At 30.1% G+C, this 144,179-nt stretch overlaps 9 protein-coding genes, 5 long non-coding RNA genes and 4 pseudogenes across 22 annotated transcripts in view; 6 read left to right on the top strand and 12 right to left on the bottom strand.

Moving 5' to 3' along the window:
• LOC145192985 (uncharacterized) overlaps positions 1–3,760 on the top strand; it is a 7,282-nt gene extending 3,522 nt beyond the window's left edge. The window contains exons 3-4 of the mRNA XM_090100005.1: positions 1–191; positions 1,316–3,760. The exon at positions 1–191 is cut by the window's left edge and continues 139 nt beyond it. Coding sequence (XP_089956131.1) covers positions 1–191; positions 1,316–3,415 — 2,291 coding nt within the window. The 3' untranslated portion in view covers positions 3,416–3,760. The remainder of the gene's footprint in view (positions 192–1,315) is intronic.
• Positions 3,761–5,820: 2,060 nt separating this feature from the next.
• Positions 5,821–8,944, top strand: LOC149882488 (uncharacterized). Its single transcript, XM_090065409.1, has 2 exons — positions 5,821–8,274; positions 8,385–8,944. The coding sequence occupies exon 1, from the start codon at positions 6,761–6,763 to the stop codon at positions 7,946–7,948; it is 1,188 nt and encodes a 395-aa protein (XP_089921535.1). The 5' UTR covers positions 5,821–6,760; the 3' UTR covers positions 7,949–8,274; positions 8,385–8,944.
• Positions 8,945–11,940: 2,996 nt separating this feature from the next.
• On the bottom strand, positions 11,941–21,529 carry LOC145192999 (toll-interacting protein-like). 2 transcript variants are annotated; one of them, XM_090101325.1, is made up of 6 exons: positions 21,386–21,529; positions 17,289–17,452; positions 14,015–14,151; positions 12,809–12,857; positions 12,580–12,732; positions 11,941–12,424 (listed from the first exon to the last, which is right to left on the bottom strand). In XM_090101325.1, exons 1-6 carry the CDS (start codon positions 21,453–21,455, stop codon positions 12,110–12,112), a joined length of 888 nt encoding a protein of 295 aa, XP_089957451.1. In that variant the 5' UTR covers positions 21,456–21,529; the 3' UTR covers positions 11,941–12,109. The 2 variants fall into 2 exon arrangements, with proteins under 2 accessions (XP_089957451.1, XP_089957452.1); XM_090101326.1 differs by lacking the exon at positions 21,386–21,529 and adding an exon at positions 18,137–18,349.
• Positions 21,530–31,533: 10,004 nt separating this feature from the next.
• On the bottom strand, positions 31,534–32,836 carry LOC149882487 (uncharacterized). 2 transcript variants are annotated; one of them, XR_016444662.1, is made up of 3 exons: positions 32,642–32,836; positions 32,267–32,333; positions 31,534–32,099 (listed from the first exon to the last, which is right to left on the bottom strand). It is a non-coding gene; the product is annotated as an uncharacterized LOC149882487 (long non-coding RNA). The 2 variants fall into 2 exon arrangements; XR_016444663.1 differs by having other exon boundaries at positions 31,874–32,099; positions 32,280–32,333.
• Positions 32,837–34,064: 1,228 nt separating this feature from the next.
• Positions 34,065–42,254, top strand: LOC145192981 (uncharacterized). 2 transcript variants are annotated; one of them, XM_090065697.1, is made up of 10 exons: positions 34,065–34,313; positions 34,857–34,899; positions 36,364–36,389; positions 36,489–36,516; positions 37,683–38,433; positions 39,001–39,124; positions 39,264–39,413; positions 39,522–39,570; positions 39,804–39,857; positions 40,069–42,254. In XM_090065697.1, the coding sequence occupies exons 1-10, from the start codon at positions 34,176–34,178 to the stop codon at positions 42,081–42,083; spliced, it is 3,378 nt and encodes a 1,125-aa protein (XP_089921823.1). In that variant the 5' UTR covers positions 34,065–34,175; the 3' UTR covers positions 42,084–42,254. The 2 variants fall into 2 exon arrangements, with proteins under 2 accessions (XP_089921823.1, XP_089921824.1); XM_090065698.1 differs by lacking the exon at positions 37,683–38,433 and having other exon boundaries at positions 34,083–34,313.
• A 3,898-nt stretch (positions 42,255–46,152) lies between these two features.
• Positions 46,153–48,493, bottom strand: LOC145193369 (small ribosomal subunit protein mS35-like). The gene is made up of 8 exons (XM_080070832.2): positions 48,224–48,493; positions 48,045–48,097; positions 47,786–47,962; positions 47,588–47,648; positions 47,343–47,461; positions 46,823–46,932; positions 46,625–46,694; positions 46,153–46,543 (listed from the first exon to the last, which is right to left on the bottom strand). Exons 1-8 carry the CDS (start codon positions 48,375–48,377, stop codon positions 46,199–46,201), a joined length of 1,089 nt encoding a protein of 362 aa, XP_079926958.2. The 5' UTR covers positions 48,378–48,493; the 3' UTR covers positions 46,153–46,198.
• Positions 48,494–48,859: 366 nt separating this feature from the next.
• Positions 48,860–62,271, bottom strand: LOC145193004 (all-trans retinoic acid-induced differentiation factor-like). Its single transcript, XM_090100375.1, has 9 exons — positions 62,027–62,271; positions 61,672–61,743; positions 60,683–60,754; positions 58,272–58,375; positions 58,151–58,189; positions 53,289–53,344; positions 49,444–49,532; positions 49,276–49,353; positions 48,860–49,164 (listed from the first exon to the last, which is right to left on the bottom strand). Exons 1-8 carry the CDS (start codon positions 62,200–62,202, stop codon positions 49,302–49,304), a joined length of 660 nt encoding a protein of 219 aa, XP_089956501.1. The 5' UTR covers positions 62,203–62,271; the 3' UTR covers positions 48,860–49,164; positions 49,276–49,301.
• Positions 62,272–62,495: 224 nt separating this feature from the next.
• Positions 62,496–64,807, bottom strand: LOC145193243 (prohibitin-2-like). Of its 3 annotated transcripts, none has more exons than XM_090100372.1 (2): positions 64,716–64,807; positions 62,496–63,326 (listed from the first exon to the last, which is right to left on the bottom strand). In XM_090100372.1, exons 1-2 carry the CDS (start codon positions 64,775–64,777, stop codon positions 62,657–62,659), a joined length of 732 nt encoding a protein of 243 aa, XP_089956498.1. In that variant the 5' UTR covers positions 64,778–64,807; the 3' UTR covers positions 62,496–62,656. The 3 variants fall into 3 exon arrangements, with proteins under 3 accessions (XP_089956498.1, XP_089956500.1, XP_079926805.2); XM_090100374.1 differs by lacking the exon at positions 64,716–64,807 and adding an exon at positions 63,880–64,287; XM_080070679.2 differs by lacking the exon at positions 64,716–64,807 and adding an exon at positions 63,507–63,822 and having other exon boundaries at positions 62,515–63,326.
• A 2,772-nt stretch (positions 64,808–67,579) lies between these two features.
• On the top strand, positions 67,580–69,600 carry LOC149882486 (uncharacterized). The gene is made up of 3 exons (XR_016456684.1): positions 67,580–67,637; positions 68,035–68,162; positions 68,826–69,600. It is a non-coding gene; the product is annotated as an uncharacterized LOC149882486 (long non-coding RNA).
• A 9,948-nt stretch (positions 69,601–79,548) lies between these two features.
• Positions 79,549–91,823, bottom strand: LOC149882485 (uncharacterized). Its single transcript, XM_090101356.1, has 2 exons — positions 91,693–91,823; positions 79,549–81,680 (listed from the first exon to the last, which is right to left on the bottom strand). Exon 2 carries the CDS (start codon positions 81,653–81,655, stop codon positions 79,715–79,717), a length of 1,941 nt encoding a protein of 646 aa, XP_089957482.1. The 5' UTR covers positions 81,656–81,680; positions 91,693–91,823; the 3' UTR covers positions 79,549–79,714.
• Positions 91,824–92,046: 223 nt separating this feature from the next.
• On the bottom strand, positions 92,047–102,446 carry LOC149882484 (uncharacterized; annotated as a pseudogene).
• LOC149882483 (uncharacterized) lies at positions 102,215–105,368 on the top strand. The gene is made up of 2 exons (XR_016444570.1): positions 102,215–102,678; positions 102,976–105,368. It is a non-coding gene; the product is annotated as an uncharacterized LOC149882483 (long non-coding RNA).
• LOC149882482 (uncharacterized) lies at positions 104,300–106,696 on the bottom strand (annotated as a pseudogene). Its single transcript, XR_016456306.1, has 4 exons — positions 105,999–106,696; positions 105,839–105,912; positions 105,562–105,718; positions 104,300–105,488 (listed from the first exon to the last, which is right to left on the bottom strand). The product of XR_016456306.1 is annotated as an uncharacterized LOC149882482 (transcript).
• Positions 106,697–112,282: 5,586 nt separating this feature from the next.
• On the top strand, positions 112,283–114,164 carry LOC149882481 (uncharacterized; annotated as a pseudogene). Its single transcript, XR_016456305.1, has 4 exons — positions 112,283–112,490; positions 112,568–112,699; positions 112,779–112,909; positions 112,986–114,164. The product of XR_016456305.1 is annotated as an uncharacterized LOC149882481 (transcript).
• A 1,346-nt stretch (positions 114,165–115,510) lies between these two features.
• On the bottom strand, positions 115,511–117,567 carry LOC149882480 (uncharacterized; annotated as a pseudogene). The gene is made up of 4 exons (XR_016456442.1): positions 117,384–117,567; positions 117,195–117,305; positions 116,799–117,027; positions 115,511–116,651 (listed from the first exon to the last, which is right to left on the bottom strand). The product of XR_016456442.1 is annotated as an uncharacterized LOC149882480 (transcript).
• A 906-nt stretch (positions 117,568–118,473) lies between these two features.
• On the bottom strand, positions 118,474–122,039 carry LOC149882479 (uncharacterized). Its single transcript, XM_090100003.1, has 8 exons — positions 121,837–122,039; positions 121,269–121,382; positions 120,988–121,143; positions 120,668–120,885; positions 120,456–120,507; positions 120,358–120,423; positions 119,642–119,817; positions 118,474–119,312 (listed from the first exon to the last, which is right to left on the bottom strand). The coding sequence occupies exons 1-8, from the start codon at positions 121,927–121,929 to the stop codon at positions 118,613–118,615; spliced, it is 1,575 nt and encodes a 524-aa protein (XP_089956129.1). The 5' UTR covers positions 121,930–122,039; the 3' UTR covers positions 118,474–118,612.
• A 534-nt stretch (positions 122,040–122,573) lies between these two features.
• LOC149882478 (uncharacterized) lies at positions 122,574–126,305 on the bottom strand. The gene is made up of 2 exons (XR_016456443.1): positions 123,546–126,305; positions 122,574–122,897 (listed from the first exon to the last, which is right to left on the bottom strand). It is a non-coding gene; the product is annotated as an uncharacterized LOC149882478 (long non-coding RNA).
• Positions 126,306–131,326: 5,021 nt separating this feature from the next.
• Positions 131,327–133,725, bottom strand: LOC149882477 (uncharacterized). Its single transcript, XR_016456603.1, has 3 exons — positions 133,135–133,725; positions 132,071–132,260; positions 131,327–131,599 (listed from the first exon to the last, which is right to left on the bottom strand). It is a non-coding gene; the product is annotated as an uncharacterized LOC149882477 (long non-coding RNA).
• Between the last annotated feature and the right edge of the window lie 10,454 nt (positions 133,726–144,179).

The following is a 144,179-nucleotide window of genomic DNA, read 5'->3' as shown; positions in this document are numbered from 1 at the left end:
AACACGGCCACCATGAGCACGATCATCACGAACATGATCATCATCATCATGATCACGGTTATGAGTTTTATGAAGAATGGGGAGAACACGGAGGACACGAAGGAGAGCATCACGGACACGATGAAGGAGAACATCACGGAGAACACGATCACGATCATCATCATCATCACCACCACAACCACGGAGATGATTAACTTGCATGTTTCAAGGTATTCGTTGGAAAATTTGCATGAATAATATGTCAAGAAGCCCCCAACATCACCTTGCAGATGTCATTAAAAGGACAACATATCAGAGCACTCTACAGACTAAGTTTTTACAGTCAAGTTATGCCGAACAAAAGTTAAAATATGAATAAAAAATGTTTTAGAATATTTAGAAAGATAATATTTTTATAGAAAGTGGGAGCTTCTTGATAGAAATTAGTTTTGCAGAACTCATTCAGAACTTACTCAAAACTAACTCGCTTTCAACTAACCTAAAAATCCAAAATTGCATTTACAGCATATACAACTTTTTAATTTTTAGATTAAGAGTTAGTGGCAACTGAGCAAGAGAAATTTTTTGATCAATTTCTTGAGGGAAAAAGTTCATAACAAAGGTGAATACACGAAGCAGCAAAAAAACAATCGAAAGAACACGATGAAAAAAAAAACCTTTTTTTTATTTATAAATGTATAATTATTAAGTTCAAATCATGTAATGAAACTTATAACAGTATAATAAATATAGTAGTTTTACTAAATAAATGAGTGCTATTTGCTCTATTTTGTGTCAATTTAATTCCATAATGAGTTTTAATTGTCACTTAATGAATGTTAATTATTCAAATGCGGAGTTCTGAGAAGTTCCCAACCTATGACCTTTGGTGAGTGATTATTGAATTAATATTCTGCAGTAAAAATGCTCGAATAAGCGCCCTTGAATGGTTAAATTTTTGAAAAAGGTGAGTTTTTCTCATGCTTAAAACTTTAACTAGATAAAAAGCGCCTACATGCTGTCCACTTTATTTGAAGTTCGCAAGGGCGCTTATTCGGTTAGAAAACGAACTTCTTCCCACATTTGTGGTCATTTTCAAAGACATTTAATATTTTTTTTAAAAGTTTAAATTGCATTAAAAACGTGTTCGATCGCGTGCGCTTTTATGAAACAAGTGTTAGTCCTGAACGTTCTGGGTGCTTAATCGAGCATTTCACGAAATTATTATAAATTTCACGAAAAGTTACAAACGTTAAAGTAAAAATTTTCTTCGTTTTCTTTAATTTTCAAAGTTTACTTTGTTTACAATAATGAAAAGAGATTTTATTGATTGCAGGAAGAAAAAGAATCCACCAACGACATTATTGAAGATAAACCAGACGCTGAATTGTTAAAAGTTGACGTTAAAGCCAATAAACGCGAGTTTGAGGATGAACACCATGACGAGCACGAGGGTGATCACCATCATGGTGAACACGAAGACCACGAAGGAGAACACGGACACCACAAACATGATGACCATGAACATGATCATCATCATCACGATCATGGGTATGAATTTTATGAAGAGTGGGGAGAACACGGTGGGCACGAAGGAGAACATCACGGAGAGGACGAAGGAGAGCACCATGGGGATCACGACCATAACCACCATCATAATCATAGAAATAGTCACGGAGGACAAAGAGACATTGTCCCGTCAAATATTGAACAGTTTGGAAGTAGTTTAGCTATGTTTAAACAACCTCACACACGAGAAGTTGGTAAAAAGAAATGGTGGATGGTAGGAGACCATTGGGAAGGTTGGGGTCATGATGCATGGGATAAACCCCATATTCACCATGATGAAGGAGGATGGCAGTATGAGAATAATGGCTTAAAAGAAAGTCATCATAAAAGGCACATAAAGAAGAAAACCCGTAAAGCAACAAAACGTTGTGAAGATACTGGACATCAACACGTTGAATGCAACAGGTGTGGCTATCATTTCCACGATTGTGGTTGCGACCACCACGACGAAGATCATGATTTAGAAGGATGTTGGAAATTTGGTTATGATAACTTTGGAGATGATTGGGACGATTGGGATCACAATCATCATAACTTTGAGCACCTAAAGGATTTGGAGCATGAAGAACATGGAAAAAGAGAGGATCATGAATGTCATGATAAAAGAAGTTGCGTCCAAATTATTCCAGTTTATGCGCTGCCATTTCCAAGTCTTCCAATAAACCTTCCAAGCTCAGCAAATCCTCGACCATTTGTGTATCCTACCGGAAGTGTACCTCAATATGGCTATGGAGTTATCCCTTTTACTCATTCTCACAACTCTCAAGGAATTTATCAACTTTGTCGCGACTGTAGCTGGTTACCAAGAGGGGGCACACGATGTCTATGTAAAAACATAAATACATACCCTACCATCTACAACCACCTACCTGATCAAGTATTTTTAGACTGCGACTCTTCAATTCATCGCTATCCTCAGCCTAATTGTATAGCTAGACATGCTGTGCCTACACCAACACTCGAAACTAGTAGTGGCGCGGAAGCAAAGCAAGGCATAGTTTACCCTTATGTTGGATATGGACCTTGGTCGGCTTATCCATGGTGGGGAGATTGGTGGGGTGGTCATGGAAATCATGGCTGGGGAAAAAATGTGGGACTTGGCGAAAATCACGAAACCACAGATATTAATCATCATGGTCATGAAAGCGGTGGTCGTCATTTTCCAGAAGGCTATCACCTAGGTGCATACCACTGTCGTGATGTAGTTTTGAAAGGAAAGGTTGAGGATAACATGGTATCAAAACGTTTCTGTTTACCTATAGGATATCAAAATTACAATTATCCTTACTGGCACGGGTATCCAGGCGTAGGAACTGGACTTTGGGGATGGGGATGGCCCTGGATAAAAAACAAAATTCCAGGCTCGCAAAAAAACAAACCCAGGAAGGTCAATAAATCTAAAACCAAAAAATCTACGAAATATTCAGATCAAAAAGAACGCAAAAGTGTTATACCTGCCACTCCTATAGAGCAAACAAAAAATACCAAAAAGCAAACCATTCATGTAGGCTACGGGTATGCGAGCGGTGACAACTACAGGTTAGGATACGGAATCGGTGGAATGGGAGGAGTTGCTGGATTTTCAAGCAATCCAGCTTTATCTCAAAATGGTTTTACTCGTTCAAAAATACCAGGTGATCAAGCTAAAGACAATAGTAATGCAAAAACCACCAAGACAAACATTCCAGCTTCTGAAGCGCACGAAAATTCTAATGTAAAAACGGCAAAGGCTAACATCCCAACTCCTGAGGCGTCTAAAGAAATAACAGCTAGCAAACGAAATCTTGAAAATGTGTCGTTAAAATCTCAACCGTCATACGAAGTCAAAAACACAATTCCTAAACCTTCGGAAAAAGACCCGTTATAAACGAAAATAAAATCACGTCGTTCGTTTAGATGTCGTTCGATTTGTAAAGGAAAATAAACTCACGTCGTTCGTTTGGATGTCGTTCGATTTACATACGAACAAAATCACATTGTTCGTTTAGATGTTTGAATTTTGGGCTAAATTAGCTGTTTGTTTAAAATGTCAGCGTAAAATATTCTTGTACCATATTGTTACACTATACTTTCATAATTTTGTAATTTTCTATATTTTCTGATGTGGAAGCTCTCGCTCGAGTCGTTGCATGTTACAAGTATGAACGCGGTTGAGAGAAGTGAAACTGTTTTATTTGGTGTAATTTAACAACTAAAAGTTCTCCTCGCTCAATTTATGATCTTTTTGATTTAACTTTTAAAATATAAACGATTCCCCCTCTGACTACACCCAAACTCATGAAACAAAAGTTGTTATTTTTTTTAAAAAAAGGACTTTTTGTTTCATAAGTCCGCGCATTCAAATGATGAACCTTGAAAAAAATAACTTTGTGTTAGAAATCGTTTTGTTAAAATGGTGTTTTATTTTCCGGGGCCTCCATTCATTTTTAAATGCGAGTGTAACGCGCTGTGCTTTGTGTGGGTTTAATAAATGCGAAGTATTCAACTTCACCAAAATAAAACCATTACAACATTTGAGTTGATCAATATTTTTAATTCTGATAGATTTTCAGGCGCAAAAAACCTTTTCAAGGCGCCATTTCTAAATAGACTCAAAGTAAAAAAAAAAAAAAAAAAAAAGGTCTGTTAAATAATCTCATAAAAGACTCCCATTCATAGAATGAAAATTTTTTTTTTTTAACTATAAAGTTTGTAAAATTTACTTTTATTAAAAAAAACTTTCAGATTCAAAATTCAGCATAAAATCTTCCTTTTCCTCCTCCTATTCTTTAAGTTTGAAATTAAAATTACGCTTTGAATAAAAAAAAAATTATTGTTCCTTTTTTATTCTCTCGCCATTTTTTTTAGAAGTTTCATAAAAAAATTAGATAAAATTTTTCTAACTTTTAAAAACTTGAACACTTTAATATTTCTGAGATTTTTGAAGTATTTGACTTATTTTCACCGCTACGTTCTTGTTTTGGTACATCAACGCACAAATGGTCATTCCCCATAAATGCGAATTACTAGTTAGCACCAAGTTAGAAAATAGACCTCCTGCTGGGTAAAAAAAATTCACTCGTTAAGTAATTTAATTCAACTAATGTTTAATTAATTTTGAACCAAATCATGCAAAGTTTGTCGTAAAAAGTCTGCAGGATGCCATAATCTTCCATAATCTTCCTCTAAATATATTTAAAACACAAATAACGCAATTCAAGCTCCATTAAGTCTTACTTAATTCACTAAAGAATCATTTAAAACCTCTGAAATCTAAGAAATGAAAAATGATGAAAATAGTTTTAACAGTTAAAAAATCTTCAATTTGCATCATGTAACTACGTAATGCAAAAACTTGGTGTCACCAAATTAATGAGTTTAGCGTTTATCTCTTTAAAAATTGTAAAAATTGAAAAGAAAAGTTGAACTTTCATGACGTCATCGCAAAAAGCTTAACAAAACAGCACGCAGATTTTTTGAAATCAGCCAGAAAAACAATATATTTTTGTAAATTTTTACGTCGGCAATAAACAATTGTGTTTCTTATCAATAATGTTGAAATATCTTTATAGTTGTGTAATATATTTATTTAGTCATATTTTTTTTTTGCTGCTTTTTTTAGTAATAATAGTTTTTTTGATTTTTGAAGATTTATAAAAGTTCTACAAAATCAAAATCTTTGCTTTGTAATTGACTTTTTTATGAAACTCGTTATTCTTAAAGATTCTTAATTACGTTGTATAAAAAAGTACAATGAAAATTCCGAAGGCATTTTAAACGTGAACCTAATAAGAGACGTTGCTCATATAGCAATTAATTTTGTTTTATAGGGAAAGAAATTCTCCGACACAAAAGTATGTTGTCAATAATCTAAACTAGTATCCAAGTAATAAACAACCTAATAATGAAATAATAAAATGATAAAATGATAAATTAATCCCATTACAAGAAATAAAGTTGTTTTAACACAACGAAATGCTTTTTACCACTTCGTTGTGTTGAGTTCAAAAAAGATATGTTCTATAAGTATACATTATAACTTCAAGTTGATATTTTCTAAGTCCAATACGGTAAATAGAAGTTCGATTATTCTTCGACTGATATTTCCAGTCAGATATGGTTAAAGGTTTAATTTGCGTAAGTTTTTCACGAAAGTTTCATGAAGAATGTGTGCTGTTATCACTTCTCTCAGTAGACTTTGTAGATAATCCCACTAAAACGTTTTGAATCTTCGATTAACGCGTCACGAACATGTTTTTTGAATTTACAATTGGAATTTACGAGGAAACGAAAGTTGCATTCCTAAAAAATTTTAAAACTAGTAATTGTTAAAAAAAGCTCGTGGCAGCTTATAAAAACGGAAGAAATCTGAGCCTAAAATTTTAAATGAAGCGTTTAGTAATTTATGTTTAATGAAAGGATCATCAAAGTAAGAAAACCATTTGGCGTTTAACCTTGTTTTTTATATGCGGTCCCCTTTGATCGTTAAGCACGTAAGATTTTTCTTTACGATAAGTAAATTCCAGTCACTTACACGCTTTAATTCTTTTGTGCATCTTAAAAAGTAATGTTCTAATGCAATGCAGCAGAAAAATAAAGTCAAAAAAAAAATTATAGGTTAATTCAAAGGGTCCGTCACTTTAGACCAAGGCACTCAGCAACAACAAATTTTGGGATTAATGTTTAGTGCCTTATTTTAAAAAGTATTAGGGGATTAAAAAAATTTACGTTCCTTTTTTACGGGGTAATAATAAAATAGGGAAATGTCAAACATTTTTAAAATTCATTAACATGAATGCGTACAAAAGATTATTTCAATTGACGATGACGAGTTTATTATGAAAGTCTCATTTGTTACTAACGGTCGAAATAAACACTACCGAAATTGCAACGTATTACGTCTCGGTTACGCACGGAACAGCATATTAAAAATAATTTGTTGTTTTTATGAAGATTTTTTTTTACAAAAGAATCCATATATAGCAGAAAAATAACGATTTAATGCCATTGAAGTCATAAACGTAATACTAATGAGGAGTGCAGCTTTAATAGATTTTTAATTCTTTTCGCATACTTTAAAAGTGGTGATTACAAGCTGTAAACGATAAGGATTATATATAACGTTATTACTCGAGGACATAGAACAACAAAACCGTTCAAAAAACAAAAAAATATTTGTTGGTTGGCTTTTTTTGTAAAGTATTTTATAATAAACTTTCGAGTGAATTTTAGCATGATAATATTAAAATCGAAAAACATGTTATCGCCGATTGGACTAGAATTTAACAAAAACAAATGCAAAAACACGAACGCTTGTTTGAACGATGGCGAGGTGTTAACGGTGAGAGAAAAATTATGCGGACTTTACGCAGGCAAGAAAGTGATCGTTGCCCCTTCAGCATCTAAACTTTATTTTTCTAACGCACACAAACTTGTTGATTCTTTCGGTAAAATGGCTCCCGAATGGATATATTACGCTACAGGCGTAATTGCTCTAATATATGATTCGTGCGAGTTGCAGGTGGCTTTATTTGAAAAGTCTTCGATAAAATTACTATGGGGTTTAAGTTGGGAACCGCACACATATTTCAGCTCGCCCACACCAAACTTTCACGTAATTAACCTTGACTCAAATTTTACTCAACATGTTGGTATATTACACGAAAATGATGCTGTGGCAGATTTCATAATAACGTCTTTTAAGTTGATTAGTACCCAGATGAAGAAGAGTATTGTTCAACAGGACCAATCCAGATCAATTAATAAGAATAAATCTTCTAGCCCATTAATTCTACATCATTTAAAATCAAAACAAAGTGGCTTCACAGAAAATTGTCAACAAAAAACTTCGTTAAAACAAGATATTTCAGCTTCAGAACAAAATAGTGTTTTAAAAATCAAATCTGACGAACTATGCTCGGATAAACAACCTCTAGAGGTCAAAAAACATTATCAGGATAGCGAAGTAACTGAGACGAATAGTTTACCATCAAAGTTTACTAGAGCTGATTCATTTCGGAACGCTAGTCAATTGTGCATGAAAGCAGAAAATGCTTCAATATCCTGCGAAGAAAAGAAAAAACTAAAAAACCCATTGGAAAGAGAAAATAGTCTGATAAAAAAACTGTTTAAGAAAAAAATAGTTTCCAGGAGTCAATCGTTACAAAATAAAAAATCTTCGCAAATGACAGAAGATTTCCAGGAATCCGATAAAGCAAAAAAAGATAATGATGCAAATGAATATCAGCGTTCAAATAAACTTGTAAAAGCCAGAGCTTCAACCGACAGCTCTTTGGTGTGTGGAAACCCTGTAAAATGTGTTTTAGAAACTGGCCAAATGGCTAAACAAACGCGTGAGAATAAGCACTGGGTACGCGACAAAAATCTTTTGTCAACTGATCTTTGCGTTACTGAACTATAAACATGTTTGGCTCTTTGTTTTGCTTGAAATTTTGCTGTAAATAGTAATTGAAACTAAACTTCACTTCTTGAAAAAATTCTTTTATTTATAAATAATTTTTTCTCTTAACAGTTCAGGTTTTTGATCGATCGGAGTAAATAAAGCTTTAAAATATAGGTTTCTCTAAAACTAATTCAAAATCCAACGCGTTTTCTAAAATGCCTAAAAATGACATTGAAAAAAAAAAAAAAATTCACACCTTGTGTACACACTTTGTGTACACACCAGAAGTGATCTCCCTTCAGAAAGCAACGCTTGAGCGTACCTTCGCCGGCGTAATGTTTTTAGTTAAGAAACTAAAATGAGAGAAACTACCTACCAGTGAAAAAAATTTTTTTAAAGAAACTTTACACGGCCTGCTTTGGATTTCACTTGTAGGTAATTTCTCTCATTTTAGTTTCCTCTCGCGTATCTTCAGCTATTGAGAGGTTAAATCGTTTTCTGACCCTTTTTCTGACTTTGATTTCGGTGAAAGCGATTGCCATTTCTTATAAACACCTGACTTTTTTAGGACTGAGGACCATGAGGATCAAGTGCAGTGTAATTACATTATCTGCATGTGACAGCAAGTATATTTAATGTAAAGGTCTAAAAACAATTTTGGTGGTTCATAATTTATTGGCATAAAATTTATTTAAAAATTTAAAATTGAATTTAAAATTTTAATGTAATTATTTGGGACAAATATGTTCAAACTGCGGCCCGAAGACTAAATATCATTACTCATAATAGATTTTCTTGGTATTTATGGTTATTACTAAAAAGCGCATACACACAAAGTTGTTATGTTCTGAAATTAAAATTTGCGGCTCGTTAAATATGTTGAAATTTTAACAATTTGAAGGATTTGAAAAAATGGTAGGACGTTCCTGATTAAGGACGCTCCTAATTTGTTTTTCAAAATTGGTAAACACACATCAAAACCCGGTATGGATGAATTCAAAAAAAAATCAAAAATTTTTTCAATGTTCAATAAATTCCTATCTCAAATGAAATCTTAATTCAGAGTAAAAATATTATTAAAAAATTCAAAGAAAATTTGATAAAAAATTATCGTTAAAGGTATTTTACAACATTTTCAACCGTCATATTTTTTTGAAAATATGCAAACAAAGTTTTGATTTAAGTGTTTACTACGCAAGGTTTAATTTTGTAATTAATATTTATGCGCACTACCCAAAGTCTGAAACAAATTCATCAAGTGATCCATTTTTAGTGAACCATTTTTAGTGATTTCACGAAAACATTTAAATGTTATTGATATCTTTATGAATTTTTATAGATATTTAGTAATATCAAAAATCGGAAAAAATTTAGCGCAGCTAAACGAAATCAACATTTGAAATTTTGATTAATCTTCTATGCAAAAATTTTTCGATTTTCGACACTTTTTTAAGAAACTCTTTGGTGTCTGATAAAGCTATTATATTCAAGCATCAGGAACTTTATATAAAAATAGTTTTGTTATGGGTATGACAGACCTGTCCACACAAAAATAAAAAATTTTAATAATTTGAACCGTTTAAACCATTATCTCATAACAAAACCACACCTAATCTCCGGAAAATGTAAACATCCTACCGGAAAATTGAAGCATAGCAACTACCATAGCAACCACCCTATAGGAAAATTATCATTCTCCTCATAGTTTTTAGTTTTAAGTAAAAGTAAGAAACAATTGGATGAAGTACAAATTATCAATAATTAAAATTAGGCTTGATTGGAATGATTGACAAATACTTCTAAAAAAAATTTTTTTTTATCAATTCCTGCAAAATAAATTATGTTCAATAATTATTTTTAAATAATAATTGTAAAAATTTTTCTTTTAACTAAAAATAAAATTTAATGTAGAATAATATGTTTGTAGTACATTAGATTCCATTCGCATGCCTAATCGCCCGTTATACTGAGTCATAGTTTTCAGATATCATCAAAAATTCTCTTACTGACTCATTTTACTACAGGAATGAATGCTGAAAATATCAGACCAAAATGTCGAATGCTTCGTGAGATATCAGAGTTTATATTTCGAATTAGTTTCTTAAAACAATCTTTTTAAATTAATTTAAATTTATTTATTAGTAAGAAATAAAATTCATAAACTCTTTTATTCGTATAGTTTTTAAGACACTCCGAAACAACACTAAAATGACTGAAAATGAAAAAAAAAATTTTTGAGTCGTTTTAAAACAAATTATCTTATTATGTTAATTTTAGGCCCAATAGCTCAAAACACCTCCTCTATAATTTCGATTTTTTGCTTTCAAACCGTTTAGTTGATGGCTGTTTTGAATGTATTTTAATCTCAGCCGCAAAAGTTCAGCCTCATGCAAAAACTTTTTTTCAAAGCTCAACTACCGTGGTATGACCTAACAAAGTCCTATGCTTTAAGAAAGTCCTAATTTAATAAATGACAAATTTCGTATATATAAAATAAAATTTAGAGAAAAAAAATTAGTTATTTTTACTAACTTGGTATGTACGTTTATTTTAAAATGTTTTAAAAATACAAAATGTTTATTTTATATATACGAAATTTGTCATTTATTAAATTAAGACTTCCTTAAAGCATAGAAAATTTGTTAGGTCACACCATAGTACAATTAAAATAAACTTTATGCACCTTACTGAAATGAAGAACATCAAATAACAGTTACATCTTTTAATTTATATCAGTATTTGTTGTTATTATGACTAACATTAACGTTTGACCTAATATGAGGGACAAAGTAGGCCTATAGATGTTGTGAAATTTAACGCAATGCGTGTTATTGAATAAAATTTAAGTTATCTAAACCAACCCTACAAACTCACAATCAATAAACTTTTAATGATTTATTAACTCATTTGTAAAACACAGAACAATGTATTAAAAGCATGTTACAAAAAATCAAAATTACTACTTTTGTTGTTAGCAAAAGTAAAGATGGCTAAGTTCAACAGTGTTGCTAACTCTTACAGCATAGCTAATCTAGATAATCTGTTATTGTTGATTTATTGAATATTTTAATTGGTTTCAAATTGCTCAAACCGGGCTCAGTTGTTGCAACAGGAACTGAAATTGTAAGAAAACACTAAGTGCAATTTGCAGACTTGTATAATAGATAATGCTTGCGTTCTATGTAGAGGTAGATAAACTCATAATGGTTTGTAGTTTATAAGAAGATTCCCAAGCCATCACATAGTTTAATAATACTGGCTTTGATGTCATTTGTGTTCGCTTCATTTATCTTACGGTCTGTTGGCGATGCACCATAATCGCAAATACCAACTTATTTGAGAAAGTTAAATTATAACAAAAATTGGCAGTTACGCCGTTTATTAGAGCATCTTGTACTGGTGTCTGGAAATATCTAATCACTGTTTTTAGACTCAAAACTGTAATTAATATCAGCACTCTTGAGTTCAAAAGTTTTTCTGCATGAAACTCGTTTCGAATTCATCATCGACAATTTGTAAAACCCTTTTCACTTGCAAAATTTTGACTAATTGATTTGAAAGAAGTTGTTACATAAGGTACATTATATTTCTTATAAAAAAAAAAAATTGTTTCATAAAATTATTTTGGGACCCCTTAATTAGTCAAGCCCCCATCACCCCGACGGGTGTGCAAAAAAAGGGAGAGGAATCTAACCTGGGTGAAAGATTTTGACAAACGTTATATCTATTGTGAGGGCGTCATTTATTTTCAGATACTCACATAAGAAGCCATTTCGAGTGTTATCAAAAATTATAGCTTTTAAATGTGAATACATGAGTGAAATTACTAGAAGTAGGGTGAAACTTGTGGATATAAACGAATAAACATGTTTCCTGACACGCGTAGTTTTCACAAGTTTTTAGATCAGGGTAAAAATAAGGCTCAAAGCAAAGGGGCATAGCTTAAATACTAATCTGAAGGTTAACAACGCAAAGAATTTTTAAAGAGTGAGTTGACTAAAAAAGTAAAATTTTGAAATTATGAATAATTAGGCAGTTAAAAACCGAGAAAAAGAAAGCCAGAGGGGCGTTCTCATTTTACAACAAAGATCATTAACTTTTTACAATCACAACGCGTAATAATTTAAAAAAAACGACAAGAAATTCATATTGAAAAACAAAGAAATCCACATCAAACCATTAAGAAGCATTCATTTCAAGCAACTGAGTTGCCGCTCTGTCAACGTTTCCACCGCACTGCTGCAGAACTGTTCTTATGATATCAGTGTCCATTTCAGGACACATTTCTTTCAAAGTTTGTAAATCAGTTGGGTTGCTTTCAACAGTTTGTTGAGCAACAAGTGAGTGATTCACTGGTTGTGTTGTTTGCTGGATCATAACTTGTGGCACGTTATAACCACCATATACGCCTGGGTAAAGAACAGGCTGAACCATAGGATTGACAACCATTGGACCCACCATTGATGGGACCAACATAGGACCAGCAGGGACTTTCTATTATATTTGGAAAAAAAAAAAGTTGAACATGATTTTAAATTGTGAATGACACTTTAAAACTGTGCACACAAATATAACAAATAAGTATATTTGACAATATTTTAGTATACTTTTTATAAGGAGAAAGGAAAAAAAAAAAAAAAAAAATTAACCCTATATTGGAAAGCAACTTCAATCATTCCCTCCTTCTCATCACCCTGTTTACCATTTAAGGAAAACCATTCGTTTAATGTCTCTCCATTGAACACGCTGTCAGGAATCTTTATTAAACACCATGCTATTCGTTCATCAACTGAAAATGTGCACTGCATGAAGATAAAAGTTTAATGTTAACTAAAAGATTAGGGTCATTTTTTTTTTTAAACTATATATGGATCTTACCTCATCAAACATTTCTAAATAAACCTCTCTGACATTGTCGGGGAGATTGCTAAAAAAATGAAATATGAACATATTAAAAAAAAAGCTAACTTGTAACAGCTCAAATACACAGAAAATTTCACTGCAGCAATATTTTTTCTATGAAAGGTTTCATATAAACTTTATACTCTAAAGCAGCAACCCTTAACAGTTTTTTGTTCAAAAAAGCCATATTTTATACTGTGCCACAACCTAACAAATTGATCCCTGGTAACGTGAGCAGCTCAGTGGATTTCCTATTGGTATTATTCAAGCATTTGGATGTGAGAAAAAAGAAGATTTTTCAATTATTAGAAATTCTTCCTACTTTAAAACATTTGCCTATCGAAAGGTTGAAACTCTAGAAAAATGGAGAACTAATCTTAAGTAATAAGCCAACAATAAATCAACAAAGCTCAACACAAACAAATTCAACAAAAATTTAACACTAATTTGTACTAAGAGTATAAGCACCAGATGACTGGTCTGGGGGGTGCATGTTCCAAAAGCACATCCACAAGTTTCACAAAACGTTTTGCTTTTAAAGATGCTGAGTTAAAGAAGAAAGTAAAAAAAATAAATTTTAAATTTTAAAATCACATTTTTTTACAGGTAAGATTTAGTCTTAGATACCAGGATAGCGAAGTGAACTGAAATACCACTGCTTTTTTATGAAATCTTCTAATTCCCCAGACCAATCAAAATAGTTTTCCTTGATTTCTCTGACATTCCTGACCACTGAAATACAAATCAAGTTGGTAAGACCACTGAAACATGTGGTTAAATCAAGTTGACATTAACATAGGTTGATGGCAGCAAGCAGGAAATTTTTCATCAAAAAGGGAGGCTTCACAACAATGCAGAACTGATTCAAAGATTAGTAAAAAAAATAATAGTAAAAAATAATAATAATAATAATAATAATAATAATAATAATAATAATAATAATAATAATAATAATAATAATAATAATAATAATAATAATAAAAATGAAACAAAAAAAAAAAGAAATAAGAAAAAAAAAACAAACAAAAAAACACTGAGCTATAAAATAAAACTTTGCAGGGTTGAGTGTTACTGCTCTAAAGCAAAACTAATTTTGAGCAGATTTTTTTAGGCTAAATGAACTAAAAAGTGAAAATGCTTTGCAGGAAGAAATAAACAACTAATAGCATTAATGAAAAATACCATTGAATAAGTTTGTTCCAACGAGGACTTTTAGCACCATTGTATGCTGTAGGGGTTTCAAAAATCTGTAAACCTATCCTCAACCGACAATAAGGATCCATTCTTGTCAAGTACCCATAGTTTTTCACAAGACGTGCCTAAAAAATTTTAAATTTCTGAAATGCAAAATATCTAAAAGTAAAATTCTTGCTTAAATTTTTGGATATTTTTTTTCTTTATGATAAAAATTTGCCATTCACAAAAAAACCACCTAATCAAAAGTAGACCTTATCTAACTACTTAGAGGAATAACTCAAATACAATTTTGGTTTTAAAATGTAACAAAGATCTCTACAAGATTTCTAAAAGATGTGCAAATCTTGTCTTGTTTTGGATAATACTACTTTACTCTCTGTTTAATGTTACATCTTTCTACAAATTAAAAAATTTATCAATTGGTTTTTCTAGCACACTCTGTGAAAATGACCTGTTAATCTTCACAGCGAGTCCCAAAGAAACCCTTTAGTTGGATATCTCTATGTACCATGCAGATGAATCCCCTTAAATTTTTATTTACACCTGAAAAAAATATTGGTGTTTGAGTTTTTAACTCAATTTTTCATATTTTCAATTTTAGAATTTGCAAGAATTTTAATTCCAAATTCTATAAAAAATAAATTCCTATGCTTAAAGAACTATCTTTAATGAAAAAAAAGTTAATAAAATATATTTAAGGGATTTTCAGCAAAAGTTTTTGTTAAACTTCATATAAAAATTTGTAAAGAAATTTAATTGTTTAAAACTATATCTTATTCACATTTGAAAAGAACCAGAATCAGATTTTCGTATTTAATGACGTTTTAAAGTCCTTTTTTAAATGAATTGACAGGTAATCTATTCTAATAGATTCTACAAGACCTTTGAACATATGATTGACCACTTCTGATAGAAAATGCAATTCTATAGGTGGAATTACTTCAAGAATGAAGCAACTTTCCAGTCCCTAAAAAATTGGCAAATAAACAACATTATTAAAGTCTTTAGCCTTTTTGATGTCTCATCCAGCAGCCAAATAATCCATGCAAATGGACTTTATTGATCCAAGAGTTCTCAAATTTCCACACTCTGAAAGCTTTTCTCCACACCCCATACTCTGAAAGCTTTTCAAATATGTCATAGCAACAACATGGATGCTTTCTGGTATGTGACTGAATTTCAAATAGAATGTTTTCATGTCTCAAGAAATAACATATCCTATGGATTTTGATTGAATCAAGCTCATGAACTTTTCTATGTTTTGAAACGTTTTTGTTACATCCTCACCAATTGCCAACTGACATTTTACACCTGTGTCTCTTCTGCAGCCAGATGTCAAATGTTTTTGAGACTTGTGGAGGAGGCTTTGAGGATCTTCCATGAGATCTATGACACCAAGACTCATTTTCAAAAATGTTCCACCTCCATCAATTCTGACTTTTAATATGTGACTGTTGCTTATTTCCCTGGTTGTAAGAATTTGAGGCTGAATATCTTCAAGACTTTTGCAATTCACAATTAGTTTTACTTTGTTAGCATTGTCTGATATAATTTCAACTTTAAATTGGGTGAAAAGTCACCCATAGACTTGATAAATGTACCAAACTTTCTGTTGAAATCTGCTTTAACTGATTGCACCCTAGAAGTTTTATTCGTAGAATAAGTAGAAGCCAAAATTTGCATGCAAGAATTAGACATCCCTGCATTCAATCAAATGGAAACCATTTCTTTGGTTGTTAAAGTTAGATGGTAATCAAATTTTCAGCACTGGATGACTCTGAAAAATATCAAGATAATTTAAGATATTTTAAAATGTTGCAGTGCCCTATTTTATGTCAATAAAAGGAATAAAATACTTTGCCTGGTATCATAGGAAAAGGCTTTCCTCCAGATCCTTGACTTAATCTGACATTTCCATTTGAAGCTTCTTTTAGTGAAATTCAAATCTTGTTGTGCTAGCATTTTGGGATTTTCTCATTTGGTCAGAAGTTGTACAGAAATGAGAACGCCCTCTAGCAATAAATGCACATGTTGATAGCATCTTTAATAGCTACTTCCTTTTGAGCTACTTGCTGTGCAAAATTTAGAGATGCTTCTCTGAATTTTGCACAGCAAGATAAACTAATTATTGACAAATCTCATTTTGTCTTGTGAGAGGCATTATGACAATGGACAAAAAGTTATACATTCTTGTAAGTGATCCTTTCAGAAATCCCTGATCTTTTCTTTGTAGTGTGAATCTGCATAAATCACAAACTCCTTTCAGAATTCTGTCATCATTGAAATCAAGAGCATTCTTAAAAGTTTTTGAAATTTGAGATTTCTTGAAATCTGTAAGCTTTCTATTAATTTTTTTTATGCAGAAAATACAAACATGCCTTCAAAAATCATCATGACTTCTTGCAAAATTAGGCATTTTCAAAAACCAAGAAAATATTGTGACAGCACAAAACACTTGAAAAGTAATTTTGAATGAAAAACCAGTGTTGCCAAAATGTTTTCAAAAAATAAAAAATCATTTTTAATCCTGAAAATGATTGAAATAATTCTGAACAATTTTAAACAAAAACAAAGTTTCAAGCTAAGTTGGCAATCCTGTGTGAAAGTTCATAAACATAATATTTTGGTGAATTTAACTATAAATTTTGGGAACTTTCATTAAAAACTCAATTCAAAAATACTAAAAAAATTATTATTAATTTTTTTTGCATTTTCAAATATTCTTTAACCTTAAACAATTCATATTTCTTTACAAAAAATTTTTATATGAAATTTTAACAAAAACTTTTGCTTAAAATTCCTTAAATATGTTTTATTAACTTACTTTTCATTAACAAATAGTTCTTTAAGCATAGGAATTTATTTTTTATAGGGTTTGGAATTAAAATTCTTGCAATTTCTAAAATTGAAAACATGAAAAATTGAGTTAAAAACTCAAACACCAATATCTTTCTTGGATGTAATAAATCAATTAAAAAGATTTTGGGGATTCATTTGCATGGTACATAGTGATATCCCACTAAAGGGTTTCTTTAGAACTCACTGTGAAGATTAACAGGTCATTTTCATAGGGTGTGCTAGTGATAGCATATTAGATCACATGAAAAATACAAATTTATCAGATTTTTTTAATCTATTTTTCATTAAGCATCCCAACAAAAGGTGAAATAAGTAGGTGGAGGAAGGCAGTGTGGCCTGTCCATTAAGTAGTTAAACTCTTTGTTCTTGAAAAACTAGTTAAAAGAAAATTATTAACCACCTGTATAATAGTCATACTAAGAACTCCAACTTCTTGTGACTGATAGCTTCCAAATGAAGCAGGATAGTAAAGAGATTGCCCACTTGCCGGTAATAAAGGACCTCTTTCCACTCTAAGAAAGTTATCTGGGAGTTCTCCGATCACTACTTGTTGTCGCCTTTGATCTGTGAAAAAAAAACTACTTTAAAGAAGCACATTTCATTATTTTTTCAAAATTTTAATGATTAAATACAATTTGAAAAAAAAAGTTATGTACACAAAATTGTTGTTGAGAAATTGCAGCCAATAAAAATATTCCAGGAAAATTGCAGCTAATAAAAATATTTCAGGAAAAATTAGAATGTTTAAATGTCATGAACATTGGCATTGTTTAGATATTGGTCTTTTTATGATTTTTTATGATTTGGAACATACGTGAATTTAAAAAAGTACAAGAACAAAAAAGTGTCAAGTAAAATTGAGTTTTTAACACAATTATTGGACACAATGCCAATCAAAAAAATCCATTTATTTGGCTTCTTTTAATCTACTATGTAAGCTGACCAACACTAATAACAAAAACCTGTATGAGCTCCAAGTAAAAATTTTTGCACAGGGGGGTTTACAACATCAACAGCTGAAAATTTGTTCAGTCTTGACTAAGAAGAAAAAGATTTAACAATCAACCTTTTAGATCTTTCAGCTTTATTTCAGCTAAAGCAGTTCTAAAAGTTCTGTACCAGATGATGTAGGAGGTAAATCTCAGTAGTAGTGAAAGTTCATAAGAGTCTTTATGGATTCAAAAGAAGAACAAGAAGATGAGTTGAAAGACAAAGCCATTTGATATATGAGGTAAAAAAAAAATGTACCTCAGATATACCCAATAGCTTTGAAACATTGTCCAGAACATTCTCCAGCATCAGAACTTTCATTATAATCTGCCAACACCTATCATTAATGGCATAAGATCTTTTAATTTGTGCACTGAAAGAGTAGTTAAAGCACCACAACATACCATTAGTGCTTTAAAAAAATCACAAAAGCTCGTTCTCCATTTTTTTTCTCCATTTTTTTTTATCTACAGTTTTGGTGGTATATAAAAAACAATTTAAAAAAAATCTAAAAAACTTCATAAATATTTTAAGTAAAAGAATAGAAGATGCAAACAAAAAACCAAGATAAGTTTTGTTTTAACGATAAGAAATAAATGTAAGCTGTCGTTTAAACATATTCAAAAAGAGATAACAAATATGATAACAAAAACTTATAACAAAGCAAAATAAAAAAGCACAAACCAGTTCTACAAAGACATTCACACAGAAGTTCAAGGTCAAGAATTTTAACTCCATCAGATATATCTACTATAAATCGTTCACAAAAACCACACAAAGAGAGAATATTTCAATAGAATAATTATTTGGGAAAGACAATCCTGATGATAAGTTTCAAGTTATTTTTAAAATTAAATATTTTATACAGCAAGCAATATAAAATATAAATAAGGAACTACATTATTAATTCAGTCTAGTGAAATTATGTAATTTTTTAAATCTTAAAAAAAATTTTTTCCTTCAAATATTAACTATTAATTTTTTCAAATTCTTTCATATTGGAATTTACACCTGAGAAAATAGAACTTACCTAAAGTCTTACACTAGTAGATTTTATGGTGCTTAAAAAAAGTAAATTCTTGTTACAAATAGTTTCCTTGAGATCCCCTGTTCTCTTAATGCATGACCTAATTTTATTGACCAAGTCAATAAAAAAACTCAAGTATTGACAAGTTGTTAGGAACATGCTATTCCACCTAGTTTTATTTCAATACTAGTGATTCCTAAAATAGAATTTCTTTGCTATGCTCTTATTCCTAACAAGATTTTCTTCAATTTAATATCCCAAACATTTGAAACCGCAATGTATCAGTCCAAACAACTCTCTGACATCGGTTTATCTTTTTAGCTAATTTTGTGGGTAAAAATGTTTTTTTTGTAGCAAATCAACTATTGAATTTAAGTTTCTTTAGGCATTTTTAAATAGATGCAATACTTAAGAGCTTGTTTCAACTTGAACTTGCTTTTGTTGTTAATAATTTGAGTGTTGTTAATGATTTGAGAGAGAGGTTGAATTGTAAGATTGGCATCAGTCACCTTTGTCCCAAGTTCTGTTAGAATTAGTGTTACATGTTAATAGAGAAACAATTAGACAGGCTTCACGAAGAAAACATGAAACTTCTGCAAGAAAATATGGCTCACAATTGGAACCAGGAAATTTGATAAAATGAAATGTATCAAATTGTAATAAATTTTATTATCAATATAAAAAACGTTTTTTTAACTTCAATAAAAAAAAATTTCAAATTTCTTTTTGAATGATAAAGAAGTTTAATTTAGATGGCCCGGATGAATTGAATGAATTTTGGTGTGATTTGAAAAAAGAACAACAACATTTTTCAAAGCTACCTAAACCAAAAATGTTGGAGCTTTGTTAATACTCTGGCTTGGTTTCTGTGGTAATGGAAAACTGAATTTAGTTTTTATATTGTAAAGTATGAGACTACACACAGTTGTCAGTTTTCATATTGTAAAGTGGAGACTACACACAAGACAATACTAGAATGTTTATTTGGGGACAATAGCATTTTTTGAAGCTAAGAAAATTTATTAAATGTAGTGGCCAACTTGAAGTTCTGATTTGAATCCAGTGGAAAGGTAGGGAGCATTATTGTCAGATGAATTTATGAAATGTATTAACTATTTAAAAAATATAGAAACTGAAATTCTAAAAAAATTTGATCAGAAGTACGGCAACAAGAATTTATCAAGTTATTGAACGTAAAGAAGCAATAACAAAGTAATAACATAAAAAAATAAAATTTTTAAATTCTTTTTGTGTTGCTATTAAAGAGATAATTTGTGTTGCTATTAAAGAGATAATTTGTGTTGCTATTAAAGAGATAATTTAGATGATTTAAACTAAATAGTACTGATTTAAGAATTTGGAGTCTATATTTCTCTATCATACGTAGATTTTGAAACATGAGAAATTTTGCCTTTTGCTTATTTCGCCATTTTGAATTTTTTTATAACAAAATGTTATGTTTGTTAGAACTGTGCACAGAGTTTTATTTGTAACAATTTAAATTTACTTTGGTACATTATTATAATTATACAATTAAAATAATAATAATAATAATAATAATAATAATAATAATAATAATAATAATAATAATAATAATAATAATAATAACAATAATAATAATAATAACTACTACTATTATTATTATTATCATTATTATTATTATTATTATTATTATTATTATTATTATTATTATTATTATTATTATTATTATTATTATTATTATTATTATTATTATTATTATTATTATTCTATTATTACTATTATTATTGCTACTATTATGATTATAATTATTGCTACTATTATCATTATAATTGTAATTTTATATTACGCCCAAACAATTCATTATATTTCTTCAAATTCTGATTATTTGAGTATGTTTTGGGTAAAATTACAGTTGCAATCAAGCAAAGTGAATTTAAAATCTAGACGCAGCACCCTATAGTTAGTAAAAATCACCTAACAAAATGCTTGTTAAAAAATTTCATAGTGTTATTGTGACCACAAATATTTAATACTGATTTCTATCTCAGTGACTAAAAATTTGTTAATGCTAACATCTTCTAGACACAAAAAATGTATCTGTGCTGATATCAAGTGGGTGCAACAAGTGCTGATACTAGGGTGGGGATAATAGTGTAGTATGAATATTTGCAATATTTGGCCTTTTAATTTAGATTGTAGAAATACATAAAATTAGGCTATATAATCTAAGCAGGTCATTAAATTTCATAAATTCCATGTTTGTGTCAACTATAATTTAAAAAGTTACAAATTGATTTGCAATTTCATTTGCACTTAAAAAGCATAAAACACTTCTAAGTGATTTGGAAATATAACTTTTAATGAGTTACTTAACTCTTTAAAAAAAAAAAGGTTTTATTCTACAGAAAAAACTACAGATTTGAAAAGTCACATTCAACTTTAAAACCACAAATATTATATTGACATAAAATAAAATCTAAGTTATAATCTTTACTTACTTCTTATGGTATCACCAATGTTTGAAGCCATTTTTGCAATAGTATTTGTGGAAGATAGTACAGTGATCATATAACCAATAGTTGTAACTGTTTATTTAAAAAAAATTTCATCTAATTGAATATGAAATTTTTTAACGTTAATTAAGGATAGTTGTTACAAAATACTGACGAATAAATAAAAACTTTAATTTTTTCATAAAAAAAACTTAATATAAATAAAAAAACTTAATATAAATGTGTACGTCAAGTAAAAAAAGGTTGCTTTTTTTAAGATAGACCCGTTTTTAAAATGAAGCTACATTTAGAAAACCTAGTTATTTTAAAATGGTCACGTTCTGTCCTTAATGCTTAGTGTCCTATAAAAATAGGCTATAGCCTTTTTTTAATACCGTTTAACTTCTCAATATGCTGACTATTCAATAAAAGAGAGTGTATGCAAAAGCTTACAGAGATTTGATACTTGTTTTTTAATTTGCTTTTTATAAAACTTATTAACATTTATAATTTATTTTGTAAACGTAAACAAAATTTCTTGTCAACACTTAAATCAATGCAAAGCGAGAAATAATCGCAATTGGTTTCATGAATTTTTACTTTCCTGACCAATAGAGAACCTCATCTTTCCGAGAAGTTTTTGGTTGCAGTTCTAACATAAGATTGTAAAACTTATGTTTTTTTACCCCGTGTTTTGCGAGTGTATTTTTCTTGTGTTTTTTTTTTTTTTTTTTTGCATTTATATTTTTTCCTATTAAACGTTCTCTAATTGCAATCTTAAGCAGGGAAAAAAGTATCATTAAAAAAAAAATTTTTTATTGAACTTTTGCACTTTTCTTTTGCGATTAAAACAACGGTTATTTAGGGTTATTTAGGTAGATCTTATTATATTTCAGTGTAAATTCAGCTTTAGATAGATTTAGGATTTAAGTGTATGTTCAGCTTTAGGGTTAAGTTAAGCTTTAGATTTATCAAAAAGTATTCTGAAAATCGGCTACAAAAAGTTAAACTGAATGATGTTCAGGAAAAATGAAGTTTATGCTCTTTCCAGAGCACTCCTTTGTTGTTTTGTTTGAATGCATCAATTGCAATTACATTTCTACAATTTTCCACGACGCTAAATGAGGCAAGAGGTTTTTTCGTATTATTTCAAAATGTAGCTCAACCACTATATTCGCTATCACTTACTTTTTCAGTCTGAAAGACGGAATGCAAGAAAGACAGTTCTAAGAATAAATAAAGTATACTCTGATGCCTCCTTCCTAAGCACATCCATCGTTATGGCCGGTTTATAAATTTTGCTGTCAGAGATTGAAGTCTGCCGAGTTCAGGTTGACCATCTTACGTTCATAATACACTAAATTCCTTACTCAAGGCTGATCTTTATCAGAGCACCTCTAAGTTAGCAACCAAACTCGAGGAGGGCATTGCCAACCATTAAAATGCGATTGGAAATAACCCAGATCATCCTGCCATACTTTACTCAAATTTTAGAAAAAAGTTGGAACTGATTCAAATTTACTATCCAACCGCGTTGCAGAGATAATTAAAAATTTATATTAATATAAAATGTACTTTGGTTAAGTTACTATAGTTACTATATATACGCTATAAAATCTGAGTATCAGAGTTATCAGCAGAAAAAAATGTAAATGTTTTATAAGTGAAAATGGGTCCAAATGTGGAAAAAATATTCTACCCCCTGGTTTTCCACCTGTTTATCAAAGCGCTGAAGATGTTTTAAATAAACCTTCACAAAGGCTTATTTGTCAAGATCCGCTATGTCCAAGTGGGACAAGGAGTTTCTTACCCCTGTACGAAATTTGAAAGACAAGAAAATTTGAAAACGAGTTGCTTTGAAACGTTTTGGTCCAAAGCAACTTTTCTTCTGTCGGAAAAGCTGAGGATAAAAAAACTTTGTTTTCTACGGAAAAATCGAACAAACCTTAATTAAAACCGCATAAGAAAAAATAGGTAAAAAAGTTTAAGAAAAAAAAAAAAATTTTATTAACTTTATGATTTCCAAGTAATCGCAACATAGCTGACGTTGCACAATTTTTGAGAAGTGATGGAGGACGGACAAGTATAGAGTCTGGCTTTAATATCAAACTCATTGAGAACAACAAACTAATTACAAAATAATTCAATGGTGATAAATTCCATTATCTATCAGAAAAAGTGAAAACAAAAAGTTAAGTATCCTATTACCTACAATTTTTTTAGATTAAAATTTTTTATGTTGCTAGAAAAAGATACTCCTATCCTGTGTTGCAATGCTTAACAATGGTGTAACAATGGTGTAACAATGGTGTAACAATGATGTAACAATGGTGTAAATTGCTTGCAACAATGGTGTTTCATCCCAGAAATTAAGAAAAAAATGATGTTGATATCATTTTAGGTATTGATGGGAGAGGAGAGGGGCGAAGCCTGGGATTTCTTCACGATACTCCATCAAATACCCTAAAAGCAAATTTAGAGAACAATAAAATCCTAGAGAAATTGAGAAAGAATGCCGGATGCGCGGGAAAAAATTTCAAAAATTCAAGTTTCCATAAAACTACTATATTGACCATTTTTCCTTCATTGAACAAAGGTTTTTTCTAATGTTAACCGTAAAATAATAATTCTGGGAATCTGTAGTAAGGTCTTAAGCTCAAATCCTGATATGCAATTGACCTAAATTTGTCTAATAATTGACTAGAAGTGATAAACAAATATATGTGCATGAACTTTGACCTTAGTATGACCTTTGACCTTTGTGTAATAAGATTAGTTCAGAAAATGTTCCTACTTCAAAAAATATCAGGGAAAAAAAAACTGAGTTTGTTAAGTATAAACACCATTATGAAAAGTTATACTTTTACTCAGTTCCCCTCTGCAGCTGCTGAAGAATGCAGCTAATATTACTGAAGAGTTTTTTTTATTCTAAATAAAAGACAAATTCAGTTTTAAGTGTAAAATAATGGCTGTTATGAATAATAGAAGTAAGGTAATTTAATTTTAAAAAGGGAAACATCAGGGAAAGGGAACTTCAGGGAAAGGGAATTTCATAGGTGAACTTCAGGGAAAGTCACGATTAACTTTCTTCAAAGTGATGCTTTGTTTGCGATTCTTTTCACAAAATGCTTTATATATTGTTTTGCTTCAAAAAAAAAAAATCAATTTTCAAATTTTTTTGGACTATTTGTCCGCTCCTGGCGGCCCACTATAAAAAATTTTCTAAAAAATCACTAATGTATTAAAAAGGCAAACATTTAAATAAGTGCATTCAACACCTGGTTTACCCATGTTAGCAGAGTTTGATGGGCTCCACATTTTTTGCCCTGTTTTATTGATACCTCAACCAACCCTGCTAGCACACAACGTTGAAAAAACGTTGAAATAACGTTGATCGACGTTGATCAACGTTGTTACAACGTTGTGTGCTTGCTGGGAATTAATACTAAAGATTTAAATTAAGTGCATATTGCAAATGCATTGCGACCTAAATCCAATAACATGTTTGCTCAAAAAAATATGGCAGTTTTAATGTACTCAGGAATTTGGTCCAAATATAAACTTCATTGTGAAAGTTTCGTTGACTTTTCGATCAAACTGGTTTAACTGGTTTCTATTTTCATTTTCCAATTGTTTTTTAGCGTATACTAAAACAGTTCGTCATTTAAAAAAAAGTTGATCTGCTTACTTGAAAATAAGTTTATTTCAGCAATCGAATCGAAAATCACAGGTTTAGTAAACGGATAAGTTTTCTTAACTAGTCAACTACAATTAAATACTTTTAAAAATATTTCTTAAAAAAACTTCTTATGTAGATTTGAGGTTTTGAAACCATTACAACTCTTTTATCCACTGATTTAGTTGTCTGACTGGATTTTCCACTTGTCATTCTGAAATTTGATCTTAGTAAATTTCAATCAGAAGCAAAAAAAAAGGTCACAAAGAAATTTTACATGAATCCAGGAATTGAAATCATTTTAAGTATTGGATTCTAACACACAAGAGAGTATTTTACGGACTTTTGTTGCTGAAGTAAAATGATGCTAAGTCGCCGTTATAGATGGTATGGAATCTTGATGTCATGTGACATAAAAAAATCTTGATGTCATGCGACATAATGGAATTAGAATTAATAGCCACGCGTGCATTAATCGTTGGCGTACAAGTCCCTAAATCTATTTTAACCATTCGCGGAAAAAAACTAATATGAAATTTTAATTAAAATAAACAATTTTATTGTAAATTAGCAAAATTATTTTAATGAAAACATGATTTTTATCTACACAAAATACAATTTGAAGCAAATGAGATTAAAGGAAGTAATAATTACAGATAAGTGAACGGGTCTCAGAATGAAAAGACGTTTTTCAGACGTTTGTGCTCGCTAAGAGCAAAAGACGTCATTCGACGCTCGCTAAAGAAAAATCAAGTTTGTTTTTTTAAAATATATTTCTCAAGTATAAATTCGTTGTTAATCCTAACCAAATAACAACGCCAAATCATGCAAAAAGTTATAAAAAAAAACAGAAAGTTTTTTAAAATTAATAAAGTTTTGGTCAGTTTTTTAATCCTCTTTTAAATGGAGAGCCATTTACGCTGTTATACAACATCGAATTGATTTTACCAATAAAAGGGTATCCACTAGATTATGAGAGTTGTGACACTCAAGTGTCAAAAGTTAAGATAAAAAAAAATATATAAAAATATTTGAAACTTACACATGTAAAGCTTGAAAACTGTGTTGCTCTTGAGCGATGGAACTTATTTTGACCATGACAAAATTTCATGGCGTCAGAAGCCTTAGATTTTGACTTTCTTGATTCAAGTTTGATAAAGCTTCAGAATTTGGATCATCCCTGAATTAATTAGTAATTGATGATGATCTTCTTCTCTTTTTCTTTTCTTTTTTGTGTTCTGAGTTGTCAATTGATTCAGGCTAACCAGAGGTGCTTCTATCTTCATCCTAACCGAGAAAATCATCCTATTTCTAGGTACCAATTGCCACTAATATCTTTCTCTATCCTGTCATAGCTCTCGCTAATAACTTTGTGGCAACATTTTGTAATGACCTTTTCAGCTGAAAAAGACCTTTCAATTGAAACTGAGGTAATAGAAACATCAATGATTTCTCTTGCAATTTAGCAAGACGCTTAAGCTAAGCTTCATTAAATTTCCTCCTCGAAAGGCAGCAAACATCAGCAGCAACTCTAAGCAAGCTGGCAAAATAATTGAATTTACATCTCAGTGGTTCTGTTTCTACTTGTGTGAGCTATTTCCTTGAAGAGAAACACTTTTGTTGATCAAAGCTGCCAAAAATGCTTCAATGTCCATGTTCTCTTGTTGAAGTTTTCCAGCTCTGAAGTCAATCTTAGAAGGAAGATTTTCTATAAATTCTTTGATAATGTTCTCCTTGATGTAATTTGGTAGCAGGCCCCCTCTAAAAACAAGAGTGAACAAATATCTGATTGCAAAGGATAGGAAATCCTGCACCTTCCTCAGGAAATCTGTACTGTAGCTCCTCTTTTAACTAGTTACAAAATTTTCTGTAGTTTATTGAAGAATCTTTTTTGCCAATGGTATCTCAACTATCAAAAAGAAGGCCTTAACTCTGACAAACACATAATCGAATCTGACTTCTGTTTACGACTCATTTATTCTCTTGAATGTTACTAAGGCGGCTAAAATTTTTTCCAATATGTCAAAATTTTGCTTTATTTGGATTTGATTTTCAAAATCTCCTCTGTTTTAACAGTTGGCAGACGTAAAATTGCATTTTTCATCTCTGAAGCAACTTCAACCACTAGACAATGGGAATTCCACATTGTCTTGCATGGTTTTGGTATCATCTTGTAATAAATTTTGGAAAGCTTACAAGCTTCAGCAAGGAGCTTCCTGCAAGGACCAGAATGTGGCAATCTAGTTGAGTGGCGAAATCGTTTAATTGCTGGATTCAATTCTTTATCCATCTCAACAGCATTCTGGGGACAGTTTTTTAGCTTGTTATCAACGGATTAGAGGCTTCCATTATCCAAATCTGGAACAGATGTTGCTTTGTTTAATCCAAACTTCATGTTGGCTACACCATCTACAACACATCTAATAGTTGTTACTTGTGTCGTGTCGTTTTCCCTTAAACTTGGATACCTTCAGTAAAAATCTATGTAGTTGCCACTGAGGTGACTGTTATAGTTCAGTGTGCAGCACTGACAAGAGTATCCTGGCTTAGATGTCCAATGATTCTTAGATGTCCTTGTGATTTAAATATTTTGGCCATCAAAGTCTTTATTAAGTTTTTTTTTAATATGTCCAACTAACACTGAAGTAAAAGAGGTACTTTTTACTTCATGGTTGTCTTGCTACTTTTAACATTTGTCTGAGGGTGGAGATCACTCTCTCCAAAGCACGTCTGCCCGCAAAATTGGCTGGTGACTTTAGTCTCACTAAAAATCTTGTAAGAGACATCAATTTCAAACTGCCTTGTACTTTTCACACATATTTTACACACTTACTTTATTTCACCACTGATTTTTTAGAATCAAGGAAATCAACTCTCTGAAATTGTCTTTGTTTTTTTCTTCAAGTCCATTAGATTTGAAGAACTTGGACTTCTCAGGTGAGCAAACTTGCACTTGTTGTGCCATTCTTCATGTTGTGCATTCTTCTGTGCCATTTTTCTTGTATGTGAAGGTGCAAGCCACTCCAGATTCATCACACAGATTACAAAGTTTTTTCATTTAAATTATAAAATAAATATTTTGTGAGTTGTATAAAACGTATGCAGCAATGCTAGCAACGTTTAAAGATCGTGGGTTCAACTTTACATCCACGTTATCTTAACAAATGACATGTTTCATGAGTTCCATAACGCAAAAAGTGTAGATAGATATTTGCCTCGTTTATTTAAATAATTTCTTCATCAATTGTTTTAACAGAAAAAGATTTTCGCTTTATTTTAAAAAGATTAAACTAAATGAGGCCAAAAAATTAAACTGAAACAACTAATTGCTTAACTCTATTCAAATCTAAATCTCAAGCGAAAACAATTATCAAAATTAATTTCAGCTTTTTAATCAAATGTTATTTCAATTTTTTAATTGAAAAAATTTGTTTTTGTTTCAGACGGTCTCATGTGAAAGCGTCTATTGAATTGAAAATTAATTGTTTGATTTACGCATTACGTATTACGCATTTAATATTGAAAGTTGTTTGGGTAAATGAAGGACCTATCATTTTTTTTACATCAAAGACCCCGCAGAAGTTAGCGAGCCATCTGAGTTTCCCACCATCAACAAAAAAATTTATTAAAATGGCTGCCCATAGTTTTTAACAGAAACTCTGATCACGTGGTATTAGTTTAAACTTTTATAGCATTTTTTAAAATTTTTTCGTGTAAACAAAGCCTGTAAATGATAAAAGAGACCTGTAAGGTTAAATTTTAAAATAACTAAAAAAATATTGCGAAATATTAAAAAACTCAAACAAAATTTTTTGTCATGATCTCGTTTTATTCAATTCCTTGCTCCTTCATTCACCAGCTTTAATTCTGTGTATTTTTATTGTATTTTTTCCGATATATCGCCATTTTTTGCCTCGACTACTCTATAAGCTCCATAATATATATTCCATTATGCATTTTTTTATTAATAGGTGTATTTTCTAATGGGCTTTTTAGTCATTCGTTTGATAAACCAAAACCTTTTAAAAAGTTATTCAAATTTATCATTATCTTGCAAAATGCAGCCAGATATTTCATTTTTTCGTTTTTCATTTTTCATGTATTAGTTCATTTGTCATAAAACGCACATAATAACCCATTTGCTTTTGCCAAATAAAAATTTATTTATATATAGCTGGTAAATCATGTTAGGTTAAAATTAAATACTTAGTTATTCTTGCGGTTTCCATAAATTGGTTTTGCTAAATTCTTTAAAATTGTGACAAATTATTTTTTTCTTTATTGCATTTACATTCATTTTATGTATAAGTTATTTATTCTTAACTGTATATATTTCTGTTGTTAAACATAAAAATAGAAGATTCTATAATATTCATAAAATAGAAGTATATGGCAATATAGAAGATGTAGTAGTTCCCTGGACATGAAACCATTGTACTTTAGGTCGCTACAAAATTATTTGATCTTTTGTATTATTTATCATATCTCTAGTTTTACATATACTAAAGTAGTTAAGTAAATGATTTCAATTTCTATATTGTCATCAGTGTTATATCTTAAAATATTAGGAATGTCTAGCTATATAAAATTAAGCTTAAAACTTGGTTCTATTGCTGTTATCTTTAACAAATAAATGGAAGTTGATGTGACTGGTTAGACGAGACCAAAAATTTTCGACGAATCCGACAGACTTTAATATAATTTAATTTCTATTTTTTAAAATAAAAGATTTGTAACAATACGCAAGGAGTATGATTCGCAAAAATAACAACACCGTTGCACGTCCATCTCTTATACGTCCATGGGTAAATGAACTTTTTTTCCATCAAAGACCGAAGTTATTTGATTTTAAGCATATTTAAATTCTGTGACGGTTGTTCAACATTTAATTGAAACGTCAGGAAAGTCATATCACACTTATAGTAAATTAACAAGTAAAACCGTAAAACAAGCAAATACGGTAACCATGGCCGCCGAGAGAGGGTGTGTGTGTGTGTGAGTGTAAATATGACAACTGTAATAATTAATAGTCCAGTATTTTGTTAACAAAAGCCTGATTGCAAAGTCCTTTCGATGAACTGATTCCGCAATTTATTAGACCTTATTCAAATAGGTAAAATGTTCTGAAGAGACTTTTAATGCGATGCTCGTTACAACCATCTAAAAATACTCCATTTTACTACCTCAATACCTTTTTTTTTATAACTTCTAACCAATCCTATTGAGTTTTTCATCTTTAGCTCTTAATTGGCAACAGATCATATTTAATTGGTATCCCAAATTGAGGCTTGGTAACTAGTTAAAACCAAAATGAGCAAATTTTTTACAAAGAAAATATGCGGCATTATAAAAAGTTGCGAAGTGAAATTCAATATTCATAACTCATGGATTACTACAACTAATAGTATTAACATGAAAAAAAATTTGAGAAATTAAGTTTGACAGGTAGTTTTAATAAAGGATGACAATAATGCATATTATTATACAAACAAATAACTAACGGTTGTGATATAAAACAACGTCGCTCTTATACTTTTCCGTTTATTCAAAACGTAGTTATTCAAATTCAACTTCTTTTTGTGATACGGAGCAGCTTGCTGACAAATTTTCGTTATTTCCTAATTACCGATAGTCATTGACTGCCCTATTGAAAATATTGATATAAAATTTAAAAATTGCTTATTCGTTGAACGTGCAGTAAGTGACGGAGATATTTAAGGTGCCGCTCACGTTTAGGAAATTATAGTTGTTATTGGACTGAGGAAACTATAAAACTGCGCTTCACACGTCCTAGAAGAAATTAATGGATAATGCACTTTTTTTTTTTGACAAATATATTGTCACAATGTAGTTCGCTAGAAACTTCTAAAAAAAATTTAAAGAGGTCGTCCTAATCAATTCGGTTTTGATCTCTATTCCTGAATTCGACAGTAAAAAGACAGCACAGAAATCAGGAATATTTAGTTTTAAATCTCTACTCCATATCTAAAATTCAATCTCTTTACACTCAAAGTTCTAAAAATTTAAATCATAAAAAGATTTCGCTTCGACAAGCAAAGAACATAGAATGGGTATATAAGACTTTTAAACATGGAATGGTTCAGGAGACAGAAACAAGCGATGCACCTGCAATAAAAAATGGCTAGGTAATTCATTTAGCTATTCAAACGGTAAATGTTGCTCCAATAAATGGACGTTATAAAACTGTAATAGAAGTTATCTTTTAAATGCAAAAGAGAATAGAGATAAAGGAACCTAAAGTTTATCTTTTTATTTAAAGGAATTTTCTGAACGTATAATAATCTGTTCAATAATTACCAACAACAAAAGCAGTTCTAACAAATTTGCTTTTAAATTACACACAGGAAAATATTTTTGAAAACAAATATTGTAACAAAAGATTTTCTTGGACTTTTTAGCATAAGTGTAATAATTATAGTTATTATTCTACCAATACAAAAAGAAAAACCACATGATATCCTGATATATATTTTTCTTTTTTCAAGCTATATCAACCTGTCATCCTTTTTTGTCTACATTTTGATGCTAAGTTAGTAAATGATCAGAAAAAAATATAAATATAAAAGTAAAACATTAAACATATTGGATTCACAAAAATAAACAAAGCCAGGGTTACACATTCAAAAAAAAAAGGAGAAAGTTTACACCTGCATTTTAAAGGAGAAATCAAGCAACAGTAGGACTTTCTTTTATGTAAAAACCAATCAAAAAACACACACAAATAAACTCTTCTGTATTTTTCAAAGCAGTGCAGCATTAGTCTTTTTTTTTTTTTAAACTTAAACAAACAATATTCATTTCAACAGGACCAAATGGAAATATATTGTAAAAAAAACTCTTACAATCTGTTTTGTGTTTATCTAAAGGAAGTTAGGTTTTAATTTGGACTGAGGAAGAATTAATCATCAAAACAGGACAAGGTAATAATACTGACAACAATTTGACAAAATATTTTGCCCGTGTGAAACATTACTTCTTGATTGCAGAGCTTCATTTTTGTCGAAAAAGTTGAGCTGATAGACGCTAAAAAAGTTTTATTCTGTAGTTAATTTTGAATGCATTTTCGTTATTAAAAGTTTGTAATAAATGGTCTTATTTTTTATGGCTAATTACAACACCCAAGATAATTTGTAATATTTTAAAACAACTTATACATCATACTAAAATAAATACATTCAGAAATAATATACTTCTGATACAAACCATTTGTTTCTGTCAAACCAATCCTTCAGGATCTAAGTCTTTAACTGCAGAAAACTAGAAAAAATAATCTTTTGTATATTTATATCTTTAAAATGAAACCACACTTAATTCTATCTGAACTTTTTTTAAAGACTTTCATTAAATAAAATGTTTATTGTGAAAGCAGATCACAGCACCTCAATGTTCTGTGTATACAGTTTTTTTTTAAACCAAAGTGAAAATTTCCGATTAATTATAAAGCATTCTTACAAAGGTCTTTTTTGATGTTTTAATTTAATTAAATCTTTTGAGCTGACTATTTTTCTTAACATTATTATAGATATTAAAAAATAAAACTAAAAATATCTAATAGATTAACATACAGTTCTTAGAGATAACATTTTGTCTCTTGTAATTCTTGCTTAAAATCATGATTATTCTTCCCAATCACATGAGCAAAGTTGTTTAAACCCTTCTAAGTTCCTTGACATTTGGATATCTTCTTATGCACTGTAAGCAATCTTTCAAATTTTACCTATTAACATTTTTTTGAAAGAAACAATTCATTTAAAATATCTAGAAAGAGAAATGTTAAAGATATATACAAAATGGAAAACATAATAAAAATAAGCATATAAAAACATAAACTATAACAAGATCAACTTATATAATAATGAAATCAATTTATAACCATTTTACAATATTCATTGGAAACATGATCTAAAAATTAAACAGAAAATAATTTACAAGTAAGGTTTTTCTAGTGGACATTCGTTTGCTCTTGTTTATATGTGCTATTAACAGGTATAAAAGATTTCAACTTAGATTGATAAGAATGCTTGAATGATGGTGTCAATTTCAACGAGCAATAAACAAAGTCAATTCATTTTCAAAAATTTTCAAAGCTGGAATTAGAAAATGTCAATTCCAGGGATTACGATCATTTTCTTGAAATGAAAACACATTAACTTATTTTCAAGGCTGGATCGCAGTAAACATCATGAGTTTAAGAATTCATATTGAAGTAGAGTAAAAAAAAAAAAATCAAGAGAATGAAGTTTTTTATCACTGACAGCTGCACTTTCAACCTTGGAAACTTTGGACATGATCTGTGTATATCTTTATAATATCTATGCATAGATGCATCTAATAAACCTTAAGATTAATGCAATCGCATATAAACACTGATTAAACACATTTACATATATATATCGTTTTATTTTAAAAATATACTAACTTCTAACAGAATAAATTAAATAACACAGACCTTAATAAAATGTTATGAAGTCCAACAGAAAAAAAAAGGTAAGATAAAAAACAACAAAAATAAAAAAATGTACGGAAATAAAAATTAGGTACTGTAATTATAGCATTAAATTAATTAAAGGAAAAAATAAAGTGTGAGTGTTCCTGATTCAAACATTTTTAAACAACTTAATTTTTCAAACGAGGTTTGCAACGGATAATCTTAAAACAATTAAGTATTTCGAACCATTTCCCCGTTAATTGATATAATCAAAAGAGACTGAAACGAGGTTTATTATAGACTCAACTTCAAATAATTAAGTAGGTTGGTTTCGATCAACCATTTCAGTTTCATAAGCATTTCCACAAAAGTTTAAAAAAGATGTCTAAAATTATTTATATTATAAAAAAATCCATTTACAGGACTTTACAGTAAAAATAAATTTTTTGTAAACTTTGGTTACTAATACAGTTATGTTTAATAAAGAATAAAAAAATGAGGTTGATATAGAAACCCGTAATACTCCATACTGTTCACGTGATCTATTCGCATTTCAAAATGAATTTGCAATGAGATTCGCATAATGACCATATTGAACTGGGAAGGCGGAAGCTTCGCACAGTTTAAACTTCATAATTTTCATAAATTTTGTTACTTACTAAGGAAAGAAAATGTCAGAGATATCTTCCCCAAATGTTACATTTGAATCGTTGAACTCAATGAAAGTAGTCGATTTACGACAAGAGCTTGATAAACGTGGTTTAGATAAGTCAGGTTTGAAGGCAGATCTTGTGAAGCGTCTCGAAAGAGTAAGTTGTTTAGTCAAATGAGAAATATTTGAACAGCATCAGACTTTTTAGATAATGTTTTTGTGTATAAGAAATATGTCTGTTGTTTAAATTAAATGGGTGAAGCTTTTAGTTAAAACTTCACTAAATGTTTAAGAAGCATTGAATGTTTTTTTTTTCATCTTTTATTAAATTTGACATGTGAAGTGTCCAACAAGTTTTACTGAATTTGAAATTCTGTCTACAGATAGATTGCTAGATATTGCTCAAAGCTACATAGTCCACAAAGCTTGCTATATATAAGAAATTGACTAGGCTTGACTGCATTCTCTTTAAATTTCTTTCGATGGAAAACCATCTAAGAGTTTCTTATGAGGCTTAACTAATGAGGAAATAACTTTATGAAATCTAAATTGAAGAGTTACTCAATAAAATATATATAGATAATAGCAATTGCATAATAATGTGCTTTTTTTTTCTTTTATCATTTGCTCTTTCTGGATTATTTTATCCTCAATCCTTCTCAGTTAGTCAATATTATTTATTATTTTTTTTTTGTTATAGTCAATGTTAGATGAAAGTTCAATGACAGATATTAACTTTGAAGGTAAAGATTTGTTCATAACAAATGTTAATTTTTGTAAATTTAGTTTAAGCATTAAGTATGCAGAGTTTCAATTATTGTTAACAAAACTTTAAAAATTGTAAAATTATTTGGTACCTAAATAAGCTTCTGGAATTCTTTAATTAGTTTTGTAGTCAATAGTAACTGTTAATTAAATTTGTACCACAATTGATAAAACTATAAATAATCTTGGATAAGTAGTACATGACTTTTGGATACTTTTCCAGCAAGTTTTTGTTTTATTTCATTAATTGTTGACTTATTTCCCTTCAATTCAATAGTCACAGAAAATTTTGTTGCATAAAAGTGTTGCTAAAATCTGTGTTTTCATGGGTGTTTATGGTAGCAATGATCCATCCAGAATAGTTAGATGAAGAAGGAGCAACAATTTTGATTTCAAAGACAAAGTGCTGAGGCACCAAAAAAATTTGAAGGTGAAGAATTGGAATCTAAAAGAAAAAATCCTGGCTGAAATCTGAGCAACCATCCACATCAATTTTAGAGGGGAATATTCATAGTTGTAAGTTCCTGCTGTGTATACGGTGGGGTTTAAAATGGGGAGGGGGGAGATTCCTAAATGCAATAAAGCTTAAACATAAATCACTGCTGTTTTTTATCAAGAGCAATTTGTCAGTATAAGGCAAGCAGCAAAAATAGAAATGTTCTAAATATGTCAATAAACCCAACAAGGTGATCTCTCAGTTTTATAATTCTTGGCAACATACTGCTAAAGTGATAAATAATTCAACTATTTTATTTGATGAGCACTTCAATTCTTATGAAGAAACTAGAAATAGGTTGGTTGATGGGTGGATAGCTTCAAATATATATATATATTTCTGTAGTGGAATCCATATGTAATTTGAAAGATGGGAAAAGGTTATAAGGGGTGAAAGAAAATACTTTTTATAAATACTAGTTATGTTTTCATTCTAAAAAATTTTTTTTACATCAAAGGCAGCATAAACTTATTCAAGTATTTAATATAATCATTTGTGTTTATTCAGAATTTTTTTCAAATTGATTGAGTATATTTTATCTTGATGTGTGCAACTAAAAATGCCACATTAGTTATGATTGAAGACCTCTATGATATAACAGACTAAGACATTTGTTTCAGAAGTAAAAAGAGTACAGCAGAATCAGTAATATGTTGTTTTAGCTCATTATATTGCTTTCTTAGGTGCCATTTCTATATAACCTATACAGTTCAATGTGAATAGTTTTACCATGGAAAAGAATAAATATGCCATTATGTCATTCTTCCATGGAGGTCTTCAATTCTTTTAATACCCTAAAAATAGTATGATAGAATATATTGATTTTATTTACTACTGCAATTTTATGTAATACATTTTTTTTTTTGTTGTTGTTGTTGTGAAATGCTGAATTTGATGAGTTTTTTTTATTGATCTTTCCTGTAAATTATTAAACTGTTTCTCTTAGATAATGAAGAAGGAAAAATAGAACCTGTAAGTCTTTAAATGTTTCATTTATTTTATCACATAACTCTCTAACGCATAGATTTTTAAGAATCTCAATGCTTATCAAGTTAATTTAATTTATTTCAGGAAACCAGTCAAGTTTCAGAATTTGAAGGTAACATTTTAATGTCAACATGCATTTCTTACAAATTGAAATATCTTGATACTACACATTCTCTATATTGTTTTTAGTATCACTTAATAGTTTTCACAATTTTCTGGTATAATTTTTGACAGGAAAACTGAAAATATTGCAAAAAAATTAAATGAATTATGTTAAATATTTTATAGAGGCTGAGACCATTTAATACATAAATATTTTCTTTGCCCTCTCCCCCTGTCATGATTCTGTGTATGTGTGATTGCTATGAGTTTTGGATTTACAAGTGGATAATGTTGATTTCCAAAGTTATGGTTGCAAGTTGATGATCGTTCATTATTAACAATCTAATTGCTATATTGGTTTTTAATTGCCAAAAGTGCTAATCCTGTTTATTTTTATATGATCCGAATAAATCTAAAGACTGGTTTTTACTTGATTTCATCAGACTGAAGTATCACAAAAATCTGATTTTTGATGTGAGCTTCTGTGAAGTTAAAATATCTGTTATATTACAACCATCTTTAATTAACAATGGTTATTTAGTAAATGACTTAATGTATGATGATGGCTGTTAATACAAGATGCTTTATCTGTCCTCCAAAATGATGATCATGTTTCAATGATCCCTGCTACTCAACATCAATATCGAGGAAACAATACTTTTAATTTTCTTTTGCTTTTATAATTCTATGTGAAGTGAAGAAACGTCCTACTTAAATTATTATACATGCCATTTTGCTCTATTAATGGACTTAATAATAATGATCAGTCATCTAATTGTTGGTATATATTTTCACAAGTGCAAATAAATTTTTTGGTAAAATGTATCGTTTCAACTACCAGCTGCAATTAAATTTATTTATTTCATCATTAATGATACTGGTGCAATATTTCTTGCTTTAATATTCATTTTATAAAGCTGCACCACTATTGATCATATTTATCCTGGACAAATTTCTTTTTTTTTTTTAATATTAAATCTGAAAAATCTGAATCTGGAAATATTAGCAACTCAAGTGCAAAGATAACAAACTGTTCTATCTGCGTATCAAAGATTTTTCTTGACTGCCATGCATGGTTAAAAACCACACTGCACATTTCATGACAGGCTTCCCCTTTATTTTCAATTTGTTAAAGTGTATGTTAAATGTATTTATTTTGTGCATGTTTTTCAAAAGATGCTCAAATGGAATCAGCAGATAACAATGATTTGATCAAAGGTGAAGACGTTGATGAAGCTTTTTCTGAGCAACAATTACTTGATACCAATAAATTCTCAGAAGAAGAAAATGGGTTCCAAGAAAAAGAAGTAAAAGAGAAACTGACAAGTATACTTGATACAATTGAAGCTACAGGGGGTCTTTTTCATAGAGTTGATGACATTGAATTAGTAATGGAAGAAGAAAAAAGACTTTTTATCACTGCTGAGTTTAAAGAAGTAAAGAATATTGAAGGAAATAGTGATAAAATAACCATTAACTTAAATACTGAAAAAGGACCTAAATTAATGAATGTTCCTGACACAATCTCAGATGAACTGGATGACAACAATTCAGTGGAGAAAATAGCTATTGATGAACTAAAAACTATGGAACAGAATAACCATTATGAATTTTTAGACCTTTCTGTTAATGAAGAAAATCATAGCGATAAAGAAATTTTTTTAAATAAGGAAAAACTTGAAAAAGCTACAGATGGGGTTGATGACAAATCTCTCACAGGTGATGACTACAGTTCTCCCACAAGTGATGAACCTCCCACAAGTGATGACAAATCTCCCACAGGTGATGACAGTGATAAAATCCAAAGCAAAAGTTCAGATCAGGTCTCTAAACAAAATAGTAACACTGAAATTGTTAATACATCTAGTAAAGAACCCTCTGAAATTTCTGATTCAAGCGAGAATAAAAAGGACTCGCTTTTTAAAAGGTTTGTGATTTCTTTTGTACAAAAAATATCTTTTAGACTGCTTCAGTCGGTTGATTTAAAGTAGTTTTAATTGCAATAGTACTTTTGCAACTTATGTTTTGAAGCTGAGTAATGTTTTCAATATTGAAATAAGCATTTAGTATCTGTGGGAAGCAGCAGTTGATAGTTAACTAGTATTGATTTAGTAAGTGCAGTATATTTAAATACTAATGAGAATTCACATTTACCTTATCTAAATCATTTTAATAGTTTCTTTTAACAATATATTTAAAAAAAAATAACTTTCAGTTTAACTTTGTAAAATTTGTTGCTTGTGTATTTTTTGTATGGAAACACTTTGACTTTACCTGGTATAAGTGTTATAAATATGAGTACTTTTAACAATAAAAGTCAACTTAAAAAAATCTTAGTTTTTTTTTTATGTTCTAAAAATATTTTTTTAAAGTGTTACAAGTTATCAGTAGAATAAATATCAGTTTCATTAAAACATTCTAAACAAAGAAAATCATTAAGTTGTTAAAACATTTTTCTTAATGCTGTTCTTACCATCTTTTATTCTATTTTTAGTGATAATACTGTGAAACGAAATGAGGATAAGAAAACAGATTTAAGTAAATGCATATGGATAAGTGGGCTGTCTTCTGTAACAAAAGCTGTAGATCTCAAAGATATATGCAGTAAAGTTGGAAAAGTAAGAAATACCCTTGTTTGTGATGTGTGTAAAATCATCAATATGAGCTAACTGCATAATAAATTTTCTTATGATTTTCTTTTATATTCATTTTTATATTACAGCTGAGTGAGTTTCCCCCATAACTTGGTTTTTATAGGTTCTTGGTGCCAAGGTAGTAACAAGTGCTAAAACTCCTGGCTCACAATGCTTTGGGTTTGTTACTATGTCATCAAGTGATGAAGCAAAAAAGTGTATAGAAGTATTACATAAATCAACATTGCATGAAAAGATCATCCAAGTTGAAAAGGTACTAAAAATCAACTTAATGGATGTTTAATAGCTAACATTTCAAAACTGTGATTTTCTTCAAAATATTTCTTCAGTAACATTTCCATCTTATGATTTTTTTTTAAAGGCTAAGACTGACCCAACTCCACCAAAAAACCAAACTGAAAAAAAGTCTGGTGAGTTATTCAAATTTAAGGAATTTGTTAAAAAAAATTGTTCTAATAATTTTCTTGTAAACTTAATGCTTATTTTAATGCTAGTCAGCTCTCTTCATCATATTGTGGGCAATATTTCTTGATTGTTTTGCCTGATGGTTTGAACCATTTTACTTCTACACAACCTATTACATTTTGATTCATCTCCTCTTGGCTTATGTAAATTTAGCTTGAATTTTTAAATGTTTATTTAGAGAAACAAGAAGATCGTTCTCAATCTTCTAGGCAATCCAAGTCTTCTCGCACCTGTAAGATTTTTTTCAATAATTTTATGACTTTATTTGGTTCATCTCGTGAAAAATTAAATTATTATTGATGCGAGCAATTTTCTGCAAACCTGTAATCGTTTTATGTGCTTCAACTTTCGTTAGTTTTTTTTTTTTTTTTTTTTTTGTAATTTCATAAATAGTGTGAAAAAAATATAAATTTACGATTTCTTATCATAAAAATGTTTTTTAGCCTCAACATCCAGAGCGTCACGACGCGACGATCGCGGGTCCCGAAGAGATGAAAGAAGATCACGCGAAACACAAAAGGAAAAAGAAAGTAAAAAAGAAGTGATAACTATAGAAGACAATGATAAAAATGCCGTCGCTATTTCTACGCCAAAAAATCTATCCCCGGTTTCTAAAAGACCTGCTACTGATCCTTCGAAAAACCAGGAAAAGACAAAAAACGATACGGACACTGAAACCAAGACGACTGTCGAAGATAGTGATAAGAAAGACGCTAAATCAGTAGAGCAACTTCGTAAGGAACGAGCCGAGAAAATAGAGCACGAACATAAGTTGCGAGAAGAACGTCGTAGGAAAGAACGCGAAAGAGAACGTCAGCTTCGGGAAGAACAGCGCAAGGAGCAAGATAAGCGTGAAAAAGAGCGCCGTGAGCGTGCACGAAAGGAAGCTGAAAGAGTCAGAAAGGAACGCGAAAAGCAAAGAGAGTTAGAGAAGCAACGTGAGAAAGAACGTGAAAGAGAGCGAGAGCGTTTTCTATTGGAAAGAAAAGAACGAGAAGAAAGAGAGCGTCGGGATCGTGAGCGCGAGCGAGAGTTACTGGAACGAGAGCGCCTTGAGCGTGAAAAACTTGAACGTGAACGTAAAGAACGTGAACGTTTAGAATTAGAACGCATCGAAAGAGAGCGTCAGGAACAAGAGAGATTGGAAAAAGAGCGCTTAGCAAGAATTGAGCGTGATAGTCGAATAGAGAAAGAAAGACAGCGTTTGGAACAAGAGCGACTTGATCGGGAACGACGTGACAGAGATCGAAGTAGGATTATTGATAGAGGTATTGACCGTAATATTGGTAATGGCAGCGGCTTAAAAAGATCTGCTTATGATGACAGAGTACTCTATTACACTGATTCTAAGCGAAGCTTAAGAGAAGATTCACCTCTTTCTAACAGAAAAGACTTTTTTAGTTCTGAAAATCCAGACTCTTATTTAAAAGACGATGATTATGACCTGTTGAATCAACGCCGTTCTTTGCTACCACCTGGAAACAATCGATCAAAATCAGATCATCGAAATGAGCGCCGAAATAACGAAGATCGAAGAGATCTACGAAACGACCGGCAACCACGGGAAGAGGATCTTTATAGAGATCGTCCTGTTTTTAATGTTCAACCAGATGTTAGACGCGTCGTACAAAGAGCGGACTCAAGACCTTTTAATCGTGATAGGTCTCCAATTAGGGTTGATGAACGGAATACTCTGCGTGATCTAGACAGACGTGACTGGCTAGAGGTTCAGAGCAATGCTCCGAAAACACTTTCTGATGTTCTGGGTAGAGCTGGTTTAACGGGGATTTTGGGTAATCAAGCTGAAATCAAATCGTTCGATATAAGACCTCTTAATCAACAAATAGAGGAAGAGCAGTACTATATACGCAGTTCTAATAGAGTTGATGACCGTGCCTATCGATCTGATGTGAGAGATGTAAGAGAAGATGCTAGAGTAATGCATGGCTTAGAACGTTTGCACAAAGAACGCGTTGAGCTTTCGGACAGCAGAATTGAAAATAAAGGTTTACAAAGATACGATGAAAGACGAAGCGATGCTCGAAAAGATCTAGAAAGGCGCGATATTCGAAATAGCCCACCCTTAAGAACAAGAAACGAGGAAAGAGTGTTTCGTAATTCTGATCCACCGCACATGTTAAATAATCACGAATTAAAAGGTGCTCTTCAAGATTCCATTACAGACAGAAGGGGTTTGCACCCCGCTGCAGCTGAACTCGGAAATAGGGGGCTACCAGTTGTCCCTCCTAGGATCCTTCCTATACCTGAATTGTTTGGACGTCCAATGCAGCAAGTGCCTGCAGGCTCAACTGCAGCCCAAGCACTGCAAGCTGGTTATGTTGCTGCCGCGCATGGTCTAGCTTTACATCAAGCTGCACAGAACATTCAGTTGAGAGACGGCCGTCTCGAGTATACGCAACAAGTAAGGCAGCCAGTTCCGAATCTTCGAAGATATTAAAGGTGTCTAATAGAGCATAGTTGAAATCAGTGGATCTTAGCGTTCCTTGGCATAACTACCATTATTTGAGCTAATATTAAAACTAATATGAATATAAACCTTTTTTTCGAACAAAGCAAAACCTTTTTATGATGATATAGTGTTCATTCTTAAAAAATTAACTCACGTAAATAATATTGATTTCAGTGCTTTAAAAATATAGACAAGTTTCTTGACTTCGTCGAACGACTCTCCCTGTCTTACCACTTCCACACTGAATATAATCGAATTTAATACACACTTTAAGAAACCATGATAGACGAATGCAAAAGACATCCTTTTGCATTAGCTCTTTCAATTTGCAGGGAATAAATTAAATCTTGGTATTTTAAAAAAATACTTTTTTCAAAAGGACTAAATAAAGAACTTGAATGCCTCTATTAAGGTTACAAAGACTATTTCTGTTCGTAAACAAGACCACAACGAGAAAACCAATTGATTTTGCGCGGTCTATTTTCGATTTTATGTCACTCACAGTAGCTTTCTATTACCAAGTCAGCCGAGATGAGTGTTTTCTTTTTTTAAGATGAACCAGTCTCGTAATTCAACATATTTTGACAATTGATACCTGATCTAAACCAACTTGTCACGGTTCTTCAAATTCCTGCGAAAACTAAATCCTCATTTTATCTATTCCATCTGAAGAACTAAGAAAGCTGCTGGTTACATAATGCAAAATTATTTAGACTAAGTTCTAAAAAGGACCATAATTTTCTTACAAGGTAACTTTCGAGTTTAAGGTGGTAGTATACCATTAAAAAAAATCTTGTATTTCAACTTTTTTTCAATCTCTAATTGTGCATAACATATTATATGATTAAAATAAAAGTAAAAATTTTAAAATTTAAAAAAATTAGTTATGCGCATAATTATTGATCGACAAAAGCCTAAAAATGAATAACTGGCGACAGGGTTTTTTCAGCAACCGTAAATTTGAGCTGAAATTTTGGCTTGTGATCCTTTACTTATGCAATTACAACATACACTAAAAGTTTTGGATTTTGAGCAAAAAAAGTCATAATATATGTATTTTAGTCATATTTGGAAGTTTTGGTGATATTTGAGAACACAAAATCACTCACAAAAGTAGAACACAATTAGCTGTAAACATAATTCTAGTAGAGGTTGCAAATACATGTGTTACAAATAAGTTTGCCAAATTTCAGATCAAATCGGTTATCGGTTTGAAAAATATCTCCGTCGCCAGGCTATAAAAGTTGATTTTGAGAAAAACTCAATTTAAAAACAAAAACAAAAAAAAATTGTTCAAAACTCCCCACTTCCATAAACTGCACCTAATGTTTCGCTTTGATCACAAAAACCTTTTTGTATAGCTCTTAGTTTCTTGCATCCTTATTTCACTATACTTGTACATTGTTTTTCTGCTTTAGAAATTTGATGTTTCACCTGCAGGGATTAATTCATCAGCAGCATTTTCCATGTTCTGGTCAACTAAACTTTGATAAACATCTAACAGTTTATATAAAGTTTTATTGTAGCTTTTTTTGTTCATAGGTGGCTTCATATTCATTATTCAACAAAATTTTTCTAATTATGATAACCCTTTACCCATTTCACGAAAAGCCACAATGACACGTGTGTTAATATCAATTGGTTTTTGTCCACCACATTTGCTTTTACTAGGCTCTTGTTGTTCGATTAAATTTTTTTTACAAAATGTTGCAGATGAAAAAAACTCAGTTTTCCAAACAGCAACTGTTACAACATATTTTTAAACCAATACTTAACCCGTACTTTTTGGAGGAATCAAACATTAAATAAACATTATCTTCACATAAATTCGGGCATTTCAGTAGCGATATAACGTTTTACAACAGACTAAAGTTCATAACAAAGTTAAAATCTGTACTTTGAAAATCTTGAAAATCTCTATCAGCAATATTTAATTTTTTTGAAGAAGCAGAATGTCTAGCAGATTTAACATAAGATAAAGTTTTCGTTTCTGAAGAAGAAATTTTTCTATATCTGCTTCCACGAAATTTTGCTTTTTTATTATTGTATATTCTGTTTGATAATTGTTTTCTCTTTGATTCACCCATATTATTTTTATTTTAAAAAGATAAAAGATATACTATAGCATAAATAATAAAGTTTGAATGCAGCTTGAAACAACAAGCGAATTACGTCAATAAAGCCATCATACTAAACTAATTAGCAAGAAGTCGTTGCAGTTTACAACTTTGCACTTAAAAGAGTTGACAAGGTAAGTATTTCATGGGTTTTTTTATGGTTTAACTTGTTTCTGAAGCGCATAACAACGGAATAAACAAAGCGTTGCTAGGGGGAAAATAAAAAACATTTTATACCGATACATTATAAACAAGTTTTAACATGTGAAGCATTTTTTTATTTAATTAAATCAAATAAAAATTCGAAATCTACGATGATTTGATTGGTTAAATTATAAAAATAAAAAAAAAAATTTTTTTTTCACTTTTATTGGTGTACTACCACCTTAAAAGCAAATCCTTTTTCTAAATTCTATATTTGACACATGAAGCACAGTTATTAGTCCATATCACTGTTATTACATTCTTGTAAATATTTAGTTATTGATTTGCACCGAACATCTCACCAGAATCTTTCAAACATCCATCTCATACAATTTGCAAACACATATTTGGTAAGATTCGGCAAGGCTCTTATGAAACATATTTCATTAAAATCAAAAAGTTTAATAACAGGTAAAACATTAAAAAGCGAAGTTGTCGCCACGTAACATCAGATAGTATTTTGATTGTAGTCGATATTTTAGAATATTAATTAACAGTAGCTGAAGTACCGGCAGTTACAACTCTTAAGCAGTTCGCATACAGCTGACCATGAGAAAAGCAAGGATTTTCTAGGTTGGCACCAGCAAGTCGTAAGGACAGTCCCTAAGCCTTATTGATAACATTGTAAAGGAAATTAAAGACGTTTGAAGTCAAAAAGCGGAATTTTCGGAATGAAAACATCTCCATTAGAAAAATCCTGTCAAAATAATAGCCTTAAGTAACATCATTAAGCAGGTTCTTCACTAACAGCATTTTTCCGTTACACAACTTTGGAAGATCGAAATTTCTCAAAAGCATAATAGGTGCTCAAACCTTAAGAAGAAAGTTGTGTGGAAATCTTGAAGGCTCCAGTGAATTTAGGAACTCTATTGGAAAAAGAAAAGTTTGAGCAAGGTCTGGGACAGAACAACTGACTTATAGGTCCTGGAGATTTTGAATTTCCAAATTGATCTTGTTGACACTATAATTTTTTGGTGCAAGAATTACTCTTTCACATAGCCAGCTTTGCTTTGAGTTCCTCGTTAGAACTCATTATGCTACAAAAGTTACTAGGAAATCGAATTCGCCCAGTAGTTTTATCCACATGTGCATAAGCCGTCCTCCTTGGGATCAAAATTTGAGGTCGAAAGACAACCTATTACGCTCCCCGTGTAAAAAAAGGGGGCTGTGCATAATATGGTGCAGATTGGATCAACGGTTGAGATTTACATACCGTACATACACACACACATTTATCTTTATGTATAAGATTGGTCATGTATGAAAAAAATGTGGCTCTTCAAGAAACAATCCCAGCAACAACATTGATTCGACTAAAATCTTAATGAATAAATTAATCTCTTTCATTGAAAATAAAAACATCTTTACGTTCAAGGATAGAGATGATTTCTTGATAACACGAAAAGATCATATCAGTTAAGAAAAACAGTTTAACGATGATTTGCAGATTTATGGAGATTTTACTAAAAATCTTGACCGCAGTGAGTTCAAAATGAATTGTCTTAGAGTAAAAAAAAAAAAAAGATCCTGTGCTTTCTTATCAAAATGCTCACATGTGAAGCATCTCCTTCGCGTGTACATCTTAGATCTAGAAAAACGCCATCCGTTCTGCGAATTTTAAATCTGGAGGGGACATATTTCCGAGAAAGTTATGTTTACTGACACCGGTCTGACAAAATTGCACGAATTAAAACTGCAAAATGGATAAGTATCAGACAACAAACAAGCACCAAAACTTTATTGTTTTTAAATTCACAGAGTTTTTGCATTAAAACTAGAAATTTACAATAACTGCTTAAATTCTGACTCGCTACTCCTCTGGTAAACTGGATCAAATGTTTCGTTGTCGTCCTGATCGATCTGAATTTGATTCCACTTTTCCTTCGCAAGTTTGACTTCATCTAGACTCAACGCACCAGTTATCCCTTGCTTTGCTATTTCGTAAAGAAAAGGGCGTCCGACGTTGTTGAATCGCACAAGTTTACCGTTGATAATTTTATAATGCCGACGACAACGTTTTTTATCTGCAGCAGCCTTTGGAAAAAGCTCTGCGTTCACTTTTTCCATTTCTTTCAGAATTTCCTCTTCAGACTTTCCAACAGCTTCGTTTTCCCATTCTTCTTTCTTCTGGAAATAAAAAACAAACGCGTCACACCAAAGGAAAAAATTTTACAGCAAATCTCTTCAAAAATAAAGAAAACTCTTTACCCATGATTCATGGTAAAGCGCAGTGAGAAGATAGTAAGCGTAATCCTTGTTTTGTTTTCGAGTCGGACATCTACAAATTAAAAACATCTAAATTGAATATTGTCACATAAGGAGATATATCAAGATATATCAAGTCACATAAGGAGGTATATCAAGAAAATTCTAACAGAAATAATAACAGAAAATTTAAACTTTTACTTATCAGTAATCAGACAAAGTTTGTCAGTCTTGGAATTATAGCGATCTCCTACTAAAAGTTTGAATTTACGACGAGCATGATCATCTAAATCCAAATCTTTTAACAGAATCTAAATCACAATAAAAACAAATTTAAAAACGTATAAAAAGTTGTAGGATGTTTTCTTCAGTAAAAGATGAAGTTAGTAAGACGTCAATATGAGACGAAGTAACCGTAAATGGAGAAAAAGAGAAATTTGGGGAGCAAAAGCCATAAGGAAAAAGATAAGGCTTACGTCTTGCTTGATATAACATCTATTAAAAACTCAAGGTCAAATGATAGTTTAAAAATCTTTGAAAAATTTAAATTTTTAGGATTCGGGCCTTACAAATAGTTAAGCCAAAATGCGAATCGCAGTTAAATTTCAGAAGAATATCTTTATTAGTAAAATTCTTAGTTAAACATTAATAATGAGAAAAAACAAACTTTTTATTATAATTTATAGGCAAACCTAATAATTTAACTAACTGTAGCACCTACTTCTAACTTAACCATTCTAGAGTTTGGATGTCGTATGGAAGGACCGGCATAAATATGGTTTATTGTTGTAATTTTAATAGGGCGATTAACCGCTCCTTCTGGCCATGGAGAGCAATACGCTACAAGCAAAATAACATTATTATTCTCGGTACATCGCTAACTTTTATATTCAAAAGTGAACCGAGTAGATATTCATACAGAATAACTAAAGTTAAAAATAAAATATATCATTGTTTCAAAAGTACCATGTAACGCTTCGCAATGCTTCTGAATAGCAGGAGGAGTCAAGTGGAAAAAGTTTGGAATCTAAAAAATGTTAAGTCATCTTTCGAATTCAACTTTGCAATTTTTTTTTTTAAGGTTACAAACCTGAAAAATTGAAGAAAAACATCAAGAAGATTTAACTTTCTAAGCATTCTTCTTTTATTTAAACATATAACAACCTTCAGGAGCTCTATATTTCCTTTTGCATTAGGTGGAACATCTCCTAGACGATTGTGAGATGGTCTGCCCATGCGAATAGGAAGAGGTATAACAGAAGGGTTGTATGACTCTGCAGCACAGTAGACACTGGCCCAATCAGTTGTGTCTGGGTTCAACATTTCAGCCCTCGACAATTGCTGAAATAAAAAAACTTCATTACTGTTAAACTTTCGAAAATGTCTCTATTTCAAACCAACTGACATTTTAAAAACAAAATACCTTAACTTTGGATTTCATTTGCTCACCATTCATTTTTGACTTTCTTGAAACAGCTAAAGAAAAGCAAAATCCAATTAATAAAAGTACTAACTAATAGGCCGAGACATTTTCATGCAAATTTTAAATATACTTTGAATGTTTTAATGTTAAACATCTTTCAATATAAACAGTATTCATACCCTTTCCCAAACCCATTACACGTACAGGGGCTTTTGCATGTATTATATGTCGTACTTGCTGCTCACACGGAGTGTATTTAAGGACAGGCAAACTTGACATAATCTTCTTAACTGCATTTAGTATCCCAGGTGATATGGAAAAAAATGGATTCATTTTTTGCCAAGATTGAAAAGCACTTTCGTTTATTTACTTTTGATAAAATTCAAAAAACAAATTATTAACTCCACATCGCAAATCAGTTGTAAACTAAATGATTTTGTTTCATCTAAATAAAATACAAGTCATTTTATTTTTACAAAAAGAACTATTCATATAGATTTAGCATAACAATTATGAAAAATATTGCCAACTATGAAAAAGACTTTAAAGGTTTTTGTAATTTTACAAGAAAAAAACTTTTGCCAAGCAGAAAGGTCTTATGTTGAACTAGAGTTACTTAAAAAGTAAATAATTTTATCTTTATTTAAAACTCAAAACCATTTTAAAATGTCTTCATGAGTAAAATAAGTCTTTTATGAGTTAAACAAAATATTAAAATGAAGTAATAAGAAAGGAGCAGAGATAAATAAGAAAGAAGCAGAGATAAATAGAGCACCACCTCTCACGTAGCAATTATTAAACTAAAAAAACTAAAATTTGGGAAATGGATAAAAAATATCATCAACCAAAAATTGCCCTTTGCTGCTAAATTATAAAATTTCAATCCAAATAAATTATAAAACCTCAACACAATTAAATATATAAAAAGTTCTGTTCCCTAATACAATTAAATAACGAAAGGTTTTTTCCATGGAAGAATGAATCACAAGAAACCAATTTGACAAATTGTTGCAAATTTGGAACCACTCTTTTATTCAGGGAAATTGGGTTGCATTTACGAAAATTCAGAAAACTATAAACGCTTTTGACTAAAACAAAACTGTTACGATACTTTCAATCTCTGAAAATAAAAATAATAAAGATGGGAATCCAAGATGATCATAAAAACACTATAACTGATAACTTCAATAGAAATTAAGATTCTGACAAAGAAATTTGAAATTAAACTTACCAATAACAAACCTTATTGTAGAAATACTAAGTATTATAAAAATGCTCTTGTAGCATATACTCTTTTCCATTTTTTAATCTTAAAAAAAAGTAAAGTGCAAATTGTAAGAAAAAGATTCCTTATAAGGCAACTCTTTAGGGTCAGAAAAACAATTTAAAAATGTCTCACCCTTTCCTCTGCAAGATGCCCAATGTAATACATATGAGAATTGTTGCTGCAGAAAATCCAACCATCCATTTAACAAGAGGGAAATGAGCCTAAAATACAGTCAGTTTGTTTTAACTAGCCTTCCCAGTACATTTTAATTTACCTTTTACAATAAAAAGAACCCATCATCTAACAACTAATTAAAGTAGTGTCAAATTAGATAAAGCTTGAAATATTTATTAAAGTCATTTGGTTCTTTATTCTATAAATTTCAACTTTTTGAGTAAATAGCCAAATGTTATTACTAATTAACATGTTGACCGCTGTGTCAGCCACTGGTGGCTAACACCAAGCTATTCCAATTAGGCCATGTCAGCTGATACAACATATCTGACTTTAGCTTGTCATTCTGCCCATCGGACATGCACACTGTAATAAAAAACTATTGAACATGGCTGACACGGCCCTCTTCTATCTTCCTTCAATATAGCTTTAGGATATCTTCATAGTCTCGAAGATATGCATGAATATGATAGATTTTTGGTTGAAATAAAACACATGCATGATGTTTATATAAAAAAGATTTTGAGTAAAAAATAACATAAGCATGATTAAAAACAAACATAAAACAAATCTAAAAAAAAGTTAAGAAAATAAAGCCCAAAATTAAAAATATATTTTATTGAAACATTTTAGGTAATAATGTGGTTGAGTTGGACATACTGGACAGTATGTTTTGACTCTAATGGTTTTATTTCTGGGGTATGTTCTGCTATATTCTTTTACATTATAGCTATAACATTCTTTGCAACACTTTCTTGTTGTTCGAGCTGTACCTTCTCTGATTTTTAATTTTTTTCATCTTCAGAATTTTAATTTTGAAAAATAATTTATCGTGATGAAATTAGTGTTTATACATTACAATAATGCCAAAAAATAATGGTGAGAGGTTGCAACATGACCAATAGTGTGGCCAATGCAATGCCATGTCAACCACTGGTGGCTGACATATCAAAACACACAATATATCACTTCAAAAATATCTTAAAACAAATGAAATAACTGCATTTTGACCCATTATACCAAATTAAACCTAAAAACAATTTTTGGACATTTTACGAAAATACTATTGGTGGTCAAGGTGTTTAAGGTTATTTTGCATAAGCAATCAAAAATATGACTGAAAATTCTATGGAAATTTTCAAATGCCAAAGGATTTGATCTGAGAAAAAAATTTGCACCTCACAGTAAAAGGTGCAAAGTTAGTTGTGAACATAAGGAGAATTCAGAGAATTTATTCATAAAAATGCAATTTGAATGCAAGTTTTTTCCTGTCCTCAACTTAACAAAATTGTACAATATGTAAAAGAAAGTAAACCTTGATGGACTATCCCAAACATATTTAAGAAAAATTTTGACATTTCCATCTATAAGTGACAGACTCATTTAAGACATAGGACAAATTTCAAAACAAATTCAAGGGTTCTAATACATCAAAGAAAGAGGATTTAGAGTAAAAACTGCATTTGAACCAAGAGTCCACAAGATTGATTCAATATTAAGTAAGAACCCAGATAATACATTAATAGGATTTGATTTGATGAAGACCTTAGCTACTTCTATATTGTCCACAGGAATTTATTACTGTAAATGGAATATGAAAGTTTTACTTTGGAATACAGAACTTGACTACAAATGACATATACAAGTTTATTTGGATTTAGTCCTAGTTTATTTGATATTAAAAAATTTGTCAAAAAACTATATCTAATTACAGCAACGGCTAAAAATATTTATTTAACAAAAATATCTAAAATATTCTTTTATCTGTGGAATGTTCACCCAAACAAACAGCTTTAATTGGTAGAAGTTCTGTTGTTTTAACAAATAACTTCATTCAGCTTATATTATTTTTAAAAAAAGGTTAGTTTAAAAGTATTTTTACTTTTGATTTTTGAATTTTTTTTTATTCTAAAACCTACATAGAATTTTTCAAATAAATTCAATTGAAAATCTTTAAAATCACATTTAAAAATGGGAAAACACAAGGAGTATGGTAAATATCTTTGCAATTCATTACTAAGTGCAGTTGATAAACGAGGAATAACAAAAACAAAAGCAGCTCATCAATTTGGAGCATCCAAACAGTTTGTATGTATTTTGCTTGAATGAAAATGAAAGCACGCAGGGAAACTTTAGAAACAAAACCCAAATCTGTCAACCAACAAAAACTACTGAAAGGGACAATCACCAGCTGTGCCAAATGTCAAAAAGTGATGCTTGCCTTATTGCACCACAGATAACTTCTGATTACAAAAAATATTCTGATAAATATTTTTATAAATAATAAAAAATTTTAACTTTCAACTGAAACTGTAAAAAGATATTTATGTAACAACAATCTATTTGGAAGAAAAGTTGAAAATGTTTGATTTCAAAAAAGAACTGGACTTCAAAAAAGAACTGGACTTCAAAAAAGAACTTTTGATTTCAAAAAAAAAAACTGAATGGCTCAAGTAAAGTTCACGAAAGAACTTCTACACTGAACTAAACAAAATTGGAGCAAAGTGTTGCAAAGTGATAGTAGTAAATAAAATTTGTTTATGATGGTGTTAGGTATCATCTGATGGTATTATGCACATTAACACACAGCACCAACCATAAAACACAAAGGTTCATGGCATGGGGATGTTCATCATGGCATGGGGATGTCTTTCTAATGACTATAAATGGCCATTAGTTCAAATTGAGAGGATCATGGGTGCCAAATACTATACCAATACGATGAAAAATCATATGCTACAACACTTCAAAGCAAAAATGTGTCAATGATGATGTTTCCAGCTGGATAATGACCCTAAACACACTTCAAATGATGCGAATGTGATTCACATCTTACAAAGTCCATGTTTTGGAGAGGCCTAGCTGAAAAATTTATCTAAATCCCATTGAAAATTTATGGGAGAAGATTGAAAATCATATTAGAAAAGAAAATTATACTAACAAAAGGGATTTGTTTGCAGTTTTACACCAAAAAATATGCCAAATAAAAATATGGAAAATAGACAATAAGTTTGTTGACTCAATGCTTCAAGGTGCACTGCTAAGGATGCCTCAAAAGCTTATGCTACCAAATATCAACATAACTTTAAATTTCTTAAACTGTGCTAGTTTTCATTTTTTTCCCTTTCTTTTCGAATATAATTGAAAGTAAAAATATTTGTTGACTTTTTGATTGAGTTATTTAAAATATATTAATATAAAGCCCAACAAAATATTATACTAAACTAGAATGTCAGTTAGATACATTTAATGTAAAATAAATGATCTCCAACTACATTCAATTTTTCTTAACCATAAACTGGTAACTGAAATACTTTTGAACACTACTGCATGTATTTAAATCAATGTGGCTTTAACTGCAATATTGAAAATCTGTTTTGTACAATCACTGTTGTATCACAGGACTATAACATAAAAATGATGGACCAAAAACTATGGTTACTTGTGATCAAAATTTTTTGTCTAATTAAAAAATAAAAATATTTATGTATCAATGATACAGAAATAATAATTTTATCTTATTTATTACAAAAATATTTAAGTACAAAAATATTTATATATTTATGTATCAATGGTACAGAAATAATAATTTTTTATTTTATTATTAAATAGTAATTTTAAATTTTATTTTGGGTTTACAATTATATCTAAAAAAAAAAAAAAAAAAAAAAAAAAAAAAAATTTTCTCATCATCAGATAACAAGTTTCTTATCCTAACATAAATTTTTATCTTTAAATGCTCTGGACAAGTTTATTTAACAGGCATGTATAATTTCATTAAAGCAATTATCATTATAAATTACCTTTCTTAGACATCGATAACCATTCCAGTCAACATCACACATGCATGCAAAAAGACCTAGAAATAAAACATTTTTGCATTAAACTTCAAAAAAACACGTTACACAGTAAAGATATAAAATAAATAACAAAAAATGTTAATAGCCTCACTTTTATAAAGATACTTAGAAGAACTTAATAAAATCTATTTACAGAACTAGTGCTAATGCAACTTACATTCCCAATTAAGAGGTAAACAATTTATAGTATATATTTAAAATTAGTATCAGAAAAACATCGCTATGCATTTTTATGTAGGAATTTTAGAAAAAGTAAATTATAGATGATAGCAATGTGTATAAGAATAAAAAAAACACTTTAAAATGCATCATTAAAAAAAAAAAAAAGGTTTTTGCAAAATATTGTAAAAAAAAAGGTGAGGAATGGTGTAAAAAAGAAACAAAATGTGTTTTTATTTAGAAATTATAATAAAAACTCATATTTAAGTATAAATTTTAGTTAAATACTCAATTATTCTAATAATTTATGCTATTAACTATTTTTAAAAAAGTTTGGCTCACTTAGTAGACTAGTATCATGTGAGGAAGTCTAGAGTTCTCTTCTATCTTCCTCATACATGGATAGGGAAGTTTTTGTAACTGTTAAAACAACTCTCAATGAACTGGCTACGAGTAGAAAAGAATGGTACAGATATTGGTTCATTACAAAACATACACCATTTTTCCGTTTAAAACAGTAAAAGCAAAAACTCATAGATATCAAGTATCCAGCCAAGTAGATCAATAATTGAACCAGGCTTTTTGTTTAATATTAGAGTTCTTTTTATTGCTTGTTTGGTATTTCCAGTTTTACTCCCTGTCTGTTATTTAATAAAATTGCACTAAACTATGTCTGTAATTTTAATAAAATTGCATTACATTTGAATACTTATACTGAGAGTATAAGTATTCAAATGTAATGATTTTATATAAGACATAACACTTAGTCTGACTTCTTACCCTGATAGCAGAAACTCTTTAACTGCTTAAAAATATCACCTGGTAACTCAGTCCAGTTATACTTTACTTTGATTTAACTTTTTGTAAAGTTGATTGCCAGAGTTCACCAAAGAAATGAAACTACACAAATTTTAACAGAATGGACTGTTGACAAAGCCAATGCAATCTGTGGCCTAAGTTAAGCCACACAGCATGTGAATATAGACCAATCACCTTCCTCTAGGACGGTTTGGGAAAAATTCTGATTTAATCCCAAAACTGATATAATAAAAACTTCTTTAGTGACAAAATCTCAGACATTGATTAGTGTGAAGTCCACAAACTATTGAAATAAACTTTTTTCTAATTTTCATTAAGAAGCATCAAAATGTGATCCAAAATCCATTAATAAATTTTATTTGCTATTTATGCAACTAATACTGTTCTTTAATTAGAATTATTTGTAAAATGAAAAAAGGTGTTTTCCACCTAGTTTAAAATATAATCACAAGAAAAAATAATCAGGACAATTGGCAAGGTTTTTTGACAATCTTAGTGCTATGCAGAAAGTTAAATTCAGTCTACTAATAATTAAACATTAATTATAAAAATAATATTAAATGTAATTATAATTATTAATTGAATTCTATATTAGTTATCTCTATTTGTTTTGCTTAAATGTATAATCACTTTTTCATGTCACACACATTATGCCTATACCCTGTAGATTATATTCTTCCTGGGAGTGTAAGATGTAGGTGCTTTGAATTCATGTATTTATAGGGCCCTGTTTTATAATAGGAAGGCTAGTATTTCTTATTTCCAGTACCAGTGGTTGATCTGCATTTGTTTGATCATTTGTTATTATTCTGTTTTATCATGGCAACTGACAGTAAATGCAACAGTAAAACCTAAGAAATTTGTTTAATGGGTGGTTGTCTAACTGAAATAACAGGCAGTAAACTTCCTTCCAACCAATATCATTTTTTGATGCACAGAATCTTTCAATTTTGTAATTCTTTATTAAAACTGTTGGTAAGTATTTTAGTCCACTTATTTATTAATATTAATAATTTAATTTTCATTTTTTTTAAAATATTTTATTTAATTCAAATAACAATTTTCTAACTGTAGTGTTATTACATATATTTCTAACTGTAGTGTTATTACATATATTTCTAACTGTAGTGTTATTACATATATTTCTAACTGTAGTGTTATTACATATATTTCTAACTGTAGTGTTATTACATATATTATATGAAAAGTAAAAAAAAGTTGTTAACATTCAAGTGAATTACGTGAAATTCAAATTTTGTCAAATATTTAATCAAATTTTAGATAAAGGTTATACTTTTGAAAAAATTGCCAAAAGATCAAAAATTACAAAATCAAGTGTTACGTACATCTTGGCTTGCTTTGAAAATACAGCAAGAAATGCAACAAGGAAATGTTGTAGAAGGTCAAAATGTACTTCAGAAAGTAAAGATAAACACCATACAATCATAAGCAAATGAGATAGAAGACAAACAGCAACAATATAAAAGAATACTTAAATCAAACAAGTCAAACTCTGATATCAAGTGATACGGTTAAGAGGTGATTGTGTAGTTTGTGTCTAAATGGTTTGAATAATTTGTCTCAAACCTTTATTGCAACACATAAACAAAGTAAAATGTCTTCAGTGGGCCTAAAAACATCAATTTTGGACATTAGAGCAATAAAGCAGAGTTTTTTGGACAGGTGAATCAAAGTGTGAGTTATTTGGTACTAAAAGGCCTCAATATATTTGAAGAGAGGTCGTGGAACATGTGAATAATAACTGTTTAAATTATATGGTGAAACATGGTGGAGGAAATGTGACAATTTGGTGTGGCTTTGGAGGGAAGGAAAGATTGGGTATTTAGTAAAAGTAACATTAACTATGGACAAAAATTCATCTCAAAATTATTAATACAACAGAAGCCTTAATAAAAAAAGACATTTTCACAGTTATTTTCAGCTTTTTCTAGTATGTAGTTAAAGATGTAAAGATTGATAACATATCTATCTAATCAGCAGCAAAAGACAATGGAAATGACTATAGAACATTAACATGTTATTGTAAAAAAATTGCTCTAACTAACTTATCACATGATTCTAGAATAGATCTAATTAACAAGAGTCAAGAGCCCATCTACATGAATATTGGATATAAAAATCGAATTACATTGCCAGATGCAGTAGAAAAAGAACTGGTCACCTTACTGTTGCGAGTAGCAGAAAGTTATTTTGGGCTAATTTCTACTGAAGTAAAAAAGCTTGCTTTCCAGCTTCCAATTAAAATAACATAAAAAGTTCCCAAATCTTGAATTAAAAAAGAACAAGCTGGTAAAGATTGGTTTACTGCATCCATGAAGTGGCATTTAAACATTTCTATTAGGCAACTTGAAGGTACTAGTTTAAGTTGAGCAACCAGTTTCAATAAGCAGAATGTTGCATTATTTTTCAACAACTTTTAATACTGTCTTCATAATTACTCATTCTTACCCAATGACATTTGGAACGTGGACAAAACAGTTATAGTTCATACTGTATCTAAAAAAGTTATTGCTAAAAAGGGATTGAAACATGGTCAGATGGAACAAAACTTTGTAAAATATTGTCAACATTTTGTATGCAATCCGAAATGCACTAAAGAAAAGCCATGTTTATTGGTAATCATGAAATTTACCTCAGTATTGAAGGATTAGATTTTGTATAAAATGAGTTAGTAATCCTTAACTTTCCACCACATTGCACATACAGGTTGTAGTCCTTGGATAAGGCAGTCTACAGTCCACTAAAAAACTATATAAATACTGCTATGACTTCATGGTAACGAATGAATCCTGGAAAAATCATTACAATATGATATTCTGAAAATTGTAAACATCACACTTTCACAAGGTGAATCTCCCAAAAATATTTTGAGTAATTTTGGTGCAACAAGTCTTTACCCATTAAATCTTGATATTTTTACTGAAGTTGACTTTTGTCGTAATTATGTAACTGAAGTCTGCCTACCTTATTCAATTCAACCAAAACCAGGAAATAAAAAGTTTAAAGAATCTATTCAGATACCAGCTTATTCAGGTTGACACAAAAATAAAAGATCCATTTATAGCAAATAAAATCTTTGACCATGGTCCAATCACTCCATTAGTTTTTAAAAATTCAATCATACCACCTGAAAGTATTAGGGCACTGCCTAAAGCATGCCCAAGATTAGCATCAAAAAGAGGTAGGAAAAAGCATCCAACTATGATTCTAACCAGTTTACCTGTCAAATCATGGCTTGCTAATGATAGAAGAGGCAAACTTATGAGACTAAAACTATTAGGAATCATAAATCTGTTGTGAATAGCTGTAGAATAGAATCAAAGTTAAATATTGCTAAAAAAAAACACTTTGACAGTCTCATATTCATCTGAAGAACAAGAATATCTATGTATTTCATGCTTTAAAATCATTTGCTAACAGCAAATCAAGTGAACAGTGAATTCAATGCCAGACTTACAAAAAAATGAGCTTACAAAAAAATTAGCTCACGAAGAATGCAAACCAGGTTCTTTAGAACTCATTTGTGAAAACTTTTCTTCATTAGTACAACATTAGTTAAAGCAATATTTTTAAAAACACTTATTCTATTGTAAATTGTGTTAAACTCTAAAACAGAATAAATTAACTTTTCAGTTGCATTTTCTTTAATTTTATTAAAGTCATTTTTGTTTTCAGATTATTCTGGAACTTTAGCATGAGGATAACATTAACAAAATTAAGCTGTACCCAAAATTACATTAACTAGTTATAATCCAAACATGCCAAGAAATGTGACAATAAAAGAATAAATCATCTTTAGCTATTACCTGGACCATCCTGTTGACAATTGGAATTATCAGGACAATCTATATAAAAATATATTAACTTTCATATAAATTTGTTAATGCATTAAAGTAATATTAAATAAAATAAATACCAAAAACAAACCATTATTTGTGCAAGCATCTTTTGGATCAGTACACAGTAAAGTATCATTTTTAACTTGAGTCTGTGAAAATTGTTTATCGCATTTCTGGGATTTATCAATTACCCTAAAAACAAATTTATTGTATTTATTGAAAATAACCAATATTATCTAAAGAAAGCTTTGATGGAATGGCTTCACATTCTAATTGATTATTCATCACTGCAGCATGATGAGAATCCATAAGATGCAGAAAAGTAAACAAGATAAAAATAAGATTATCAGTTCATTACAGCTTCATTGAGGGAATTCAGTATCTCTAACAGCGCATTGAAATAATGGTAAAGTATTAATATCAAGGGCTGAAAGAACAAAGATTTTAATGAAAAACTTAATTTTTTAAAAAAACTTTTTTTTATTAAAATCTTTAAACCAAATTTCAAATCATGAGTGGGTAATTCCATGCCAAAGTGGGACAAAAAATTTAATTTTTTCACCCACCCACTCAGATCCCCATTCAATTTTAACATGTGGTACCTATCAATGAAACATGGAAAATTGCAAAAAGTGAGCTCAAATGGTTCAAAAGTTACAACCACAAAAATTCATTATATTTCTGATGGCTGCTCAGGACAGTATAAAAACTGCAATCATTTTTATAATTTGTCACCATGCTGAAGATTTTTCTATTAGTTGCATCAGGAATTTCTTTGCAACAAGCCATGGGAAGTTGCCATGTAATGATATTGGTGGTACTGGAAAAAGGCTTTTATTAACTGTATAAAATGTTAGAACTTGGGATCTTTAAGTTGAAAGTAACAATATCATTTTTTAAATAAGTTGTAACAATTTATGAATAATTTATGACTGCTTATTAAAACATTTCTTTAAAGTAATTCTTTTATAGTGGCATTTAAATGCTGTAAACCAATTTATATAGGCAACTTTATCACTATCTTCACTTAACTCTTTCACTCCCTGTGACCTGCACAGGGGGTCATAAATAACCTTGAGTTTCTCCTTGTAATCAGTTGTGCAGGTCATGTAAACTTCAGCAATTTGCACACAGTTTTGTAACATATTGATACTGTTGTTTACAGGTATAGAAAATAGAATAATAAATACATTACTGACTGAAAAGTACTTGTTAAAATCTTAGTTCAAAAGATGTAGCTTTTTGATAAATGGTACATTACATAAGAACTCATTCAAATATGGATGAAATTTTAAAAATAGTTATGAGTGATAGAAGTGATTGATATGGGGCTTGGTGAATTTTTAGTTGAAGAAAGTGAACTTGTTAAAGATTAGGATTATGAAGAGGAATATATAAATTGTTGTAGATTCTCATTTAGCTACACTTGATAATTTCCTGAACAGAAACTTTGCCCATCTGAACCAGGGCTTCACCCAGACACCCATTTTGATGTTTACCATACTAGAGTTAATCATTCCTTGTAACTTTTTTTTTTTTTTTTTTTACATGGATGGACAATTAAGTTTTTTTTACAATTGCAATTTTTTTTTTTGTTTCATATCACAAACCGTGTAATTAAAATTTTTATTTTGAAAACTCGTACTTTTACAAATTCTCCTTTTTCTACAGTTTTATGACAAACTTTTTTGAACTAATTTTATTATGGCTGTTTTTCAATAAATTTTTGTTGTTTTTAATACATATTTTTTGACTTATTTTTGGATTTTTGAGCCAAGAAGAGTATTTATGAAGCATGCAGATGGTTTTTTTTTATTTGTCATGTAATGTCTTAATGACCTGATATATAAATTTTTAAATATTTGTTTGTCAAATAAATATGGAAGTAAGAAAGGGACCAAGTTTGAGAGAGAGAAATTTGATTATTATTTTAGTCACCACAAAGTTTTAATGTATTTGAGTCAGTAATAGCAACTTTAAACCTGGGAATGTAGCAGAGAATAGCCCGGGAGTGAAAGAGTTAAGGTAGAGGATTTGAATGTTTTGTATTTTCTGCTTTCTTTTTATAAGATTACATTAATGGTACTTAGATTTTTAGTTGCTTACATTTTTAACAAGGCACATTTTTCCAGAAATATAAAAAGATTAGTAAATACTAAGAAATTTGTGTCTAAGACCAATAGGGTTAAGAGTTAGCCAATAGAATGCCAGTTAAATAAATAAAAAACAATTTGGTTAATATTTGTCAATGTGAAATAGCCTCTAAAATTTATTAAACATGATATAATATGATAAATAACTGAAATACATAACATAATGTAACAAAATTATGATATAGTAGATATGTAAAAGATATGTAGTTATAAATCTTAAATATAATCACTATATAATAATTTATTACATGATAAGACATGATGAGGAGAAAATATAAAAATAGACATTTTTGAACTGTCAGTACCATTTCTAAAACTATTAACCAGTAAATAAAAACAAACTTACAACGAAGAAAGATTTTTAAAACCTCTGTAAACAGATTTATTTGAACTCCAATTTGCATTTTTGTTGATTGCACTACAAAAGTAAAATATCTCATAAACAGTAATATCTCATATATAGTAAATGGAGATATTAAGAGAATTTTTTTCTAAGAATGAGACATTAAAGATAATATATCTCAAGTTGTGTTTTATCAAACCTACAATTAATTTTAAAAAAGCAAATACCAATTTAAATAGCAATAAAAAGCAAATACCAATTTAAAAACAAGAATTTATCAAAAAAAAGTAATTTCACCATGCTTATCACAAGAAGTCAAAAATACAGAAGTATTTTGGTTTATGTATTTATTTGATTGATTAATAAACTGTTTTTACAACTGATTACTTTTACAAACCTTTTTAATGTTACACATTTTATAACGAACATATTTGCATAAATGTTATTAGGCCTCTAAACTATTTGTTCAATACGGTGAAGCAAACTTCAATCCTTAACTAAAGATTTCTTATATTTCACACATAAACATAATAATTAACATAACTAACATAACATAATTAACATAACATAACTAACATAACATAATTAACATAACATAATTAACATAACATAATTAACATAACATAATTAACATAACATAATTAACATAGCATAATTAAAATAACATAATTAACATAATATAATTAATAGGAGTCAAAACGTTATTCCTTTTAATTAAAATAAGCAGTTTAGTTCTCTGCAGAACAAATATTTTTAAATAAAATGCAACATTAAACTATGCTTCTAATTTACATGCATCAATATGGCCATCAATATGGTCATTTGTTGCATTAACTTGCTAAGTTTTGAAAGACTCCAGCATTCATAACTTTTTTAAAAAGAGAATAAAAGTATGATTATTAAACAGTTATTGTCTTCAATTAAATGAACATAGAGATTCAATTAATTGATGCTAGATGCAAGTTCTAAAAAAAATATTTATAAAAACTTACAGCCACTTAATAGTTAGTCGTTGAGAGTTTATTATATCCAAGTTTTGCAAGCTGCAATTGCTCAGATCAACACTAAAGAAATAATTAACAAAAAAAAAACATTTTTATCTCAATACTCAGCAACAATACACACACATTATATGCATGTATGTATGTATGTATGTATATATGTATGTATGTATGTATGTATGTATGTATGTATGTATGTATGTATGTATGTATGTATGTATGTATGTATGTATGTATGTATGTATGTATGTAAATATTGTTGTATATGATATTGTAAAAAATATTTGAAGACACTCTGAAAAGCATGTCAAAGTGTAAAGACACACTAAAGCATATAAAAACTAACCCGGTTAATATATTTGTATGGTTTTGGTAGCAACACCTCCCATCAGGATACTGATGATGACAAAAATCGAGAAGCAATTGTTTACTTTCTTCAGTTTGCTTTTCATCCAAACAGAAATTGCAACTCTTACATTTTGCAATAGATATAAACAAGTATAGGAAAATGTGAAAATTCATTATGCCATATTTGCTGATTTACAATTTTAAATTTTTAGTAAAATATTGCTAAAAAAATTTCATCTTTTAATTTTATGTTCATTCAAAATTCAATATATGTTGTTACTTTTCATCAATTTGATACAAGAAGATTTGCATGTATATTTAATAAAAGATGCAAAATATATTTTGTATATTTAAAAATATGTATTTAAACTTTTCCATATTATCAAGGAAGGATTATGTTTTCATTAGCAATGCATTACAAATGACAAACATGGGAATGAATTACTAATAGGCATTTTTTCAATATACATTGAAATAATTAAAATTTTAACTCTACCAGAAATTTTCATTTTTGTTATTGCAACAGATAAATAGTCAATGACAATAAATACAAGAAAAGTCTATCAAAAAGCTAGAAAAAAGACTTTGATTTTCTTCTACAAATTAAAGAGTTAACAAAAAAAATAGTTTATTTCAATCCAAGGTCAATTTGATTGGTGTCTTTAATGTTCAACAGCAAGTTGTTAGAATTTAAGTATACTTTGTTTTGAGAGTTTGCAACAACTCGAGATATTTCTTGTGCAGCTCTGATACGTCTTAATTTAAGATATCCAGGATTTTCTTTTATAGCCTCCCCCAATAACATAGCAGCTTTTGCTTCACCTTCAGAGGCTACAATTTTTTGTTGCCGCTCTTGTATGGCACGCTCAACTAGAAAAGTTGCTCTTTGTGCTTCCTGCTGTGCAATTTGTTTAGACTCAACAGCAGCTGTGTATTGTGGACTGAAACTTAGGTCAGTTATTGACACATCATCGAGTATGATATTAAAATCTTTAGCTCTATCAACAAGATCCCTTCTAATCATCAAACTGACTTCTTGACGCATTGTAATTAGCTGAGAAGCATTAAATTTTGCAACAACACCTTTAAGAACTTCATTACATATAGATGGCAATACTCTTTCATCAAAATCTTCACCAAGTGTTTGGTACAGTTGTGGCAAACATGAAGCCATGGGTCTTGCCAGAACACGAAGACTAATATTGACCATTTGAAGATCTTTACTTCCAGTAGGAGGAGTTATTCTTCGAGGACGAGAAAGAACATCATAAATAATAGGATATTGTAACCATGGAATCCTACAAGACAAAAAAAAACATTACTTGCTATTAATTGTAATAAATAGTAATAATTAGGCTGTAGCTATCTTTGAATAGCAGCTGGTTTTTTTTTGAGCTTGAGTTATCTTTAAAATATGAAATATTGAAAGTGGTTATTTGTGCACTATAACTCATAAAATATTGTGAAATATAAAAAACCTAAAATGTAATCCTTCAGCATACACTTTATTCTGAATACCCCCTATTCTGCTAAAAATAATAGCTCGATGACCACCATCTACACTGTAGAAAGACTCTTTTAACCCATATCCTACTAAGCCTGCACCAAATAGTAGTGTCAGTCCTGTAGAAGACCCTTTAGGAATACCATTTAAATATTTGCTGACAAGTTTTTTTAATAATTGTGCCATTTTTGAAGCTACCCAACATATATATATGTAGTACCTTTAAATAATTGATTTTCAACTATCATTAAGAGGTTTATTTTTTACTGGAAATAAAAAAACATAACAGTAAAGTTTATAACACAGTGGTACACCATATCTAATCTCAGCACATTAAAAAATTATACCTGGTACGTATGCGCTCTGTGAATTAAACAAAAGTCTTTTATAGTTGATAAAAAAAACCACATAACTGATTGAAAAACCACTTTTTTTTTTTACAAAGTTTGAAACAGTTAGTTGAAAGACCACTGGAGAAGAAATTTGAAGTTGATTGACGCCATAAATGCAAGGCTACCCGCAACTCTTTCCTTCTTTTCCTCCCTCCCTCTCCTTTTTGGTTGGATTTTGTTTGTTGGAGAATTTTACCATTACAAAGTCACTAATGGCATTCACTAGTTTATAGGAGCATTAATAACAAAACGAAAGTTTTGGTAAAATCAACAAAACTTAAAAGTGAATCGCATTTTTTTCTACTAATAGACGATGTGCTTTTGAGGTATTGAGTGTTTATAGTCCTCCGGCCGATGCCTTGCAGACTTGCCCGAACCTCTCCAGGGAAGACCCAGAAGCACGTCGACCCTGAGTTTGCCTCCCCTTTGAGGAACGGGCGGAAAAAAAAGAAAAGTATCAGTTTAATACAAGTACACCGGCCTAGCCAGCTCGCAATCAATCCAAGTGACTACACTTGATCTTAGCCATTAGGCCGAGAAGCGATGTGCTTTTGATCCGCGGGCTACAATAGGGTTAACTGACCTGTATCTGGCCGCGTTCTAATTCTAGCCGACTTTCAGAAGTCCTTTCTGGTTTAAAGTAGTAAGCCTATTAGTTTGCTATTAAATAAAATATAATACTTTGACTTTGGAATTTTAAATTGTTTAGTTAAAAAAAGTATACAAAGGTTTGCTGATGCATCAAGAACATACAAAAAAAAAAAAAAAAAAAAAAAAAAAAATTGATTAACTTTTTGCCTCCGTTAATTCCATGTTTGATATTTTCAAAGTTTTCATAAATATTTTCAAACATTGTGTTTGTGCATGTCCTAATTCTGGCAATCTTCATAGTTAATACGCTAATTTAAAACTAGATGGTGCGTGTGTATGTGTAAGTGTGCGCGCGTGTGTGTGTGTATTCTTGCTACTCTTGAAAATTTGATACCGCTTTGACAAAAGTTAAGCTTAATGTTTCGCATACCTATGACTTTTTTAATTTCACAACCCTAATTCTGAAAAATATCCCATAATCCTAAGATCCCATAATCCTAAGAGAATGAAAGTTGTATTGAGAGTAATCCTAACAACAGGTGCGACATCTGTGTGAAGTAATTTAAACTAAATTATGAACAAAATCTAATTAGTTAAAATGTAAATATAAAAATTGTTAAGGGGTTGGTGGGTGGGGGAACCTTTCAATTTTGAAAGTTGTTGATTTTCTAACATAATTTTTTTTAAGTTTTGTGCTTTTGTTAAGTTCCCTATCATTTTTTTGTTTTTGTTTTTAAATCAATAAATAAGCAGTTCTACGTTCATTAATAAATTTTCTTACTTAGTTTTTCTTTTGCATATTGATAAAATCATAATTATTCGTAATTGTCCGAGGATTCCCAACTCTTCTTTATCAGCATAATTGTAGAACCAATTTTGAGTCAGATTCTGATGTGGAACTCGAAACGGTTCCTTCTTCAATTAAATGGCAGAAAAAAAATCGTTGAGTTACTTAAGAGAACAGTAAGGGTCTGCGTCTCGTTATTTTTTTAAAACGAGACGAGACGAGACGATCCTAAAAGCTTTGTCCTGATTAGCGACAAATATCGAGACAATTTTCAATTTTCAGTCGAAATCCGGGACGATAACGAGACGAGACGAGATGTCCCGGACAAAAAAGGAGCTTTACAATTTCCCGGAATTTACATCTTTTTAACGAGACATAACGAAACATAACGAGATATACTAGTTAATCCTTAATGTGAAATTTAAATAATGAATTTCTGACACAATTACCAATATTTATTTCAGCTGCTATTATTGATATTGTTATTTTTGGGATAGTATTTAACTTTTTCCACTAAAATATCGTGTAAGAAGTGGATAAATATATGTCCAAGGGCTAAGTTTCTGATCATTTAACATTGTTTACCGCCGAAGTCAGTATTCACTTCTAATGCAAGAGTTTGTTTTACACTCATATTTAAGGGAAAGGTTATCCAAAGTATCTTTAACGTTTTTGATCTATAAAACGTTTTTTTAAAAAGCGTACTTTTTGCAGAGACTAACAATAGAGCATGATGTTCAATACATAGTTCTTTTATTTTTTCTCTTTTCCTTTGCTCTCCGAGGACCACCCATTGTTTATGGGGTTTTCCAGAACAAAAATGGCTACTTTTATTGGTCATAAGATTTTCTTGAAGCCATTGGTCTTCTTTTTCTATAAAAGAATCATAATTTCTACCACAATGTTTTAGTTTTTTTCTTCACTTTTGAAATAAATCTATCTAAAGTAGCATTAATTTATGTTCTATTTGCTAATTTCTTCAGTTTTATTTGATTTCGGTAAGTAAATCCTTCCAAAATGGTAATTTATCCACTCCTAATTCACGTATATTCGGGATAAGATCTAACCTTTTTGTTGTTGCTGTTTTTAAAATCATTAATATATATCAGAAACATTTTTAAGTACTCTATATCATTTTTCACTTTACACTGTTTAAGATTTTATGTTATAACTTCTTTGACAATTACCACATGACGTTCCCTATAATGTTTAAGTAAATGTTACTTGTATATTATACAGGAAATATTGAAGTTGTTAAGTAATGCTATTTCAAATATCTAGCACCTCTTGAATAGTAAATCATTATTCAAATTAAAACATTTAAACAAATATCTAAGTAGCATATGATGATAAAAATGTTTCTTGAAACTATATTTGATATGTTGAAACAAGTCATACAAGTAAAAAACTCAAATTCAAGATACAAGTAAAAAACTCAAATTCAAAAAATATATAAAGTTACAAGATTATCTTCAAAGTAAATATAGACTTTAACTTAAATTAAAAGTTCTCCATTTTTACTAAATAAAAATCTCTAATTTTTTAGATTTCTTTGAAAATAATATTACAATTTTTAACTTCTTTTTACCATAAAATGTAAAATATAAGTTTTATTAAAAAACTGTTTTTACTTTTTAAATAAATGATCATTCTGATTTAATATTATTTAAAAAAGAGCACTATATTTACCAAAAAACTGTGAGGGTTTTAGTGCCATTTTTTTGCTGTTTTGAGTCACTGTGCGTCATTTCTGGCTGGCAAAACAAACTTGGTTGGCAAAAAATTTTCTTCACTGCGAAAGCGCGAGTAAGATATCTAGTTAATATTAAGGGTCTGCGTCTCGTTATTTTTTTCCAGGAAACTTCTCGTCTCGTTACGCTTTTCCCGGTTCATTTCAAGAAAACGATTCCGAGACGCAGACCCTTAGAGAACAGACGTTATAAATCCAGTTGCATCACTAACTGCTTATGAGTCTGAAATAGAACTTTCTATTTCATATGAGGCACCTCTCGATATTGCATCTAATTATCCTGAGTTTCTATCTGAATCTATATCTTCTCCTCTTTGAGAACCATTAATTATTTTTTTAATCTTAAGTGAAAAATTACAATATTTGTAATGTTTTCTAAAACATTAAGAAAAGTATTTTTTATAAAGAAACTTTATTTTGGTTGTCAGGAAAAATATTTCTCTACAATTCAAGTAACTAAAAAGTTCAATAGCTTATTCATAGTTCATTGGTTTTTTTCAGTTTTTTTCCAGTATAAAAAAGCATACCGGGTAATAAAATCGGCGCACAAACTTATAAACTGATTATTAACGATTTTATAAAGAGGTATTTAAAATACTAATTTTGATTTTGTTTGTTGCGACAATTTTGCTTTACTATATTTGTTTTCTTCATTGATTTATTTGTTTTTTTATTTTTTTATTTATTCATTGATTTATTTGTTATACTCGATACTTGAAAGTAAAATTGTTTTAATGTGGTATCCTAATCCAAGGATCCTAATCCAAGGATCCTAATCCAAGGATCCTAATCCGAGGATTTATTTGGAAACAAATCTTTCTTAGATCAATATATTTCTTTATGTTAATTCTTTGCTAATTTTTATTTGGAGGTAGTTTAAAAATGTTTTAAACCAAAAAATCTTAATGTACCTATTATTTTGAAACTACTGAATAACAATATGTTAGATCGAACGAAATCGATTAAATTTTTGTATTTTTAGTACAACTATATCAGGTGCATGTTGAAAATCGACTAAATCGGTAAAGCTTTATAAATAAATCGAGTGACATTCGAGAATGATACACATTTGCAACCCCTGGTTTAACTTGTGTGTGTACTTGTATCACGGTACGCTCCTTCTTTAACAACCCACTTCGCTTATAAAAATGTTACACTCTCTGTCCAGACTATAAAAGTGCAATTCTTATTCCGATCTTGAATTCCGATCCCTCTATTCTTTCTTCCTTAAATTGATGCTTCTTTGCACACTTTATTACATAAACGTATTGATAAAATATGCAAGAAGGAAAAAAACGGAACGCTTATTTAAGAAGTAAATTGTGGTCAAAATCCCAAATAAAAATCACCCTAGAAAAACAGTCGGAAAAAATTGATGCCATTTTAGCTTAAAATGATTAAGTGTAGTTCAAAGTTTTTATACATTAAAGTTCGTGTAAAAAGCACGAAAAATTTAATACTAAACAAAATCCAAAAATGTCTTGAACTTCAATTAACTGAAGAATGGTAGATAGTAATGCTCTTAAGTCATAAGTGAAAAACTTAGTTTTTATATTTTTGATAAATCGATGAAGACGATTTAAACTTTATTTAAAGTAGGGATGCCAAATGCACGAGATAAGGAACATTTTGAAGTGAACAGGGCCATCAGGGACCCTAGGCTAGAAATCAAAATAATCACGATTTTTAAAATCTATGTTTTTAAAACGTTAAAAGGAAAAACATTAAAATAATTGTTAACTTTAAACCTGAAATTTTTTCCTTTTTTTCTAGAAGACTGTTTAACATTATCATCAAAGTATTTAAAGGAACATCAAATTCAATCGATGTTAAGGACAGAGAGTTCAATCTTTTCTTGTTTTGAAAATGATCGCTCACCAGTGCAATTCGAGACATCATCAAAAGAAAAATTCTCAATTCTCATTATCAAAATAATTATTCCCTAGGAGGCCCCAAACAAAGAATGTTTTACTAGTCAATATCTTTTTCAAGTATGTTAGAAATATAATCTTTTTTTATAAACATTTTTTTACTGCAGACGGTATTTTTGCCTACTACCACCAGAAGAAATAAAGACGAAGGGTGTTACCAGATTTGTTAATAGAAGAAAAAAAGGAAGAGTTTTAAAAGTAAAAAAGAATTTGTTTAAACAATCGATAACAAAGAGAAAATGACTCGGTTGTCATTTGTGGCTGTTGTAAAAAACTTTCTTGGAAATAAAAAAGCAGAAAGCTCTGCAGATTTTTTTAGAACGTTGAAAGCCTTTTGTGCTCTTGGATGCGAAATGAGCATAAAACTTCATCTTATAAATAGTCATCTTAACCAGTTTCTCGGTCAAGATGACTTTTTAAAGGAGAGCGGTTCCACCAAAACCTTAAAAGAATGGATGATCGTTATTAAAGACTTTTGTTAAAACACGATGGCAGACTACTGTTGGAGCATCATTGTTGCAAATCATTATGTTGACTCAAAGGAGTTTTACAAACGAAAGAGATACAAGCGAAAGTGTCTTCCCAATTTATTATTTTTTAGTAATATTTTTTCAAAATTAAAGTTTACGTTATCAATTTTAAAAATTAATAAAAATTTTGATACTTTGATAGGATGATGTTTATGCAATAAAATGTTTATACAAATTGATTTTTTTTTGTCATCTTTTAATTTTGTAAAAAATAAAATCTTTTAAAATATCCCTAAAATTTTCCAAACAGTTTCAAATCTGCTATTCAGAAATACTTCGGAAAAAATGTGCTAACTACCTAAAATTTGCAAAAATAAAAAAATTCTATGTAAAATTTCTGATGTCAGATTTGAATTCAACGTATCAAAGTTAGGTAAAAACAAGTGTCAAAATTAATGCAATAAATATTTTTTAACCTGTATTTTCTCATAACAAAAGTGAATTATCTTTTTGCGTGTTTTAAAGACAAGATTCTGAACTTTGGGTTTTCTCATATATTCCATTTCAAAACAAGTAACATTAAATAGAATCTTTTTTTAATTTAATTTAAAAAATTTTTTTTTAACATAATTCAAGCTTATAGGAATAACATTATTATCTTGTCAACTTAAAACTTAAAATAGTAAACAAAAACCTTTTCTCGATTATCTCCAAATAGATATTTTTGGCTTGATGAGTTTTTCCACCATTCAGATGTCACACAATTTAGAGACGATAAAAGATACGGATTCAAGAATAGGGACTAAATGTTTTTTATTAATCAAGGGCACGTGATGGCATTATTTTGGAATGTTGCAGTAAGCAATATTAATTCTAGTTGAATATAGTTCATTAGCTAAGTGCAGGGTTGATTAAAGGCGGAAATCTTCACGACTCTTTTTTTTTTTTCGCAGCCCTTGGCGTCCGACTCCCCAAAATACTAAAACTTTGACATAAAAATAGCGTTTTAGTTGCCAAATTAATTACCAAATTTTGAGTATTAAAATAAAAATTATGACTATCAGAGAATGGCTTTTTTCAAAAACTATCGAATAAAATAAGAAATTTTATAAATATAAAAAACAAAAAATATTCGTTTTGGTACAATAAATTTTTTTAATTTTAAAAATATTTTACAGCCATTTTCCATTCGTAATTCTTTTCATTTTATTACATAAAGTTAAAGAAATATAGATTTAATTATCAAAACAAAAGTTAACTTTGCTAAGTGTTTAAAATAAGAGTTAAAATTTGGGTTGTGCTTTGCATTTTAAAATAAGAAATACTAAAAAGAATCTTCTTTTTTTTTTTAATGATTAAAGTCATTAGGCCGGGTGAATAAAAATGAGCAATAGCTTTTACTCAGTAATTGGTCAGCTTTACATGAATAAAAACTTCAACAACTTTTCTTAAGCTTTTATTCACGTAAAATTGAGCAATTACTGAGTAAATTGCTTACCTTTACGCGAATAAAAATATGAAAAAAACTGCTGAACTTTTTATTCACGTAAAGCTGACCAATTACTGAGTACAAGCAGTTGCTCATTTTTATTCACCCGGCCTATTGAACTTGACTTTGTCAAGCAAAACCAAATTTTATCTAACTATTAATATCGCATTTTACGTTTCATCCGAAAAAAGAGGGTTCTCAAATGAATGTTCTTCTTCCAATTAGGTACCTCACGTTTTAAGTGCCAATATTCAAGAATATAAATTTTTCATTGACACCAACACGTGGCTCACTATAAACAATTATTTGTTATTTGCTGATGAATTCTTCTGTTTGGTATAACATCTATGGTTTGACATTGAGCTCCTCCTGAAAGAAGAGATACCAACTAGCTATTTATCAAACAACAAGGATTGTCTTATCGAACTGATTTCCAAATCATTAAAAGTTATAAAACATTTCGAACACATAAAAGATAAACACTTTTCTTTAAAACTTGACTCTTTGAAGTTTAAATGTATTTTTGTCCATCAGTAATCTTTTCTAAATTCATCACCATTCTCATCCGTCGTATAAAGAAGTCCGACATGGTATAGTCTGATCTTTGAAATTCCTTCATTGCATAAAATATCGGCTCAAATGTTCTTGCATATTCCTAAATAAACTTCCAGGTTTCATTTAATCTTCGCTCGCGATTATTTCGATTTGTCCCGATTTGTTCGTATATCGCGAGTTTTTATACTATGTCTGATACTTTAATATACGTACTACTCCATCTCAGGGCAATATCGTTGCGTGCTCTGTCGAGATCAGTAAAAATTGTATCATGTTTAGGCGCTTATGTATCTCTAACAAATTTTCTTATTTAAACAAGAGTGGATTCAAAAGGCTCTGTTACGTCTTTTGCAGCTGATTGAAGAGCTCACACGCAAAACCAGACTGATCCATTTTTAAAAATTTTAACATATCTTGATATTTGTAATTCCTTGATTTATATTGGCACCATAAAAGTAACTTGTCTATGTTATTAAAGTAAGATAGAGTCTGCTTTTGCTTGAAAATCATTCATAAGCCATTGAAAATCGTTGTCTACTATTGTACTAGATTGTACTACATAGTACACATAATCTCGTTTTTGGTAAACATTGGATTTGTCTGGTATTGGGTGGGAGCTCTTCATTTGGTAATCGTGCGCTCCATTGGTAGCCTATACTTTTTTTTGACACATTTTCCTTTCTTCTATTGATTATGAGACAGCCTTTCGATCGCATCATCTGTATCTTTAGAATTTTCAACAAATTCTACTTCAAAACTTACTCGGTCAAGCAGATCAAAATCTTCAAAATCAAACTGTTGTGCTTTCTCAACAAACTTATTACAAATGATTATTTGCTTTTGCATTTTGCTGATAGCACCAGAAAATTTGATCATGTTTTTTCCTTGATCTGAACAAGTTGAGTAAATATCATCTGCCCCTTTCCCTACTTTCGCAATCAGAGTGATTAACTGATCAGCTACAACCGTCTCAAGTTGCCGTCCGTGCTGAATTAGCATTTCCAAAGTTCCATCTTACAAATTTTTGTATACCGAATACTTGCAGAAAAACATTTGTATTGAGACAAGAGGCTGAGTCAAACATTAATGATGTATATACCTTTTCTATAACTTTTGTAAAACTCATAAGATCAGCAGCTCAAAGAGTAAATTCTTTTGCTTACTGACGATTCCATTTCACACCAAAAGCTTCTAGAGCCTTTCCAATTATCTCATTCTTTCCCATGTTATCAGCAACTTTCAGACAATTTTCTCATCAGAATCGATTTTATGAAATCTCTTACTGCATCGTTTATATTGAAGCCAAATTAAACTTTTTTACGCAAAACAAAAGTAGCATTTTCTTCACCGTTACCCTCATTATGATTGTTGTTTCGAACTCTTCCCCTTTCCAAAATTCCAAGTACTGTAACAATATCCTTGTGCTTTGAATGCAAATGGTTTTTGAGATGAGGAACATTTCCGGCAAAATTTGCTGGTTTTTGTTCTGCGCACACTTTGCATTTCCGTTTGTTATTTTCAGTCAAAAAATATTCTTTAATTCGTGTATTTTGCATTTTACTCTACATAAAACTTAAACCATCTTAATCAAATTTTTAGAGAAAAGTTTAATTAAAATATTAGGTAAAAAATTAAAAAACCATTGTTTATTACTCGAATCTTAACGAGTAAGAATATCGAATCACGAAATCTACATCTCTAGAAGACGCATTTCAAAAAAAAAATAAGAAGCTTACCTTTGAAGTTTTAGCACTAAAAAAAAAAAACTGGTGATGCACAAGATTTTTACTCTCATCTATATTTAACTCCTCAGTAAAAATCTCATACTAAGTTTCTACTGTATTTTTATGTAAAAATTTATTTTGCGGTCGCATATTTTTCAATACTTTTAAACGTTGCATCGTCGAATTAAATTTATTAGGTAGGCAGTAAGTAAAGTAATAAGGTAAACAGTTTATATATTTATAGTTGTTTAAAATATTTACATTGAGTTTCCAATTGTGTGCCAGGTTTACGTCAGATTTACCTTGATGATACAACTCATTATTACTAATTATGACTGAATAGCCTTGTTTTTCTTCGAAAATTTGATTTATCACCAGCTTTTACTTTAATAGCTGTCTTAGGATATACTTTGTTTTTTTAAAAAAATACAAACGTCGGCAATTTTCAATATCCAGCATTATATTTTTAATAATACATTCCATTAAAACATTAGAAAAAACTTAAATATTATTTGTACGAAATAGAGTCGCTTCTTTATTGCTTTTCAAGAAACCACCATCTTTTAAAGCGACTGCAAGTATTTTGAGGAGGGAGAATTAAACTAAAAACAACGACTGGGAGAAGACTTACACACGATGATTCACGTAAGTAAATGATAAAAAGGAAAGGAGAAAAATTAAATACAACTGGGAAAAGACGTAAACACGAAGACTCGTCAACCTGCCATATAAATAAATGAAAAGTTATCACAACGGGAAAAAACAAGGAAAAACTACAAAAGCTCAAAAAAAAAAAGTGTCTTACGGTTGGGAGGAGGAAGAGGAGGAGGAAGACTGAGTTTTAAAGAGAAGAAAATTAGAGTTTGAAAGTTAGAAAGTTTTTAAGAAGAATTTTAAAGAAAGAAAATTTTAGTGATTGAAAGAGAAAAAGGAAGAAGACATTTTTGATAATCAGAAGAAGTAAGAATTAAATAGAAATCAGACGAAATATTGATTAATGAAGAATAACCAGAAGTTTCAAATAAAGAAGAGATATTAAAAAGAAGAACCAAAATGACGAGTAATTGATCAAAACAGTATCAAGCACTACGAGTAAAGTAAGAAAATATCATTTGTATTTTATAAACGTAATGAATATAAGAGTGCTAACCATTACACACTAATAGAACGTTTGTTGAGTTTTGATGCATAACAGAATATACTGAGGATGGCAAACACAACCTTAACCCTTTACCGATTAAACCTTGCCCATTCCTAACCAAGTAATCAGCAAACCTTCAACCTCGACCCCAACCTTCCATATACCCTTCCATATAAACCTAGAGCCCAAACCTTCCTATCTCCCAAACCTTACTACATAGCAATAACAAATTTTTTATATTAATAAATTAATTATTTTGCAAAACAAAAATGCCGCCCTCACAGTATTGATAAAATACAGCGTTATCACAAAATACGTGTTGCCACAAAATACAAATTAGCTAGAGGAATAAAAACCTCATGGTGATCATAAAACTTTAATGAGGTTTTTTACTGGGGAGTAAAAAAAAACGTGGTTGTAAAAATTTTATACAACACTGAAAAATAAAAGAATTTCCACTGTATATAACACAATTTTACAAATTTTTATGAAATTTTCGCCGGCTGCAAATTTTTTATTGTTTATTAATAAAAAAAAATTTAAAATTAAGCTACCCTAAATCCGTATCTAACACGCATTATACACTTACAGTATTGGACAAAACATTTGCAACCAACATCGAACAATGCTAAAAAGTGTTCCTAATTTTACATGTCTTAAAAACGAAACGAACTATACTACCACAGCAAACAGTTCAGGAGTCTGGAGTCATAGCATGCCATGACATGAGCAATCAGCTGACAAGTGACAGCACACAGGCGGAATTTCGTTGACAAGTGCCATTTTGCAGCGGACAAAACAAGTGCAACTTTTTTGGTTTGTTTCATTTTCTTAAGTCTGGTCCGTGTCAACGTCACGGAAATTTTTTAATAATTTCCAGAAGCATGCACAAGCTTCCAGAAGTTTCCAGAAGAAGCATCTGGAAGCATCCAGAAATATCCAGAAACATTCAGAAGCATCCAGACGCATCTAGAAGCTTCCAGAAGCATCCAGAAGCATCGAAAAGAAGCATCTAGAATCTTCCAGAACAGGTTCACACAGGTATATTTTACTATATAAGAGACATGTAAATCGACATGTAATTCAGTCAGTATATGGAAGTCAATCAGTCAGTATTATCAAGACAGTTTATCGAAGTGAGTTTTATCAAAGTGTTTTATCGAAGAACATCAATACAAGAAGTGAAATACAACAAGTGTTTTATCACATCAATACAGTCCACACCCAACCAAGACGTTGTGTTCCACAGAGCATTATTGTATCATCACAAGGTAAATGTGACACGGTAAGCCTTGAGAAGCGTGATTATTTATTTTTATTATTTTTATGACTTCAAGTGCAAAAATGGCTCCCAACAGCCTTGGATTGGAACTAAGAAAGAAAATTATTGACGATTACGTAAATGGAATGTCACAAAAAGTATTTGTGATAAATATCGCGTGAAAAAATGAACCGTATCAAGACTATGTTCCAAATAACGTTCTACGGGGGAGTTGGCAGCAGATAACAAAGGTGGAAGACCGCGTTCCACCACTTCTAGAAAGGATTCTATGATCGTCAGGTCCGTCAAGAAGGATCCCTGGATATCATCAGTCGAGATACAAAAGCAATTAGAGCTGCCGGTATCGGACCGAACAATCAGACAACGTGCTGTTGAAGCCGGATTGTTTTCTCGACGCCCTGCAAAGAAACCGCTGATTTCACTAAAAAACCAGAAGAAAAGACTCCTGTTTGCTACATATCATATTGACTGGAATGTGCAGAAATGGCGAACTGTCCTGTTCAGTGATGAATCGAAGTTCAACATCATTGGGAGCGATGGCATTTGCCGTGTACGTCGACCGGGTGGAAAACGCCTCGATTTACGTTACTGCCATAAGACCGTGAAGTATAGTGGAAGCAATGTAATGGTCTGGGGGTGTTTTTCTGCTAACGATCATCGAAACGATAGAATAATGGACCGTTTCATGTATAAAAATATCCTGAAAGATGTTATGTTACCTCATGCTGAATGGAATATGCCAATAAAATGGGTTTTTCAGCAAGACAAGGATCCGAAACACACTTCAAAAGTAGTCAAGCAGTGGTTTCAAGACAACCACCTATCGGTGATGGATTGGCCGCCTCAATCTTCGGATCTCAACCCTATCGAGAACCTGTGGGAGATCGTCAACCGCAGAATTAATTGTGAAGGTGTTCGTAATAAGGATTAACTGTTTGAACAAATCCAAAAGGCCTGGGCAGCGATTCCACAAAGTTTCATTGATCACCTGATCGAATCTATGCCTCGAAGATGCAAGGCTGTGATCGACATCAAAGGATTCTCCACGAAATATTGATAGCGAAATACAGCTTGGTCAACATTTTGTCTAGTTGCACTTGTTTTGTCCAGAAGGAAATCAACTATATTAATACTTTTGATTAATTTATTAATTTTCGTGTACAAATAATGAACTTTGTGATGAATAAAACTTGAAGAACTTTGTCTCTTAACAGTTACATAGTTATTTCTCTAAATTGAAAAAATGCAGCACTTTTATATAAAGAAACTAAATTAGCATTATTTGGTTGCAAATGTTTTGTCCAATACTGTATGTGTGCCGACTAAGTTCTATTCTTCTCATAATGACTACTAGAGGATGTCGAAATCCTCCTGATATGTTTTGCTATGTTTGTGGATATTAGCAAAAAGTAGGTATTACATGAGATTGTGAAAGGTAAATTGTGGATAGCGTTTGAGAATGCCCATGGGGGATCAGGACAAACCATGGGCATATCATGTGATATGTGGAACCTGTCAAATTACTCTAGCAGGATGGTTACGAGGTAAAAAAAAGGCATTGGCTTTTGCCGTTCCCAGAGAATGGGGAGATCAAAAGAACCATCAGTATGGCTATTACTTTTGTATAATTGATATTACGAAGTACAGAAAAGCTAAAGGAAGGCAAGCACTTCAATATCCAGACATACCATCATCAACAGCACCTGTCTCGCATGATGACAGCCTACTAGTACCAAAACCACCACAAAATGTAAGTGTACTTATCATCATACTCTCCAAAAGTCTTACATTTAATCTAGTTAAGCATGACGTATTTACTATGGGTTTATTTTTTAATGATGTTTTGAACTCTACCGTTATTTATGAAGATGTTGAAGTTGCTATAAGTTGTTTTTTAGTTCTTTTGCGAAGGAAGATGAAATGAAAATTTCATTAGAGTAAGCAATTAGCATGTTACATTCAGAGTTAGCAAGTAACAGTAGCGAAGGCATGGAGAAAGCTTTCGTACCAATATAACGACTGTGAGGCTGAAGTCACTTTCCAAATCAGAGTGAGCTAGATGATTTAATCAGAGATTAAGGTCTAACTAAGTCTGGAGCTGAACTTCTTTCATCAAGGCTGATGGAAAGGAATCTACTACACGAAGACTGTAGGACATGTGTGTACCGGAAACAACATCAAGAATTTGAAATTTACTATGTCTTGTGAAATGATCTATGTTATTGTAAAAATGTGACTGGTTTGTTTACTTCTCTTAGACTCGAGCAAGATCCTGCACAACTGCGACTGTTCATAGATAGCTCAAAAAAAAGTCTCAAAGAAGTGTTGCTCCACAATGGAAATAAATACCAACCTTTGCCTCTTGCAAACTCGGTACAAAAGAAAAAAGACTGTGATGATGTCAAAGAATTTCTTGACAAAATTGGTTATTCTAAATTCAAATAGGATGTTTGCGGTGCTTTCTTTCAATGGTTGGCTCCTAAGAGGGATACATAAAGTACTCATGTTTTCTTTGCTTATTGGACAGCAGGGCTGATGATAATCATTACAAGAAAGTTTATTGGCCCCCTCTAGTGGAACTACAGACAAGATTATTCAATGTTCTTAAGCAGCCTCTAGTAGATTCCAATAAAATTTTATAACCCCCCACTTCATATCAAACTAGGATTGCTAAAACAGTTTGTAAAAGTCTTAGATTTTGGAGTAGAAGCTTTATAAGAAATTTGTCTGATGTTTCCAAAGCTATCTGAGGCTAAGATCAAAGGTGGTATATTGATTGGACCCCAAATAAAAGCAATGTTGAAGTCAGAGAATGTCCATAAAGAGTCATATGTTGCATTCACATCTAGATTTCTTCCCCGAAAACAAGAAGCATGATGAGAGATTTCATCTGGACATTACGAAAATGAAAAGTAAATATCAACGATGGGATACTGCTATGATGGGAGATTATATATGGTCTTTTGTCAGAAAAGATAAAAGTATGCGCTCAAGAAAATCTTGATTTCTTCCCTGAGACGTTCACTGCTCAGTCTTAACCAAGAAAAACTATTTCCAAATAAGTGAAAAGAAAATCTTGATTACCAAAGCACTTCTTATCTTGAGGATAGGGTTTGTAGTAAAGAATTTTATTGTTTCTTTTTGTTTTCACTCATATAGTACTTCCTAAATACCTTTCAATTTATGATAAAGTGCTATTTGCAATAGAATTATCCTTATTACATTAGAATAGATTAACATACTAACTTGATAGAGAAACTTTGCGCTTACATCAAGAAAATATGAAGTTAAGCATAGATAAAAACTATCGATCTAACGTAAAAACGAATGTGATTTTCAAATTTAGTTGCAAAAAAAACATACTTAAACATTGAAAAATCTAAGTAGGGAAGAACCTTTGTTACACTATGTTATTTGTGTTATTTGTGTAATTCCGCAGAAAGTTGTGTAATTTGTGTAATTTGTGTAATTTGTGTAATTTGCGTTTTTAAATTAACAAGCAATTTTCAGCTTTAATTTATTTTTATGAAAATTTCCCCCTTTGTCTTTATTACTTCGAAAAGTGGAAGGCAAAAATTTCGCTTCCAGTTTAGCGGCCGCCGCCAACTGAGGCGGAAGCCACTGTAGGAGGCCTCCAAAGCACTTATACTCCAAAATATCTTCTGACGGCTACCAGTGACCTCCAGAAAATTCTGCCTTCAAAATTGTATTTTAATAGCGGCATCCGATTGGGAGGCAGAAGCAACTGGAGGTAGAAGCCAGAACATTCTGCCGGCAAAAAAAGTTTTGGGAGGCGGCTGCCAAAAGCTGCAGAAAAAACGTGGGGGCGAAAAGATTTCTGCTGTTTATCAACTATGATTTCAATCAAACAGCTAATTATCTTACAGTAAAATTATTTTTAAAATTCAATTTTTATTTAATCTACATATAAAGACCTTTATTACACTTAATTGTAGAGAACAAAAATTTTAAAAAACAAAAACACGCACAATAATCATTTTATAAACAAATCAATACATTCTTCGATAAGCTCTCTCAGCTATTTTTAGTTTGCAATATTTCAAATATTTTTACTTCCATTTGTTAAAATCATAATTGTTTAAGGAATTGGCAAACAAAGAAATTTGTGGCAATAATTTGGTTTCAATTGGGTTGTTCATTGCTGCTTGAGTAACATTTGTTATAAACTCCTCTACTTTCTTTAAGGTTGCTGATAAACTTGAAACAACTTCCTCTGGTTTTGATAGCAGGGAATTTAACTTTTCTATAGCGGCATTTAAAATTGGTTCCAATTTTTTATCATATGACGCTCCTTCAAGCAAATTAAACGTACGTATGAAATGATGAGATAAAAGTTTACTTTCAAAAGCCGAAATTAATGTCGCTAGTAACACGTTTAGACATTCGCCAGCATTCTCCTTGCACCACCACGACTGCGCAAAGTTTTCGCTAACGTTTAGCATGACAGTTTTAATCAAATACGACGTTACAACTTTGTTATCTTTGTTTAATGGCTTCAGATATTTGTAAAACAGACTTTTAAAAATGAAATAAATGTAGTGCTGCCAGAGCGTCCATTGCTGAGTAATTTCAACCTCAGCAGCTGAGAAGGACAGTCGCCAGTCAATAGCACTATGATGAAGTTCTTTACAAACAACGTGTATCCCGTTTGAAACGACCTCTTTGATGGTATCCTGCTCGGGCCACTCTCTTTTTCTTTCAGACCACTCTTCTGCAACTTTCGGCCAAAAATGACATTTCAAGCAGAAGACCAAGTCTATCGATAATCTTGATACATTTTCTAAAAGTATTGACCAGTTTTCAGGGCTGTGTTTAAAATCTTCTGTTTCTTTCTGAGCAAAATGAACAGTTTTCATATATAGTAGTTCCTGCTGTAAGAGCGCATCCAAACCGATTAGACATCGTAGGCTTTTTATTTCAGTTTCGAAGTCAAGCAATGTTTGTTCTGCTTTAACCGAGTCTGGTTCATGAAAAAGTGTATTAAAGATTGATAAATAGTTTGCAAATTTTTTCTTTAAAGGAGTTCGAACATTTTCAGTCATTTCCTTTGCGTCAAGTCCTATAAGTTGTCTTAGAGCATAGCCTATAGTTTCTTGACGATGATCACACAAAAAATTAGTCAATAATAAGCATTGTTTCGACCATTCAATTGCTAATGTTATTTGCACAACTTTTAATTTACCTTCTAACCTTGAAGATAAAAAATTGTCTTGCATCTGTTTAAGCTTTTGTACCATTTCGTTTGCTAGCAATTCAAATTCAGAAGAACCATTTAGAACTTCGTTGATAACGCGTTTTTCAAAATCTTCAGGGTTGCTTTCATGCTCACCAGCATATTCATAGTCATTTGAAAACACTATTTTAAATGTTCCTGGAACATCGTTGGATTTCCATTCAGGAAAATGTACATGTTGTTTATGACCCCCCATCCTTTTTAAAAAATCCGGAGACTGATTGAGATAACATTTTGCACGAGATTTTAGAAATTCACTACTAAGGCATGGTTTTGGATTATTATTATAATTGTAGATGAAAAGCTTCTGAAAGTCATCCCCACACCTACTTACACACTCATCTATTACATCAGGGAGCATTTCAAATACAATATGAACAAACATAGGATTGCTCTTGTCGCACTGCTCCAAACACTTTTCTCTATTAATTTTTGAGACTTGACACATTATGTCAAATTCTACCTCTCTTTGACAGTCTTCAAAAAACATTCGTGCCAAGTGGGCACCTTCAACAGCGCTACCGCATGGTATGCTTTTTTCTTCATGGGTCAGATATGATTCATCTAAAGCTTGAGTTGAAACGTCAATGTTTTTAAATTCTTTATTTTCTTTGTCTGAAAATGACATTGATGCTGCAAACAGTTCCTTGCAAAGGGAAACTGCTATTGTGTTGGTGATATTTAACCATGCTAAACGATGCTCTTTAAGCTTTTCGGGCGAAAAGTGCCTTTCAAACAATTGGACTATGGTATCCATTATTTAAAGCTAACTATCTATATTGCTAAATAGAATTTTTTTTTGCAATAATTTACTCAATAAATACATCATATAAAAGAAAGAAATAGTAAATTCTAATAGTAATTCTAAATAATAGTATTATTCTGTTTGCTATTTCGATTTTCTGGTTGATCAAGAAGACCAGTGTTTGTTTCTATAGCTTTTATTTAAATTATATAATGCAGCACATTAGAGATTTTAAAAAGAAAACTTTAGTTGAACGCTTCCCAGTAAACATTGGAACTTTAATTGAACGCTACCCAATAAATTCAACGCTACCCAATAAAGACGTCCGGTGGACGTCTAAGGACGTCTAATGTTTACGGGTAAGTAGAAAAAATGAATCATACAACATTAAAATATAATAAACTAGAAAGATAACTAAAGCCCATGTCAAATCACTAAAAAGTTTGAATTGGTTTTGTGGAATGAAAAATTGTCAAATACGATCTTCTATAAACCAAGATGAGATCGGTGTTACCGTATTTTAGCTAATGAACTTTCACTTAAAAAAATTTTTCAAGTAAATAAACTTGGATTAAAACTAAACTCATTTCTTATTTGTTTTTAAAATGTTGTCAGATTTTTTTGTTTTATATAACAATGGCCGTCGATGAGTTAATGTTTTAAATTATATGGTTTAATCTAAGATTAAGATGTAGCTGTTCTTAATTTTAATTGATAACATATTAATTGATAACAGTGAGTTTTATCATCTAGCGATAATCTGGTGATAGGACAATCAGTTTATATATTTATGGTTGTTCATTCTACTTTTACTTATGTCATGCTACCTATATTAGTAATATTAGTATATTTATTTGCCGTATAATATTATTTACATTAAGATTTATAATATTATAAGGCCAGGACTTCAAGAAGATCGCAATGATCTTATCACGAAGCCCTTAACAAAAATCTATTTTCTTCTTCAATAAAAACATCTATATACTATATAAAATAAATATATACCGAGAATATATAATCACTAATATCATAAATATATCATAAATTTAATACTCTACATATTTCAGAAGTGAAACTCAAAATAAAAACATGACAAATCAAGGTGTAGTATATAGCAACTGAAAGTATTTTTTTAAAAAAAATCAAAAAAAATCAAGAATATTTTTCGTTGAAAAAATTATTTTTTTAATAGATTGCTTGAAAAAGGAATAGGTCAGTTCAGATGAAAAAACAAAATTAGGCCGTACTATTTCGTTCCATAGAAAAGGTCCACGATAAGATATACAAAACTGAGCTTGTTTATTTTTGCAAAAAGGTTTTTCTAAAATGCTATTATTACGTAGGTTATATTTATTTTGTGGTTTAATTTTGTAAAGGTTTATAAAAACATCGGGGGATATAAGTTCTTTACATTTGTACATAAAACACAAAACATTAAATACATTCAGTTGATAAACATTTAAGGTGGCCATTTCTTTAAAAAGCGGTTCAGAGTTCGAAAAACGATTTTTAAAATTTATTATGCGAGCTGCGTGTTTCTGATGCCGATAAAGAGATTTAAGTTTAGTTTTATGTGTACTTCCCCATATAATATTTGCATAATTGATATGACAATGAATAAAAGAGTAATATAATTGTGTTAATTGCTTTTTGTTTAAAATACCTCTAGATTTGTATAGAATTCCAATGTTTTTTGCAACTTTATTAGAAATATTATTGATGTGTGATTTCCAAGACAGATTTTCTTCAATAAGAACTCCTAAAAATTTTGTCACTTTTTCTCTTTTTAGGATGACATTGTCTATAAAAAGGTCGGGCATAATTACAGGCAGTATTTGTTTTTTAAAGTTTGGATGGAAAAGTATCCATTTTGTTTTTCCAATATTTAAAGATAGTCTATTTTTTTTGAACCAAAATGAAATTTTTTTAAGTTCTCTGTTCATATTATTAAAAAGTATGTTTATATTTTCATGTGACTGAAACAAGTTTGTGTCGTCTGCAAAAATTATAGTTTTCAAATTGGATGCTTTGCTAAGATCATTTATATATATAATGAAAAGAAGTGGTCCAAGTATGGATCCTTGTGGGACACCATATGTTATGTTCATTAATGTTTGAGTTTGGGAATCTTTGCTAAAAACAAATTGCTTTCGGTTGGAGAGATAACTTTTGAACCAACTTAGAGTTTTACCAACTATGCCATAACATTCAAGTTTTTTAAGCAAAATATTATGATCGACCGTGTCAAAAGCTTTTGACAAGTCAATGAAAACACCAAGTGTAAATTTTTGATTTTTAAAAGATTCGTTAATGCAACGTGTTAATTGAAGAATAGCATGTTTGGTTGAGTTGTTTTTTTTAAAACCGAACTGATTTTCATAAAGGAGTTTATTGGTAATTAGGTATGTGTACACTCTGTTATACATTATTCTTTCTAATATTTTTGAAAAAACTGGAAGAACAGAAATAGGCCTGTAATTTGTTACATCGGTCGAGTCTCCTGACTTAAAAATAGGAATTACTTTTGCTATTTTCAGAGAGTCTGGGAAAGTACCTTGTTTAATGGATGATTTAAAGATTTTGTAAAGAATATCTTTCATGACGTCATAAGAGTCTATCACAATATTTCCATGTATACCGTCAGGTCCTACTGATTTATTTCTTTTTAATGATCTAAAAGCTATATCGAATTCCTCAAGCGTTAGGTTTGAAAAATGTAAGGAGTTTGACGTTTGAATTTCGTCTGTTAATTTATAATTTGTTAAAGGGATTTTGTTTGATAAATTCGCTCCTACAGTGGAAAAAAATTTGTTAAATTCAGTCGCAATTTCATTAATATCATTAGTTATTTTATTTCCAACTTTAATTGCATGTAGAAGAGAGGTTGAACTTACTTTTTGTTTTCCTGTAATTTCCTTCATTAATTCCCAGATGCGTTTTAAGTTATGTTTGTGCTGAGAAATTAAATTAGAATAATAATTTTTTTTAGCATATTTTCGGAGTTTTTCAAACAGATTTTTGTAGTTTTTGTAATTTTGTTTATGTTTTTCGGATTTAGTTTTTAAATATTTATTATATAACTTTTGCTTTAGTTTCGAAGACTTTTTTAGTCCCTTAGTTATCCAAGGAGATAATATGTCTTTGGCTTTGATATTTATTTCACATATTGGAAAATTAGCGTCATAGATTTTAATGAAAGTTTTATAAAACGTGTTATAAATCATGTTTATGTTATCATTAAAGTTTATGTGATTCCAGTCTTGCTGTAGAATTTGATCTTTGAATAATTTTAAGTTAAAGTTGTTAACAATTCGCTTTTTTATTGTCATTTTCCCCACGCTTTTTATTTGATAATCTGATTTAATAGAAAAAAATATGGGAAAATGATCAGAAACATCAGTTTTTATAATTCCTTTTTTTAAAGATTTATTAAAATAGTCTGTGGTTAATGTATTATCAATTAAAGTCGAGGAATGGTTTGTAATTCTAGTCGGTCTATCTATTATTGGTATGGTACCCATTTCAAATAAATTGTTATAAAATGTTTTTATAGTTTGGTTTTCGCTATACTCAAAACAATCCAAGTTGAAGTCACCCAAAATATAACTTTTTTTTTTCTCTTGACTAGCTTTTTCTATTAGATTGTATTTCAAAAATTTACCAAGATTTTCTGTTCTTCCAGTCGGAGGCCTATAGCAACAGCTGATTAAAATGTTTTTAGAGTTTTTGTTTATTAGTTCAATTGTTAAGATCTCTTGATCCGTATCAGAAACACTCATATCGCTTCTGACTTTATAGAAAATATTTTCTTTCAAATAAAAGAGTACTCCTCCTCCGCGCCTATTATTTTTTCGTTCTAAAAAAATTTCTTTAAAACCTGGGAGAAGGAGATCAGAATTTGTTTCAAAATCTAATTTAGAACACCAAGTTTCGGTTAAACAAATCACGTTAAAACAATCGTTGGTTTCGTAAATTAAATTTAGAAAATTTTCAAAGTTCTTTTTTAAACTTCTAATATTTACATGAACGACATTAAAATAATCACTTTTATTATCCACTCCTATAAAGTTACTCCTATAAAGTTACTCCTATAAATTATTAATTGTTTGATACCAGCTTAACTTGGGTTTACTTTTATCAGGCTGTGAGATTTTCAACTTAAGAAACTTGAAATTTTTTGAAATTAAAAACGTTTATGCCGACCCAACTGTTTATGTACTAAATTGAACCTCTGCCCATTTGCTAAAACAGTTTACTGGCACGAACAGATGTGTTTTAATATCTCGTTTCTGACAGTTGAATCAAATCAATCAAACCTTCTTCTTGTTTTCTTTTTTTTTTTGAAATCGAAAGGATTTTTGACGATGGTTTCACTTGAAGGTTCTTATTTTTTTGATTTTTGAAAGTTGTTACGTTCTGAAACATAAACGGTAATGTCATTTACCGTTCCGTACTTAAAAAAACAATAGTTTATATATTAAACTTCTTTTGGACAGAGGAGCAAGTGTTTGTAGGGACAGAGAACTTTTGTTTTTGTTCAGATACTAAAAAACTTTTTGTTTAGAGAAAACTGATGGTTTTTTTTGGTTCTGTTTTGTGCCGACAAGAGGGGGAAAAAAGGGAAGAAAACAAAAAACGAAATTCCATACCGAAAAGTCGAGTTTTGTTTTTCTATGTTTGGAAAAGGAAAAGTCTTAAAGGAATTTTCGAGATGCGGACCATGCAATAAAAAGCTTTGATGCCGGGCACGTGTATGCTCAAAATTTGAATTATTTTCTTTAACGTTTTACAAGAAACCGCCATCTTTGTCTGATAAAAAGAATTTACAAATGACAACGCGGTCGAAAACTACATGATGCTGCAAAGTATAGTGTAACTCGAGGGGTAAAAATCTCATGATATCGGTAAAAAATTAATTAGAGTTTTACTAGGGAGTAAAAAAAAAGACGTGGTAGTAAAAATTTAATGCAACAACGGAATATAGAACAAATAATAAAAAAACCTTCTTAGTTTATTGTTTGGTTCGACTGAAGCGCACTTTCTAGTTTTAATTCTGCAAAAGAAGAAATACAGTTTTGTAAAAAAAAATTTGTTATTGTTACTATAGCAGCACCATAGAAATTCTCTTCAGTGAAAAATAGTCTGTTTCGATCAGAATACTTCGTTCTAAACGTTTTTAATATAGTTTCATCGCTCAACTCGCTTTTAAAATATAACTACATCCTAATATTAGATTATTAATATTAATATTAATTATAATTAATATTAAATATAATTTAAAACATTAACTCATCGACGGCCATTGTTATATAAAACAAAAAAATCTGACAACATTTTAAAAACAAATAAGAAATGAGTTTAGTTTTAATCCAAAAGAGTTTATTTACTTGAAAAATTTTTTAAGTGAAAGTTCATTAGCTAAAATACGGTAACACCGATCTCATCTTGGTTCATATCATTATTATAATGTAAAGTGTTTTTTTACTGTTTGTGTATGTGTTAATGTGTGTTATATAATTGTTTTAAAAATGTGTTTAAATATGCATATTAGGTATTTATTTAAGTATATATTTAACCCAGGCTTGGTCGGGAAAGGCGTGCGATCGCACTCTAATCTTGACCACGCATAAAATATTTATTTGTGACAACTTAGCCACGGCTCTTAAGATGTTTTGAGAACATTTCAAAAAGTATATGAAGCCGTGGGCAAGTGTCGTAACTAAATATTGTTTGCCTGGTCAAGATTAGAGTGCGATCGCACGCCTTTCCCGACCAAGCCTGATTTAACCATATATACATATTTAAACACATTTATTGTGCTTATAGTTTGTACATATGTTTATATTATGTTTTTTCTGTGTTTTCAAAGTTACCAAGTCACAGGTAAACATCTACCTGAAAATCTATTAGTGTTTTTTAGAGAAGGACTAGAACAAATGGCTTTAGATCATGCAGCTCAGTGTGATATGCACCTAGCGGCACGGTTTAAGTTAAATACTGAAAATGAAAGAGCACATTGCTATTCGCATGTAGACATTCCTTATCACTTTATATTTGATGATAAACATTGTAAATGGAAGGTTAGACAAAGGGGTGGTGATAAGCTGGTAATAAGAATGTATAAAGTTAATCCGACTGGAGAATTGTTTTTTCTTAGACTGTTACTTTTGCAAGCAAAAGGAGCAACATCTTGGGAGGATGTGCGTACTGTTAATGGTATTATTCTTGAAACGTTTCGTGAAGCATGTGTTTTGAAAGGTCTGTTGCAAGATGACACTGAATGGCAGAATACTCTTTCTGAGGCAGTTTTAACACATGCCAAAGCAAATTAGACATTTGTTTTCCATTATTTTCACCTTTTGTAAACCTGACAATCCTTTACATATCTGGAATACATGCAAAGCTTTTATGATGGAAGATTTCATTCACCCCTCAGGCCCACTTCTAATAGCTGAACAAGCTACTCTTCATTAAATTGAAAATATTATTAATCAAATGTGTTATATAAAACCATATTTGTTTATAGTTGTATATATGTTTAAATTATATTGTTTCCATGTTTTCAAAGTGGTGTGACTTGGCATTATGTTGAGCAAGATAACCTTGCCAGCCAAATGATGTTTTTATAGCAGAGGTATGACTTGGCAGCATTTAGTGCCAGGCGGAGTTACTGCTTTAGAGTTAGGTTGTGTTGTCTAGCCTTTTTTAATTATTCTGGAAACACATAATAATGTCTGTTAATGTTTAGCGTAATGTGTATGAGAGAGTATGCAACCTTGATCTTTAAATCTAGAGTGTTTTAATGTCCTAAATTTGAAGTAATTGAATAACTAATATTGAACATAAAAACAAATATACTTTTATGTATTTATATGTTTAGTAAAAAGATAAATATAGTTAACTTTAAATTGGTTTTCTAATTTTGCTTTTCATATTTTAATTTGGTTTGTTATTTTCGCTGGATTTTAGGATCAAGGGTGTAAATATTCTATTGTTATGTATTATTGTTGTGATGTTTTGTGTTGATATTCATTTTTAACAATAGACACCTTCATGTTGGTGACTATTGTTAAAAATGAATAATAAGTAGTTTCATTATTGGAACTTACTGTTTTTCTTTTGTTTACAAAAAGCCAAGACAACATTATGCTAAAAATGCAATTTAAATCTTTATTTGATTTTTTATTTTTTATTTTTTTTAATAGTATTATTAATCCTTTTGTACTTCGAAATAGATTTTATAATTACATTTTCGATGAATATTTATATTAACTGCCATGTCAAAACAGGTAAATCTATAAATAGGTAAATTGATTTTCAGTTTTTATGTGGTGTTTTATTTATTTTTTTTTTGTTGTAATTATAAAATTATAATTCCTTTTTTTTTTTTTCTTAGGATTTACGATTGACGCATTTATACGATTTATAAAAAGAAACCTGATTACCTTTTATTGTAAATTTTTGTCAGTTAAAATGATATAAATATATGCAGTTATTCAATTTTTTTAAAAATTTTTCTATTTTACGCGTAATAATTTGTTGTACGTAACTTAGGGAATCTTTTTAAACGGGGGGAGGGGAGGGAGGGGAGGGTGAATATTGTAGTTTTGAGCATTTGTCAAATATCGAGTTACTTAAATTATATAAGGTGTTTAACTAATTAATTAGCTTGGTTAGCATTTGCAACACTTTTGAGGAAAGAAAAGTTTCTTATATATTTTAAATTCTTATGTATATTAAAAAGAAAAAATTGTTATACATGTAAATCATTGTTTTACATTTTAATTTTCTGGTAAAAGATCTTCATCAAAAATTTGATTACTCTTAATAAAAATAGCTCTATTCTCCTGACCACCATTAAGGCAAAAATGGGGAAGGGAGGTCCTTTATTAGTGTCAAAATATTTGTTTTGAAAAAAAAAGTAAGTTGCTCAAATTGCTATTATGGCCCGAACCTGTTTGGAGATAATTTCGATAGATACATTTCGCGTTAATATTATTTTGTGCTATCTCCATATTTTAGTAAATACAATTTAAACGTTTTGCGAAAAATTTGATTTAAACGCAAATATAGAAACCTAAAACACTTCGTTGGAAAACTTAAATGGATGGGATGATATAATTAGCTTTCTTATTGCTACTTTGACAGAATTAAATAAAAATAATAAAAAAATAAAAATAAAATAAAAATAGAATAAAAAAAAAAAAAAAAAAGGGGGTGGGGGGGTGGGGGGGTGCGAAAGTGCAGTAGCGCCGAAATAACTGTTGGGTTCAGATCTGAGATGTGTCATAAAGTTTATAAAAATAATGTGATAAGTTATGTATATGAAACTATGCAATATATTCCTATACTAGAAACCATGGCGGACATGTAATCGGCGCACCCCCCTTAAGTTCGGTAAAACCGACAGTTTACGAGTCTGCTGGTTTGGTGTATTTTACAGAATCGGATTCGAACGGTATTGGGTTTCGAACAAGGCATGTCGACTCTTTCGTTTTTACATACTTAAGAGTGTAATCGTACGCGCAAAGCACTATGGGATGTCCTGTTATTATAGAAGTTAAACAACAACAAACTTAGTTGAAACTGTTTGTTGATAAAATTGATACTCTTTTTGACCTGATGAATTCAAGTAAGCTTCATGCAGATAAACCTGCTCGTTGTGCTATAACAGCAAAGGGAAATAACATTTTACTGTTAAGGGAACTACAAACTTGGATTAAGAAATGGAAGTTTTGTGATGTAAAATCCCAATCCCAGATAGCTTGTCATTGGGGGTTAGATGTTACAATAAACAGTATACTAAAACTATGTCAGGAGCTTCTCTCAGAAGGATTTCATTGTGTTAGCACTTCTCGCTTTAATCAAGATTGTTTAGAAAGTTTTTTTGGAACTATTCGAAGCAAAGGAGGCTGGAATGACAGACCGACAGTTAGACAATTTCGAGCAGCTTACCAGAACTCTTTATTGTTATTGTCAGTAGAAACTAGCAAATCTAATAGCAACTGTCTGACAGAAACAGATTTTAGTGTGGTATTAGATATTAATTCTTTATTTGAAAATGTACAAAAAAAAACAACTAAAGAAGAATGTTTATTTTTTGCTGACAAAAAAAAATTAATCTTTTGAACAGATTTCCTGTTACAATTCTTATGAAAAAAAATATTGCACAAGCACATACAGATTTTGCTAACTTGTTAATAAAAAGAGTTTGTCTGTGCCAACAGTGTGAGGTAGTACTTTGTCATGAATTGATAGATATTACGATAGCTAGTAAACATGGTTTGGAAGTCAATAAACAAACATACAGTCAAAATTGTTCACTAAATTTGTTATTAGTATCATTGATTTGTCATATGGAAGCAGTATTCATAAAATTTATTGAAAAATGGCTTGATACTGAAGACTTAGCTTTTAAATTATCTTCTAAAATAATAGAAATCTGTACTTTTGACTTTTTGTTTAAATATCATATTGAACATGCTTTTTATTTACAAAAAAAAAATAGTTCATATCTTTGTCATTACGAGAATTTTTTATTTTATTAAACTGTACAATCGTGATCTATGTCCACGAAATAAAAGAAGTGATAAAAAGATGAAACGTTTGCTACACAAATAATTTCTATTTTATAATATTGTATGAAAAATTATAAAAATTATATGAAGTTATATAGTTAAATTCTTTGGTTTTAAAGTTCTTTGATTTTAAAGTTCTAATGATTTTAAAAATCTTTGGTTTTAAAGTTCTAACGTTTTTAAAGTTCTTCAATAACTTTTAATTTTAACAATCAGTTAACTCCTTTTCATTATATATAATTGTGATTTATTTTGTTTTATTGATGTTGTGTTTGATTATGTCAGTTTGAATCTGATAACTTTTTTTTTTAAATACATATTTTGATTTAAATTTACTGAATGATAAAATATATGTTGTCAAAAAAGATTATTCAGACCGATTATTCATTTGTAAGCCAAATTGATGATCCTCAAATTAAGTTTCAAGAAATATTTAATACTATTGTTATTATTATAAACAATGGTACTTACAGTTTTAATAGGGAATTTCCTTATAAGTGTCGAACTGAAAATCTATTTCATAAATTATACGTACAAAAATTTGAAAGTAATCGATCACTTAGGACATTCAAAACAAAAAGCATCTTTAATTAAAAAATTATGTTTTTTATTTGTTTATGATTTGTTATTCTACCCGGGCATCCCACAATCCTCGGCAAAAAAATTACATGTTTTTACGCGAGTCTACAGGCCTTGGTTACGAACGGTACGGAAGAAAAAACTCAAAAATAAACAGTTTCATTCTTCAACTAAATTTTATACCGAAAATACTTTTTATAAACTCTAATAAAGCAAAATAAACTGAAAATACTTTTTTTTATTTCATTAAAGAGGATACTTGTCATGTATATGTTGCAAATAAAGTGTAAAGTTTTGCCAAAGATTCTCAGACTTGAAAGAAAAATACTCCCTGTATATAGCTTCATCAAGTCGACTCCACTTTAAATCACCTTTTAATCCGCAAACAAACTTCAATCTTCTCTTTATTCGACTCCAAAAGGCTTCAACATGGTTTGATGTTGCTTGGATTACAGGATCAACAAAGTTAGTTGTGTAGTTTACTCTCAGATGGTTATAGCCTATGTTTTTCAAATTATTGTTGGCAGCCCATTGATCAGAATGAATGGTAGAACCAACAGCCACCCATCTTTGAATTAAGGGAGTCAATAATGCAGCAGATCGATCCTCTACATGGGTTAAATATCCTTTTTTTATTTGTTACATCATATGCTCCAAATACCCAATGTTGTTCAACAACATGCCCTACATTGTTCTTTCTTTTAAATATCAATGACTAGTCTATTTCAACAACATGGCCAGGGCCACCTAACTGATTTATATAAGCAACATCGATTAGTTTAAAGGAACAGATGTCCCTGAAATGCTGGTACCACTGAATTGATGTATTGCTGCAAACACCAACTATATCACTGGCTGTTGTAACAGGGACCTCTGCAACCCATAAGAACATAAGTTGTAGAACATCGCTAATACTAAGTATTGTATATTAAAAGCTCTGATCTAAAGACGTCATTTCCCTTTCTTTATGGTTAAACGCTTCAGCGAACCGTATTTATTAATTATGTTTATTCCTTGCGTTTTTAACTTACTTTGTTGTCGTTATTGTAGTGACTTTATATATTCGATTAAAGCCTAATATTTAATATTGTATCTTGTTGCGGGCTCATAACAATTTAATCGAATATATATAAAAATGGATGCCAAAATATTTAAAAAAGTTCTTAGTGACGATCCGAGCGAAAATGATTATATTTATTGGAAAAAGATGCTAGCTATTTATTTAAAAAAAGCAGTTATACCAGCAGATAGTAAACTTGAAGTTTTATTTGTTTTATGCGGAGTTAAAGCCTTTACATTAATTCAAGATTCAACCTCATTCAACGAAGCAATAACAATACTTGACCAAAAGTTTCAAAAACGGTCAACGGCTATCATGATGCGTCACAAACTTCGATCGCTTAAACAACAGGAGGGCAAATCAGTCGAAAACTTTATGTGCAACCTAAAGCAGTTTGCCAGAAAGTGTCCTACACAGTCTCTCACCGCCGATCAACATAGAAGTCCATTAATATGCGATGCTTTTATTGCAGGAATTTTCTCACCAACTATTTGACAGCGACTACTAGAATCTACAGAAGAAAATCTACAGTATCGGACAAAACATGGTGGACAAACTCAAATTTAGAACAAAAGTTGATCAAAAACTAAAAAAAACTAGTAAAACAATTGAACATATTATTTTTTATGTAGTTTATTATGTTGTTAACAAAACTTAAAAGTTTTGAATCATACTAAAAATCACCAAAAAAAGTTTTAAAACACATTTTCCCTAACAAACTACATTTTTCTTTGGACAAAACAAGGTGGGCATTCAAAAAATCGATTGAAAATTCAAAAAAATTCAAAAATTAACTTGTTATTTTTCAAAAAACTTCAAAAGTTAACTTAATATTTGGTAGGACCTCCTTTACTTTTAATTACTTCTTTCATTCTTCGGGGCATAGACGCAATTAATGAGTCAACAATTCTCATATCAATCTCTCGCCAGGCCTTCTCGATTTGTTCAAATAATTCCTCACTGGTCTTCACATTTGCACGCTCAATCTTATTGTCAATTATTTCCCACAAATTTTCTATGGGATTCAAGTCAGGGCTTTGTGCAGGCCACTCCATTATGGTGATATTCTTGTCCTTGAACGTATGTTTGGGATCATTATCCTGTTGAAAAATCCATTTTAGGGGCATCTCCCATTCAGCATGTGGTAACATAACATCTTCCATTATATCTTTGTAAACAAGGCGGTCCATAATTCCATTAATTTTGTGAATAGGACCAGTTCCTAGTGCTGAGAAACAACCCCAAACTATAGCAGACGTTCCATGCTTAACACTCTTCTTGGTATATTTAGTATTGAATCTGGTGTTCTTTGGTCTCCAGACTCGCTTCTTGCCGTCGCTTCCAAAAAGGTTATATTTTGATTCATCACTAAAAAGTATGTTTTTCCACTGGTCTACAGTCCAATTTTGGTGTGCTTTGGCAAACGCAAGTCTTAGCTTTCTATTTTTAAAGGAAGTTAGCGGTTTCTTGGCAGGCATTCGAGAAAACAATTTCGCTTCGTTAGCTCTTCGTCGCACAGTGCGATTAGAGATTTGTAGTTCAAGTTTTTCGGTTAATTTTGTGGATGACAATAATGGATCTTTTTTAAGCTCTTTAACAATTATTCGATCTAGTCTTTGTGTTGTTTTTCTTGGACGTCCGCCCCGATGGTTTGTTTTATAGCAGTCACGAGATCCAAATGATTTGACAGTTTTGCTTACAGTCGATTTAGCTATATTATATTTTCTACAAATTTCAGCTTGACGTTTTCCGCTTTTAAAATCTTTAATAATATTTTCACGTAAAACACTTCCTAATTTGTCGTAAGCCATTTTAAGTTGCAATTTACCCCATATATCACGAGTTAAATCTATTTTTAGTTTAATTGAAAAAATAATTGGCCAGACGTTCCAAAATCTATTTTGTTATTTTAGAGTAATGTTAGGATAAAAGTGAAAACAAAAGAATGCGTAAATTGAATAAAGACAATGAAATCTTATAAAAAAAAGCTTCGTTTTGATTTTTCCACCTTGTTTTGTCCAAGGAAAAATGTAGTTTGTTGAAAAAAATGTGTTATAAATTTTTTTTGTGATTCTTAGTATGATTCAAACGTTTTAAATTTTGTTAAGAACATAATAAACTATTTAAAAATTAATATGTACAATTGTTTTACTAGTTCTTTTTAGTTTTTGATTAACTTTTGTTCTAAATTTGAGTTTGTCCACCATGTTTTGTCCGATACTGTAGATGTACTTTATAAAACAGCACTTACTATGGAACTGGCAGCCGAAGATGCTCTCAATTTAACAACAACAACGGCTTCCACCGTACTACCAAATTTTGCTGCTACGAAAAATCAAGCAATTATCAAACCTTGTTTTTGGTGCGGTGGTAAGTTACACCCAAAAGTAAAATGCCCAGGACGTAACTCTACCTGTACAAACTGTCAAAGAAAAAGTTAATGGTCAACCGTCTGTCTGTCAAAAGCAAAAAAAAATTACGCTAAAACAGCCGCAATTAACGAAAAATGCACAGACGACGAGGATGAGAGTACACAACTATCTTCGGCCATAGCCGCAATTAACTCACCAAGTAGATTACTTGACGTCACCATAAACAAAAATAAGACTCAAGCATTATTGGATACCGGCTCAGACAAATCATTCATTACTTCCGAACTTCTTATGCAATGGAACCTTGTCTACGACAATCGGTGCACTTCACAGGTTTCACTGGCAGATCACTCCACTCTAAAAGTAAAAGGAATTTTTCGAGGTTCATTACTAATGGTTCGCGTAAAGCTAAAAGCACAGTTTCGTGTTGTTGACAACTTGGTGGCGCCTGTAATTATCGGAATGGACGTTCTGTCACAACATTCTTCCGTAATTATCAGCTTTAAAGGAAATAAAGAACCACTCAAATTTTGTCTTGCTACAAACAGCATGATATGTAACACATATGCATTAATACCTGGAGTAGATATCAATAAAATTAATCTCAACGAAATCACGACGGAGCAAAAATATCCCATTTTTAACTGAAGAAATCAACCGCATGCTAAAACAAAATATCATTCAAGTAAGCCGCAGCCCTTGGCGTGCTCAATGCTTTGTGGTATCTTCAGGGCACAAAAATCGCTTAGTTATCGATTATTCAAATACAATTAACTTACACACGCCATTAGATTCATACCCAACACCACGAATTGACGACATGTTACTTAAAATAGCAGCCAATAAAGTTTTTAGTACTATTGACCTCAAATCAGCATACCATCAGGTAAAAATACGACCAGAAGACTATAAACTAACTGCATTTGATTATTGGTAGACTTTACGAATTCAAAAGATTACCTTTTGATTGCACTAATGCTGTGCCAATCTTTCAACGAGTAATGGACGAATTTATCCAAACCAAAGAGCTGGAAAACACCTATGCTTACCTTGACGATTTGATTATTGGTGGAAAAGATGACCATGAGCATGACATAAACCTAAAGAGGTTCCTAAACGCGGCTAAAGATGTCAATATAGAGATAAACATGGAAAAGAGTAATTTCAAAAAAACTCAAATATTGAGAACGGTACCATAAAACCCGACCCTAAGAGATACGAAGCCTTAATGAATATGCCAGATCCACGAACTTTACGAGAACTAAATAGAATGATTGGATTTTTTGCATATTACGCCAAATGGATTCAAAACTGCACCGAACTAACTCTGCCACTTATTGAAGCAAGGAAAGATTTTTCATCTCGGGGCCTAACCACACATGCCAAATTAGCAATCAAAACGCTTAAAAATAAACTAGTTGAAGCATGCCTGGCTAGGGTGGTCCATTTTAAACTTTTTTTTGAAATTTTAACCGGGGCTTTTACCAGCGATGACATTTTATCTAAAAACGCTAAATACCAAAAATTTCGAATTTAGAACGAATTTTACATCCCCCACAAGACATTGGAAGTTCAAGTAATGAATTGCGCAAGTGTTGCGCAAAGTTTTTACTAACAAACTGTTGTTTTTTCTTAATGGGGTTCACACAATTTATTTGACAATCACTAAGGAATAATTCTACAAAAATTTGTAAATTTACGACTTATTGTACTTATCCCACAAGAGATTTGTTTTAAAACACCACAGATATTGCGTAACATAATTCAGTTTAGTTACTCTTATTCCAATACATTTCAAACATTACAATATCGATACTTTCGTTCCATTATGAATTTAATATTGTGAAATTGCATTTAAGGAAGTGATTAAGTCTTAATTCTCTTGAGACAACAATAGTTCTTAAAAACTTGCCGCAACGTTAATAAGTTTAATTTACAACGCTTTAAATGAACCTTATTCTGTATCATTTTAACGTTGCAAAGTATATATCTAAACGTATAGTCAATAACAGCGCTTATATTACAAGCTTCAGTCTTGTATTAAACCAGGACAATGGCTCCCATACTAAAGAAGATTGGTAGACCTAGTAAAAGTTTTGAAAATAATGTATCTATTGATGCAGAAGAGTCAGTACTTAGATCAGGAAAAAAACGTTCACTACATTCAACATATTCCAGCCGATAAAAAAAGCAGACGTTCTTCTCGTTTAAATCATTGGATTGTTGGTTTTTCCTTAGAAAACTTTAAAGGAGGAAAGCTACCATTGAATAGAGCTGTATTGCAAAAATATCTTTTTGAGAGAGAAAAAAATCCTAGAAAAGAAACAAGACTCATTGCAAATCATCTAGTTAGCGAAATTGTTGAAAATTTTTGGTTACCTGCTCGTATTCCAACGAAGCATAACAAGAAGGACTGTGCTGATCAGGTTGTCCGTTTGGTAAAAGAATATGAGACACTGAAAAAAAGAAAGAAAAGTAAAGCAAAAAGCTACATCTTTTACAATTAAACTGGACAGTCTGTTTGATATATCACATACAGACACTTACACATTGCTGAAACACTCTGGTAACGACGAGTGGCTTATTGACTGGGAATTTCTAAAAAGCCAACGAAAGTTTCCTCAAGTGGGCTCAATGGCTGGAGTTGACAAAATACTTGCTGAAAAAGAGCCACAACGCTACATCAAACTACAGTATCAGGAAAGAAAGAAAAGAAAGGAATTGCTTCATATTAAGAAACAGCAACTCAATGTTTAACCATTACTGATAATAATGAAGTCAACGAGGGCGACAAATTTTCTTCAGATATTACGCAAGAAGATGAAAGAGATAAAAGTTTTTCAGTGAAAGAGAAAAAAAAACATTGCAAATCAGCGATAACGATGAAAATTTCAAAAAGAGAACTATTAAAAGAAACGTGTACAATTGCTGATGGATCCGGTATTAGTGAAAGACAACAGCTACTTATTTTGGGAAAGACTTTAGCATTAGGTGGAGCAGCTTTAAACGATGTTACGCTTTCTAAATCATCAGTTCATAGAGCAAGATCAGCTAACAGAATTGAAGAAGCTAAATTAATTGAAAAAACTTGGATTCCACCTGAATATTTGGAAATTCATTGGGATGGAAAAACTTTCAAGCAAGCTGCTGGAAAAAAGGAAGAGCGACATGCTGTTTATGCAGGGCCACCTCCTAAATTGCTAGGTACTCCTAAAATTGCTGACGGGACTGGTCAAACGCAATGTTGTTCAGTGATGAACCTAGTTGATAAATGGCAATTAAAAGCATCTGTTGTTGCACTTGTCTATGATACAACATCTGCAAACAGTGGAGCATATAATGGAGCTGCAATTCTAATTGAGAAGCAAATTGGTCGTTCTCTACTCCGACTTGAATGTAGACATCATATTCCAGAGCTCTTTATAAAAGCAACATCAAATGCTATTTGTGGTCCGAACAAATCACCAAGAGTTCAGTTGTTTGAAAGGTTCAAAGAAGAATTTCATAACCTTAACAAGAATATAAAAGAACTTAGAGTGTGGGACTGGCCTCATGATCAAAATAGTTTTTTATTTCAACAAGCACTTGAAGTAAAGAAATGGGCAATGGATTGCTTGGAGAGAAAAACATTCCCTCGTGAGGACTATCGCGAACTAGTGGAGCTTACTCTATTTTTTTTCGGTGGACATATTAAAAGAGGTTTCCGCATTCGGTATGCTGGTTCTGATCATCATGCAAGGTGGATGTCAAAAGCCATTTATTATACAAAAATATTCCTACTATCTCGTACTTTTGAACTTACTGATGAAGAAGCAAGAAAGGTTGAGAGGATGGCTGAGTACATTTGTCTTTTTTACGCAAAGTACTTTCTTCAATCTGCTATTACTTCTGCTGCTCCAGCTAATGACCTGCATTTCTTTTATTTAATGAGGAAGTTTAAATCAATCGGCCTTGAAAGTGCAGAGGAAACCATCAAGTCTTTTGAAAGACACCTTGGATACTTATCTGAGGAGCTAGTAGTTTTTTCCTTGTTCGACGACTCTGTGAGTTATGCAGAAAAGACTATGATGGGTCAGAAACTTATAAACTTACCAAGACCTAAAGTATTTACTCCATATAAACCGAAGACTCCGATTATTATTTGGCGCAACGAAGAAAAACCTTTTTTATCGTCTTTTATTGGCGAAAAGTCATGGTTGCTTTTTCATTTGTTAAAATTAAACAGACCCCAAGAATGGCTAAACGTTCCATCAGAACATTGGAACAAATTCGAGGACTTTAACGCCGCAAAAAAATTTGTATGCAATCTTTCTTGTGTCAACGATATTGCAGAGCGAGGTATCAAGCTTATAGGAGACATCAAAGACAAATGTTTTGATCCAGTAGAAAGAGAACAACTTGCTCAAGTTGTGGAAAAGCATCGAAACAGCTTTAAAGGTGCATATTTCTCAAAGAAATCAATTGAAATTAATTTTCAACAAACAAACAAATAAAATTTCAGTGAAGTTATTAATTGTATACTTATTAGTATTTCAATAAATCTTTTGTGGGATATGTACAAATAGTCGTAAATTAATAAAATTTTGTATAATTGTTTTCTAATAGTTAATAATTAAATTGTTTAAACCCCACTAAGTAACTATAACAATTAGTGAATAAAAAAGTTGCGCAACACTTGCGCAATCCGTTATTCTAACTTCCAATGTTTTGTGGGGGATCTAAAAATTGTCCTAAATTCAAAATTTTTTGTATTTAGGGTTTTTAGATCAAATTTTACTACTAGTAAAAACCCCGATTGAAATTTCAAAAAAAAGTTTAAAATGGACCACCCTAATGCCTGGCCTCCCCTGACTTTAAACTCCCGCTAACTATAGAAACAGACGCTTCCGACAAAGCCCTTGGAGGTACATTACTACAGCTAGGCAGGCCAGTGGCTTTCTTTTCAAGAACACTAACAAATGCCGAAAAGAAACATGCGATTGTTGAGAAAGAAGCTGCAGCTATAGTGGAATGCTGCAGAAGATGGAAACATCTAATCAACTCGGTTCCACTCGTTAACATTGTAACAGACCAAAGATCAATATCACTTATTTTTAGCAAACAGGGGTCAACGAAAATCAAAAACGATAAACTTACTCGCTGGCGCTTAGAATTGGCAGACGTCAACTATACAATCTCATATAGACCGGGCCACGAAAATACTGCAGCTGACGCCCTCTCCCGATGTTGTTCATTACAAAGTACCTCAAGAACATTACACTATATCGACTCCCAACTATGTCACCCGAGAGTTAAAAGAATGCTACATTATTGCAAAAGCCCAAACTTACCTTATTCGACCACAGAAATTAAGCAACTAACTAAGAACTGTACCACATGCAACGAAATTAAACCACGTTTCTACAAGCCTCCAACAGGTCGTCTTGTTCAGTCAACTAGACCGTAGGAACGTTTATCCATGGACTTTGTTGGTCCCCTACAATCCACTACAGCAAATAAATACATGCTCGTGATAGTTGACGAATACTCACGATACCCATTTGCGTTTCCGTGTAACGATATAATTGCAGATACTGTTATACGTCATCTCCTCAGCCTATTCTCATTATTTGGTTCACCATCTTCAATACACAGAAATCGGGGGACACAATTTGAAAGCGTAAAACTTCAAAAATTTCTTGAAAGAAATGGTGTCATCAAAACCAGAACTACTCCCTATCACCCACAAGGCAATGGGCAATGTGAAAGGACAAACGGTACTATATTAAAAGCAATTAGTCTAGCCCTAAAAACATTAAATCTGGGAAAAGAAAAGTGGGAAGTAGTCTTACAAATGGCTCTATCTTCAGTAAGAGGACTACTTTGTACTGCCACCAATGAAACACCACATCAAAGGATGATGAACTTCCAACGTTCATCCATTGTAGGTACCGTACTACCAGATTTTCTAGCTTAGCAGGATTCTGTAATCCTTTACAGACGGCAAATCAGACAGAAGGGAGATCCACTCGTTGACAAAGTCCAGCTGATAGAAACAACATCTCCCTATTTTGCACGCGTCAGATTTTAAAATGGCAAGATTGACACAGTATCGACCAGAGATCTTGCTCCACTTCTGGAGAATGACTCATCGGCAGAATCTAGTAATGCAGAGCCGGTCCAACAACAATCCGTTGAATTATGTAAAGACCAAATATCTATTGATATTAATACCTACAATCAGGAAAATCAAAGGCGGCACGCATCAAACGGAACCAGTGAAATAGTTTTAACCCCACATAATGATCTTGAGAACTCTTCAATGGATGGCACCACAAATATCAATGCACCAGAAATAGGCACACCCGGCCAGTTTGTTTCTCAAAGCCCTGCTACCGTAGAAACACAAAACAAAAAATTTTCAAGATCCGGACGAAATGTTAAAAAACCAAAATACCTAAACGATTACATCACTCATTAATTCAAAATTCTTATTAAAAAAAAAAAAGAAGCGGAGAAGGCTGTTGTATATTAAAAGCTCTGATCTAAATACGTCATTTCCCTTTCTTTATGGTTTAACGCTTCAGCGAACCGTATTTATTAATTATGTTTATTCCTTGCGTTTTTAACTTTGTTGTCGTTATTGTAGTGACTTTATATATTCGATTAAAGCCTAATATTTAATATTGTATCTTGTTGCGGGCTCATAACACTAAGTGAAGAAGAACTTTGAAAAAAACCAATTCTTATTGTTTTTGTCCTCTTACATTTGCAACATCTCCAGATATGTTTATCCTAAATGAAAAGTAAACTTGATAAATCTATTTATCTGATAACAAAATTAATACAAAAAAGTTAAAGCTTAAAAAAGCTTTGTTTATCTTTATTATTTATATTAAACAAAAAAAATCAAAACATAAAAAACCTTTAAACAAAGCAAAAGTAAACAACAACACTCATTAACTAAAAGTTTAAGACTTTTCAAAAATATTTACTTGACAGCGATTATACTTTTGAACATTCATAGCATGTCCACATTCACAATAGTTCTGAGAATCCATTATTCTGTGGTGCTGTAGAAATCTTATTAAATATTCTTTATTAATTAGTTCAATAAAATATGTCAGAGGAGACATCTTCAAATGTTTGAAAAAGTTAAGCTTGAGTGAAATATTAAAACGTAATTAAAAAGATCGTAAAGAATTTCCCATAAATCGTTTTTTGCAACTCGTATTTAACTCGTAAACTGTCGGTTTTACCGAACTTAAGGGGGGTGCGCCGATTACATGTCCGCCGAATTGGCTTCCCCAGTAACACCCGGTAGAGGACGAAAAAGAATTAAAGAATGGCAGAAAACAAAAGATAAGAGTACAAAATATAAAATGATCGATAAAGTGCCAATACTAAGCTGCCAACATCGTAATGGCCAGTGTAGGGCTGGTGACCTAGTTTCGAAAGATTTACAAGGTTGGTCTCTTCTAATATTAGTAGATCTACTATTAGACAGTAGTCTAATAGTTATAGTTATAGTAATATAATCGAGTCTAGTTATTATTGAAAAAAATAACTTTTTGTTTTAAGGATTAGACCTTTATATTTTATTATTAATATAGTATATATTTTATTAGTTTTTAATAAAGTACTATTGTTTATTATAAAAATGGTTTTATATTTATAATATTTTAATGTTAATATTTAAATTTAATATAATAAAATTGTAATATAATTTATATTATATTTAATTATATTTTCTTTTGTTTTTAGGATTTTTCGATGCATTTTACTAATGTGGAGAAAAGATTGAGCAAGACAAGTTCATTCTAAGGCATGTGTCGAGTAAAATGCCATCTAGAAAAAGACATCGTAAGGCATTGCAGACTAAAACACGCCGGCAAATACTTAACTACACTGTGCGCAACAGTGCAGGTGACCTAGTGCCTATATGTTCTAAATCATTTAGATCGATTACATGTTGTTCTGCAGACCGTATTCAGAGAATACAGCGCAACTACGCCCAGAATGAAAGCTCTGTTATTAAAGAGACCAGAGGTGGATCCAGACAGAGTCTCAACGATATAAGGATAACAAAAAGCATCACAAACTTCATCGCTACCTATCGATGCAGAGAAAGTCATTATGGGAGAGGCTAAAGTTTGAGGTCGTATCTTCCCCCAGAGCTGTCTATTGCCAAAATGTGGCGTACGTGGAAATCTAAGCATCATGAAAAAGCTTCGTTATCAAAGTTTACTCGAGTGTTCATTTCCAAATTCAACTTAGGCTTTGGAAATCCTAGAACTGATGTCTGCTCTTTTTGTGAGACAACGAAAATGGAAATTAAGAGTGCAAGCACACCAGCTGCTAAGCAAAAGCTTATTACTGACTTGTGAGTCCACAAACTGCGTGCTTCAAAGTTTTTTGATCTGTTAAGAAATACTCAGCCTAATACAATCACTATTTCCTTTGATATGCAGCAAAATCAACCACTTCCCAAGCATAGTGTAGGTGAAGTTTTTTATGCTCGCCAGGTATGGCTGTACAACCTTACATTTGTAAGGCAGGGTGCAAAACAAGACAAACAAAATGTGGACATATACACATGGCTTGAGACTCAAAGTGGACGCGGAAGCAATCAAGTAGCTTCTGCATTATTGAACTACTTAGATAAGATTGAAGATGAGTGCAGTCAAAATGAAGTGAGTCCTAAAATTATACGCCTTTTTTCAGATGCTTGCTCATCGCAAAATAAAAACTCTGTTGTAATGAGCACTCTGATGAATTTCATTAAAAAAAGTAAAGTTTTTACAAAAATTGATTATTTTTTCCCTATTTGAGGGCATAGTTATATGCCTCCAGATAGAGTGTTTGGAAGAATAGAGAAAATGCTTCGGAAAAAAGAAAATATTCTATCCCCAGAGGAATATTATGATATTTTTTCTGAATTTGGCACTTTACACGTATTTGGAATATACTGGGAAATGTTTGATTTTTAGTTGGTAACAAAAAATATTTTAAAATCAAAGCTACCATTCTTAATAAGAGAACAGCGAGTGTTAAACTATACTAAAACTGCACTGTTTGTTCAGACAACCTACAATGCTGAACCAACAATGGTAACAGTTTTGGCTAAGGGGAAGAAAATCGAGGCGCTTGAAAAGGCTGTTAAAATAACCCCAGAAAACAAAGTTAAAAAAGTTAAAGCTGATGATGTGCGAAAACTTATGTCATTTTTTACTATTCCAGCTAATGCAGCACTAGTCAATTCTAGGTCGTTTAGGTTGAAAATTTCAGGTTCCTTACACAAGACATTTGAAATCTCTGTTATAATCTTCATCAGCAAATGAAGTTCTGGAGGAGGGATTACATCAAGCACATACATCTCTCCAGACTCAACCAGGAGACATGGATGTATAACATTCTTGAAGAGTTGCATAGAGCTTTTTTTAAATCCACTTTCAGCAAAGTTTTTATACAAGTTTTTTAGCATATTAAAGGTTCTCAGTTCTCCGGGATTTATTTTATCACCATCACAAAATAAACATGAATATTTTCCCCCGTGTCCTGACAAACCTAAAAAACTATGTTGAGTAATTTAAGATCTGCAGCAAGGTAAAACTTTAAATCATTTAGCTTTGTTTTTTCTATAAGAATTCGAAGATTTGTGTGGTTTTCGCAAACATTTTTGGCAAAAGCCAATATTATAACTTTGTTTACTCCAGTATTCTTGGTTTCTTTGGATTCATAGTTTACTTCTCTGTTAAAAACATTCATAATAACTTTCAAAGATCCTTGGCCACTATCTATTCTTACACGAATAATAACATTACCAATTTCAAGTATCCTAGCAGTGCAAACATGATTAACCAGAGATATTGGATCTTTGACATACACTAGATCTTTCATGACGGTTTCAATAGTTTCATTTTCTTTAACTTTTTTTTTGGATAAAAATTCCACTTTTTCCACTGAGTAATAGTTATCTAAAGCACGTGACAATATCTTAATTTTTTTGGAAGAATTAGATTCCACACCTAATCTACCCAAATCTTTTATTAATTCCATTGCTATTGAGTTAATAGTACAGTCTGACATATCATGCTTTCTTTTGATATTATAGAAAGTCTGGGTAGAGATAGTTTTAAGGGTTGGCTTTTTCCCAATCTGCAGACATAAAGGAGTTCCTCCAGTCGACAAAGTAACAGTGTTGTCTAACTCATTATTTTTAAATTGTTGAATTTCTTTCAGAGATTTGCTAAGTACTTGCTCAACTGTTTTTAAACCTGAAAATTTGGAAATATGTTTTAGGATTACATAAAAATTTAGGTTTACAAAAAGCTATAATTAAGCTCTTACCTGTTGACATTAGCAGTATTTTTAGGTTCTGTACAATGTCTCTCTTACTACAGGGATGTCGAATTCCAGATCCAATTCTTTGATAACAAGTACAACAAATTTTATCTATAACCTCCTTTGGTACTTCAGGTTCATGAATGTTTATGTTTAATACATCCTAAATAAAAAACTATACTTATTTAAAATATACTTATTTAAACTATAATAAAAATTATAACTTTATAAATGTTTTAAACGTAAATAAATAAACTACATATATGAGTTCTTTATAAATTACCTGAAGGTTTATGGATTTGGATTTATCTCTTGACATGATACAGAGCGGGCAATCACATGTTGACACTGTATCACCTATATTTATATATATAAACAAATGTTCATTTATGTTACCTATAGCTTTTATTATATGAATAAGTAAGTACAAGTACAAGTATTACCTTTAAACCTTGGAAGTAATTTTATTCTCTCTGATGTGAGCAACCACCTCTCTAAAGTAACCAGTGATAAAGATTCCCCTTTTTTAGCACAGTACAAATAAATCTTGCAGCTTGGACATAACCCAACAGGGTTGGAAAGAAGTGTCGGCTTATAGTTAGTGTTGGCATACAGTTGAATCAAGATTATTAAAGGATTTCCAGTTACCAGTTCAGTACATTTTAAGTTCTTATCACCACAACAAACACATATAACTTTTCTTGAAGAGAAATGATCCCTTGGTTTGTTTGGCATGTTAACTATATTAATTATAGGAGTTTAATTGCAAATAAATAGGCTTTTAACTAAAGCATATACATACATACATATTAAATTTAGTAACACTTTGACTATTTTTACTTTATATGATCATATCTTTTGAACACCAAGATATTTATAAGTTTGATTTTTTTTAAGATGGTATAATTTTTTTTTAAAATAAATAAAAGGGGGCAAGGGGAGGGAGAAAGAGTTGCCCTGATCCCCTTTAAAAAATGATTTTCTCATTAGGACGTACACCAAACAATTTGTTCTTTTCATAATATTGTCTGTATAATAGTCCTGAACATCTTGTAATAAAAATTTTTTAAGTAATCAAATTTTCAACCTAAACGACCTAGAATTGACTAGTGGCAGTTTCATTTTATAATGATGTATTGGGAGCGAATGTTGAAGGAGAAGGAGAGGAAGTTCAGATCTATGATGATATCACTGAATCTTTTTTGTAAAAATTTCCTATAACTGATGTTTGTTCTATTATTAATATTTTTTGTTATATTTTTTTGAAATGTAATGTATTTTTATTTTCTGTTCATTGTATCATTTAAATTTGCTTTATTTGACATAATCCACATATTAATACTATCACATCACTATTAAGACGTGTGTCTTGTCAACTACTATTACATGTAGATACTTTATATTTTATTGCAACTGTTAATGTTCTTGTTTATTGTGTTTTGGAAAATTTTTCAATAAAAAGCCAAAAATAATACATTGGAGATTTAAACTATTGCATATTGTTGCAATTAATGTTGTTATTAATGTTATTCTGTAATAATGTTGTTTAAAATTAAGTATTTTGTAATCATATTAAGCTTTCAATCACTGCATTTGAAGAATGACTGTAAATAAATACAAATAAAAAGTTTAATGTGATTATCTTCAATTAAGATTATCATTAAAGGGCTTTAGTCTAAGTTCAGTTATTTTTTAAAGACAATACTTACTTTATGTAAAATTAAAAGATGTTACAACACAACAACCAACAGTTATAGAAGAGTTTTTTAGCTAGTAGATTTTATAGTTCAACCAAAACTTGTTAAGTCACATGGACTTACACAGTTTTGGAAAAATCAACACATTTCAGGGGCGGATCTAGGGTACGTCTAATACGTCTTAAGACGTACCCAAAAATATCAAAAATATAAATTATACTATATTCGATTATTAATTGAATTTTAAAAAAGTATATATCGTTAGTAGTATATATCAATAAGATTTAAGTACTACGCTTGCGTTTTACATTTACGGGCAATTGTGAAATAAAAATACCAATGGTTCTTGTTTAAAGCGATTTTTAAAACGTATATAAAAGTATCTTAACCGGAGGTTTAAGCAATTCTTGATAAATAATATTTACCTAAACAAATCAATAGACGTAACCAATTTTATTTTAATATATAATAAAAAATCTTTTTAAATTTTTATTTAGCTTGTTAAAAAAATAATTGAAAATTTTCTTTACTTATAACAATTTTTGGACGTACCTAATGAATAACACCCTTAATAAATTTTTGACGAAATCTATTATTTTGCAATCATCAGGAGGTAAAAATAATAATAATATTCTATAAGTGATAAAATACATCAATAGACGTACCCAGTATTATTTCATTATATTATTTATCTTTATATTTAATTTAGTTTCATTATTTATTTTTTAAATATTCTGTTTTTTTTTTATAAAAAAAACACTGTCGGACGTACCCTAACCAGTGGCGTACCTAGGGTAAATAGCGCCTGGGGCAAACACCGATCTCGCGCCCCTCTTCCCCCATATAAAGTGCTTAATTACAATTTTTTAATAAATGATGACACAAACTTTATTTTATATAATATATTTATTTTATATGATATATTATTTCTTAATTTATTTTATATAATTCTCGCTTATTGTATCGCAACCAAGCCTCTTTTGCGCCCCTTTCAGGCTGGCGCCCATGGCACGTGCCCTGCCTGCCCTACCCTAGATACGCCACTGACCCTAACACATACACCCTAATATACATACGAATAATTCAAAATAGCCACCAATCTTTTTAAAACATTATTTGGCATAAAGAAATTATTAGCATACATCGCGTTACATACGTTGGTCTCAGATATATCGTTGTTGCTGTTATCATTCTTTGTAAATGCTATGTTGTAATAATTATAGTGTAAACGTTTTTATTTTTTGAAGTTTTATGTATTATGCAAGTTTAAATAGAATAAAGATTTTAAAACTTACTTTTGCTATGCAAAATGTAAAACTAAGATTGCGGCATCTAATTTCTTTATATAAAATTCAATATTTATTATTATAATAAGTAATTATTTTGTTATATTTATATTTTTTATGTTTGTTACAATATAAACATAATAGATAATTATTTACGATAAAAATATAAGATGTGTAAAATGTGTAAGATTATAATTTAAAAATGGAATGTGAAAATATTAAGCTAATTTGTGAGTATAAATAAATCTAACTTGTCAATATAAATAAATTTCTAAATTTTATGTAAATATACGATTTTACTATGGTAAGATGTCCTAGTAATATCCTTGCGTATTTTTTTTATAAATACAGAGTTGTCACTAGGGAAGAGCGGTGTCTAAACCCCCACCCCCTACAAAAACTTTATTGAAAAATTAGTCGGCAAATTCAGACTTGTATTAGGCAAGTTTTTAACTATAGTCAGCAAACGTCAGTAAACGATGACTTTTTTTTTTTTTTAGAAGTAACTCGGCAAAAACATACGTTATTTCCTCCCCCCCCCCCTCCTCCTCCTTGAAGATCTTTTCGGAATGGCCCTGTGTATATATATGGTGTATTAATCCTTCCCCTCTAACTCCGGAATTGTGTGTGTGGGGGGGGGGGGAGAAAAATTGCTCGTGGAAAAATCAGATGTACCCAAAAAATTTCCTGGATCCGCCCCTGCATTTTAAAGGGCTTAAAAGTGGCTTATAATAAACAAAGTTTTACCAAAGCTTAATTATAAATGAAGTGTAAGTAATTTGAATGTTTTCTTATAAAAATTTACATGTGAGTTATGTAAACTTATAAAAATTTACATGTGAGTTTTAGTTTTTTCATAAACAAAAAAACCTAAATATCTCAAAACTACAAAAATGGACTTAACAAGTTTTTGAAAACTGCTCTTCAATTCGCTCTATGCAGCCATATGCTACTCGGAGCGCAATACTTTGTACGCATGCGCTAAATTTTTTTTTTTAAAAAAATGTTGTTGATGTTAACCCTATTCCTATCCCTAACCCTAACTACGGACCTTCGTTACAGAATGAATTTTTACTTAGCGACCAATTTTTCATTACTTATCTTGTTTTTTAAAATCGTCTACATTGATAACCAGCTTTTAGGCTGTTAGTAGTGTCTCGGTAACTTAATTTTATTAAGAAGTAAGTAAAATGAAAGGGGAATATTATTTTATGATTGAAGAGGATCTGGCGCTAATACACTTTCGCACCACCTCCGAATTTACTGATTATAGTTGCAGATTCTTAAAGATCGTCGTTTAAAAAGAAAAAAAAAGGTATTCAACAACAAATTTCATCAAAGTAAAGGGCTCGATCTCGAAGTTTTGAAAATATACACACAAAAACGCTAATATTTGCCAACGTAACCAGTTTACTACTGTTTTGTTTGTAAAACTGTTTTGTTTATTAAATAACCTGGTTTTTATTGTCATCACGCATTATAATATTCTTGCGCTTCGTTGTTTTAAAGTCATTAGTTATAAGTCATTTACTCCTTATTTTATTACTATAATAGGAACCAGTCTTTTTTAAAGTAGAGTTTAAAGGCTATTAAAATTTTAAAAACGAACACTTTGGACAGGAAATATCTTATCTTGCGAAAAAAGATGTGATTTTGTGTGTATTTTTTCAAAACTTCGAGATCGAGTTAGAGCCCTTTATTTTGATGAAATTTGTTGTTGAATACCTTTTTTTTTTCGTTTTAAACAACGATCTTTCAGAATCTGCAACTAAAATCAATAAATTCGGAGGAGGTGCAAAAGTGTATTAGCGCCGAGGGTATATAATTTTTGTCCGACTTAGCGAATGTCCGAATTAAGCAAAGCTCTCGTTAAGTCGGACTTTTTGAAAATGTCCGACTTATTGAGATTTCGAGACTTATCGAATGTTATAAATATTATGTACATATATATTGAAAAATATAATCTTTTGTGAAATATATATTTTTGTATATATAATATATGCTATAAATTAAAAAAGTCCAAAATTGATGTTTGTTTCAGTGACTCGCACAATTCTTTTTCAAACAGCTTTGAAGCATTCAAAGCTGTTTGAAATTATGCAAAAGTAATTATTTTCGAACGATCTAAGTTTTGAATTTTAATTGATATTTAAATAATGTAATAGTAATTAACAAATAGAATTTAATCGAAGCTTAACTATATCGAAAACTCTCCGTGAAAATGTTTAGCTATGTTTAATTATATTTGACGCAAAAGTATTTTATTTTCGAGCGTTTAGAGTTTGGAACTTTGACTGAAGTATTGGAAGTTTTGTTATTATACACACTTATATACAAATTCAAAATAAAAGTCCTAGTTAAGCGAAGTTTTTTGTCGAAGGGACCCCAAAAAACAGTACGAGTTAGCGAATGGTCTGACTTAACCAGGGTACGACTTAAGCGGATTATTTTACAGTAAGTTGATAGAGAATGTTCAAGGGGAATTGAAATTCCGTCCGACTTAATAAAAGTCCAACTTACCCAGGGTCCGAGTTAACGGGATTCAACTGTATTTAATTTTGAAAAGGGGCGATTTACTCTCATATGAAAAAAATCCTTGAAAGAGGAGATTTATTGTTTAAAAAAAACTCGACAAAAGTAAAACTTACTCTTATAACAAAAACTTAAAAAAGGGGAGAATTACTCTCATATGAAAAAAATCATTAAGAGAGAAGATTTACTCTTTCAAATAAAACTTGACAAAAGTAAATATTAATCTTACAGCAAAAACTTTACAAAAGGGGAGAATTACTCTTCCACAACACCAAATAGGTTTATTTTATTAATAAAATGATTCTCTTTAATAATTTAATTTTGAAAAGGGGAGAATTACTCTTATATAAAAAAAATCCTTAAAAGAGAAGATTTATTGTTTTAAAAATAACCTGATAAAAGTAAAGCTTACTCTTAAAACAAAAACTTTAAAAAAAGGGAGAATTACTCTTACCACAGAACATCACCAAAATGGTTCATTTTATCAATGCAATTGTTCTTTTTAACTATTTAATTTTGAAAAGGGGAGAATTACTCTCATATGAAAAAAATCCTTTAAATATGAGATTTATTGTTTCAAAAAAAACTTGACAAAAGTAAAACTTACACTTTTAACAAAAACTTTAAAAAGGGGAGAATTACTCTTCCATAAAACACCACCAAAAAAGTTCATTTTAATCATTAAAATGATTCTTTTTAATAATTTAGTTTTGAAAAGGGTATAATTACTCTCATATAAAAAAATCTTTAACTTAAGGATTTTTTTATATGATCTTTAAAGCTTATAAGAGGAGATTTACTTTTTTATGGGACTTACTCCCACTATCGATATTACATAACAACTCAAAAAACTAAAAACCCTACCTTCATAAGGATTTATTTCTGCTGCATTAACAAATGATAATTTATCACTAAGCTTGTTAAACATTTCTTTGTTTAATTTCACAATAAGTTTATTTACTTTAACAACACCAGGAATTCAAAAACTTTACTATTCACGACAAATTTTCATTTTTGAAAGTAAAGAAATTTTTTCAAAATTTCACTACTTTCAAGCGAAAGTAGTGAAATTTTTTCAAAATTTCACTATTTTTCACAATTTTTTCAAAATTTCACTACTTTCGCTTTCATTACCTCCTCGTATCCATCTAGTCGGCGTGACGTCACGCTTAATTGCGAAATAAATTAACCATCTTGAATGGTTAATTTATTTCGCAATTAAGGAGTTGTTGTGTTGTAGGTTGCACAGCTAATTGTAAAAAAAACAAAGAACTTAAATTTTATCGCATTCCTAAGAATGGAACAGTTAGAAGAAAATGGTTAAATGCGATAAATCGTGCTGCAGATAGCACTTCGTCGAGCAAACTGTGGTCTCCTAAATCTTCGAATGTTTATGTTTGTTCAGCACACTTTATTACTGGTAAACAGCATTTCTTAAGCTTTTTGTTGTATATACTAAATAAATTTCAATAAATACTACTTGTTTAAAAATTTTAGGTAAAAGAGAACTCTTTGAGAAACATCCCGACTCAGTTCCTTCAGTTTTTAATACTGCAACAATAAGTTCTCCTCAAAGAAACGTCAATAATAACATAATTAACCGAGTCAATAGGAGGATATATAGACAAAGTAAATATTATTGTCTGCTTTGCTGTCACTTTTTTTAATTACTCTGACATTGTTGCACTTTTCAATTTTTTTTTTTCAGAAATGAGTGTTTCTGCATGCAAAAAACTATTTGCTCAATCAATAAGTGACGAAATATTTTTCAGAATTTAGTGTTTCGTTTATTTAATGAAGATGTTCCAGTCCAAGATTCTAATAAGAGTTATATAGAAGGTATTGATTATTTAAAAGTTATTTAAATGCAATATAAGTCTACATAATATTATATGTATTTTTTCCTATTTTAAAGAAAAGAGTGTTGCTGTAAACATCAATATTCAGCAAAGTTCAACCAATAGCCTTTTAAATTCGGAAATAAGTTTAATTGAGAAATGTGAAATTGACATTGGAAGACATGTGACAACTTCGGAAAGACAATTATATACTGAAATAAATAACCTTCGATTAGAAAGAGATTTATTTATGTCAAAGTGGTTGTCAATAAAAGATAGCAACTGCAGTTTAGGAATAAATAAAATTCGAGCCCATCCTGATAAGTGCAATATGCTTACTGGAGTAAGCCTTCCAGTATTAGAAAAGCTGTTGTGTTTCCTATGCAAAGGAGCTCAAGAAAATTTGTTAAAAAAATTGGATTTGGCAGATCAAATTGTTTTCTGCTTAGTAAAGTTAAGACACAACATAAACTTTGACATGTTATCATTTATGTTTAGCTTTAAAAAAACTACTGCATTGGATAACTTTTGGAAATGGATTGACATTATGTATGTAAAATTAAAATTTTTAATAAAAATGCAAGATCGAGATCATATATATGAAACAATCCCTCCTGTTTTCAAGAAAAAATACCCAAGACTAACATAAATTATTGATTGTTTTAAGATTTTTGTGGAATCACCATCATCTCTTATGGCAAGAGCACAATTTTACAGCCAATATAAAAAACATTGCACGATTAAATGTCTTATCTCATGCACACCTCTTGGAGCAATTAACTTTATTTCCAAATGTTATGGTGGGAGAGCTTCAGATAATCAAATAACTCGAGAATCAGAGTTTACATCTAGCAAGTTTCATATGTCAGGTTATCAAATCTAATCAGATAGAGGCTTTACTTTAAAAGACGATTTTGCAGCTGGAAGTTGCTCTGTGTTAATTAATCCAGCCTTTACAAAGGGTAAAGCACATCTCTCTGCTTCAAAGGTAGAAACATCTCGCAAATTATCATCTGTAAGGATTCACATAGAAAGAGTTATTGGGCTGTTAAAAAATCGTTACACCATTCTTCAAGGTGTATTGCCTTTGCGAACTGTTAAAAACATAACTGATGAAGCTACCTCAGTTACTCTTTCTAATTGTGACAAAATTGTAACAGTTTGTGCTGCTTTATTAAACCTTAGGGAAGGAATTGTGTTCAATAAAGATGTTTCATCCTAAAATTTTTCTTAAAACGGCTATTTTCATAGCCCCATATCTCAATAAAAGCATTATTTGACGTAGAGAATTGTTTACGTTAAATAAGCAAGGCCGTCGTGAAGGATGATGGAAGGGGGGTAGGGCAAGCGGTTTGTTGTTAGGGATTATCTTTTTCCGGATATTTTTCTCAACTTTTAGTTTATCCGCATATCGAAAACGTTTTCCATACTCTCGAGTCCTTAATACAAGGGTGGGTGGGAATAGTATAAAAAGTAAATAAAAGTATAGAAATAAATTTATTATTAAATGTAAAACTGCAAATTAGATTGTCTACTTTGCAGTTTTACATTTCTAGGTATGGTAAAATATTGGTCATACCAATAAGCAATCTGCTTTAATATAGTCTTAACATAGCATTAAATATTTTTAGGTAGTTGAGTGTGGTGTTTGACTTCCGCTAAAAAAGTATAAAAAATTTTTGTAAATATTTCCGTACGGTTTATACGGTCAAAAATGTGATAACCTGTTAACACGATTTTTCAGTAAATTAATCGGTTCGTACAATTTCAGTAAAGGTGAACTTCAAGATTACACAGATTTTACAGTTTTAGGAAGCTTTATGTTTTAGAGAAGATTTTACTCTCATTTTACATCTCACACTTAACGTTTAGTTTGTCCAAGATAGATAAAAATCAGTTTGAAAAAATAATAAACTTGCGGAGAAATATAAACATAAAATACAGTAGTCTTGTTTTAACGTAAAATACTGTTAAAAACAAAGAAAAAACACGAAATGGTACCCATATCCAATTTCTTTCTATCGATCAGATAATCAAACTCTTTTACTGCATATTTCCCGCAATCTCAAAGATAATTAATCTAGATAATTAAAGCTAATCTGTAATCGTTTTTTCGATATTGAATCATATGCCTTTATGTTTTTAAAAATGTGTGGCTATGAAAAAAGCCGTTATTCAAAAATTTGATAATCTTTATTTCAGCAAAATGATGCTTTTTTCATTTCATTTCTCAGCATTCGCACTGCTCCATTATTGCATTAGTTTCTAAAAAAATATTTAAAAAATGAAATAGTAAAAAAGTTTTTTTGCTTGCTAAAACTATAAAAAATATTTATTACTTTTTTGTTTGCAGACTTTTTCTTGTATTTACAGCTATTGCAATACCATACATTTGATCTTGGCACTGATTTTAAAGATATAGATTTAAGATGAAACCAGTTACCACATGAACCACAGACTACCATTGTGTCGCCATTTTCTGACCTTTTATATTTACAAATACAACACACATTATCATTTTCATTGATAGTTTCATTTGATATTAAGGCGGGCAACTTCATTCCTGATTCAACTTCTCTAGTTACTAATTCCCTCAAAATAAACATATTCCAAAAAATATCACATTTGTTAAACACAGATTTGATAAAACTGCTGTCAGGTTCAATACGTAAAACTATAAACTCACTGGGTGTCCATACCATAAAATCACAATAACTAACTCCAGTAACTCTCATTTCAAGCTGAACCTGGAAAAAATATTTGTGCTGTTTTTGTAAAAAATATTTCCCATCTGTATTTACACCAACATAAAAAACATCTTTCAATATTTCTTCTTTCAAAGATTTATCTTTTAAAGTATAAGGACATTCAATTTCCAAAACACCATGCCCACAACAAGTGCAATAAACAGAAGCATCAGGAGATGCTGCATACCAAGGTTTTTCATAGTCTATACAAAGTCCTAATTTTTCAACTTTCAAATTTTGATGGACAACAATCTCAGAAAGTGGCACTGAATTATGAGATTTATTGTAGTCTGAATAAATTTGTGCATGTAAAGTCAATGCATTTATCTCATTTTCTTGTCCCCAAACAATTGGAGGACTTTTTATTATTACATTCTTTTCAGAACAAATATTTAAAATTAATGATTTAGGTGGTGTTTCAACTCTAGCATAATAAACTTGATACAAAAAAGAACCAGTTATTCGGCCTACTCGTACCTGATACCAAGAATCACACAATGATTGATTTCGAGTTGCTTCTTCAACATAGACAATGTCATCAGAATTGATTTTTAAAACTTTTCTTTTCTCATCATAATAGGAACTTAACTGCTCTTTATCTAGAGATTTATAGTTTTCGATGAAAAAATTTCTAAGAGATAGTGGCAATTTAGCCACAACAGTAGATCCTAGGTGAATAAATTCATCATCGTAATCTTTGAACAAATGAAGAGCAGCTGTTTTGGGTTGTACACTTTGCAAACCTGACAAAAACTCATTTTTTTCAATATTGGTTGGAGAAACAGGCATTTTCCTAAATTTTTTTCTTTTAAGTTTTTCCTTAGCAGCATCAGAATATAAATTGATAGATGAACTGGGGAACCAACAATATTTTTAATAAATGTTTGATTCCATTGACATGGTAAATCAGTTGGTGTGGACGATGTCATTCCAATGCGAACAGCAGCTTCAATTTTGTATAACATTGCAGCTACATGTGAGCATGTTTCACTAAGGCTGATAAAAAATTTAACTATAGATGTAAATAAAATAAAAACATGTTTGAACAATGTCATCGCATTTGAATAATTTAAAAAAAAGGTTCACAAAACAAGAGTTTCTAAGTGTTAAATTATCATACTCAAATGCTTAACAGACACTTACCCAGCCTTACAATTACAGTGAGCAGTCACTACATTACCAAGTAAATCAAGAGCTACCCAAGGCTTATGATTAGGAGATGTGGTTCTATATGAAGGTCGAACATCACATTTTAAGATCATGATATCTTGACTTATTTTCATGTGAACAACAGTTTGTACCCAACCTTCTTGAAAGTACTTCCAAGCCTCTAATGACTTGTAATTTTCCATAGCTTCTGGAGATAAGATGCCTAAACGATGTTGAAACTTAAAAACAAGTGTAAGCAAACATAAATATTCACAAAGCAAAAATAAATATTCACAAAACAAACATAAATATTTACAACATCAGCCAATCAAACTAATAGATATTTGAATTAAATTAGCTTTTAAACAACTATTTAAAAATATTCCTTACATGGAGTCTTAATCAGGTAATGAAAAAGATTATGATAACTTAAAGAAGGCCATTGACTCGGATCTTCAGTCCAAGAATCGGCTGGATACTTATATGGACACTTGTCCAATCCTAAAAAGAAAATGCTGTTCTATTTTCCTTTTTTTTTTAACTAAAATGGTTAAAAAAATTAACAGAAAAGCTAATCACCTAAAAGACTTATTTTTCGCAGATATCTTTCTGCTGCTTCTTTTGATAAACTTTCATAATAATTGAAAGACATTATAATAACTTTACAAGCGTTTTCTTATCTTTACGTGTAAAATAAAATAATTTATTTTCCCTCATTTCAATGGTTGAGATACTAAAACATCCCTCAAAAGGAGGTCACTCCGCAAAGTCCGTAAAAATTACCGTAAATTTGATCAAAACACGGCCAAGAATTTTTGCACTTTGTACTTTTACGTCCGTGGATTGGTAATGGAAATGAATTTTTCAAATTTGATACAACTATATTGAATTTTGTGAAACGAAGGTTATTAATGTTAGATTTTTTGCTGCATATTTTGCTAAAAGATTTTTTTTTTTACGATGCAAATTGGACTAGAGGTAGGCCTAAACCCGAGTATAATCCAGTAGTTTTGGCGAAACCGATAATTAGACTAAAAGGTTTCCGCCAGAAATAGTTTTTTGTGATACTGCGCAGACATTTTTTAAAAATAAAGTTAATAACAATTGAATGTTAATAACTATTGAGATGTTACTTCTGGTATTAATATTTAACAGATTGTTTTCAATGTCAAATCTTAAATACAAATACAAGAAAGTGTCTACATTTTTCACTAATAATCATGTCCTGTAGCCAGGGAGTCGACTATAAGCACTATACTCATTTGTTCCTTCCACTCTCCAACTTTGTTATCATCTTCATTCCCCTGTTGAAAATTACCCAGTACCGTCTTCTTTCTCCGTTACCGCATCCATCCCCGTAAAACAGTAAGTATTAAGGTAAAATATCTGATTTGTGAGAATTAAATCAAATAATTCACTTCTTAAACAGACTTTTTGCGGGTTAGTAAATACCAAAACTGCTGCTCCCATTTCACGGAGAACTCAACTTATTAAAATCTTGTTGTAACTTTGTTGAGCGCTTTTCTAACGCTACGAATACAAAGATTGTAATCTTTTTTGATAGTTTAAATTTTAACATTTCAAAAAATGGGAGTAGTAGGAGAAGGGGACTCATAGAAAATTGGGAATATCAGACCAACGAAAGAAAAAGAATGATAAGAAAAATATAGATCTTTAAAATATCATTTTGTAACAAGTAAAAATATAAAATAAAACCATGTAAAAAATGCCATGTAAAACAATATGTAAAATACTTACCAAATGTTGGAGACTTTTATTTATTGTATATTTTATTTATATATTTTGATTCATTTGGGTTCCCCCAGTTCTTTTCTAACTGGAATTCCATTTTCCTTTTTGGTGGCATTTGAAAATTTCTTTAAGACCTTTGCCAAATCTTCACAAACTTCACTGGTATCAATAGTTGATTCATCAACATCATATGTTAAGTTTTTTATCTGATTTAACATATCGCGAATTTGTGAAAGAGTTGAAGTTGTTACAACGGTTTTTTTTATCGAGTCATTAAGTGCCGGAGACAAACACTCTCCGTATAACATTGATTCATCACCAACTTCACATGGAGTTGGTGAATTGATTGGAATGTATACAGTATTCTCATCATCATTATCCAGAGTCAGGAAAGGAGAATTTCTATATAATGATGACAAAGAATTCCATGACCATGTTTCAGGAAATCTTATAAATACCAGGAAAAAATGCTTGCATAAATATGCAGATTCACGCCAACTTTTGCAAGAACATTTTGGCATCAATTTGTCACTTCCAAAATCTACAGTATAACTTTCATTATTACCTGAGAAACTGTTTACCGTAAATACTCCATGACTTTGTGGCCAAGCTCCAGTCATCTCAGAGTCATTAGCAAGTGCAATCTTCTCTAAACAGTTTTTGATAAAATCATGTGGTCTGTTGAATAGATTTTCAGGGACAGTTGTATTATAGAGTTTATAGCTGGAGTGCATTTTAAGGTTCGCTTCTTTATAGCTAAATAAATTAATTAAAAAGCTTAAATTCATAAAACTACAGCATTTACTTTTGCAATACATTTACTTTTGCAATACATTTGCTACTCTTTACATTACTATTTTATTTAGTTTAATTATGTGCTAGTATATAGACACGCATTACTATTGCAAATTAAAATGCTCGTATGTATGACATTATAAAAGTATATGTATATATGTAAAACTATAACTTTTTATCTAAATTATAGAATTCCAGACAAATTTATATTTTACCATACTGAAACTACTACTGTAAACCTATAAAATATAAATGTAAAATATAAATAAACTAAAAACAAAGTAAAGAACTTCTCTAGCTTATCAGGAAAGAATTCTTCAATTAGGATTGTGAGCATGCTAGTAATTGAGGAGTTTTTATATCGTTGAAGGTATGAATATTTAAATGATTGGTTTTGTCGTTCTACACCATTATTTGTATTGCAATTCACCAAAAATCTATCACTTCGATATGCCCAAACCCATCTCTATAAACATACTTGATAATTGATAAATCTAAAACTATTACATTTCTCTGTATCATACTTATAGTGTCATATCATAATTGATAAATCTAAAACTATTACATTTCTCTGTATCATACTTATACTATCATATCATAATTGATAAATCTAAAACTATTACATTTCTCTGTATCATACTTATAGTGTCATATCATAATTGATAAATCTAAAACTATTACATTTCTCTGTATCATACTTATAGTATCATATCATAATTGATAAATCTAAAACTATTACATTTCTCTGTATCATACTTATAGTATCATATCATAATTGATAAATCTAAAACTATTACATTTCTCTGTATCATACTTATAGTATCATATCATAATTGATAAATCTAAAACTATTACATTTCTCTGTATCATACTTATAGTATCATATCATAATTGATAAATCTAAAACTATTACATTTCTCTGTATCATACTTATAGTATCATATTGATACTGATAGTTAAACACCTGACTAATTAATTGATCAGATGTTCACCTTCTAAATATTACCTCTTTAATTTTTAGCCAGTATCTTGAGATATACTCTTTGAATTTAATGAAGTTAGCACCCCAATAATCAGAGTTTAAACATCACTTAACAATGTTTCTTTCCAAGCGTTAATCTTCTTTAAAAGACATTCTTGATCTATCATAGAATACCTAAACACAAGTAATTAAATAAGATTGAACATCTGTATGTTAAATCTTATTTAATTATGTGTAGGTATTCAATAATAGATAAAAACTACCAGCTTAGCAACTCTCCTATCGACCTTTTCTATAAGGTTAAAAAATATATATTAAATAGATTAAAATATACCTGAACTTGTGTTGTGCTTTTACAATATGTGATCTTATAGTTTTATTTCTAGGAAAAAATCTTCTATTATTGAAAGGGGGATTTTGATCTTCAAACATTTCTTTTACTTTAATCCTAAGCAATCTTTTCATTTCCCTGAGATTTAAAATTCCTTCTTTCACATATTGTTCAATCTGAATTGAAAGTTGAGGATCTATCATTTGGGAAATTAGCTCAATCTAAAAGTTGTTTGAACTGTTTATCAAAAAGCTGAACTTAAGACGATACAGAATAATATGATATATTTTTATAAATTGGAAATAGAAAATATTTTATTATACCTTATCCCCAACTGGATGATTTTCATGACAAGACAAATCATCTATTACCAGCACTATCTTTCTAATGATACTATCTTTCTCAAATGACCCATTCTTGATACTATCTCTGAGTAATTTTGATGCATTTTTTCTTCGCCATTCAGTTGATTCTAAAATCTATAAATACAAACTGACTTCTGAATTAAATGTGAAAATCTTAAAATAAAACAAAAAATATACTTAGAAACAAATTTAAAAAAATATATTTATATACATAGAAACAAACTTAAAAAAATGATAACCTTAAATTCTGGGAAAAGTATAATTTCTCTCATAACAACTTGAGCTGGGCACATAAACTTCTTGCTGTCCTGAAGAACTACATACTTTTTGTGGTAATGAGGATCAGCAATGCCCTAGTTTGATAATACCATTTATCTATTATAATGCAGATAAGTCATATAGAGAATATTGATTGGACATCATCATCATCATATCTTTTTTTGTTTATTGCATTCATTTTGTGTGCAGTTATTATTGATGAATTATTAATAATAATATTATGTGTTAAATAGCACATTTCAGTAAATGACATTTGTATGTATGTATGTATGTATGTATGTACATATGCATGTATGTATGTATGTATGTATGTATGTATGTATGTATGTATGTATGTATGTATGTATGTATGTATGTATGTATGTATGTATGTATGTATGTATGTATGTATGTATGTATGTATGTATGTATGTAATGTCACAAAAATCTTTTGAAAAAATGTAAAACCATTATATGCATACAAAATCCAAGTTTGAATTTGCTATATAACTTAATTTTAAAAATTTGTAATATAAATTAGCAATTTACCTTTTTTTTATTTTCTTCTCTGCACTTCTTTTTGGCTGCTAAATTTCTATCAAATCCATGATGGCAGTCCAACACCTTTGATGTTGAAATCATGTAAGGTGTTCCAGAGAATGGAACGACATCATCTTCCCATAACACTTTTCGACTTTTTGCAAACACATTATCTACAAAGATAAAACCCAGCCACCAGCCAGGCCACTGATTGCATACAAAAAGTCATTATACTTTAAAACTGAGAGTTTATAAAATACGCCCAAATAAATGAATACAGATTTATTGTGATATAAGCAATATCATAAGCACATAAACAACTTAAAAGTCTCAGGTAAAGTAGGTACATGGAAGCCTGTGCTCTTAGAAATGATGTTAGAATGGAAAGCTTTTAGGAATTAGTTCTCCACAATAAAAAAAAGCCTCTAAGAGAAAGAGAGAAGTTAAGAAGAATAGGTAGTGCTCATTGACAACACAACAGTGTTGTCACACAGACACAACAGTGATGGGAAGGATTGGAGGGAATACTAAATCAAATAGTTCCCTTTGATAAGATTGGTAACTTTCTGCTAGTTTGTGTATGAAAAATCATGCAACAAACTAGCAGATAGATTAAAATAAGTTTCAATGTACTTTTTATTCTTTTGTAACAATAAAAACCTACTCAAAAAGGTTGATAACAGCATAATTACTTTTTAATTACATCTTAATAACAGAAAAACAATTTAAAATAATAAAACCTATCTTTCCGAAATTTTTTCCGACTTTGAAAACTGCATATCGTGTAGTTGTTTGCAGTTCATACTGTTTTAAGCAAAATGCAGCTTCATCAGGTAAATCACATACAAATACAATTTTTATCATATTCCCTAAAATTAAAAAATAAAAACAACAAAAAAACAAGAACTTTATCAATACATCATAACTGTTGAGGTATAAAATGCACATATCTTAAAATATACCTTTCTTAATTGGCAACCAAAAAAGGGGCAAAAGTGAAAACAACTTACCTACATTAACGTATTCACCTGTCAGGGACCCAATTTTCAGGTACTTCTGGCAATTGTGTCCTAGAATTTGGAATATAAAACAGTTATTAGGGTATCACCACATTAGCATATATATATATATATATATATATATATATATATATATATATATATATATATATATATATATATATATATATATATATATATATATATATATATATATATATATATATATATATATAATAAAGAAACTATGTATGGTACTTAAATTTCATGGCTTACAGCAATCATCAGCCATTAAATACTATGTTAATTACATCTAAATAACATACATATAATACATCAACCATGAAATACTAATTGTTACAGGTGTGTGTGTGTGTGTGTATATATATATATATATATATATATATATATATATATATATATATATATATATATATATATATATATATATATATATATATATATATAAACTTGGTTAAAGTATATCATAACAGCCTTATAACATTAATTGAAAAATTTGGACAATTTTTCTTCTTTATTGCTGGTGAAAATAACAGACATTAGTTATTGGATATTAACTCCAACAGCTATAATTTGATTTTTCAGGAAGTTGTTTAAAGTGCACATATTTTAAGTTGCTTAACATTATTATTATCATCATTTTTTTGCATTATTTTATTATTACTAATAAAACAATACGAGAAGAAAAAGTTTAATAACCTTTGAATTCATGCTCACTATTATCATCACTATCATCTTCATCAGTACTTTTCTGGATGTCATCATCTCTGTATACATTTTCTAAGATACCATTATCCGATTCCATCATTTTTAAAATTTTTAATTAGCGATTTTGTGTGTAACTTTTTTTTGAAAGAAACTTAACATGCGAATAAAAAATTTACGGTAATTTTTACGGACTTTGCGGAGTGACCTCCTTTTGAGGGATGTTTTAGTATCTCAACCGATTGGTTTTAGTATCTCAACCCAATATAATTACTTTTATTGCGCAACTAAGTCACGTGATTCCGACTAGATGGTACCATTAATCTCCAGCTTATGCGTAAATTCCTACACAATGGCTTTTTTTTAACAAGACATTGTTTGATCTTTTTTTAAAACAAGGCATTGTTGGTAAAACAAGACATGGTTGAATTTGCATAATTGTATTGTTCTCGTACGATAATAGTTTTTCTATATTTTTTCCTGATAATCCTTCAACTGCAACTATCAAACTTGTGCATTATACTTACAACTTTTTGGAGTGTATATTGTACTTACAAATACGATTTAACTTATAGATTCTGATCATCTATTGTTGAAACTGAAATCTACTTTTAGAAAATGGATAAAAGTAAAAGGTATATTTTGATTAAAAAATTATACCGAGATTGGAAAAAGTTCGCTCGATTGACTGGTCTGGAAGATTTTAATCTTGATCAAATTGAAAATGATTACAAAGATCCTAAACGAAAAATAAAAGAGGTTCTCAATAAACTCTATCAACGCCATCCCAATAATTATATGGTTGTTATTACTAATGCTTTGCAAGATTTAAAAAGAAACGATGTGCTTCAAAACCTAGGTATACCCATTAATAAGTTTTATTCAAACTAATTAAATTTAAGAATTGGTAAGAACAACTTGAACTGAATGAAATCAAGTAAATAAAAATGTGCTTTTTATCATTTTCTCACAATTTTTCTGCTGTTAAGTACCTAAATCAATTAATCACTTAATGGCAAAATTATGTAATTTTTATGCCCCCCTACAAATTTAATGGTTTTAGCTAAATTAAATAATTCATTATGATTAGAGGATTTTTTTTTTCCTCATTGCCAAAAATAAATCCACTTTTACTATTTTAATCATTTAGCACTTTTTAAACCTAAGTCAAGGTACCTAAGATTGTTTATATTTCACATGCATATTAAAAATATATATTTTTTCTATATTTAGTAACACATAGAAAGATAGTGGTTCAAAAAGCTCAATCCTAAAAACTTAATAAATCAACAGTTTTTTATGTGAGTTTAATGGTTACTACTGATGAAGTTTACTTCATTGCCAGTGCTAAGTTCCATTACTTCATAAAAGTGGTCTTTTATGGCTGAGTAAACACAGGGTTTTTCAAAGTATCCCCAAAATAATCAGTTGTATTTCGTATTCAGCACTTTATTTCCCAATTTTTCTTTGGTAGTTCTTTCTAAAAAGTTAAGGAATGCATCTAACATATCAACGAAAGAAGTCTCGGATCAAATGATAATTTTGAGTTTAATACCTTTAAAATTAAGTTTGCATCTAAATCTAAATTTTTCAGTATTTGCTTTTCTATACAAACGAAAATCTAAAACAAGCAGAGGGAAAAATAGTTACTTAAAAGTATACCATAAACACAGAAACAATAACTTATTACGACGTTTGTTTTTATTCAACAAATAATTATTAACATTAAGTAAAAAATCCCAAATCTGAGGCTTTTTAGCTCATTTATGCTGAAAGCTATTCTTTCGAATGAGATAAGATTATTGGACTTGTGGTAGTTTGAAGATAATAGAACTGATATTGAATAACATTTTTTCTAAAAGTTTTGCAGGTATGATATAGCTGAGGATTTGTAACTACCTTTTTGAAGGCTCTTCATTATGTTACAATAAAAAGCAATATGCAACGTAATATCCATGCTCTAACAGCTTGTGTGAAGATGGAGGCACAATATACATACCATTTTAATTTGCAAATAGCTCTGAAGTCATAAAGCAATAAGATAAATTGCTAATGTACTTTTTTTTTACCGTAAGTTCAGAGTCTGACGATTATCATTAAAAATATAAGGAAATATCTTTTTTTATAGCCTTCTTGGCTGTGTGTATTCCCTATGTTTGTTCTTTATTTGAATTTTTTCTACCAAATCGAAAAGATATCTGTATTAGTTTTTGCCTGAAACAAAATTGATAATCATTTTATGCCACAAACAATTCTTACACCTTTTATTCTGATGCAGCAACTTAAAAGTGAAAATCTTAAAATTCAAGTTTTTTCATAAGAAGTTTATTTGCCTAAAACAAAAAGTTTGTTCATTTCAATTCATGTAGCATAACTAATTACAAGAGTGGAAACAATATCACTCAATCTTATCATCCACCATGGCCATCATAACTTAAAACTTATTCTTCGTAGATAAATGTTGCAAATTTAAATTATGAAGGGATTAACTGAATTGATGGAGGTATTTCTAAAGTTTCAAAAGCTGTATTAAAAACAAGGTCTCTTTTTATCACTCCCAAAACAAAGTACTTACTAGAAAATGTTAAGTTACATGTATTTATTTCATCTGATTACTAGAAGTGTCCTGACGGGAAATTTTACTACTTTTTTTCCACTTTTAAAACTCAGCCCATGGCCTTTTAGGTCTACAATAACCCCATGAAACTTTTTATACTACTTTTGAGAGTTTTATTTTTAAAGCTCAGCAGATGTTTTTCGTCTTTATATTTTTTTTCTAATACTTCTCTGAGCTTTAATATCTTGCATGTAAAAATTAGTCATGTTTCATTACTCGTGAGGTATCCTACACTAAGTTACATTATTAACTTTTTATAGAAAAGCAAGCAAAACTTTTTTTTTTCGCCGTATTTTTTTTTCTATATTTAACCATCCTAAAAATCATACATCTGTAATTATTATGAAGAGAAGATAGTGCTTCATACCACAAACGTTGTTTCAAAAAAATACAAAAGGATTACTAAAAATGGAAATTTTGAAAAAACTAGACTTTTAAAACAGACGGACATTTTAAACAGAATTGTTTTAGACCTACGTGTTTTGGCTTTAAAAATCATTTGATGTCTATCTTGTTAACTGTTTGAATAACCTCGCCCAAATTTTTAAATTATTGCAGCTATTCGTGAAATGTTATCAGAATAAATATGTGACCGGCTGGGAGAAAAGGTACCATTAGTGCGGTCACTAAATAATGAGAAAATCACTAAAATACATGTCCAGGTCAAGTTGTAGCTCTTTTCATTCTCAATGTTTTTGCTATGCATGAACTCTGAGGAATGTTTTGCACAATTTTTTATATTTTTTATATATCACTAATTATCTATTGTGATTGAAGAAATGGCTGATTACATTATCTTACTTTTTTAAAGCCGCTATTGCAAAAAATTCATTTTTGAAAAGTATTATTTGTAAATTTAATATCTCTGGTATTTGTCGAAATCTCATTTTGATTTTTTTTAACATCAATCCCAATAAATACAGTAAGCATCTTGACACTCTTAACTCCATCCCGCATTTTTGATACCTTTTCTCCCAGCCGGTCACATATTTATTCCATATCGGCGAAGTTACTTTACAAACTAAATGAAATAAAGATAATTATGCTAAGTTTACATTCTACATAATTGTATAAAAACAAATGGCATGAGTATCAGTTAAAGATAGGTTACAGCAAATTTATAGAATAAATACAAAAATGAGGCAAGAAGCTTATTATAGCTGTAAAATAATCAATTAATTTTTTATTGCTACAAAAACTTTCAATTTATGTTTATAAGAAGTTACAAAAATGTAGAAGTAATACATACTTTGGTGAATGACTTGAAAACGTGGCTCAGGCTAAAAATAAAAGTTTAAAAATCTTCACGGAAACAAAAACTACGAGATATTATTTTTGTAGTATCTATCAGTTTTCAACTCCCAGCAGTTGGGAAAATACTTCGTTTTTTTCAATGATGTGTTTGATCATTTAGGCTGCTAACTTCATAGTCCACTTTTGCAATCCAAGAGACATCAATTGATTTGGGTTTTCTGGCAACAGTTGCTTAACACTTTTTGCTGTATCCTGAGAAATATTGTTATTCGCGAATATTTGATTTTCAATTGTTGCGCGCTTATGATTAGATTTTGTTTAAGGAAACCTTTGAAAACGTATTGTTTCGTTTTTTAAAAACCTAAAAACTAATTTTTGTCAGCATGCAGCAATAAACCCCAATACCAATATGTTGGCTGCAATTTTTTGTTGTAAATCTAAAATTTTGTTGTATCTTTAGATTTGGACTTCTCAAACTTTGACGGCTATGACCGGTTGTTGGTCTTATACTGCCGGCTTGACCATGCTTTTCTAAGTACTACACCACTACTTAGAAAAGCATGATCAGATCAGCAATGTAAAATAGTGCCTCGTTCTTTGAGCCGCGAATGTCATAGTGGTTAAAGCATTAACCAAAAAGAAATTACAGCGCCATAATTGAAAAAAAGCCTGCTACTTTTTTCATCAAGAAAATAAGAAAAAAAAAACAAAAGTGATTTTATCGAAAAAATATTTTCACTGACTGCATATCATTAAAAATATTCATGAAATTTAATATAATGTTAAATTAAACTTGTAAATAAATATTTTGCACCATCAACCTTAGAAAATGGTTGAATGATAGTCAACCTGCAATACCATTATACATATACATAACTAATTATTATTTGCTAGCTATGCATTCTTGGCAGCTGTTATATAAATTATGTTTTTTTTTTCAAGCAGCAGAGGCTTCTGAAAGCATTTGTTCATCGCGAATAACAGAAAATTGTTCGCAGCGATCAAAGTATAGTTCACATTTAAACATAACTAAATTGTCTAAAAATGAGCACCTTTTCACAGTCCTAAACGTTGATAATTGCCAAATAATCATCGAAGGAGATGTACCGGATGATAAAGAAGTACGGATACATATCACTAACTCGCACGTTTCAAAAGCCATTGAGTATATTTGTTGTAAAGTAATCGAAAAACTGCGCATTTGGATATGTGAATGGTTTTTTAATATCGATGATTTGCAAAATTATGAATAAACCAAAATGAGAAAAGCTTTTTTTTCAACATCGGTTACAGTACTAATATTTCGAAATGTAACAAACAATGACGATGTTTCAATGAGCAGCTGCCTGATAAAATGTTTGGTTTTCTTATTTCATGCCATCTTCACGCCTATTAACATTTTTGTAAATATTATGTTTGCGAATAGCAGTTTGAAAATGAATTTTGCACTGCATTTTGTGAGTATATTCAATGTGATGTCTAATATTATACATATCAATGAATTTAGTTTCTTGAAAAGATTCGTTCATCAACATTCAAGTTAATTTATTTGTTAATGAACTTGAATATTTATGCTCAAATAATCTCAATATGGTAGCTGTTAAATAAAGTATAAACTTATAAATAACAGGAATATAACAAGTAAAACAGTAACTTTATTATTGTATTCATTAAGAATCACTTTATTTAACTTTATTATTGCATTCATTAAGTAAAACAGTAACTTTATTATTGTATTCATTTTATTATCACAACAGTTCTAAATTTCATAATATTTTTTAGGTTACCTTTTTTGCACAAACCGATTTTTTATCGGTAGGCACAATTTTAACGATATACACCAATAATTAGATTCGTTGTTTGCCTATATAATTCTTTAAATATATATATATACATTTTTTTGACAGAAGAGTTCTTTTTTTTTTTTTAAAAAAAATTCTTCAGCGAGTAATCTAAGAGGTTTCTGCCTAAAAAACTTTTTTGCTTTGTGAACGTTTTACAATTTTACTTGATCTTGCTGTTTTAAAAAACTGAAAAATAAAAACGAATTCGGACGAGGTGAATTCTAGCAACAGCTCACTAACATTGAATAAAAAGAGGTGAAGAGGTATTAGGCATCCGAAAAATTGTAGAAGAAACTCCATCAAAAAGCTGGTGTTAAAGAAATGAACCACACAAACTAAAAGAATAACGTCTTTACGGAATTTTCCTTTGGTTTGAATGAAGATTGCAAATGAGTACCACGATTGTTTATGGTCATGTGTGAATATACAGTGTTTTTTAAGTCTTACCTTATAGGAAGTTTTAGAAATTAAAAAAAATTTATCTCCCTTTGTTTGCTGCTGGAACGTACTGGACTTATCAAATGTTAACTTAATGATTAAATTATTATGAATATGAAACTTATGATAGGTTATGGTATCTTTAAACTCTTCGCTGTTTTCTTTCACCTTTTTAAAAAAAATAGAAAAAATAGGAAAACACAGAATGTAAGTTTGTGCTGATTCTTTTAATTTGTTTCCTGAGTTGAATTCTAATGTAACCTCAATATTTAGAAACTTTTTGCACTTTCTTTCCTACATTTGTTGATGGAACTTACTATATTTACCAACTGTTTGCTTGAAATTTAAAAATAAGTATTATAAATATGTAGTTTATGCTGCTTTTAAACTCTTCGATGATATCTTTTCTTTTTTTCAGAAGTAAGAAAATTCGCGAGGAGTGTGAGCACTTGTCAAGCCAACTGAAACCGGTTTCTTGTATTAAACTTTTCATATTCAATATCCAATATTCAGTTACAAAATTTTTTTATTATTCGTCTACTCTCACTTCATTCTGCCTTATTTATTCACTTCTGTAAAATCTTATTTTCCTCTTTTTCCCCCGGCTTTTCTAACTATGAAACTTATATTGTTGAAAGATCAGGTAACAAATAGCAAGAGTAGAATAAAAGTAGAAAACGTACCGGTTCATTTCGCCCTCTTGTAACTTTATTTTCCTTATTACAGATATTCTTTTCTGCGATCAAAATGTGAAGTATGTCATTCTTTGATTCATTGCCATATACCTAGTTTTTAAGCTTTTTTTAAAATTGATCTCAGATTAGTTTATTTTATATAACAATGGCCGTCGATGAGTGAGAGTCTTTATCAAATAATAGGGCTTAATAAAATAGTCGGACGGAATTAAATTGTAATAGCGAAAAATGTGCAAAACAAGGTATCGAAAAATGTGCAAACAAAGACACAGACTATTTGCCTTTGCGGTGGAGCGCCATCGATTTGTAAACTTCCCAGTAAACATCGAACATTAAATAAGTAGTTGGCCCGATCCTAATAACCAACTATTAGCTACAGTTGGGCCAACAGTCGGCTATTTAGTTGGTACCGTGAAAAAAACGTAACGCTTTTACCAACACTTAGCCAACTGTTTTTAAACTATTGGTTGCCATTAACGGCTCAACAGTAATAAAACAGGAGGCTAACAGTTGGTACCATTACCGGCCCAACTATATGATTTCTTTTCGCGATTTTTTAAATTCACTTTTGCGCTTAAATTGAAAGTGCAAAAGTTATAAATCATGTTTTGAATATTACTTAATAACAAAGTATAACTTTGCTTTTTAACATTTAATTTTCTAATAGTGATTGTTTGTATATCAGATTTTACCAAACAGTACTACTGCCGACACAAAATATTGTATTATTTATAGATAACTTAGTTGAATACAAAAAAAAGAACAAATTTTTTATTATTACACTTTTATTTGCAGACCATTAAAGAAAAATATTTACAAATAAAGAACTAAAAATATTCTATTATTGTAGTTAATATTATTAAAGGTTTGAAACTAATATTGGCAGCTTTAATTAAAAACAATATTTTAAAACGCTAGTATTTAAAAACGTGGCGATTTATTAGATAATTATTAATAACAATTAAGAAAAACTAGATTTATAAATAAAATCAAGATAAATAAGCTTTTATAAATTTGCAAAAGAAAATAATAACTAAATATTCTTTTCATTGATTAACTGCAACTGATTTTTTATAACCTTGCTTTTCATCTGTCTATTTATTCGCCAATCTCCTTGATCATTTGCGCCCTGAAACCATCTTGAAACGATTGGGTAAATATCTTTATCCTTGGAATTAAGATACTGAACTCTTACTGTTGCTAAAAGAATAAAATGAAAATAAATTTAAAAACTCAATTTATTTTTTCTTTAAATATAAATTATTTTTAAGCTATTTTTAAGCTCTTATACGTATACTTTGCAAATCAAGAATTACATTAACTGGTTAGCAGTTTTAAAAATATGTGCATATGATAACCGAGAGCAATTAGCTTTTCGGTTCAAGACAAACTTCTATATGCTCTTTAAGAATCATATAGTTGAATACTAATAAATCATGGTTTACATTGGCAATTAATGTCTCTAGTTAACAATAAAATATGGCATTAATAAGTTTAAGTCACCAAGGGAGAACATAATATCTTACAAATTCACAACTAATGACAACACTGGTAATTGTCATAAGTACTAACATATTATATTCTTTCTTAGTGTTGTAAACATATTTTTGTGAATAAAAAAATATGGTTGACTTGAATAGACTAAAAATTTACATAACTAGTAATACTTACATAGTAAGCACTTTATCACAAAATGATAACATCGCAACTTAATCTTGCCCATTCCAGTAGCTATCATCTTACTTGAAGATCCGTTTAGATTACATAAAACGCTAAAATTTTTGGAAAACATGGCTCCCAACACACATTGTATGTATTTTGGATGTTCAACTTTACTGCCAATAAAACGGAGATATTCAACCTAAAAACAAATAATGCTACATATTACAACTTTTTTTATTTAAATTATTTTTTCAAAGGTAAATGAAATTGTAATGCGGTACAATATAACTAAGGTATTATTAAATTACCTTTGATAAATTACAATTATAAGACTTATAAAAAAACTTATCTTTGATCTTATAAAATAATAGTTACAAGTTTAAACGCAACCTGTAGACTGCTAGAAACATAATATAAAAAATAATTTCAAATTTTATAGAGAGCCATCTCAGATTTCATCTGTAGCATAAGGTTAAGCCTCTCCAAATCTTCCTTACTTTCTATTGGAAGGCCAGGGGGAACAACAATGTCTTCATTATCCAAAAAACTTTGAACTTCTAAAAAATTATTTTTTTGCTCCAGTTCTGTTAATCTTAATAATATTTCATTGCATTTGAATCTTATTGGAAAACTGGTTTCAAAAACACAATTTAGTTATTAAATTGAAGACATACACGGATGAAGGTGTTATGGAACTCAAATATTTGGAGTTAAAGTTTTAAACATTTATGTTATTTATCCCTGTAGGTGAATTGATCGCTGTAAAAATGGTATTCTAGCACATTTTTGTGCTGTGTTATTAAGGTAATGGAAAAGAGCGTTATTTAAAACCTTTTTCTGCATAAAAAAGTAGAAATGTGTATTTTTGTAACATGAAATATGTATTCTTTTAAAGCCTTCATCCATTTATGACTTTAATTAAAATACAAATTTTTTTTTACAAAAAATATAAATAGTTTTCTTTTGTCAATATATGTCAGCATCATAATCAATGTATGTATGCGTAACACATACACAATGTATAACAAGTAGTAAAACAAAAAAAAACAACAAACAAATAGTTTATCCAAAACCTTACTTTCCTGATCCCCAAAATTTTGAACAGTTTTCTCATAGTTTTTAGAAGTCGATGTTCCTTTTAATAAAATGCTATAATTATATATAATGTCATATATGCTTAATATGAAATGTATATGTCATATTGTATATGCAATTGCATATACCATTTATTTAAATACTGCATATATTATGTCAATATTGTATATATGGCATATATTCTATGCAATATATACAAAATACATACATATAAATTATTATATATAATATTTATATTAGAATATAACAACTTTTATGCATGCATATTATGTAAAGGATGTCTGCCAATATTTTAAGGCGGATTTCTCTGACTTTTCCTTGATATTTCCCTGATCTTCTACCTGTTTTCCTTGATTTAATTTAAAGTTACCCAAATTCAACTTCACAAAAATTGACCTAGATTCATTTAGAAAAATGCTCTTCAACTGCAAAAATAAACAATAATACAACCCACACTAAATGTATCAAGTATTGATACATTTAATAAGGGTTGTATTATTGTTTATATTTTTGCAAGTGAAGATTCAAGATTCGCTTGATGCAAGAGCCAAATAAACTTTTATATTATATGTACTATATACAACTTATTTAAGTTATGTAAGTTTGATGAAGAGCCATTTTCCCTGATTTCTCCCTGATTATATATATATATATATATATATATATATATATATATATATATATATATATATATATATATATATATATATATATATAGATAGATAGATAGATACATATACGTACAGAAACACACACATAAACATACTACTATACATGCACATATACATTTTAGCTGTATTTTAACTTTTAATAGTTAAAATAGAGCTAAAATGTCTAATACAAATACAAAAATGGTGTCATCATAAAAATAAATTAAAAACACAACCAATGTCAAAAATTATATCTGAATGTGAAACTAATGGATAAATGTAAAATATTTGTACTTACCAGCGTAACGGTTATTTTAAGAGGTGTAGGAGAGTTTGAGTTTAAAAGTTTAATTAAAGGGTAAAAAAAGCGTTTGAAAGAAAAAAAATAATAAAAAGCTTCAAACTAAACTTACTCTTTTGAATAGTTTTAATTATTGAATGAATCTCTTTGAATAATTTTAATAATTAGTCGCATGGTCGAAGTGAATATGTTCACTTAGACCATGCGACTAATTATTAAAATACGTTTATAAAACTTACGGGAAACTTTAGCGATTCAAAAACACGCGGTACACAGTCGGTTAATGGTTGGCAAGAAATGCCAACAGTTAGCCAACTATAGCCAATACTGGCCCGTCAGTTGGACCAACTAAAGCGTGTTTACTGGGTAAAGTTATAAGGAATCGTAGAAAAGTAACTTAGAATAAAGATGTTTTAAATAACCAAATAATCTCCGGAAAAGCGTTTTTTTTTAATTATTAATAACGTCATACCATTTAAGGTGTTTAAAATATGGTGACGTGATAAGTCTAACCTAAGTACCCTTTCCTTTGTACTTGTTCCCTTACATTACCTAAAAAGAAGGCGGACCGAAAAATTTACAATCAAAAGAAAAAAACATTTTGGTTAGTAGAGTAATTTTTAGAGATTTCTAATTTCATTTTAGATTTTATATATGAAAAAGTTTTATATTTTAGATAATATTCGTTTACTCACAGATCTTTAAAAACTCTTCAGACCAGCTTTAAGTGATACAGTTTATATCTCTTTACATTTTTACAAAAAAATATAAATAACGAAATTATTATTTTTTTAAGAATGGCGGAGAATTGACTAGCTTTTCAAAACAAACCATCAAACTGCAGTTTATTGAGTAAAAGTACACCGTTTTGTTGTGTGATGAAAGGTGATTGACAAAGAAATAATGTATTTCATAAAAACAAAAAGTCAAACATGGAATTGCAAGCAAAACTAATGAACTTATTGATGATAGTTGCAGCATTGCAAACTTCACCAACCCATTGCACTGAAGTTTACAAAGTGGTAATAGCAACATCTTCCTTAAGTTAACTAATTTATAAAGTTCTGAGGGAGATTTGACGATGATGCTGATGGTATTGTTGGTTTAAAAAAAAAGTTTATGAATAAATATAAACAAATAATTTTACAAATAAAATGAAATTTGAATTTTTAAAAAGAAAATTAAAGAGTTATATTTTAAGAGAAATTTATTAATATAAGTTATGAAGAAACTAATATACAATTACTAATATTCATTTTTGTATATTAAGAAAAATTTCAAGTAAAAGCAGAAATTTAAAGAAGATTTATTGAGAATAAAGTTAAAGAAGAACTTTAAACAAGAAAATCAAAGAGGAAATATAAATAAATCTAAAGAAGATGCATTGGAAGAAGTTTGAAGTAGAAATTTCAAAAAGAAAATTAGAGAGAGAGAGAAAAAAAAAAATTAAAAGAAGAAATTAAGGGAAAAATCCAAAAACAGAGGTTTAGAGAGATTTTCGAAAAGAAATTCAAAAAAGAGTTTAAAAAAAGAAACTTGAAGAAGATTTTTTACCGAAAAAGTTTTTAGAAGAAATTTAAAGAAGAAATTCAAGGAAGAATTTCTAATATTCCTGTTTTCAAAAACCTTTTTTACGATTTTTAATCTCTTTTAATAGAGCTATAGAATTGGGGTGTCGTAGGTTCGAAGGACTTGACATCCCGACAGCTTTACGATCGACACCTTGATCGTAATGCTATCGGGATGACTCAAGATTCTGTATAATGTTAACATTCTGACTTATTTTTGCTACGTTCGTACATTAGTTTGTTTTCGATTGCTACAATCGCGCATTAGTCTGTTTTCGATTGTTACATTCGTACAGTAGTTTGTTTTCGATTTAGCGAATGAAAGATTTTCTTTCCCAACCCTTCTGACTAAGCATCTAGCAACAAACTTCGATGTTTAAATTGATTTCTTTATGTTCAGTCCTTGACTAATTAGTTATTGTTTCTTAATAAGTAAAATATCATTAGTTTCTCTAATACTTTTCAATTACCGTTAAAGTGTCTTACTTTGAACAAAAATTTGACTCATTTGTAACTTTGTGCAACACTAAAAAAATTAGAATAGTTTATGATATGCAAAGGATTGATGCAAAGTGACCTCATTTTCTCATACCTTCTGAAGGAAAAATAATTCAAAGGGTGCTTTAATTAAAAACAAAAGATAAATATAATACTGTTTTGTTTAATAAAGAATATAACATGTTATGAAAAAGAAAACTGAACACAACCATATTAAAAGCACAAAAAAGACAAAAAAATTTCCTTTGTATCAGGGTAAATTTAAGCAAAACGAAAGAAAGATTTTCTACTTTTAAAAAAAAAAATCAAAATTAACAAAACACAGTCCAAAAGCCCTATTGAAAGACTGGCACTTTTTTAAGTTTCCTAGTTTTGCTTATTTTTTCCTTCCGTTTTTTTAGAGGCAATATTACAGCCCTAATTAAATAAAAATATTTATATGAAATAAACGGTTGCATGAGTGTTCTACTATGTTATACCAACAATTTTTATTAAAATTGTTAAACTACTACAAGTACCGTTTTCATTATATAGACCAAAATATTGATTTGCTACTTAACGCGTGGTTTAACTTGGCTTACGCATAGCATAAAAATCTCAGCATTTCCTATGGCATAGACTACTGTCAAAATGCAAAAAAACCCTAAAAAAAAAGTGCAAAACCTGGTCAAAGGACTAATAGTTGGTAAAATAAAAAGAAAATAAGTCAATGTTAACAAATTTTTATTGACTCTTGAAATCTTCTTAAATACATTTACTTTCAAAATTAATTAGAAAATAACTATTTAAAGCCTAATTTTTACACTATGTTACTATTAAATTGCATCTTATAAGAATTTCGGACTTGTTTTTTGATTTTCTCCACAAAAAATTTATTCAAAAATAGCTTAATATACTCTCTTAGTATAAATACTCGGCAATGCTATATTTATATGTAATATCAAAATTCATAATTTTTCAAATAACAACATTTAAGGATTAAGTTGGTTAAAATGTTCATTAGAAACCGTGAGCTATGGTTTTCTGCTCCTTATCTCTAATAACTCAAATTGTGCTAGCAGTTCTTTAAAGATACTTTCTGTTTAGATCAGTTAGGGTTTAGATCAGTTATGCAGCACAACTATCTGTTTTTGTACTCTGGATGATTATTGTTTTGCTTATACTTTGACCAATCTTAGTAAAAATTTTGACGTGCTCTTCAGCAACATTCTTATTTTAAAGTTTGAAACAAATTTTTAAACTTTAAAAATATAAATGTTGCTGAAGAGCATGAAGAAAGAATACAAAATGATATTGGGATAAATTTTTTTCCGTTTCAATATTGTTTAAATGGGCAAGATTCATCGTGTGATTACTTTAAAACCCTTGAAGCAGAGATTTACACTTTAAAAGACTAAGAAAAATTTTGAATGTATGTTTTTTTAGTATTAACTTTTTAAACATTACATAACAATTTGATTTTTTTTTTAAACCAATCTGAGATCCTGAGTCACTGTTTAATTGGTTTTAGCACTTAATAAATCGCTTGTTTATCATTACAAATTGTATTAAAAATGAAATTATATAAATATATCATTATAAACAAATAATGAATTACATTTATTTATTATTAAAAGAATGCAGATTACAATTTAATCAGTTAATGCCGATATCATATAAATGTAATACATATTGAAAAAATTTTTACCGATCATTATTTCCAGCACTCGTAATATTCTCATTACACACACCCACGAAAATAACTTAATCAAAAAAATAGTTCAAGTAGATTATAGTATAAAGAAATAGCTGGAAGCAAACAATATAGGACTGTTAAAACAACTTAAATATGATTTCATAAGATTTGGACTTCAGAATCAAGTGGCATATTACAACAGATTTCATGAGTCTTCTCAAAATAACAAATGAACTTGAAAGAAACAGCAGACATGAAAGCAAAACGTTAAATGATGAGAAACTTCTCTCACAAAATTCAACGAGAAAGAGCTCAACATCTTTTCCAAGAAGCCTCAATAAACACTTGAAAATTCTCAAGTCACATCATGTTTTTCGTATAAGAACTTTGGTGACTGTGAAAATTGCATTTTATAAGTTCCACTTAATTAACCTATGGAAGATTAAAATTTTCTACTATCCTCTTTTATAATTCACTTAGGCTATTAAAATCAGTCAGTTTAGATCCGGTATGTTTTTTAGTTAATTATAATAAACCGAAAAAACCATTAAAATGGAGACTTTTTATTCGTTCAAATCTTGGGTAACGCAGAATATTTTTTTTTCAAAACTCAACCTAAAAGTTCATTAATGGACAAAATTTTCTACTGCCTTCTGTGTCGAGAACAAGTTAGTTCTACTTTAGTTGAACTCTATTATTTTACAGCTGAAGAAGACATCATTAAACTCAAAAGTGTATTTGTGGTACAAGTCATTCAAGGAGACAAGTCTCACAGATAAAGCGCGATCTGGTAGGCCTTCCATCACAACCTTAAAGTAAAACATTCAATCGCCCAATGTCTTGGTTTAAGAAAATTTTGCTCAGTTCGGATTTCTCACCATCTTTCTTAACAAAACAAAGAGTCAGATTGCTTGCGCTCGGTCAGAAATAAGTTAGAGAGGACGTGTATTGGATGCTTTTCAAAAGCTTGCCGTTGAAGACTTTGAACAAAGCTTAAATTGATCCTGCTGAACAAATAGGCCACGGATAACCAGGGAAAGCTCACGAAATATAAAACTTTAAAGTTGTTTGCATTATCTGGTGATCAGAAGAATTCCGTCGAGGTGTCGCTCTCGGAGGACTTTGTTACAGGTAAACGCTACTGCAAATTTGTATGTTGGAGAGTTCACGATTTCAGAAACTACAGATTTTTTCAACCAATTACATGCATCAGTTAATCAGTCTATAGTCCTGATCTAGTAAGTGTTTAAAGATTTAAAGAAGCCTCTCCGACAAAATGATTTTACGTGTGCAGAAGAAATTAAGAAGGCCGCTTTGCAATGGCTTCAGTAACTGCTAGCTGATCAATTTGAAAGGAAACTAAAGAGTTTGTATAGCTATTGTAAAGATGTTATAAAGTATGATGAAGACTACATTACATGGATAGCTTAATTAATTTTGTTAGTATCAGTCGTAAGACTTTAAAAATGCCAAATTGTTAATTAATCTTTTTAACTAGTCTTAAATAGATTTAATCTAAATTCTCATTAGTTTTGCATGCTTATTTAGTATAGCCTATATACAACATAACAACTGAGTACCTTTTTACTTAATACCAATGGCTTAGAGTCCATGATCAATATACCAACCTTTTTACTTAATACCAACCTTTTTACTTAATACCAACCTTTTTACTTAATACCAATGGCTTAGAGTCCATGATCAAGTTATAAGCCCAACTTATCATTTTTTTTGAGTTTTGACGGGTAAATTTCAGGAGTATAAGTGGCATCTGTTAATTCGAAAAAAATCATGTTTTGTCATCCATACTGTTTTGATATATTTTCTTTAAGTGTAGTGATGTTTTTTGTTTACCATTGTAATTTAATTACACAAAATTTGTATTATAATATGTTTTGAACAACTTTTAAACATTTATTTCAATATTTTGTTATGTATTTTACTATAGAAACCAATTTTTATCTTTTTAAAAATAATTTTTAGTAAAAAAAAAATTTTTCAAAAGTTCTAAATTACAAAATGGGAAAAAAAGAAGACAATTCTAAAAAAAAATGCAGTTATTCAATATCTTTTGACCAATAAACGTAATTTAACGAGTGAAACATCAAGAAAATGTGATACATCAAGACACTTTAAAACAAATCCGATGCAATTGAAAAATGGCCTCCCATTATGTGCTCAGAGATAAGGCAAATGCGTTCAAAAAAAGAAAGAACATCCAAGAATGAGAGAATGCGAGTAAAAATAGTAAAAGAAAATAGATTTGCAACATGTTCCGTAATTACAGGAAATTAAACGAGTTGGGATTAAATGCCGCAACAATCACTCATTACAAAAATAAAAAAATGCGTCCTCCCTGTTGCAAGCTTTATATAATGATAAACAAAGATTATTAAAAAAAGTCCAGCAAAAAAGTTTTTTTATAGCATTTTTTGTATTTGTTTACTATGCGAACAAAATACCCAACAAAAAACGGGTTTTTATTGGGTATTTGTTTAAACAGTTAAAGATAAACTTGAAGCTATTTAATCAATATGAAACTAGCAAGTTCAGACAAAGCACCACCTTTAATTGCTGATGATCCAGTTTTTGCAATTGTTAATAAAAGTCTAGAAGCAAATCTAGCTAGTATACCTACAAACTTTCTTACAATTTTTGTATTATTAGACACTTGGCATTTGCTCATTCTAATTGTAACTCTGTTATTACTTTCAAATGCCTTCATAATTTTTTTCATCTATTAATTTGTTAAGGCAAGCATCTTAAATTTTCAACTGGGTTCTTAAGTTCTTCATAATTTAAAGTAATTATCACAGTTCCATTTGATTATATGATTTCTCGTAGTTTTTGCTTTTGCCCTTCAGAAATTCTAACTTTTACATTAATATATCTTATTTTATCATAATAATATATTATAACTGTAACAAAAATATTTAACACCACTTTTTGTTCTTTATAGCTTCAACAACGTTAGTTATTAATTGATATTGTAGATCATAAGTTGTATCTTTACAACATCTGATATTATATTCAACACTTTCAACCTTAAATTTATCGTGTTATTGATATGTTATAAATGGATTTTTTTTTTTAATCTTCTTACGCTTTCTATTATTTTTGAATGACTTTTTTGCTCCAGTCATAGATTCCATGAACTTTTTTTTAGACTATAATATCAAAAAAACTTAAATAAATATGCAATTGGGTCTTAAACAGTTGACTTTTTAAAATACCTAAAGAACTTCTTTATCGTTCGTTTTAAGCTCATAAAGATATTTTTTCTTTGACGCATGAAATCTAATGCTTTGGTAATAAAAAAAGCTTATTTATTCTTCATTCTCCAAAGTTTAGAAAACCAAGTAAGATCTATGATTACTTAATAAACTGGAATGATGTTTAACAATTCCTGTCCGTCATCATCTATAACTTATTATTTTCTATATTTAATTGTTGAATAATTCGATTTTTGGCGCAAATATATTTACACATAATTTCAGCACTAAGAGCATTCTCTTTAATTTCTCAAAATGACAAACTAACGTAAAAAAATTAACAACTTCATTGCCATAATTTTTGTTTAGCTCTGACATTTTCTGTTGTTGTACTTTTAGTGATGTATTTAAGAATTTACTATTCAAGTATTCATCATAATTTTCGTTATGAAAATCTGTCCCACAATCAGCCTATCAGCTTAATCTAACATTAATATCTACTAGTTCTTCACTCATCAAATTTATGACACTATTTTCTTTTAACGCAATGATTTGAGAATATGAAAATCTTTCTTTTAGATATACCATAAAAATGGATACAACAATAAATAAAAGGATCAGCAGTATTTTGTTTATATGTTAAAACAAGATTATTGCAATAAACATTTATTGTTGCAATAATACTCAAAAGTATGCACCAGAAATTGGTATGTAAAATAATGACAGATGTGTCATTGTTTTACATACCAACTTGATATGTAAAAGTAAATAAAATCTCTTTTTTAACTCAGTGATTTAAGATCATTGATTCTTGTAAGCTTCAACAATTTTCGTCATTCTTTGACACTGCAGTTTACAAATCATACTTTAAATAACCTTATCATAATACAAAACTTTATACAACCTCTGACATCTTTATTCATATGATTTAAAGTACAGCTTGTTAAAAGATGCAATAAAACTATTCCTTCTTACAGCACTGAAAATACCATTTCGAGAAGTTTTTATATTTTTTTGTGTTATTTTGATCATCAAAAAAAATCATATTTTTTTTTGTAGACTCATTTACATATTTTGTAGACAGCAAGACAATTAATCATCATTCTTAAACACCTCATTTTTCTTCTTCACTGTTTAAATTTATTAAAGATTTTTTTCATATTGCTTTAACTGTTATTTCATGTCATATTTGTAACCATCTATTAAATTAAAATTACATGATGGATGTTCATATTGTTTAAAAATATTTTTTCTACCAACTTTGATCATTTTTCATTCTTTTTTATGCTTGGTTTTTGTATAACTAAATTTCTGGCACAAATAAGTTTACAGATGTTTTTTCTTTATTAATTGTAAAAACTTCTTGATTTAAAGTTATGTGAGGTACAATTTTCTTGGTACTACATGTGAAACTTTGTACTCGACAATAAATTCTTTTAACTCATCAGTAATGTTATACATACTTTGTTTACTACTAAAGATAGTTTTTATTTTACGAGCTAACACATCTTTTAAATGTAATATGCAAAGCACAAGATTCAACTGCCACTTTTAAGACTTCGCTGTTGACAGTTACGTAAACATAGGTTTTGAGATTTGTACATGTGAAACAATTGCTATCACAAATTGAGAGCTTCTTCATTTCATTTTAATTAACGATTGTGCTGAAGTAGATGAGGAGATAGATGAAGACTCAAACCATTTGCCTCCCGAAAAACAAAAATAATTAGAGATTGCAAATGCAATCGAGTTACTCGAATGCTGGTCTTTTTTTGATATTAATGGCATCGAAATCCAACAATCACTAAGCCTCGTATTGAAGATATTGACAAACACTCTTTAGAAACAAAAAAGCAATCAAAATGGACAATTTTTTCAAAAAATTGTGAAGACTTTGTTACTTTACAAGGAAAAGACTAAAGCAGCTTCTTATTCTAAAGGTCTTCCTCTATTTTACTCTCTACTTCTGTAATAAATTTTATAGAAACTTGAAATAGGTCACTTTTGTTTTAGGAGTTTACTTCGAATAACCTAAATTGCAATTGACTGAAAATCCTCTTCTAAGAGGATTTTCGGTTATTCGAAATTTCGGTAATTCGAAGTAAACTCTTATTCCCTTAGGAGGTTTGAATAACTGGTAGTTTACTGTATTTAATTAGAAATGAAATACAAATTTTTAATTAAAGATTTACATCAAAAAGTCGAATTATGAATTGAAATTATAAATTTAAGTTAGTAATATAAAACCCCGATTCTGGGCCAAAAGTTTTTCAACTATGAGAAAACCATGTATAACTTTAAAAATTATCAACCAATATTAAAAACCGTACTTTTTGAACCAAATAAATTTAAAAAACCGTAAAATCTGAAAAATCCGGGTTTTGTTCCAATGTTTTTCATCCTATATCAAAACCATACTTTCTGAGCCAAAATTTTATAAGCATCATTTTATAATTTTTATGTATTATGCGTATTATTAAACTTGTCCTAACAATAAAAATAACTTCCAGATTGACCAACTTAAATATCTTCAGAGTTTAACGTAACTAACATTCTTCTACCTCTAAAAACGCTAGGCATAGAATCAGATTGACTAAAGTTTCTATAAAACGAAATAGTTTTGGTTGAGCCAATTGACGTATTTGATTGATATAATAGTCCTGATGATGTATTATTAAATGAGTTTGTATTTGAAGCATTCCATGAAGATGAATAAAAATCTTCTAAACCAGACGAAATTAAAATGCATCTATTATTAAAATCATATCCAGGAGATAACGAATAATTCTTTGAGATATATGGTGTCCAAAGTTTAATAGCTGAATTAAAATTTGAAGGTGGTGTATTTCCATCGTATATTCTTAATCTTGATTCCCACCAATTTCCAGATCCTCCAATAATATTCATTCTAATATATTTTAAATAAATACCATATCCTTTATCTCCAGTGTTTAATAACCTTTATTCATTTCCGGAAGTTGTGTTTAGAAATCTAAATGTTTTTGAGTAGAATTTAAAAAGTTGATGGTGGTATTATTGAGTTACTATAGTCAATTGCTTATGTTCTTGAAATGAATGGTTGAACCCAATATGTTAGTGGATTACCTGTTTTATTGTAT

The sequence above is a fragment of the Hydra viridissima genome, unplaced genomic scaffold, assembly GCF_058129835.1.
Source record: "Hydra viridissima isolate aposymbiotic clone 2 unplaced genomic scaffold, HvirCarnegie_v1 scaffold_10, whole genome shotgun sequence".
NCBI lineage: Eukaryota > Metazoa > Cnidaria > Hydrozoa > Anthoathecata > Hydridae > Hydra > Hydra viridissima.
The sequence above is the reverse complement of the archived record's forward strand: the minus strand, read 5'-3'. Positions and strand labels throughout refer to the sequence as shown.

Bases quoted from the DNA above. Each gene is read 5' to 3' on its own strand.
- LOC145193004 (XM_090100375.1), bottom strand. From the start codon at position 62,202: ATGAATTTTCACATTTTCCTATACTTGTTTATATCTATTGCAAAATGT. The intron at 61,744-62,026 runs GTTAGTTTTTAT...TTATTTCTTTAG, and splicing joins CATACAAATATATTAACCGG to TGTTGATCTGAGCAATTGCA. The intron at 49,354-49,443 runs GTGAGACATTTT...CTTTTTTTTAAG, and splicing joins GGCATCTTGCAGAGGAAAGG to ATTAAAAAATGGAAAAGAGT.
- LOC145192999 (XM_090101325.1), bottom strand. From the start codon at position 21,455: ATGATCACTGTACTATCTTCCACAAATACTATTGCAAAAATGGCTTCA. The intron at 17,453-21,385 runs GTAAGTAAAGAT...TTTTTTTCACAG, and splicing joins CATTGGTGATACCATAAGAA to ATCAAAGGCGACAACAAGTA. The intron at 12,733-12,808 runs GTAAGATCCATA...ATCTTCATGCAG, and splicing joins ATTTAGAAATGTTTGATGAG to TGCACATTTTCAGTTGATGA.
- LOC149882488 (XM_090065409.1), top strand. From the start codon at position 6,761: ATGATAATATTAAAATCGAAAAACATGTTATCGCCGATTGGACTAGAA.
- LOC145193369 (XM_080070832.2), bottom strand. From the start codon at position 48,377: ATGAATCCATTTTTTTCCATATCACCTGGGATACTAAATGCAGTTAAG. The intron at 46,933-47,342 runs GTAGGTGCTACA...ATTGTGATTTAG, and splicing joins CTAGAATGGTTAAGTTAGAA to ATTCTGTTAAAAGATTTGGA. The intron at 46,695-46,822 runs GTAAAAGTTTAA...TTTAATTTGTAG, and splicing joins CTTTGTCTGATTACTGATAA to ATGTCCGACTCGAAAACAAA.
- LOC149882485 (XM_090101356.1), bottom strand. From the start codon at position 81,655: ATGGATACCATAGTCCAATTGTTTGAAAGGCACTTTTCGCCCGAAAAG.
- LOC149882479 (XM_090100003.1), bottom strand. From the start codon at position 121,929: ATGATTTCAACATCAAAGGTGTTGGACTGCCATCATGGATTTGATAGA. The intron at 120,886-120,987 runs GTATAATAAAAT...AACAACTTTTAG, and splicing joins ATCATCCAGTTGGGGATAAG to ATTGAGCTAATTTCCCAAAT. The intron at 120,424-120,455 runs GAAACATTGTTA...TTAAACTCTGAT, and splicing joins AGAAGATTAACGCTTGGAAA to TATTGGGGTGCTAACTTCAT.
- LOC145192981 (XM_090065697.1), top strand. From the start codon at position 34,176: ATGTCAGAGATATCTTCCCCAAATGTTACATTTGAATCGTTGAACTCA. The intron at 34,900-36,363 runs GTAAAGATTTGT...TGTTTCTCTTAG, and splicing joins GACAGATATTAACTTTGAAG to ATAATGAAGAAGGAAAAATA. The intron at 36,517-37,682 runs GTAACATTTTAA...GTTTTTCAAAAG, and splicing joins TCAAGTTTCAGAATTTGAAG to ATGCTCAAATGGAATCAGCA.
- LOC145193243 (XM_080070679.2), bottom strand. From the start codon at position 63,718: ATGGCACAATTATTAAAAAAACTTGTCAGCAAATATTTAAATGGTATT. The intron at 63,327-63,506 runs GTTTTTTATATT...TTTGTCTTGTAG, and splicing joins GCTGAAGGATTACATTTTAG to GATTCCATGGTTACAATATC.